The sequence below is a fragment of the Anser brachyrhynchus genome, assembly GCF_964034855.1.
Source record: "Anser brachyrhynchus genome assembly, chromosome: 28".
In the NCBI taxonomy this organism is placed as follows: Eukaryota; Metazoa; Chordata; class Aves; order Anseriformes; family Anatidae; genus Anser; species Anser brachyrhynchus.
The window spans coordinates 1,928,422-2,065,106 of NC_137721.1; the positions used below are offsets into that span (position 1 = coordinate 1,928,422).

At 60.9% G+C, this 136,685-nt stretch overlaps 1 protein-coding gene and 2 long non-coding RNA genes across 17 annotated transcripts; 2 read left to right on the forward strand and 1 right to left on the reverse strand.

Moving 5' to 3' along the window:
• Window positions 1-16,412: 16,412 nt before the first annotated feature.
• On the forward strand, window positions 16,413-75,585 carry MEF2D (myocyte enhancer factor 2D). 15 transcript variants are annotated; one of them, XM_080570141.1, is made up of 13 exons: window positions 16,413-16,547; window positions 20,268-20,367; window positions 38,510-38,579; window positions 51,697-51,985; window positions 55,763-55,966; window positions 60,767-60,904; window positions 64,072-64,282; window positions 66,315-66,371; window positions 69,002-69,198; window positions 69,354-69,374; window positions 71,690-71,819; window positions 74,071-74,308; window positions 75,081-75,585. In XM_080570141.1, the coding sequence occupies exons 4-13, from the start codon at window positions 51,932-51,934 to the stop codon at window positions 75,406-75,408; spliced, it is 1,578 nt and encodes a 525-aa protein (XP_080426267.1). In that variant the 5' UTR covers window positions 16,413-16,547; window positions 20,268-20,367; window positions 38,510-38,579; window positions 51,697-51,931; the 3' UTR covers window positions 75,409-75,585. The 15 variants fall into 15 exon arrangements, with proteins under 15 accessions (XP_080426267.1, XP_080426269.1, XP_080426260.1 ...); XM_080570134.1 differs by lacking the exon at window positions 16,413-16,547 and adding an exon at window positions 17,487-17,578; XM_080570138.1 differs by lacking the exon at window positions 16,413-16,547 and adding an exon at window positions 17,487-17,578 and having other exon boundaries at window positions 71,693-71,819.
• Window positions 75,586-77,964: 2,379 nt separating this feature from the next.
• On the reverse strand, window positions 77,965-86,630 carry LOC308183786. Its single transcript, XR_013942500.1, has 2 exons — window positions 80,286-86,630; window positions 77,965-80,236 (listed from the first exon to the last, which is right to left on the reverse strand). It is a non-coding gene; the product is annotated as an uncharacterized lncRNA (long non-coding RNA).
• A 7,388-nt stretch (window positions 86,631-94,018) lies between these two features.
• On the forward strand, window positions 94,019-114,720 carry LOC308183784. Its single transcript, XR_013942498.1, has 4 exons — window positions 94,019-94,552; window positions 95,682-96,001; window positions 107,692-107,789; window positions 108,161-114,720. It is a non-coding gene; the product is annotated as an uncharacterized lncRNA (long non-coding RNA).
• The last annotated feature ends 21,965 nt before the right edge of the window (window positions 114,721-136,685 follow it).

A 136,685-nucleotide genomic window follows, 5' to 3' on the forward strand; every position in this document is an offset into this window, starting at 1 on the left:
TTGCTCATTTACTTTAAATAAAGATGTATAAGAAAGGAAAAACTGCTCTGGCTCCTTCCCCCTCCTTCCGCCAGCCTCGGTGCTCTCCCCCTGCACCCCAGCCCCAGGGGGTGCTGCCCCCCGGCCCCCCACCCTGCAGCATCCTCCCCGGGGAGCTGGGTCCTGGCTCCCTTGGAGCGGTGCTGAGTCAGCTGCTGAGGCACCGACTCAGCTCTTGCAGGGGGAATTTAGGCCACTTTCAGACGAGCTTAATTCTTAAATAAATACTATGATTACATCTCCTAAAGACTATGATTATATCTCTGAAGGAATGAATTGGGATCAAGCTGCAGCGCTCTTCCCGTTTTAAAATAGGACCGGGCTGCGTTAACCCCTTGGGTGCTGCTCCCCTGCTGGGGAAGGGCTGGGGCCAAGATTTTTGCGTTTTTTTTCCCCCCCTTTTTCCCTTTTTCTTCCTCTGATGGCGGAGCCGATGCCTGCGCGCTTGCCACGGGTGGAGCGGTTTTGGGGACGGAGCGGGGAGCGCGACGCGGAAACCTGCGCCTAAAAATTCCCGCAGCGCCCACCTCGGGACGGGCTGGAGGGGGGGCTTTGCTGGGGCCGGGGGGGGGCCCCGGGGAGGGGGTCTCGCCCGATGTCCCCGTGCTTGAGAGGGTCGCGAAGGGTCCCCTGGCCGCGGCTTCCCACGGTGGCTCCGCCAGGTGGCAGCGCGGCCGCGGGGAAGCGGCTGCAGGCGCTGCGCGGCGCCGAGGGGCTCGGGCACAGCCCGGGCTGGGGGCGCTGGGACCCCCCCCCCGGGTCCCCCCCTCCTGGCTCCGGGTCCCCCCGAGGCTGGGGGAGCGCTCCCGGCTCGGGCTGTGGCCGGAGGGGCTGAGACACGCGTGGGTTTGGAGGCGCGTGGGGCGCGAGCCGGTGGGTGCCGCGCGGCGCCCGCATGCGCTGGGGTGGCAGACGCAGGGGGAAATCGTCCCCTGCACCCCCCCCCCCCCCCCAAATCCCTCCTGGAGGGTGCACGTTTGGGGATGGGGACAGAGGGAAACGCTCGGGCTCTGCAGGGCCCCGTTCCACGCAGCCCCCCTCCGTCCCCTCACCGCCCTCCCAGCCCTCGGGTGCCAGGTTCGTGCTCTTGCGCCTTGCCTCGCTCGTTAATTGCCTCCATAATTGCCTCTCTAAATGACCTGAGAGCTGGGTGGGCTTTAGAAAAAGAGGAGAAAGGGCACGAGAAAGGGCTACCAGGGGTATGCACGTGTCCATACGTTTGTATATGGGCGTCTGAGAGCGAGAACGGGACGTGGGACGTGCGTTCGGCATCTCAGAGCTAACGGCTGCCTCCCTGGGCACCAGGACTCAGCCCTGCAGCCCCTGGCACGCGTTTGCAGGAGCTTGGTGACAGCTGCTGCGCGCAATCAGTGGGCACGGGTGACACCAGCCCCTCCGTGGGGCTGCCAGGGGCAGGGGCTTCCCCAGCTGCGCCTGGATTTGGGGAGGTTAAAAAGCAGGGAGGCACAGGGGCCAGCTTCTTGCTGGGGGCTTACAAGCCGAAAAAGCTGAGTTGTTGTTGAACGAGGCTTGGGAAGGTGCTGCCGAGAGCCCCGACCCCGCCAGAGCAGGGGTTGGGTGTTGGGCAGGTTGGTTTGAGGGCAGCGCTCCCGGAGAGCGTGGGCTCGCACCCGCGTCACGTGCCAGCAGCACTAATCCTGCTCGGAAAGCCCGCGCTGCGCCCTCTAATCCCCCTAACGCGGCTGCGGGGCTCGGGCTGAGGCTCTGCCCTGCAGAGCCCGGGCTCTTTGCGCACCTGGGGCCCCTCCGTGGGTTCGTCCTGCCGTGTCCCCGTCCTTCACCTCCAGCCTCGAGGATGCTCGCACGCTCCCCGCCCTATCCAAAAGGGGGCTGAGTCCTGGGTCCCCAAAACCCCGCTGCTGGCTCGAGGCTGCAGCAGCGCATCCCAGCCCCGAGGTCTGGATGTCCCAGGAGAACGCCGCGACTGCTCCTGAGCTCTGGACGTTCCCCAAAAATTCTGCAGCTGCCCCGGAGGAGGGATTCAGCCCGGCGCAGCCCCGATTGCTCGGCACGCGAGGATCCTGCCCGGGAAGGAGGTGAGCAGCTCCTCGAGCCTGCCCGCGTTGGGCTCGGGGCTTTGCTAGGCTCCTCTCCAGGAGGCGCTGGGGCTTTGCAGCGCGGCTCCCGCTGGGATGGCGCGGGCTTCGTGCGCCGCAGAATCATCTTGTTGTTCCCTTCCGATGGCAGCAGCTTCCTCGTGGGAGAGGGGGAAAAAGCACAAACCGAACTGGGGAGAAAATAAGAGGGGAATGTTTGCCGACTGTCTGCTGCGCGTTGTTGCTGTTTGTTGTGTTTCTGCCGTTGCTTTGGCAACCCCGGGGAGACGTGCCAGGCTGGAGCATCGCGGGTACCAGCGCCCTGCCGCAGGGAGCCGGGCTTTCGTAGGGTGAAGCAGCCCCTGCTGGGGATGGGGGGCTTTGGGATTGTTTTTTTGGGGGCTATCCCACGTGTCCAGCTCAGCTGCTGCCCTCCTGAGACGGGTTCTTGCTCTTGGCCCCGGTTTTCTCCGAGAGGGAGCCAGCTCTGGCACAAACCAGGGGAAAAGCAGCTCCTGGGCCTGCCTGGCTGTCCTCATCCCTGGGGAGAGGATGCTCCCCGGGCTGTATTTGGGCTCGTCCCCCTAAAAAAACAGGGAGCAAAGGCGCTGCATTGCAGGGGTGGATGGGTTGGGGTGCAGCGCTGTGCCCGGCAGGCCGGGGCTTGGGGCAGTGCCACGTGCGGGTGCGCCTGGACCCGCTCAGCTCCTAAACCAGCCCCCTGTGGCCAAACGCAGCCTGGCTGTGCCGTTTCCTTCCTCCGGCACCTTCCTCTCCCTCTGCCTTGCGGGTGAAGGTGGAGGCCACCCCCGGGGGCTGCGGTGACCCAGGAACGGGTGCAGGAGGGTGGCGGCGCTCCCGGCTGCCTCCGGAGCCGTGCCAGCGCTGACATCCGTCAGAGCCTGAGCAGCGGAGCCCTGCGGCATCCCCCGGGCAGAGCAATCAGGGGGTGGGTGAAGGCTTCGCCCCTGGGGGCCAGCAGCAGCTCCTGGAGAGGCTCCAGAGCCTGGAGGTGCGTGGTTGTTAACTCTTCTGGGGATGCGGGCGCAGTCCTCGAGCCGGGCGCTTTGCTGGGTGCTCCTGCAGGCGGTGGGCTGGGGGCAGGTCCGGGGGCTCTGTCGCTTTCGATTCGAGCTTTGCGCGGGAAGTGCGAGCGTGGAAAAGCTGCAGCCTGTCGCCGGCGAGAGGTGCCAATTTAATTATCTGATTTAATTGCCGCCCCGCCAAACGGTGCCGGTCTGAACTGAAAGCAGAGCAGCAGCTCCGGCCCGAGGAGGAATCCTGCCCTGCGCTGGAAGCTGACTCATTCTCCTCCCGGCCCCGGGGTCAGCGCTGGATTGCAAATAAAGGCATGAAATTCCCATTGCTCCGCTCTGGGAACGTGATCCCGGCCCCGCAGAGGGCAGGGACCCAGGACGGGCCGGTACCCCTGTGCTGCACCATAGGGGCAGGGGGCTTCGGTGGTACCTTGGGGGGGATAACACAGCACCGGGATGGAGGGCTTGTGCTCTGCACCCCAAAACCTCCCCGCGTGGGGCTGAGCAGGGGCAGGAGCCACCTCGTGCCCCTGAGCCAGGGCAGCCTTGGGGCCGTCCCCACCAGCTGCGGGCAGGGGAGGCTTTGGGGTGAGGGGGCAAAGGACGAGCCCTGGGGCTGGGAATGCTGCGGGGTGGGGATGGGGAGCGGTGGGCACGAGGCTGGGGGTGCGAGGGGAGGGTTGGTGGGAGTGGGGGCACAATCCGGGCATCTCTCCTGGCTGGCGCACGGGGTGGGCTCGCTCTCCGTTTGTCAGACTCCCAGGGGGGGAATCTCCCCCTGCAGCCCCAGCCCCAAGATCCTTCCAGGCTGATGCTCGTGGATGTTTTTCGGGGATGTCAACTTCTCTGGCCTGAGTCAGCGGACGTGACTCACCGGGAGGGAAGCGAGGGCTGCGGCGAGCTGCGCTCCCTCCACGGGCAGCGCCGGGTCCGAGGGTGGCACCGCCTGGCAGGGGGAGAGCCCAGGGCAAAAATCCACGGGTTTGTGCTCCGATCTGGTGCCCCAAGGCGGGCAGAAAAGCTCGGCGGGGAGGGAGGCTGATCCCCGCCGGCACTGGGTTAGGGGAGCAGCCGAGCACGGGTGCCAAATCTTGGCCGGATTAGTTAAAGAGATCAAGCAGCCCGGGGATTAGGGAGTCAAGAGAGCCAAGCCACCTGCGGGGGTAAAAAAAACCGATCCGAGAGGATATGCTGGAGCTCCGGAGAGGTGTACAAGGCCCGGGCTTTGGAGCGATTAGATAAGTGAATCAGGGCCTCAGAGCGATTAGGGAAAGAAATCAGGTTTTACACCAATTAGGTAAAGTCCCCTGGCGATTAGATACGGTGGTGTCTGCAGAGAAAGGTCTCCGGTGGCTCTTGGGACAGATAGGGCTGAGAATCGATTAAAGGAGCATCCGAGCCTGAGAGCGGTTTGATAAGAAAACAAAACAGTGGATCAATTAACCCGGGGGAGAGGACGAGGCTGGGCGATAGCGGGAGCCGAGCGGAGCTGCTGGGCCTGGCTGAGAGGCAGGGAAGGGGACAAGAGGGGAACGGCCCCGGCTGCGCCCTCAGGGGGCTGCAGGGACGTGGGACACGGGGCATCGGGGGGGCTGCGGCACCTGCTGGCCTCTTCCAGGCTGATGCTGGGGTGGGTACATCGCAGCCTGGCCCCAAAAGGAGCTTGGCGATGGTTGCGTGAGCCCCGTGGATGGCTCAGTGAAACGTCTTGGGGCTGCTGCTCCTCTCGCCGTGTCCTGCAGTCGCCCTTCAGAGGCGTTTTTTCAGCCGGGCTCTGCTCTGGGCTCGCCACACCTGGAGCAGGTTCAGTCTCTGGGAACGGCCCCAAGTCCCGTCCCAGATGCTCTGGGAGCCTTCAGATACGGGCGCCAGAAGAGCAAGCAATTAAATAACTCAGCAGAGCCTTGAAATAATTAGACCAAGGAGCGCAGCTTCGGCAGATGAGTTTAGTGAAGAAATGGGAGTGTTGGAGAGATGGAGATGAGAAGGGTGATCAGGTCTCGGCACAATTATCTAGAGAAAGTCTGCTCCAGACTGATTAGAGGAAGGGAGAAGAGCTTTCCAGGCAATTAGGTGAGGGAAATCAACGCTGGGCAGGAAGAAAATAGATGCTGGAGGAGATTGGGGTTGGGAGAGAGCAAGTTCTCTGCCCTGGCTTTAGAGGAGGGAGCTTGGCGGGGGCTTTTGGACAGGGATGAGCGGGGTCGGGGTGGGCGCAGCCGTGCCTGGGGGGGACCCGAGGAGCTGGGAGGGTGGCTGTCCCTTTGTCCATCCCTTTCCCAGCAGGACCAAGCCGGGCAGTGGGAGGAACAACGTGCTGGAGGAGCTGGGGCACCGGGGGAGAGGTGGCAACGGCTGCCCAAGGCGCCCACGAGCCCAAGGTGGTGCCGCGGGTCAGCGGCAGCAGGTGCTGAATCCTCTGGGAACGGAGGCATTTGCTATTTAATCAGCCTCAACTGCTGCCGGGTGAGGTTTCGCCGTTCTTTTCCTCTCCAAAGCTGGCCTGGGCTTGGGTTTACCGAGGCTGGCTTCCCCCCGAAGCCAGGCTCCTTGCGCTTTTTGTCCTTCCTCGCCTTTTTGTTCCTGCAGGCAAGGAAAGGAAAGCGGGGAAGGGGGCACAGCATCACCCGGGCACACGATGCTGCTGCTGAACGGGAAGCTGCGGCTTGGCTGCCGGGTCAAATTTGTCAAATTTTGGCCCCAGAGCCTGCTGCCTGCATATCCCCACCAGGAGCTGCCCCGTCGTGGTGGGGGGCATGCTGGAAAACACCCCCAGCACCCTTGCAATCCCAAACAGGCTTCTATTTGTGGTGGTTTTCCCCTGATTTGCACTTGTGAGCCTCTGCCCGAGCTCCCAGCGAGTGATGGAGAGCAGAGCAAGGCTGGGGACGTCTGGTGGACACTCGTGTCCCCTCCCCAGGCGCCGCAGCCCCGCTTTTAGCAGCGGGAGGGGAGCTCTGCCGTATCTCCTTCACCCTTTGGCCTCGCTGCCGAGATTGCCGGGGCGAGCCTGCTTTCTGCGGGGTGACAGCGTTATCTGGGACGCGAGCAGAGCCAGGCTCCGCTCCGGCCCCTGGTTCAGCAGCTGGCCCAGCAGGCGGCCGGGCAAATCTCTCCCCTGGGGCCCGACGTGCTTCTCCTCCCATCAGCGGGATGGGAACGGGGCGGCGCAGCGCGCTGCAAGCCGGCAAACCCCGGGGGAAGCGCACGGCTCGGTCCCTTGGGGGTCCCTTGGGGGGTCCTGTCCTCCTCCCCGTTACAAGAGGCTGCTTTTGCCCGAGCCCAAATGCGGATTTCGGTCTTCTCCCCTCCCGGTTCTGATGAAAAATGTATTTGGGGGAAACAGAAGTATTTAGACGCCTCCCTGACAGGCGGTGATGCTGGAAGGGTTCTGAGAGCTCAGCCGCGCTCCGGCACCCGCGCACGTGTGCGCTTACGAAACCTCAGCACAAAGAGTCGGGCTCGGGGACGCGCGTGTCCTCGGCCGCCTCGCTGCGGTGCGGGCAGGGCAGGGGGGGGCCCGTCGGTGCCCCCCGGCGCGAGAGCCCTTCCCGCAGCGCAGGGAGATGACAAAACGGGGTTGAGCTGCTTTTGGAGAAGCTCCTGCAATCTATTTTTTTTGGGGGGGGATATGCTTTGCATTGTGCCTCGTCAGGGCTGGAAAGGGAGTGGGTGTTCACAGCTCATCCCCGCCACCCGTTTTCCCTTCTGCAGGGCTCGCAGCGGTGCCTGGGCACGGACGAGTGGGGCCGGATCCCCCCCCTGAAAGAGTTGGGGGGGGAAAAAACCCATCTGCGGCCCCGCACCGCTGCAGGGAGCTCGGGGACGACGCCGTGCTCCTGCCCGGGGGTTAGCCCACACCCCCCTGCAGGCCGAGGAATCCCCAGCCCCGAAACTCGCCTCCCCACCCCATTTTTCTCCCGCTCACACCCTCGGGTTTTGGTCTCGGGGAGACGTCAGCCCAAGGTTGTCGCCGCACCCTGCACCGGGGAGGGGACGCTGGGGGACGTCCTGGGCCCCAGCAGCTCAGGATTCACCCCGCTGCTCTGCGTGGTTGTGCCGGGGCAGAGCCCCTCTCCGTGCCCGCAGAGATTTGTCCTCCTGCTGCGGGGGGACCCGGACCCACCGCTGTCCCTGGGGGGCTTGGGTGGCGTCTGCACGCCTGGGGCTGCGAGCGGGGGGGCTCAGCGTCCTTTCCCTCTCGGGCTTGGGAAGGGGACCTCGAAGCCCGTTGGCCTCGAGATCGTGCGGAGAGATTTTTCCTGCTCCCGATCGCAGCGATTTTGATCCTCGCGGGTGTTTTTTGCCCCTTCCCAGCGCGGTGCTGGGGGGGGGGGGGGGAAGGTGGCTGCGCACCCAAGGGGCTTCGCGGCCGCCTGGGCGCTGCGGTGTCTCCGCTGCCCCGAATCGCAGGCGGGGTGCAGGGCCACGAGGTGTGCCCCCGCTTGGTGCCAAGAGGCACGTGAGCCCTTGCCAGACCCGCAAACCCCCGGGGGGGCTGGAGCTGCAGCCTGGCAGCAGAGCAGCGTCCGTGCGGCCCCGGCCGCCCTTGGTCCTGCTCGCCCCCGCTCTGCTCCCCAGCTGGTGATGCCTCGGCCCCGCGGGGGGCACAAAAGGGATGAGCTGGGGCAGCAAAATGCCTGGCTCCTTGGCTGACCCTCCCCGTTGGCAGGATCAGGCTCACGGGGAGCGCGCGCATCCTCGGGGCGCGCAGGCAGCGAGGGCACTGGGGCAGTTTTTGCTCCCCGGGGCCGGGGCGAGCGGGGCGATGCTGGGTTTTTCCACCTGTTGGTGCTGGTTTTTGGGGCCGGGGGCTCGCTGCCCCTCGCTGCAACCCCCCCCCCCCCCCCCAGCATCCCGGCTCCCTCGTTAGCCTGACCCCTGATTACACTCGGCAGGCTCTGCATCGCTGCCGTTGCTCCGGCAACGTGTCGTCGCCACGGCAACCGTGACAACCTTATGTTCATTAATTTAAAAAGGTTCACGGTGTAACAAATGAAAGAGTTAGAAGCTTGTCAGGGTGTTAAGGAGCAGGGGCTGACAACTCGCGGTGCCGCCGAGCCCCCCCCCCCCTCCTCCTCCGGCCCCCCAGGGTGCCTGCGGGGTTCGGAGCATCCCGGTGGTGGCACCCGGTGGCCTCGTGCTGAGGTCGGGTTTGGTGCTCGATCGGAGGGCACGGGGCCGGGGTCACCCCAGCGTCCTTCCCCAGGGGGATTGGCAGCATTTCTCATCGCCTGCAGGCATTCGCACGCCACCTGTAGCACCTCGGCGTCCGTGGCGGTGACGCCGCTGTCGTTGCACCCGGCAGGGCTGAGGGCAAGCAGACCGAATGCGGGACGATTTACTGCGATTGATTCCCCCTTTCCTTAGGGAAAAACCACGGGCGGCATCACCGACACCCACCGCGGCGCCCCGTGTCCTCGGCTGGTGGAGTTAACGCCAGCAGCTGGGGTAAATCGGGGCTTTCCTTGAAGCCCCCGCACCGGGTTCCTGGCCGGGTCTGCGGAGGTGCCGCTGAGCCGGGGCTACCAACCCGTGCCGGGGGTTGCCCGGCGCGTGCCTGCCTCTTACTTCATTAAGGGTTATTTTGGCCGAAATCTCCGCAGCCGTCCAGTTGACCACAGCACTTTCATCTCCAAGAAAGGCCGTCCTCTCTTTGGCTTTTTGTAAGCGGAAACATGAAAGGAACCGCTTTAAAAAAAAATAAAATAAAATCTGCCGTTGAGATTGCACGGGGTGAGCTGAGAATAAGGTCACTTTTCAGCAAGGGAAGTGCCGTTTTGGTTAAAAATAAAAAGGGGGAGTTGCAGGGCTGCATCCGTAGCTGGTGGAAGCCAGCAGTGGGGTTGTGCTGCCTTTGGCTGGCTTGGCCCCGGGGCTTCCCAGTGCCGAAACGGGGAGCGAGAGGGTTTGGAGGGTTCGTGTTGTGCCCGGGGAGCCTTGCAAGGCTCCCTGAGCAGGTGGGGACGCTGCGGGACAACGCAGGGGGTGCGTGGCGTGTGTCGGGCTCTGCTCTGAAGGTCGGCACCCCGTGTCCATCATGGGCATCGGGGCTGAGCAAACCGCATGGGCAGCAGTGGGAAGAAGAATTTGGTGAGCACCCGCGGGTGCTCGTCTCATCTTCGAGAGCTCCTTCAAACCCTTTCTCAATAATTAAACAAGCAAAGCCTAAAAATAGTGCTGAGCTCTACTATATGTGGCAGGATAATTTAAGGGGAGAGCAGGGAACAAAATGTCCTCGCTGTCCTAACCTCCCCCTGGCACCGGCCCCTCGTGGTGACTCGATGGGAGCGGGGACCGTGCCGGTGGGGAGCTGGATACCCCGTGGGGCACCGGGGCTTTGGGGAGTTTTCTTCTGCAGAAGAGGCTCCGGCAGCACTTTTTGCGTCATGCTGGGGCTGGGAAGGGCACGGCTGGGGGTCCCACGCTGCCGCGAGGAAGGGGTGCGCGTTTGGGCACCCATCCCAGCTCCAAGGCTTCTCCACCTGGGCACCCACAGGTGGTCCCCAAAAGAGGCTGGTGGCCCGGCCACCCGGCCCACGGTCACGTCTGCCTGGGAGTAGCATCCCCCGGTGTGGCAGCCTGAGCCTTCAATCCCCGCTCTCCCGAGCCCTTGCTTATCTTCAAAGCTCTCCAGCAGGCGAGCAGGTCTGCGGCGGAGCAGATAAGCGCGTGGCTGGGAGGTGATGCTCTGCTCCAGCCTCTGCTCGCGGGGAGAGGGCTGGGGGGAGGCAGGGGGCTGGGGGCTCGGCTCCTTGGGGTGCCGCACTGTCCCTCCAGGGAGGGCTTGCGCTCATCTGTCCCCTTGCAAGGAGCAAACTGGGGCTCGGTTTCAGCCACTGGGTGGCTGAATCGGGGGTCCCTGCGGCCAGGGACGTGGCTGGGTCCCAAAAGACGGGGGCGAAGGACGAGAGGGAGCACCCGAGCAGGGGCAGGGCAGGGCGAGAGATGCAACACGGCCGTTCAGAGAGCAAAATTAATTCCTCGGGCAGAAGGAGCTGGGGGGCAGCGCCGCTGGGCCGGGCGCCCTGCGAGCCCTCGGCAAGCCCTTCGGGAACGGGGCGCTGGGATCCCTGGCGAGAGCAAGCGGGGAAAGGGAGCAGGAAGGGACGCAGCACCAGGGCAGGATGAGGGCTCCTGTGCGGGGTACCCCGGGACCGTGGCCTCGAGGATCTCCCCGGCATCCTGTGGCCGTGAGCGGCTTGGCGCCCCGTTGCATAACTGGGAGAAGCGCCGGGTGGCCGCCGGCCAGCCCTCGGCATTAGCGCGGAGCCCAGGGCACCGGGAGGCGAGCGTGGATTACACGGGGAGGAGGCGATGGGATCAAGTGAGCAGTGGCGAGGGCAGCTGGGCTGGGGGGGCTCGTGCTGATTCTGGCCTCTTGCCCCCCTCGGTTTGTGCGAAATGGGGGCAAAGCGGGGCGGTGCAGGGCCCCCGGGTCCCTCTGTGCCCCCCAGTGCGGCGCAGGAGCGGGGCCGGGAGGCTGCTTCGAGCTGAGGCTGATAAGGACCTCGCCCAGGAGAGCTCGCGCAGGTTGGACTGGCTGGGTGATGGGAAGGAGCCGGGCCCTGTCATTAGGGCCGGGCGTGCAGGCAGGAATTGCAGGCTCCGGGGAGGGTCTGGGTCTCGTTGTAGGGGGTGTGGAGACCGCCGCGTGCGGCGACGGTGTCCTGGGTGCGGAAAGCCAGAGGCCCGACTCTGAGCCCGGCTTTCTGCAGGCTGCAGAGCTGCTCTGCGTCTCCAACTCTGATTCAGCAAGACATTAACGCATGCAACTTTGGGGAGTTCCTTGAAATCGGGCTGCTCCCGATCAGCAGCTACTCCCACACGCCAAGGCTGCGCGCTCGCTCGGGGAGCCTGCTGGGGCCGTACGCTGCCGGCTGCTTCCCTCGCTCCGTGCGCCAGAAAAGGGAGAGCAGAGCTGCGATTTCATGCCTGGGAAGGGAAAGGAGAGATCCAGCTAACGTGAATTTGCAAAGACGCCCCGTGGTTTTGGTTCCGAGATAGCCGTTTTCACAGCCGTGTTCAGCCGATAAGCTGCGTGCTGGGCTTAACCCTCGGGGGTGCTAAAAGAGGCCTCTTGCCAAGAAATCCCGCAGCAGCGGGCGCTGGATCTCGCTGCGCCTGCAGGATCTGCCCCCGGCACCGCTCTCGTCCTGGGTGGAAACCTCTGGAGCAGCCCCGCCGGGGCTGAGCTCGCCCCAGGGGGAGTTTGGTGCCTGCAGCAGCCCTTGGGTGCCACGAACGGGGGGCTGGCGTGGGGAGCACCCCACGTGTGCCCTCTGCGTGCCCTGGAAGGCGGCCTGGGGACGTGGCTGGGGCCAGCCCTGGGACAGGGGTGGCCTCGCTTCTGTCCCCTCTGGAGGTGTCCCCTGGGGGCCACTTGTGGGCAGAGCGCTGGGGGCCCTGACTCAGCTCCTCTGCCGGCCGCAGACGGTCTGCGGGAGCGGGCAGGACGCTGAGGGTGGCTGCCTTCAGCAGCCCGCTGGTTTTGTCGCTTTTTCTCTGCTGGTGGCTCCCGTTTGAGGGCTCGCCGCGGTGGTTCCCGCTCCCCCATCCGTCCGCGCATGAAACCAAAGCACTGGGCAGCTCTGGCTGCAAGCTGGGGCTCGGGTCCTCGGGGGGTGCGATGCATTGGGGGTGAGTTTGTGCCCTGGGAAAGTGCCTGGGGAGGCAAAAGCAGCCGGAGCTGCGGGGAGGGCAGCGCACGGGGGCAGCTTTGCACCAAAAGCTGGGGCTGAGCCAAGGATCTCTGTCCCAACGCCGGTGGCACGCGGCCGCCGTGCCGGGAGAGGGCAGCTGGGCACGCAGCGCCCGCTCCAGCTCCCGTGGGCTGAGGAGCCGGGCGAATCCCGTTTGAAGGCAAAAGGTTACGGCTGGGAAGGAAGCAATCATAAAGCAAACACCGCGGCGTTCTCCAACCGCACGCGGATTTGGTGCAATAAATAGAAGGGAAGAGCCAAAAATAGACGCGGGGTTGTAGGGCTGACACGGAGAGGAAGCGGAGCTGGGACGGGCTGGGGGGCTGCTCTCCCACCCACCCCGAAGCCCTGAGTCACGGGTGAGCCGACGTCCTTCGGCGTAAGACAATATCCCGGGGCAGAAACGGTGAGTGGGCCTCGGGGCGAGCACACGAGACCTCGCAAAGCTTCTTGCAACCCGTGGCCGAGTCCCCGCACGGCACCCCGCGTCCCAGCCCTTGCAAAGCTCCCCGCTCGTGACCCCCCCCCCGCCCCAGTCCCCAGGGGTGCGCAACCCTTGGGACCCAGCCGAGCCGCACCTTGGGTTCAGCACATGCGAAGCGCAGATGTAAAGGCAAAAGGACTGGCCGGGGGCCAAGCGGGGAGGGAAAAAAAAAAAAGAAAAAAATGAAAAGAAAAAAAAACCACCATGAATCTGGCTCTGGGTTTTGGAGCCAGGGCTGCGAGCTTGCACTTCGAGCGCAAACCGGCCTCCTGCGCTCCTGGCCCCCGCTCGGGGCTCGGTTTGGAGAGCGGCGGGGAGGAGAGAGGATGCGGGCGCAGACCTGGAAGCAAAATGTTTACACGCTCCCATGCAAGCCTTGCTACGGGGGGGGAGAGCAGCATCCTCGCGCCCCGTCCCGTGCGCTTTGCCCTGGGGAACCCCCTCCCAGCAGGGCTGCGGGGTACTGGGAGGGGAGGGGGGAGATGTGGGGCGCAGAGGGGTTTTGGGGGGGTGGCCCCCCTGCGGGGCACCCCGCTGCCGGGGCGCGCAGCTGGAGCCGTGGCGTGGCCCTGCCGCTTTAAACCTGCCTCTCCCACGTGCTGTCTGGTTGTGCTGGAGACGGTGACGCAGGCAGGACGTCAATGGAGGCTGTGGGAGAATTTAGCCTGGGAGAGGAAAGGGGGGGGGGCAGGGAGGGAGGGAGCGGGGCGGGCTGGGGGCCTGGGCAGGAGGCCCCCGGCACCAGCCAAGCAGGGCCCCCCAGCTCCCCCGAGCATCCCTTTGTGCGCCGTCCCCCCCTCCCCGGACCCCCCTCTCCGGCAAACGCGGCCACCCTCGGCTGCTGGGGGCAAATAATCCGCTCGGGCGCACCCCTGCTGTGGGGGGGGCCACGTGAAGGTGAAGGTGACGCTTCCTCCCTGCCCGCACGTCCCCGACCTGTTGTCACCGCACGTGTGCCACCCTCACCCTGCCGATCTGCGGGGCAGGCGCTGGCCGGGCACCGGGAGAGAGGGCGCTGCAGGGAGCGGGGCTGGATGTGCCCCCCGGGGATGGCGTTTGTGCCCCCCGGGGATGGCGTTTGTGCCCCCCGGGGATGGCGTTTGTGTCCCCCAGGGATGGCGTTTGTGTCCCCCGGGGATGGCGTTTGTGTCTCCAAAATGGGCTGCGCCACCTGCGCCTCTCTGTCCCGAGCTGTGGGGCTGGTGGGATGCCAGCGTCCCCTTCCCTTCTTTTAGGGTCTGTAGCATCCCGAGGGCTCCGGTGTTAATGGGGTTGAGCTGGCGGTGGCACGTCTGCACAGCTGCAGATTTGGGTTTCCCACCGCGTCCACCCGCTCTTTGTAACCGCCAAAGCAGTGTCCCCAAAACCGGCATGGGAGCTCTGCTCCTGCTTGGTCTAGAGGAGGCTGAAACGGAGGCAAGGAGATATCGAGAGCTGCAGCCAGGGGAGCAGAGATCCCACAGCTCCTCCAAGCACGGGACCGGTGGCGTTGGCCTCTTGGCCCACTGGGTGGGTGCTGGATTTGCCCCGGGCTGGTGCGGTCCTGGTGCAAGTGAACGTCCCCCATGCGCTGTGTCACAGTGCCAGAGGGGTTTTGCCGGCCCCAAAACAGCACCGGTCCCACGGGGGACAAGAAGGAGCCTGGTTTCCTCGTCTCCATCCCAGCAGCAACCCCTGGAGCGAGACCGGGGCGAGCGAGCGGGGTGCTGGGGGCAGGCACACGGGGACGGGTCCCCTGTGCAGCCCTGGCGGAGCCACCCGCGGGTGCCAGCGCTGGGAAGCCGTGTGTCCGCTGCTCCCGCTGGCTTTCCGTGCCACGCAGCCACCAGCAGAAGCTGCGTGCGGTGCGTGAAAGGAGCAAATGTTTTTCACGCTTCAGGATTTTGGGGTGTTTTTTCTTTCTTTTTTTTTTTTTTTAATAGCCTGACTTGCAGAGGGTGTAGGTGGCTGCGTATCTTTGCAGACCCAAGAGTCCTCCTCCCTCCTACCCGCTGGCATAGGGCAAGGGAAAGCAATTTCCACTGTCAAGAGGCTGCGTACCAGCTGTACGAAACGATCAGCCTGGTGTGGGAAGGGAGTTACTCAGCATTCGGTTCCCAAGAGAAAAAAAAACGCAGCCCGAACCGACTTTCCAAAATACTTTGAGGTTCATAGTACTGTTCTCGTCTTCGCCTCATAAATATCCTGGGCTGGATGCTTCCCGCGTTTCCACCAGCATCTCATGGAGTGGCACTGGAGCTCGGCTGGTGCACATTATTATGACTATTTTTATTTTTTATTCCTTTGGATACGCGATCTCAGTTGATTGGAAAACAAACCCCAGAGAATCCTTGAGGAAAGGCTGCAAACAGCTCTTGGTGGGATGACTAATCCCATCTCTATCTAATCCAACAGGGCGCTAAAAATAGCGCTATTTCTAACAATAAATATAATAAAATAACTCACTGACAACAAACAGCCCCAAAAAGCCAAACACAGAGAAAAGTCCACTGGAAATGTGTATGGCGATGTGGGAAGGAGCCAGCAGGGAACTGTGTCACTGAGCCGGATGGGTGGGGACGGCACGGGTGCTCGTACCCGTCACCTTGATGGAGATTTCTGAGTCTTTGATTAGTTTGTCCCAAATTAAGGCAGCGTAAAGCTTCTTGTTGGCCATGGGGATGGCACGGAGCAGGGCCCCGATGTGCTGCTCGGTGCCTGAGCAAAGATTAGAGGTCGGCAGCTTCCTCGGGCTATTAACTCGCTAATTAATGGCTGGGTTTGCCCGGTGTAGGGCCACGCGCTGGCACAGGGGGCACGCACTGGTGCCGGTCCCGTCCCGCTGCAGCCCTGCCACCAGCCTGGTGTGCCCGATATCCCCAAGGGCCCCCCAGCCTGAGCCCCTTTTCCTGGCCGCGTTCACCCCTCGGTTCCTCGTCAGCCTCTCACCCTGCCCGCCAGCCTCCCCGAGCCGCTCTCGCCACGTGCGTTGTATAATTCAACGCCTACTTTCCATGTCACCGGGAGCCTCCTCCCGTGCCCAGCGCGTTGCAAAACGTCCCCGCACCGCACGCTCGTCCCCCTTGTCTGAGTCACCGGGGGCCTTTTCCTGCCTGGAACGGGATGGGGTGCGAGGAAGAGCCGGCTGGCAGGTGCTGGTCAATGGGTACAGGTGGGAGGCCAAGCGCACCCGTTTTTTGTGGTGTTCCAGCTGGGTGCAACCCGATGGGGCTGGGACGTCCCCGTCACTGGTCCCTCGTGCAGGGAGAGCAGCCTCGCAGACCCTTCACGGTGTGGGTGACGGGGACGCAGCCACCACTGCTTCTGCATCCCCGTCCTCGGGGGCTTTGGGCTCCCATGGGACCCATGCCAGCTCCGTGCCTCCCGTTTTTTGCACGATCTCCATTCAAATCCTTCCGCTTCCAACAGGCGTTTCATTTTTGGACCAATTCTGACGACATAACGCTTCAGCAATTTAAAAACGTGTTCAGAAATGTTCCTTGTCCTTTAGGGTAGGGATATTACGATGGGGCTGGGCGCTGAACCGAGGCCTTCTGAGTGCCCACCCCAGCACGCATGGGGCCGTGGGTCGTGCTACGAGGGGTCTGGGCACTGAACCGAGCCCCTCCGAGCGACCACCCCAGTACATACGGGGCTGCGGGTCATGCCTATGAGGGGTCTGGGCACCGAACCGAGCCCAAGTGGCCACCCCAGCCAACACGGGGCTGCGGGTCGTACCTCGGTGGGGCTTAGCACCAAACCTTGCCCCTCCGAGTGCCCACCCCAGCACACACACGGGGCCGTGGGTCATACCCCACGACGGTGCCGGACCCCAAACCGAGCCCCTCCGAGTGCCCGCTCCCCCCCCCCACATCCCCATTTTCGTGCAGCTTTAGCAACCCCCCCCCCCCACAACCCTCCCCCCCCCGGCAGCCACCCCATCCCCACAACCCCAAACACCCCGCTGGAAACCGGGCCGTGGGGCAGCAGAAACCCCCGGGAAGGGCCCAGAACCCCCCCCCCCCCCCCCCCGGGAAGGGGCCGGGGCTGCGGCGGGGAACCCCCCGCGAGGGGAGAAGCGGAGCCGGGCCCAGGCCGGGGCCTGCGGCTCCCTCCCGGCCGCGGCCATTTGCTCCCGCCCCGCCCCGCCGCCGGGGCTGGGCCGGGCCCGGCCATGGTCGCTCCCCGCCGGCAGCGCCGCAGCCCCGGGAGGCGGCTCCGCCAGGCCCCGCTCCGCTCGGCGCTCGAGGTAGGGTCCCCGCCGCCGCTCCGTTTACTTTTCAGACGTGTTTTTTCTTTTTTTTTTTTTAGGCGTTTTGTACGTCTTTTTTTTTTTTTTTTGCAACGGCTCCGCCGGGTTCTGGCGTTACTTCCGAGAAAGGCGGCCCCGTGCCGAGCAGCTGGAGAGTGGGGGGGGAGTTGGCAGCACCCTCCCAGTCCCCCTAAAACCCCCCTATCCCCCTAAACCCCCCCCAATACCCCTAAACTCCCCCCATCCCCCTACCCCCCAGTCCCCCTACCCCCCCAGTCTCCCTAAACCCTCCCTAACCCCCGCCAAATTTCCCTAATCCCCCCATCCCCCTGACACCCCCTCAACCCCCATAAACCCACCCCAACCCCCGTAACCCCCCCAGTCCCCCTAAAACCCCCCAAAGTCCCCTAAACCCCCCCCACCCCGATAAAACCCCTCCAATCCCCTAGACCCCTGCCAATTCCCCCTAACCCCCCAGTCTCCTTAACCCCCCCAGGCCCCCTAACCTCCCCATCCCCCTAAACCCTCCCAATCTCCTTAACCCCCCCCCAATCCCCTAGACCCCCCCAGTCCCCCTAACCCCCCCCAGTCCCCCTAACCCCCCCAGTCCCCCTAACCACCCCCCACCCCCCCGATCTCCCTAACCCCCCCCATCCCCTAACTCCTCCCTCCCCCCCCAACCCCCGTTTCCCCCCCCAACCCCCCTATACCCCCCCAACCCCCCCCAAATCCTCCCCCTTCCCCCCCCCCCCCCCCCCCCCAGCTCCCCCCCCCCAGCCCCTCGGTGCCGCCCCGAGGCGGCGGCGATGGGCGGCGGAGCCGAGCCGAGCCGAGCCGTGCCGGCGGGGGCGGAGAAGCAGCACATCCTTCCCCCCCCCCCCTTCTCTCCCCCCCCCAACACGCCCGCCCCGTTCCCCCCCCCCCCCCCCCCCCCTCCGCCGCTTCAAAACAAACCAAATGGTGCAGAGGTGAAGGAGGGAGCGAGAGGGAGGAAGGGGAAGAGGTGGCGCTGAGCGGCGGGGGGCCAGGTGAGAGGCGCCGGGGGGGGGCTCGCCCCGCTATTTAGGGAGGGGGGGGGGGGGGACTGCATGGCTTGGGGGGGGGGGGGGCGAGCTGGCAGCCCCCCCCAAAACCCTACCGCGACCCTACAGCCGCCCCCCCCCCCCCGGTTCCTTATGCGGGGCCGCAACGTTTGGGGGTGCTTCGGGGTGGGGGGGTGGGGGGGATCGGGGAAAAGGGGGCGATGCTGAGGGTGTTGGGGGGGGGGGGGGGTCCGGGGGGGGGGCCCGCTGCGGGGCTGTGAGTGGCAAGGGCAGCTTTTCGGAGGAGCCGGCGGTAAATGGAGCCGCGGAGCTTCCATTGCCTTGGCCGCTTGCCGGCCCGGAGCTGACAGCTGGGATTGTTTGTTCCTGCGGGGGGCCCGGGGGGGGCTCAGCACCGCCGCCGCTGCCATTTGCGGGGCCGCGGCTGGGGGGGGGGGGCACGAAGACCCCCCCCCCCCCCAACCCTCTCCGCTCGCCTCTGGCCGCTGCCGGCTCCGCGGGTCCGGGGGGGGGCTGGCGATGGAGGACGGGGCCTCCATCGGCCCTTCGGCCTCCCCTCGCCCTCCGCCGGGCTCCTTCCCAGCAGCTTGACCCCCCCCCCAGCTTTGTCGTCGCCTTTTTTTAATTTTCATTTTTATATTTTTTAATATTTATTATTCCTCCCCCCCCCCCCCCCCCCGGCACACACCCGCAGCCTCCTTCCCCGTCCCGGAGCCCCCCGGCCACGAATTGGGGTGTCCCCTCCTGCCCCCCCCCACCATGACACCCCAGCGGCCCCCCAGGCCGGGCTGCCGCAAATCCCCCGGGCGAGCCGCCTGCCCCCTTCTCCCCCCCCGTTTCCCGGGGGGGGGCCTGATCCTGCCCCTCCGAAACCTCTGAGGTTTTAGGGCACCCACGTGGGGTTTTAGGGCCGGCGGTGCTCCGCCGAGCTGGACCCGGGGTCGCCAGCCCCAAACCTCGCTGGGGACGGGGCCGTGCCTGCGGGCTGGGACCCCCGCGTCCCCCCCCCCCCCACCCCCCAGGCGAGGAGCAGCGGTTTTTGGGTGCAGGTAAGGTCGATTCTCGCTATTTTCTTTCCTTCCCCGGGCCGGTTCGGTGCCGGCAGCCTCAGCCCGGGGAGCGCACGAGCTCCGGCGGCCCCGGGGCAGCGCCGGTTGAGGGCGGCGGGCGGTGGGGAGCGCTGCCGGCGGGCTCCTGAAGGTCACGGACCTCTGGAAGGGCCCTCGCGGCTTTTCCTTTTTCCTCCCTCCTCCCCGTGCCCTTCAAATTCTGCAGTTGTCATGGCTTTGCCAGGCTGAGGCATCCGCACTTGTGCCGGGCTGGGAGCAGGTGGTTGGCGGCCCCGCGGGGGCCGCTGCTCGGGGACGGCGCCGCGCTCGGCCCCGCCGGGGCAAAAACGGGCAGGGGGCTGCGGGGTTCGGGTTTTGGTGGCACAGGGCGGGCGGGGGGGGTCCTGCCGGGGAGGGATAAGAAGGGGTTTAACGGGGTCGAGGTGAGAGGCCTGGCCGCGAGAGGCTCGGCACCGCCGGGTGCTGCCTTTCGGCACGAGCCGCCCCGGGGCCACCCGCGCGTCCCCCTCGCTGCCCGCCCGCTCGGTCCGGCCGGGGGGCTTGGGGGGACCTCGGGGGAAGCGCCGGCTTTGTCACGGGGTGACCTTGGGCAAGTCCCTCGGCTTCCCCGCGGGGCCGTGCTGGGCCAGGCCGGGGTGGAGGGGGGGGCCGGTGCCCCCTCCCTGCTCGCACGGCGCTGGCCGCGGCGCTCGGTGGCGGGGTGGGGACGCGGCCGGTGCCGGGGTGGATTTTTTTCCCCCGGCTGCGCCAAGCGAAACGAGTGGGGCCTGATTCTCATTTCCCCCCCGGCCCTTTTAGCGCGACTCCGGCGACGTAAAGGAGCCTAAATATGGTCATAAACCGCATCCACTCCGAGGTCCCTCCGTGCTTCCAGGGCCGTGTAAAAGCGTCTTTGTGCACGGGGGAACAAAGCCCGAAGTGTCGAACGCGCGACCCGGTGGCCCCGGCCGCCCGGGAGGCCAGGTAGAGGCTGCGGCTCCTCGGCACGGCGAGGCCGACGCTCCCGGTCCTCGCTTGGGGCCCACCAGGGTTTTGGCCGAAGGGGACGGCTCGGTGCCGGCTCCGCCGCAGGCATCCCCGCCTGGCCCTTTGCGTTTAGACCCCGAAACGTGTCAGGGGCAGCAATTTTCAAGGTTTTTTTTTTTTTTTTTTCCCCCAAGCAGCCTCCGCCGGGAGCTGTGCGGCCGTGGCCGAGTCGCCGTGGCTGCCCCCTGTTTTGGGAGAGGAGGGATGTGCGTCGCCGGCGTCGCCCCCGTCCCCCAAATCCCCGTCCCCCAAAATCCCACCAGTGCACGTAGGTGCCGCGCGGCGCGGCCGTGGCGCCCGGGGTTTGGGAATGGAGCTGGCAGCGCCCCGTTAAATCCCCGGGGGGAGCCCGGGGGGGTGCGCGCCCAGCTCATCCCAGCAAGGGCAGGGGCGAGCGGCCGCGGGCAGCGGCGTGGGCTGCCGCGTGGATGCTGGCTGAGCCTCGCCGTGCCGGACTTCCCCATCTGCAACCAGAGCTAAAAATATCCCCGTGCCTCGCCCCGTAGCCGTCCCATCTGTTCGGAGGGCGAGCTCCTCGGGCCAGGGACTCTTTCTTATTTTTTTTCTGGCTATTTTAGCGCTTCCTAGAGGCTGAGCTGCCCCGGAGTTCGGAGGTGAGCAGATTGCAGATGACAGTCCTTCCCCCCAGGAAGGCCGCGGCTGTAGCGACGAGCCGGGGTGAGTCGGAGCAGGGGCAGGGAGGAGCGGGGAGGACGAGGCACAGGCACGATCCCGCGCCCTCGGCCGCGAGCCGGGCACCCCGAGCCACTCGTCCCCCCCGCGGCAGCAGGGACGAGGAGCCGGATCGGTCCCTGGCGCCGCCGCTTTTCCATCTGACGCTCCTCTCAAGGGGTTTTATTTATTTATCCCCCCCTTCATCTTTTTTTTTTCTTTCTTTTTTTTTCCTCTAATTAGAGAAGCTTTCAATAAAGAGCCGAAATTTGTTAATCATTTTGTTTGATCAGAGCTTAGGCAGTGCCGGAAGACCTCTAGCTTTTCCCTCTGCCTTGTTTGAGCAGCAGTTTGCTTTTGCTTTCAAGATGGATCTAGCCGTCTGCCTGCCAGCAGCTCTACCTTCGCCGAGCTGTCGCTTTTCATCTCGCACTCCACTTCTGTTTGCTTGCTTTTTTTTCTTTAATTTCTCCTTTCTCCTGCCCTCGCTCCTGGTGTCTCCCTGCTGTAGCTCCCCACCACTTGAGGAAAAAAAAAGGACGAGGGCTTGCATCGCTTAACCAAAAAAAGTGCCTGCGTGGAGCGAGGGCTTGTTAAATGCAGGGGAAATAGGTTCGGAGGGATTTATTCTGGGGGAGGGCCGGAGCTTTGCTTTCTCTTCAAAAAGCGGGGAGTGTCGAGAGAGTTTTCTGGGCAGCCCCGTCCCGTTTTTGCGCCCTTCCCGAGGGGGATGCGTGGCGGGGAGAGGCGCGCGCGGTGCCGGCCGTGGTGCAGAGGCAGCGGCGAGGCTGCTCCTTAACGCAGGAGGCACAGGGTGGCCCCGGAGCAGGTGAGTGCCTGAGCCCTTCGCCACCTGGGATGATTTTTTTGCAAGGGGGGGCTGCGTCCTGGCCCCCGGAGCTTGCAGGGAAACGTGACCCCCCCCTCCAGCAAGGGTGTGTCCCCCGGCGCCTCCAGCTCTGCTCCGACAGAAACGCTGCGGCCGCATCCTGCCCCCACGTGCCCCAGCCTCGTCCCCTGCCTACCAGCGGGGATCCAAGCCCTGCGGCGTGGTCCTGGGGGTGCGAGAGGAGGGGTCCCGTCCCCAAAACGCCCTGCGGCACGAGAGGTGCCTCGGCGCGAGCCGGTCGGGCCGGCCAGTGCTGCGTGGGGATGCGTCAGGCGGCGGCCACCACCCCGCGGGCACCGGGGCGCTGCGCGGTGAACTCGTGGCGGCGTGACGAGGACGAGCAGGGCACGGATCCGTTTGCGCAACGCCCGCTGAAACGCCGCTTCCCCCCCTCCTTTTTCCTCCGGCTCCTCCGTGCCTGCGCTCGGAGCATCGCCGCTCCGCGGGCTCGGCCGGCGCCGTGCGCTGGGCACCTGCCTTCCCAGCCCTCCTCGGTTTAATTAAACGGGGCTAATTGAAAGCCAGAGGTCCTCGCCGGCTGTGCCCCCGTGCCAGGGGGGCCTGTGGGGGGCTCGGGGGGACCCCGACGCCAAGGAAAGCCTGGCAGCGTGCCTCGGGCTGCTCTTGGGCATTGTGTGGCGCGGAATTGCAGCGCTCCCACCTCGCGCCTTGAGTCAGCGTTGTTTTGGGTTTGGGAAGGCGGTAATTAAATGACCTATTTAGGAGCAGAGAGGAAGAGAAGAGTCGGTTCTCTTTGCAGAACTTCAGTCAGCTCGCAGCCGGCGTCCTGGGCAAGGATCCTTTCCAGCAGGAGCAGCTGCCCGGCTGCCCCCTTCCAACGGGGCTGCTCGGGGAGCAGGGCGAGGGACGGCGTCCCACGCGGTGCCGGTGCCACGTCGGCACCTTTTGGAGGCACACGTGGCAAAGCCGCAGCTCCCGAACCTCCCCGCGTGCCAGCAGCAGTTGGTTTTGACACGGGTTTGAACCCGAGGGCAGGGGGCTGCCTCGTTCCCCGCTGGATGTAACGGGGGCAAACGTACGGCAGGAAATAGGGTGAGGGTATAACAAGCTCCCCATCCCCTTGTGGGATTTTTTATTTCCTTTTTTTTTTTTTTAATTTTTTTTTTCCAGCGGTTTTTGCCGTATCGGCTGCCCCTTCCCGAGCGGCACGGGGTCCCATGGCACGGTTTGGCACGGTTTGGCACGGCACGGTGCCGGGGTTGTCGCGGGATCGCGGGGCATTACCTGCCCGGGGCACACGGTACGGCTCAAAAGTGCCGCCGCTGGGGATAAGCAGGGGTTATAAATAGCCCTGGTTGAAACTTTTCATCTTCCTTTTTAAACGCGAGTGCCTTTTGGAACAGCGTGCCTCTTCTCCATCCTTTTGGAAGGTGTCCATTTTTATTTTATTTTTTTATTTTTATTTTTAAGATGAAACGTTTTCGAAAGTGAGTTTTTCCTTTCCAATTATCGGAAGGCTTCAGGGGAAAAATTGCTAGGCGCTGTAGAAACAAATGCCCAGGAACTCGTCCCGTGTCGTGCAGGTGGGGAAAGGGCCGGGGCTTAAATTTGTTTTGATCGGTTTTCCTCCCAGCAGGAATCGATAATGCCGAGTGTTCCCCGGTCACTGAGGGTATCCCACCAAAGCCGTCAAAATCTGGGAGGGTGAAAAAGCAGGGCTTGCCGCAAACCTGCTGCGCTGAACTTGAGAAACGATGAAAAACGGGATGAATGGCTTCTGTTTGGTTAAAAAAAAAAAAGAAACATTTCTGTGTTTCTCTCTGGAATTTTTCAGTTGTAAAACCTGAAATCCTCCCCCACCCTGAGCAGTAACCTTGAGACACGGGGCCGTGGCAGAAGTTTCCACTGACAGGGAGGGGAAAAAAAAAAAAAAAAAAGAAAAAGAAAAATGTGGACGAGTTATTTTGACCAGCTTGACTTTTTCTTTTTACGCTGCAGCCACCGAGAACATCCTGTCCTGTAACGGCGCTGATCCGGTGGTCTGCACCGAGCGCGGCGTCTTGGGACGGGGGACGAAACAAAACCCATTTGGGGCTGGGGCAGGGGGCGAGGGGCTGCGGCGATAAATAACAAGGACCCGAGTCTGGTGTTTGGGGGCCTGGAGCTCAGGACCGAACCCCGGGGCTCAGGACCACTGCTCCTAGCAAGGGTCCCAGCGCAGGGCTCCGATTGCTGAGCCGGGCACGGAGCCGGGCACGGATCCTGCCCCAGGAGCGTTTTGCGGGGCAGAGGAGGAGCGTGTGTCTGCGTAACCCTGGGGGAATCGGTGATGCTGTGCCTGCTGCCGTGCGTTGTGCCCATCCTGCCTGCTGGTGGCTGCGAACTTTTTGACACCCGGGGCACCCTTTGGGTCCGCGTCACCGCGTGAGCCGTGATCCCGGTGCTGGACAGCGGGTTCGAGCGGCTGAAATGGGGCGGGTTGTTAAAAATCCATCACTTGCACCTTCTTCCTTCCCAGGAGCGCGCCGAGGGCTCCCCGGGGAAGGTTCCTGCCCTTGAGAAAAGTCCGTGCTGGAGGCGAGCGTGCGCAGGTAGCGAGGAGACAAAGGCGAGGGGGCAGAGCCCAGGCACCTCGCGCTCCGCTCCGGTGTGCCGGCGAGGGGCACGGCGCCGTGCCGGGCTCCCCTCCGGTCACCTCCAGCTCGCGGGGTGCTCCTCGCTGACCCCAACCTCTGCTTTTGGGCACCACCTCAGCTAGCAGCGAGCTGGAGGAGCCCCAGCTCCTGGGTTCGAGGCACCGATCAATCACGGAGCGGTCCCCAACCTTCCCTGCCTCAGCGCGGCCGCCCTTCCCACGCGCCCGCGACACGCCGCGGGGAAAACTAGCACCTCTCCGCTCGCTCGCTCCAAAATATCCCCGGCCCCGCGCGGAGCCGCTGCCAAGATCGCTCGCGGAGCCGTCGCTGCCTCTTGGCTTCGCAGAAATCCGCCGCCTCCCTCGGCGGTGGGGAGGCTGGGAGACGCGGAGCGCCGAGCCCCTGCGCTTTTTAAAATAGAAGCAGAACAAATGGTTGGAGCAGGATGCCGGTGGCGAAGGCAGCCAAGCCTCTTCCCGCGGCAGCTGGTGGCTGGTATGCTGCTTCTTGCTCCCTTCATCAATCCTCTCGATATAGCTGGCATTTTACTGCAGGGGGGAGAGAGGCATCTGTCTTCTGGGGCGGTGCCGGTGCCTCGGGGGCTTGGCGCGCTCCCCGCACGCTCGCCTTGCGCCCGGGTTTGCGCGGCCGGGTTTTCAGCGGACCGTGGGGACGGCGAGGTCCCCGCGCCGCCAGGGAGAAGGGCGTTGGGAGCAGCACGTGCGGTGCGGGCTCGCCGAGGGACTTGGTCCCGAAACAGCGACGTGCTGGGGCCCGGCCGCCAGCCCGTGTGGCCGTGGGTGAGCGCTGGGACGGGCGGCACCGTCCTCATCCTCCTGCGGGAGCTGCCTTCGCCTCCACCGGCTCGCCCTCGTGCCTCGGAGAGGTGCTCGGGGCGAGCAGCCCCGCGCCGTGCCCTGCGGGGACCGGGTTTGGTGCCTCAAGGACGAGGCTGGCTCCGGGAGCAAGGAGGAGAGGCCGAAGGGGTGAGGAGCGTTGACAGCCCCTCTGGTCCTCGCCGTCCCCGAGGCCAGGAGCGGCCGTGTATTTATCGAGCAGCATTTTGTGCGTCGCTGGGCGGCAAAGAGCTCTGCTCCGGCTGCGCTTGTGACTGGGAAGGTCGGGAGAGGCTCCCCGCGAGGGAGGACGTTCTTGCCTCGTCCTTTCCAGCAGCGAGGAGCAGGCCCGGCGAGCTCGGCATCCGCTCGCGTGACCTTCAGCGCCTTCTGCTTGGCAAGGGAGGAAGGCTGCTTTGCATGCGTTCTCGAGGCGATGCTACACATGTACAGAGCAAACGGGGGTCTTTTTGTGATGCAAATGCAGATTTGTTTTTAGCCTGGCTGAGATGAATACCTCCGGGGCTAAATACGGAGCTCGGGTCACTGCTCAAAGCAACCCCGGTGGCTCAGGGGCTGCCGGGTCAGCCGCGAGGGCTGGCGGCTTTGGGGTTTGGTTCCCGTTTGGGGACTGGAACAAAACGGTTCCTCCCGGAGGCCGTACGCCCCTTTCGGGGGCTCTGCCCCCATCCTGAGGCTGCGCACCAAGAGCAGGGTTTTTGCAGAGCGTCCCGTCACTGCTGCGCGCCATCAGCTGCCCTGCGCCCTGGCCACATTTCGGCCCCAACGCGCCGTGATTTTTAATCCAGGAGTGGTTTTTTATCAACGTGTGGGACCCCCGGGTCTCCGTGCCCAGGACCTCGAGCCCCTCGCTGGGCTGCACCCGGCCACCCCAGCTCTGGCACGGGACCGGGGCCGGCTCCTGGGTGCCAGCATGGTGCCGGGTGCTGCGCACCAGAGCAGGGCGCCTCGTCCTCGCCTCCCCGCGTGGGCGAGCGCGGCGTGGGGCGCGCGGGGCGCGGCGTCCCCGGGGCTTTCGGGCTTCCTCTGGGACCCGCGAGCCCTCGCAGCGCAGGCAGCCCGCGGGTCATGGGCCGTTGGGCGGCGTTCGCGCGGAGCTGTTTGTGTGTCACCGTATTTTTATTTGTGAGCCTTTTCGGAAAGTTTGCATCACCGCCGGTGCCGCTTCAGTGCCCGGCGGTGGGGTTGGAAGGGGCGCGGGAGGGGAGATGGAAACGTGGTTTAAATCGGTTTGATTTTCCCATCCCTGCGTGGCAGCGGGGGCTTCAGGCTCCTGGCGTTTGGGTGCTGAAGCCCCCCTGGCACCGGCTCGGTTCCCGGCTGGTCGCAGGTCACCTCCCACCCTACAGCTCGCCGGCACCTGCCCAAGGGGTTGTTTGGGGCCCAAATCCCCAAGCTTGGAGCCGAGAGCACCCAGAGGTGTCTCCCGACCCCACAGAAGTGGGGAGCAGCTGCTGGGTTTGCCCTTGGGCGAGCTGGCGTCTCGAGTCCTGATGGGGATGGGATGGGATGAGATGGGATAGGATGAGATGGGATGGGATGAGATGGGATGGGATGAGATGGGATGGGATGGGATGGGATGCCACCCGTGACCCTGCTGCAGGGAGGAGAGGCGATGGCAAACGGAACCAGAAAGGCCCGGCCTCTCTTCCTGGCAAAACCCAGCTGCTTTTGGCACCCACTGGGTGCTGCAGCGCTGGACGGAGCTGGGGCTGCCCCAAAACAGGGCGCTGGGGCCTCGGGACCCCGCAGCCTGCCCTGCTCTGGGGAGCCTCCGCCACCCTCCTGAGCCCTACGGGGTCGGCAGCTCCCCCGCTGCTGCCCCAACGGCACCCAAGGGTGGGCACCCTCCCGACCGCGCCTGGACCTCTCCGCCTGCCCCTGCGGCAGGCTGCTTGCTTTTTTCCCCTAAAAGCGTCCCCGGCGCAGCTCGTCCATATTTCAGCCTTCTTCTCCCCGCCGTTCTCGCGCTGAAGTCTATAATGCTGAAATTATAGCATCACCGCCGTTTCCCTGGCAACTCTCAGGGATGTATTTAAAAAAAAAAAAAGGACCAGAAGCCCTCCGAGGATTATGACTTCACCGAGGGATCAGGCTGGAGGGGAATCTGGGTCAGGCTTTTCTGCCAGCCTGTCCCCGGTAATTCCCGCCGCCGCCGCGGGGCAGAGCCGCCCTCGGCACCTTTGGGTGCCCCCGAGCACCGCGGGGTGGCCGTGACCCGGTCGGGGTGCCCTTGGCCGAGCTCCGTGGCCGTGCCGGAGCTGGAAAAAGGGGGACGTGGCGGCGACCCCATAGGGGGGACCCTCACGGAGGGAGCACAAACCTTCCCGTCCCGAAGCGCGCCGCGGCTGCAGGAACGGAGCCGCGCTCCCCGCCTCCCCACGGCTTGCGCATTGCAAGTTTTCTCTCTCATCCCCCAAAATAAACAGGACTTTTTTTTTTTTTTTTCCCCCGTTTTTTTTTTTTTCCTCCCTTTTTCCACACCCCCAGAGCCGCTGTTGCTGGTGGCAGGAAGCCCAGACTCCGTAGGAACTCAGCAATGCTGCAGATCCAAGCCCCGGCTGCCCTCTCGGTTTCGCAATCCTGGGGAAGGGTGGGGGGTGGGGGGGGGAGGAATAAAATGGGAGGGGATTTTATTTTTTTTTTTTCTTTCTTTCTTTCTTTTTTTTTTTCTTTATTAGAGATTTATAGACTTTCCCACCAGTAGGGACAAGCAGCCTGGTGGAGCTGGGCGCCCAATTTCCTCAGTAAGTTTCCAACGCCGGGTTCGGTTCTCCGGCCGCGCGGCGGGCGGCGGCTTTGGGGCATCCTCGGGGGGCCGGGGTGGGGCGGGGGCATCGGGGCAGGGGGCTGCCGGCTTCTCCCCACCCCTTGAACCCCGCCGAGGCCCGGAGGGGATCGGCTCGGGTCAGCCCGAGCTGTCAAAATCGCCAAAATCGGATTGCCGGGCGCCTTCCCGCAGCGCGGGTGCCGTCGCCGCGTGGTGCCGAAGCCGCGGCGGGTGGGTTGCTTTTGGGGAGCGGCAGCGTCCGAGCGCCTCCTCGCCCTCCGTGGTGGCCGGGCGCAGGAGGGGGGTGCTGGCGGGGGTGTTCGGAGCGCTGTCACTGTCCCCGGGCCCCGTTTCGCCCAAGCGGGGCTGGCACGGGCAGGGCGCGAGGGCTGCGGGGCCGGATCCGGCCCGCGGGCAGGGCTCCCGCTGGGGAAAAATCCTCCCTCTTACTCAGAGGGTGGGATTGGAGCCCCGGCCGCTCGGGGCCGAGCGTCCAGCGTGTAATGGGATCGCTGGTTTTAACCGGTGGTCGCCGTGCTGGTTTTTTTTTTTTTTTTTTACTGCGTTTCGCATCTGGTTTTCTCGAACCGTTTCGGGCAGGGAGGGGACGGGGCCGCGTCGCCGCGAGATGCGATTAGATAAGGGCGAGGAGCCTGCGAGCAGAATCCCGGCCGGCTAATTATTTATACCTCCGCCTGCGTCACCAGTAAACAGCTGGAGCCGCTCCAAACATCTTCGTTTGATTTGTTTTGGTAGGCCCCGACGGGGATGTTTGTCCGATCCCCTGCCGGCCCTCCCCAGATCCCTCCTGGGCGCCTCGGTTCGGCGGCTCGCCCGCAATTTCGGGCTGGCTTCGAGAGGTGGCCCCGGCTGCCGGGACGCGGCCCCCTTTTTTTTTTTATTTCCACCCTTTTCCATTTCGGGGCATCGCCGCCGTTCGGGCACGTGCCCCAAAGCCCCGGCTCCTGGCTTCATTGGCGCGCGCGCGCGCACGAGGCCGTCGGGCGGCCGCTTCTTGGGAGCCGAAAGTTTCTGGTGTTTGTGGTCGTAGGAGAAATGCGCCGGGCAAAACAAACAAAGAGCAACCCCCAGCGCGCTGCCGCTTTCTATTTTGGAAGCGCGGTGCCTTGCTTTCGGACGAGGCGGACTCCTGACCTTTGCGAGCGCGCGGTGCTGGCAGTCGCGCCGAGCTCTTTGAGGCGAGGGCTGACTCCTCGCTCCGTTTGCGCAGAGCCAAGAAATTAATATTAATAACTTTCCCTGAATGAGGGCTGAGTACCTGCTTCCCTGGGGCTCCTTGGAAGGCTCGGGGCTCGGGCGGATAACATCAGCAGTCATTACGGCCGGGGCCAGAGCATCGCGGCGTGCAGCTGGGATGCAGATGGAAGGGCTGGGTGTGGGAGGGGAGAGATCAAGGGAGCCACCGGCTCCGTTTTAGGGCGCCTTGGGCAGGGCTTTGCGACGCCACTCGCGATTTCGGTGCGCCGCCGTCCTTCTGCAGCCCCCCGTCCCCCTCTCGCGAGCCTCAGCCCCTAAAAGCCACCCCGAATCCGCAGCCCCTGGTGGAGGCCGCCTTTTGCAGGGGCTGAAATTTGGGGCTCGGAAGAACCCTCACCCATAAAACCCCCCAGCCGTCTCGCTGCTGCGCCCAGCCTTAATCTCTTTAAACTGCCTTTTGCTAATCCTTCATTAGGCTCTCGTGTGGAGCTCGTTATCCAGTTAGGGCTTCGAGCTGCTCGCGGCGTTATTTGGTGGAGCCAGGGCGGCACGGCCGGGGCTGAAAGCGCCCCTCTGGGGTTTGGGGGGGGGCAAGGAGGGATGCGAGCGGCACGGGGGCACCCCCTGTCCCCGTGTTCTCGCTGCGGGGCGTCATCGTGGCCGTCTCAATTCTTTGTCACCCCCTCCGTCGCTCCCCGTGCCGTGATGTGAAACGCGCCTGGAGTTTGGTTTGGTCGAGGCTGGGTGCTCCCGGGGGGGTGTTTTCGGGGGGCTGCAGCGGACCTGGGCTCAAAGGGAGAGGTGTGAGCGAGCTCGCCAGCGGTGCCACGGACGGCTCGCTGCTTCGGATGTGCCCCCAAGCCCTGCCCCTTGCTCCGAGCCTTAAATAGGGCATCGGGCAAGCGTGTGCCACAGGGCGGATTCCTTCCCCGGGGGGAGCAGCCGCCTTCCCGCGGGGAGTCTGGGGCCGGTGCCTGCTGCTCCGTCCCTGCTCCGTCCCTCCTCCCCGTGTCCCGTCCCCGAAATGCTCCGAGCTGGGGTCCGGGAGCTGCGCCGGGAGGGAGAAGAGCAGAGGGAGAAGAGCAGAGGTCCGCAGGCAGAGGGGCGGAAAGCGCGCCCGGGCGGATGATGGAGCGGGGCTGAGGGAGCTGCGATCTGCAAGGCACCGGGAGATGGTCTGCAGAGCGATTGCAGAAAGCAAAACAAAAACCACACACCCACACATTCCCACATGCGCATGCAAACAAGGAAGCGAGCATAAAAGGGATAAGCGAGCAGTCAGAGTTTAGGCTCAGTTTTATCTGGTTGAAAATGAAAAACCATTGCGGCGAGGGAGAGGGCTCCTGGCTTAATTTATTTATTTTTTTATTTCCCCCCCCGCCCCCCCAAAAAAAAACAACAAACATTTGGTGGGATTTCTTTCTCTCCCTGCTTCTCGTTTTGGCCTGGAAGTTGAGGAACGTGGCCCTGGAGAGGAGCTTCGGTGGCTGAAACGTCGCCGCCTCTGCCACTGCCTTCCTGCCCGACCTCTGCTGCTGGTGGATCCCGAGGGCACCGTGTCCGCGCGTCCTCGTCCCCACCAGCCAAGCCGAGGTCCCTTGTCTCACCTCGACGGAAAGCAAAAAGCCCTAAAAATCACGAGAACAAGCCGGTGGTTCGGGCACGACGCCCGCCGTGGCGTTCCTTCGCCCGTTTTGCAGCTCGTGCTTGCGGGGCGCCGCAGGAGCGGCGAGAGGGGTCCGGCACCGCCCGGCTTAACGGGGTCTCCGCGGGGAACCCCAAACGCTGAAATTCCCGGCGTGCGGGTGATGGGATGGGCTTCGTGCGCCCGTGTGGCCGCCCGTGCCGCTGCGGTGCCCCTCGCCAGCCGATTTCCGCGGGGTCCCACGAGCGCCTCGCTCCCCCTTTTCCTGCGCTCTGCGTCGCGCTGGCTCCCTGCCACTGCGTGCTGCACGGTCCTGGAAAGAGGTCGCGGCTTTTCGGCGGTTCTTGGGAACGGAGCTGCCTCTGCAGCTGGGAAAGCAGCGCAGTTTCCAGGCCGATAAAGAAATAGGGCAAATGCAACCCGGCTGGGATTCGCGGGCAGCTTCGCCCCACCGCCGTGCTGGGGGCAGCGGATGGATGCCTCCGGGCGTCCGGGGTGAGATGCTGCCGGGTCCGGGGCTGGAAAAAGAAGGCAAATCCCATTCCTGGGTGTTTCTGATCCTTCGCACTCCTAAAACTTTCCATTTTCGTGCAGTCCCCGGGTGTTTCTGGGCCTTTGCACTCCTAAAACTTTCCATTTTCCTGCAGTTCCTGGGAGCTGCCTTTGCGGCGCGGTTTGCAGCCGGGTTAGGAGCAGGATCGCGTTTTTCTCCCACGAAGGAGGGAGCGGAGAGGGACGGGGGGGTGGGGGGGGGGTTCCTCCTCCCTCTGAGCCTTCCCGTGCCGAGCGGGGAAAACTCAAAGCGAGAAGAGTATTTTTAAAGTACAAAACTCCCTTCTTCATAAAACGGAGAGGCGGCAAGAGAGCAAAATCCCCTGCTGAAAAGTTTCCAGCCGCCCTGGTGTTGTGCCTCTAGCCTCGCACAGTAATTCTGAGAAAAAACTCGGGATAAATGCGAGCAGAGAGGGCCGGAGGGGAAGAGCGAGGGCTCAAGCCACGGGCCTGGCCGGGGCGGCGCGGCGCGTGCTGCAGCAGACGAACCCGCCTGCCCGTTCCAACGGGGAGATTAGCTACAAAAAAAAAAATAAAAAAAAAATCCCGAGATTACAAAGCAAACCGCTTTCCACTTGTTTTAATTGGCTCCTGGGCCGGGGAGCTTTTTCTCTCCCTCCCTTTTAAATCGGAAAGCTGTGATTTTCGCTTTAAATTACAGGACTTCGGAGCTGGGGCTTTAAGGGGGGAGAAAAAGCAGCGAGGGTGCCGTGCTGTGAAGCCGAGCTTTGTGCCAGAGACCGTCCAGCTATGACCAGAGGCCACAGAGTATGATTTTTGGGTGCCCAGTGCTGCCGTGGCCGAGCTCCCGCGGCTCTGGGGGCTGTGTTTGGGTGCCTGGAGGGGCCGAGGGGGGCAGCCGAGCCCCGTTTCCTACGGATCCGTGCTGCTGGGTTGGCTGGTTAACCAAATTACCCAGCGAGATCTTCTCTTTGCTCCGTAGGTGCCCACAAAAATCCCCCTTCTGCTTTCCCCTCGCGGCGGCGCGTGGCGGGGGCGGTGTGGGAGCCGGCGACGACGGCGCCGAGCGCGCCAGCGTTGCGCCGCACCTCGACGGCGAGCGGCGTCGTGATCCTGCCTTCAAAGAGAGGATTTCCAGCCCGGGGAAGAAGCAGGTGGAGGCCGGGAGCTGCCGTTGGGGTGGGCGTGGGATGGAGGTGCTGAAACCCCGGTGGGAATTCGTCCTCACCCCGTAGAGCGGACGCGGAGGCTCGCCGGCCCCGCCGTGCCCTGGGGAACCCGAGAGCCATTTGGGGGTTTGGACCCGCGGCGCAGGTACCCCTGGGGCTGGTTTCCTTCTCCGCGTGGGGGCAGCTGCTTGGCCCCCAGTTTTTCCTGGGGGGTCCTGGCTGGTTTTTGGATGCTCCCGCTATGTTTTGGGGGGACGAACAGGGTCCGGAGCGCGAGCCAGCGTTAGGTGCGCCCCTCCGAGGCATCCCGCGCCCGACCGCAGGCTCAACGAAGAATTTTTCCCTCCCGTGTGCGAGCAGGTTTAAAAACCCCTCTCGTCTCCCAGCGTGGAGCCGAGCTGGGATTTTCCAGCCCAGGGGAGCGTGCGGGGGGTCCCCGCGCACGGCTCGTGCCCACCCTGCCTCCGTCCTCCCCCTGGTTTGCGAGGTGTCGGGGGACCACCGCAGGCGTTGGCCCCCTCCCAGCTCCCCCGCTGCGGCCGGAGGGTGCCGTACGCCCTGCCGTGTTTGTCGGGGCTCGGGCGAGCGTGTTTGTTTGGTTTCCATAGGGAGAGCAGGGCTGAGCCGCCCGGGGAGGCTGCGGCCGTGCAAAACCTCCCGGGGGGGCCGGCGGCTGCTGCTGCTGACTCAGGCGACAGCCGAGTGCGGGCGGCGAGGGGTCCGGGCTCCTAATTATCCTCCTTTTTTCCCCATCCTCCCTCCCGCCGCCGTCTCCGGTACGTGCCGGCACGCCGCCCCGGCCGGCCGCTCGCCCCGCCTCACCCGGTGGCCCTGGAGTTTGGACCCGATGAGCCGGGGCCGTGCCGAGCGGTGCTGGCGGGCGCGGGGTCACCCAGGGCTCGGCCCGTGCGTGGGGAAGGGCTGAGAGCTGGAAGAATCCCGGCCCCAGTAGCCTGTGCCCCGCGGGTGCGTGCCGCGGTGCGGGGACGGTGCCTGGTGCGGGGATCCGTGACCCGGGGGTGCGTGCCGTGGTGCACGGATGGGGCCCGGTGCCTGGATCCGTGCCCCGTGGATGCGTCCCTGGGTGCGTGGATGGTGCCCAGTGCACGGATGGGGCCTGGTGCGTGGATCTGTGCCCTGTGGATGGTGCCCGGTGCGTGGATCCATGCCCTGGTACATGGATCCGTGCCCTGTGGATGGTGCCCGGTGCATGGATGGTGCCCGGTGCGTGAATCCGTGCCCCGTGGATGCGTCCCCTGGTGCGTGGATGCGTTTCCTGGCACCCTGGCTCGCTTGGGGGCATTTTGGACAGGGTCCTTTGCGCTGCCTCCCGCCCGTCCCCGCGGTGCTGGCGCGGGTGCAGGACCACGCGGCACCTCCAGCACCACCGTGGCTCGTGGTGCAGCGAGCTCCTGGCCGGCCGGCGCCGTGCGAGCGGTCCCGGCACCTCTTCCCCCTCCCTCCCTCCCTCTTCCCGCAGAAAAAAAGCTCGGAGGCGATTTTCTCGCGGCCGTACCCGCGGTGGGTTCGCATCCCTGGCATTGGGTGCGGGGTTTTAGGCCGGAGGGGAGCGGTCGCAGAGGGGCTGCGCAGGGGCAGGATGGCCAAGGGTGCCCCCGCTGCTGGGGACGTGCCTCGGAACCGCCCGCGGGAGCTGGAGCTGGAAATGCGGAGGGGGCAGAGCGGTGCCAGGACTTTGCTGAGTCCCGCGGGCTCCTCAGCGAGCCCGGGCTGCCGGTACCTGGGTGAAAAAATCAGTTCAGTTAAAAAAAAAATCAGTAAAAAATCAAAAACTGAAGCAATGGCTGCTGCGATGGGACCTGGGCACCTGGCGCCCTATTGCCTGTGCCGGTGTCTGGTGGAGCAGGTGCTGAGCTGTGGGTTTTTTTTTTTTTTTGGGGGGGGGGCAGCTGCTTTTGGGGGGAGCGGCGTGCTTTCAGCTGCCGAAATCTGGAGGCTCTGATTTGTGGGGAGCCTTTCCGAGGCTTTTCGCCTCGGTCTTGCGGGTTAAACCCTGCAGGTGGAAGCCGCGTTTCCCCACATCCCTCCCTCGGGCAGCCGAGGTCCTGGCGTGGGAGATGGGAAAACCCCAATCCCGACCCCCGAAACCTCTGCGGGGCGGCCTTCCCGGGGAGCTGCTCGGTGCTTTGGGAGCGAAGGGTGCGGGAAGGGGAAGGTGCCGCCCGTGACGGGGTGCGTGGGTGCCCGGGGGCCCCCCCGGGATGGTGCCAGCAGGTGGCATCGTGGCCCGAGGCGGCGCGGGGCGAGGGCAGAGGCTGAGCACGTGGGGTACGGGGCGCCCCCGTTTGGGTTTGTGCGCAGGAGCCCCCTCTCCCCTCCTCACCCTGGATGTCCTGATGTGGTTCGGGGCTGTTTCAGGGGCTGGGGTGGTGCTGTGGGGTGGGACAGAGAGGCTGCAGAGGGGGGGGGGAGGTCGCGTTTCCAGCCCTGCTGTTCGCCTGTGGCCCGCCCCGTGCCTCAGTTTCCCTGCTCTGGGAGGACCGAGGCCCCGGGACCACCCCGTGCGGGTCCCTGCCTGCAGCCTCGGCGGGTGCCCGGGGATGCCCTGGGGCGGTGTCACCACCAGGAGGGCTTTTGGGGAGGGCTGGGCTAACGGGGCCACCCCAGGTGCAGCCCCCCCCCGGGTACCGAGGGGCGTTCCTGCCCCCGCCAGCTGTGCGGGGCGCAGCCCAGCTGTGCCGGGGGGAGCAGGAGCAGGGTGAGCGCAGCGAGCCGCTGGGGAGCCCACCTCTCGTCCCACGTGTGTCGTCCCCCCCCCCACCCCCGGCATCCCCGTCCCGGCCACGGCACCCCGGGGTGCTCCGGGACCCACGCCGCTGCCTCTCGCCCCGCCGCCCCCGCCCGCCCGCGTCCATCCAGCTGCAGGTTTCGCTTCTGCATCTCCGCCGCCCAAGGGGGAACTCAGCTGGCGAGAGCGAAACTCGGCGGCTGCAACGGTCGCACGGGCGCACCGCCCCCCCCCGCCACCACCGCCACCCCCCTTGGGCACCCCCTCCGCGTCCCCCGGCCGTGCCACGCGCTCGGCGACCTCTCCGGGAGCCCGGAGACGGCTCCGGGGTTCGGTGATCGCTCCCCGGAGCTGGAAGCTGCCCTGCTCCGTCCCTGAGCTGGGGGAGCACCGGGGGGGGGGCGCTTTCGGCACCGCGTGGAGGTGTCCTGGGCGCACCTGGGCCGTGGTTTGTCCCCGTGCTGTCCCCGTTCCCGTCCCACCCAGCTGACGTCCTCGTGGCCCCGCAGGCCGTGTCCCTCGCGCCTTCTCCCCGCCGCTCTCCCATCCCCGTTTCCCTGCGGGCTCCTCGGGTTTAATTTCTTTTTTAAATTTTTTTTTTTTTTTAATTTCTTTTCTGCTGCGGGCTGGAGGCAGGGCGACGGCGCCCGAGGGGCTGGAGCAGTTTCGCGGGCCTGGAGAAATGGCAGAAGGTTCGGGGACGGCTCCGCGAGCCCCCGATGTGGGGAGGGGGGGGACGGCGAGCGGGATCGGCCGGCGGCCCAGGGGGAAGTTTGGGTTTGGAGCCCAAATGTTTGCGGCCCCGGCCCGTTGCTAGAGGAAACGTGAAAAAAGGGAAGGAGAGATTGCGGTCGGGCCGCTCTTCCCCTCCGCAATCTGCGCCTCCGTCTTGGCCCCTTGGCATGGAGAAGCCCCAAGGGGGGGGGCAAAAATGCCCCACGCCCCCCCCCCCCCTTCCCACTGCCCCCCTGCCTTTCCCCCCCCCAGTTCTCTGCCATCCCCGCGGTGGCACCGGGTGGCCCCGGGGACGCGGGCGCCCCGCGAGGTGCCGGCCGTGGCGGGGCTTTCCTGCGGCGGCGTGCGGCGGCGGCAGCTTAATTAGCTCGGGATTGATCTAAGGACGGGGCTGGGGCCTCGTTTGTGGGATTTAGCACCTTCCGGCCCCCTCCCTGCGCCGGGCGAGGAAGGTTGTCCCGGCCACCCTCCTCCTGCAGGCCCTCGGGGATAAGAGCTACGGCACGAGGCTGCCGGGGCGGCGAGGCTCGTTTTGCCCCATTTCGCCTCGTTTTGCCCCATTTCGCCTCGTTTCGCCCCATTCCGCCTCGTTTCGCCCCATTCCGCCTCGTTTCGCCTCGGGCTGCCTTCCAGCGGCGGCGCGGGACCGATCCTGCTGGGAGGCCGGGGCGGCAGCGCCGTGCCGCAGCCCCGTGCTCCTGCTGCCCGCGCCACGCGGGGCGAAACCGAAGCTCGGGCTTCCGAACAGGAACGTGGTTTTTTTTTGTTTTGTTTTGTTTTTTGCCCGGTCAGCACTTCTGCGTGGCCGGACCAAAAGATCGCCTTCCCTTTCCCCCTTTTCCTCCCCTCGTTTCACTTCGAAAAGGGAATTCGCTGCCCTGTGCTGCCTCCGTCGCTCCCGTATGTTTGTTTTTGTGTTTTTTTTTTTTTTTCCAGCTTGACACAGAATTTGGAATAACCAATACCTTTTTCCCCCAGGGGGGAAAAAAAACCACCTTTTTGCCACCGTTTGGGGACAGTGGCCGAGCGCCGGTGCTGCCGCCTGTGCTAGTGACACAGGTGCTGGCACACGGGCACGGCTCCAGGCTCCGGTGGGCGCACGCGGGGTCCCCGCGGGGGCTCGATGCGCTCTCCTCCTCGGTTCTTTTTGCAGGCAGGGGCCGGCCGGCAGCCGAAAGCGGCAGCGCAGAGCCCGATCCCCGCGTTCGCACGTCCTCCACCCAGCTCGCCGCCCGGAGCACGGGGCTCTGCAAGGCGGCGGCGCCTCGAGCCTCGCCGGGGGGCCGGGGGAAGGAGAAAACCCCTGGGAAGGGGGGGCTCGGTGCGCACGCCCGGGGCGGGATGGGGACGGGGACGCCTCGCAGCCCGGTGTCGGGGCTTGGGCGCAGCCCCCGGGGCGAGGGTGGTGCCGTGGTCCCGCTGGTGCCCCCCACCCACACCCTCCCGGTCTGTGGGTGACGCCTGGCTCTGCTGCGGTGACACCCGGCCGGGCGGCGAGCTTCGAGGGCGGCAGCGGCCCCGGGGCCCCCCCCGGGGCCGGCAGCTGAAATGAGGCGGAAAGGAGACGCGCGGGTCGAAAGGGCAGGGCGAAGCTCCCGCTGGTCGTCTGTCTGTCCGTCCTGCCGCCCGGCGTGGCAGGACACGGCTCTTTTTGGTAACAGAAAGCGAGGGGTGGCCCCCGGGGGTCGTGCTCGGCCCCCAGGTTGGTCGGGCCGGTAGCTCTTTCGATACAGCAGGTGCAGCAGGGGGAGAGGCTGAACTCGGCACCCCCGTCCCCGGTGCTCTCCCGTTGCAGAGGTGAAGGATCCAGACTCGTCCGTCTGTCCTGCGGCTGGCAATCCTGCGGCCGATCTGTCCGCAGGGCCCCGTCCTGCGTGGTGTGGGGACAAAGACGTGGCCGGGAGCTGCTGCGGGGTCTCCCCAGGACCCCTCCGTCCACATCCTTCCGTCCACAGCTCCCCCTTTATTTCTGGGGGGGGGGGGCCGGGGCGGGCGCAGCCCCGGTGCGAGCCGCGCGCTCCTGGGTCCCTCTTTGTTGGGGCTGAATTTTGTAATGCCAGGAAATGAGCTGGCCGTGGGAGGGGGGAGGCGGCCGGGGAGAGGAAGGCTGGTTTTGTGGTCGAAGCGGAGGACGCGGACGCCGGAAAGCCGAGCACAATTCCTTGCTTGGTTCGCAGGCGCCGGGGGGGAGAGGCTGCAGCTCAGCTCAGGAGTGCAGGCGCGCGCGCTGCGCCACCGCGGCCCCACGCGCGCGCTTCGCCGTGCCTCAGTTTCCCCTTGCGGCGCTACCCCTCGCCCGCCGCGGGCGGAGCTGCCGTCACCTGGAGGACGGCGGCGGCCGCACCGGGAAGCGAGCTGGTAAATGAGTGACCAGCAGTGGGCTGCGAGCCCGTTTCTGCCGCGCGTGGGTCGGCTCCGCGGCCGGCCTCTGAGTCACGAGTGGGATGAGCTTCGCCGCCGCGCTTCCTCCCGGGCCGCTTCGTTCGGTTCCCCGCCGGGGCCGCCTTTGGCCCAGCTCGCGCGCTTGCGTTCCCCGGGTGGGGGGGGAAGCGTCCCGGGGCTGCAGGTCGGTGCCGTTCCTCGGCGGGCGCGCGCGAGGCTTTGCAGGGAAACGGGGAAGTCGGTGCCGGAGCCCCGGCGCCGTGCCGCAGCGCCCTGCTCGCGCGGAGCGGCCGCTTGCCCCTGCCCTGGGTTAATGATCACTTGGATTTTATGGTTGCTTTCATTCCCGGGCTCTTCTCAGTTTCTTTTTTCCCCCCGCTGTCCTTACACTCATCTCTCTCACCTTGCTCATGTCCCCCTTTTCCTTCGCCCGTGCCCCTTCCCACCTCCCGGCACCGACGCCTCCTCGGCTCAGGGCTTTCGGCTGCTTCCCCGGGGCTCCGCGCGGGCTGCCCCCGGTCCGGCTGCGGGGTCACCGCGGGAGGGGACCCCCGTGCCGTGCCGTGCCCTGCTCGCTGCCTCCCTCCCCTCAGCCTCACGGCCGTTCCCTTTTTTCTCTTGCAGCTTGACTGACGAGCGGTGGCCGCAGCTCCTCGGCTGGCAGGAGCCGAAGATGCAGGAGTCCGCGTAGCAGGTACGGGGGAGGGCGAAAAAACCTTTTCCTCCCAGATTTGCTTTCCACGGGACGAGCATCTTCCCCCCCCCCGGCCCCGCGTTCGCCGGGAGCTCACGTCCCAGTTTTTTGCAGCGGGCACCCGAGGGGCTGAGCGCCGCGGCCGCGCTCCTTGGAGCAGCCGCTTGGGCACGCGGCGGCGTGGGTCGGGGCTGGCAGCGCCTCCGGCCCCCGTGGCAGGGAATTTTGTGGGCAAGGCTGTCCCAGGGCAGTCGGCTGGACGAGAGCTGCGGGCAGAAGCCGCTGTTATTTTGTCCCCTCGCCTTCCCCAGAAATAAGGGCGGAGGGAGGGCGTTGCGGTGCGGCTCAGAAAGGGCTCGGTGTCTGCGCGCTCTCCCTTCCTGACCTTCTTTGCCTCTTTATTGCTGTTACGGTAAATGTTTGCATCTCCGCTGGCTGTAACGAGCTTGTGGCAGAGCCGAAGCCGCGTCCCTCGCTTGTGCGGAATCTTTGGTTTCGTGTAATGCATGTTCCCTATCTGCTCTTCCAATCAATAAAAGGAAAGATTTTAAAAATAATCTGAGCCCAGCTCCTGGAAGGAGGGGACTCTCTTCCCTCTGCTTAGCAAGCACTTTTGCTGGCTTGAGATGGCTTTTTAGCGCCGGAGAGGGGGCAGGTGAGCTGTTTGGAGGCTTGGGGCTGGGAGATGGGAAGAGCTTTGGCCATTTCCCTGCAAGGTCGGGGCCAAGGACTTCTCTCCTGCTGCCGTAAATCCGCGGGGTGAAGCGGTGGACGGGCCCCGCCGTATGGGGGCAGGCGAAGCGTCGGGCGATGCCCCCCCCCCGTCCTGCCGCGTGTGACAGCGACGTGGCGAGCCTGGGGGCACGGCGCGGGGCTGGGTGAGGACAGGGCTGGCTCCTGAGCGCCGCGGTCCTGAGGCACCCCCTGCCCCGCTCAGGATGCTGGCGGGCAGCAGCGGGTTCTCCCTCTAAAAGCCTTCATTCGTCCCCAAATGCTGCTGGAGGCAGCGCACGCGGCTGGGCCGGTGTCTCTGCGTATTTTACGCCAGCACAAGCGCTCGGTTTTGGGGCCGGAGGTGCCGCCGGTGGTGCAGGCGCTGAGTTTGGAGCCGGGGAGGAGCAGCTCAGCAATCCCCGCGCCTCCACGGCCGGCAGCACGTCGAGCTCGCCTCTTGGCGAGGTGGCTTCCGAAAACACCTTTCGGGGGGCTGCTTTGAAACTCGTCCCCCCCCCGGCTCGCCGAGCGACAGGAGCGGAGCAATGGCACAGGCGCTATCGACCCAGCCTCGGAAGCGTGCGGCGACCAGCGCCGGGCGATTTTATCCCCTCGAAGCCACGTCCTCGCGTCCCGTGGCGCTCGGTGCCCGCGGTCGATAGGCATTTTGTGTGCCCGGCTCCGGCCCCATTTGCGGTGCACCAGGAAAGCCTCGCTCGGCCTGAGCACGGCTGATGCAGGAGCTCTTCTAGGGACCGTGACCTTAAAGGAATCGACTCCTCCGTGTCCTGAAGACAGTCGTATCGCCGCTCAGGAAATCACGTGCCCGGTACCGCGTGCACGAGCTGCAGGGGCCGTGCCAGCCTGCCTCTCTCTCTCTCGATGGGATTTTGCAGCGAAAGGCTGATTTCCCTCTGACGGGGAAGAGACCTGAGGTTGCCGGGTCCGGCTCGGGCGTCGCGCCGCGTTCTTTTTATGAATTTTGGAGGTTTAGTTTTGCTAGACGCCTGGGCTTGCGTCCGCTGGGATCCCACCGTGCCGTAGCCACGAGCGGCCCCTCGCCCGGCGCGCTTGGCACGGGGCAGGGGGGCGCTGGGAAAGCCGTAGGGTCTCGCCACAATCCCCCCGGGTGCCCTTCTCGTCCCGCAGGAGAGGTGGAATTGGCAGGGCGATGCCTCCAGCCCCGCAGCCTGAGGTCTCCTTTCAGCTCCGGGGGCGCCGAGCGACGCCTCTCCGGGTGCCAGAACCCGCGGGCGTCCTGACGCCGGGGGGAGAAGGGGGGTGAAAAACATTTTTTGGGGGGGAAATCCTCGTCTTTGGGGGCAGAGCCAGCCCTGCCGCACAAAACCACTGCCCTGGCCGCGTGGCTCCGGCCGGGGGCTGCGTCCCCTGCCCCGGCCCCCCCTGCCCCGCGCCCCGGCCCGCGCTTCCTCCCGGCCGCCAGCGCCCCGCGGACGTGGAAGGGCCGCAGCCAGGCTGTCTCCTGTAAGTACCGCTCACTCTTTCCACTGGAGAGTTAAAATTAGCAGCTGCTTTTTTTAAAACAGGCGTCGCTTTAAAAACCCTGCCAGCCCAACTGGGTTTCCTTTTATTGCCCCCCCCACCTCCTCCCCGAGCTCCTTTTTCTCTGGAGTTCTGTTGTTGTTGTCGTGGAGCGTGTGCTGCACTTTCCTCCTTTTTTTTTTTCTTTCCCTCCTTGCTTTTTTATTTTATTTTTTATTTTTTTTTCCCCGTTTTGTCCCTCTCCGTTAAGCGCGGGCGCAGGGTTTGGAGCCAAACAAACAGCTCGGGGCCCCCCCACCCCGATCACCTTACGGGATTTACAGCCCTTATCTCTCGTCAGCCTCCCCGCTGTGCCGGGGCGGGGGGGGGGGGGCTGCTTCCCCTACACCCCCGTTTGCTCTGGCACACAGCTCCAGCGTCCCGTTAGCCCCACGTAGCCACGACTTGGGGTGCATGGGGCTGTGGGGGGGTCCCATGTCGGAGAGATCAGCTGCACGGGGAGGGGGAAACTGAGGCACGGGGGGAGGACGCGGCTCGCTTGTGGGATTGGGATGGGAGAGCCGGGAGTTCCCCAACAACTGTAGGAAAACGCGCTCAGAGCCCGGCTGCTTGGGTAACACGGGTAAAAACCCAGCCTGGGGGGGCCACTTTTGCCCCCCACCCATCGTCACAGCGCCCCGGGGGGCCGCTGAGCGATGGCACAGGACGGATCCGTCCTTGTCCCCTCTCCACGGGGCTCGGGCAGGAGGTGCCGGGGGGGGGGGGGGGGGGGGACCCCACTCACCCCAGGGGCTCGCAGGCGCCGTGGGGACCCCGGGGCCGGTGCTCGGCGGTGGCCGTGGCAGCCCGGATCTGCGAAAGCAAACAGGAAGCCGAGCGGGGAGCAGCCCACCCTATTTACTCGCCCGCGGCGCGCTTGTTTACCGGGGGTTCCCCCTGAGGTCGGTGCTGGGGTTTTTTAACACCTTCCTGCTCGGCGCTGCCCCGGGTCGGGGCCCCCCGGGGCGGGGAGGGGGCCTTTTTTTTGGGGGGGGGGACCCAAAATTTCCTTTCCTTCCAGCGGATGCGGAGGCTCTGGGGGTAGGGGCTTGGCCCTGCGGGATGCAGGGATGCTTGAGGCCGGCCGGCGTGGCTTCTCCAGGGTTGTTTTTTTTGGGGGGGGGGCAGAAGGGAGGTGAATTGGGGTCCAAAAGGGGCCGGTGCTGGCGGTGCTGTGCCCAAATTTCCCCAGCTGCTGGGCGTGCAGGAGGAGTGGGGTGGTTTCGCCAGGGGTTTCGGCTGATGGTGCCGTCCGAGGGGGCTGAGGGTGACCAGCGGAGGTGGAGGGTTCTCAGCTGTGGGCTTGCCCCCCCCCAAAATAAGAAGTCTCGGAGGTGTCCGAGCCTGGGGATTTCCCGTGACCATCTCCTGGTGTGGGGACGCAGGGACCCCAGGGGTTTGGGGACGGACGCCTCTGCCCCTGCCCTTCTTCGGGGTTCCTCACGGCTTTGGGGCCGGGACTGCTCTGATCCTGGGTGGGCCTGGGTTAGAGCGAATCACCCCAGTAATACTTCTGCCAATACCAGTAGGAATTTTAAGATCCATTTCCGTGAAAATTTAGGTGCACAGCCTGTAGGAGGGGGGATTTTTTTAGGACGAGTTTTAGTTGTTTAGTTCTTTGAGTTCTTTAGCGCGCCGCCCTTGGAAGAGGATCTGGGGAAGGACCAAAACCAGCTCAGAGGCTTCTCTGTGGCCACTGAGAGCTTGGTGGCGACAGCCGTGGGGTGGGTGAGAAACGCCACGATTTGGGCTAAAACCCAACATTTAGCCCGTGCTGGGGGGGCTCTGCGGGGTCTTCGCTCTGGGTTTGGCACCGTTCGGGGACGGGGTTTGTGGCCGCGGGTCCCATCCCTGATCTTCTCCTTTGGAAACCAAACCTGGGTCCCGCTACCTGCTCCAGGCCTGCTGGGAGAGTGCTTTCCTCCTCCTGCTCTACCCCTTTTTTTAATTTTTTTTTTTTTATTATTATTTTTAAATCCCCTTTCCTAAGCCAAAATTTTGGCTGAAACGCTTTAACTTCAACCCGCCAACTTGTTCCTCCTGAAAACCACGCGTTTTCTCCCCCCCCCCCCAATTTGGAAGCCTGCAGAGAAAAAAAAAAAACGCCTTGTGGCCGCATTTTCTTTTTTTTTTTTTCCCCTATTTTCCCTTTTCCGAGGACTTTCCCCCACTGGGACTGTCCTTCACCCACAACACTTGTGCAACCCCGAGGGCTCCCGGCTGCCTTCGGGTCCCGCGGGTGCCCCCGCCGGGTGCGGGAGCATCTCCGCGGCTTCCCCGCGTTTGGGGGACTTCGGGGGCGAGCTGGGCACGGGCACGGGGCCGGGCGGTGACTCAGGCTCCTGCTTTCTATTCCTGGCAGGGCCAGGAAACGCGTCGGGAGCGCGGGCGGCGTCGGGCTCACGGGGCCGTGACTGCGGCCCGCGTCCCCAGCGCCGCCGGGCCGGGCATCTCCTCGCGCTCGCCCCCGCGGCTCGCTGGGGTGGCCGAAACTGCAGGCCCCGCGGCGTGCTGAGGCTTTTCGTAGCCCGGCCGCCCATCCCTCACGGAGTTTTGGGGTTATTTGCATTGTTTTGGGGGTTATTTGCATTTCCCGAACGCCCTCGGGGAGAGGCGTGATGTGACGTGGGCGTGCGCGTGAGCAAGTCACGGGGACACCCCAGCGAGGGATGGGGACGGGCGTTTTCGGAGCGCAAGCAGCCATGTAAACGTGCCAAAAACAAACCCAAAAGCTTTTCAAAACCCAAGGATTAGCTCCAGGGCCGTGGGACGCGGATGGGGTTAAAGCAGCTCCACGTTTGCCTTCCCCACTAATAGGAAACACACCGCAGCGGGGCCGGCTGGCGCAGCCGGCGGCGGCCCTCGGCGCGGGGACCCTGCACGGCTCGGTTTGGTTTTGGCTTTCCAGTTTGGCCCGGCTCGGCCCCGGTCACCGCCTGCAGCAGGGCCAGCTGCGTGGGGCGGGGAGGACAGGTTCTGCGTCGGGAACGGGAACAGGAATGGGAATGGGAACGGGGCACTTGAGAGCGAGCGGCAGCAGCTGACGGCCAGCTGTCTCCGCGAGCCGGGGCCGGATCCTCACCCCCAGTGCCGCCGTCTTCGCCCCGAGGGGCGAGGGCTGCGCGTGGACCTTTTTTCCCTTTACTCCCCAGATAGCTCTGTCTGGTGGAAGGCTTCCACCGAGGGGCTGGGGAGCAGAGTTTGGGGCTGGAACCGGTCGGGGAGGCGAGCGGACGTGCCTCGGGCTGACTTGTGCCGTGAGAATGGGGTCTGGTGGCTGGGATGGAGGCGCAAACCCGGCCCTGGATGTTCCCAGTGCTGCTGCCCGATTTCCCCCATCCCTTTTGAGGATGCTCCGGCGCGCTCTGCCCCACGGGCATCCAGCGCGGCAGCAAGCTCTGCGTTCCCATTGCGTTCCTGGATGGCACGGCGCAGCAACAGTAGCCGGGCCTCGTGGAGTTTCCCCTGGGTAAAACCCACCCTGGGGAGAGATTTGTCCTCGCTGCCGCGGGGGGAAAACCCGGCCCCACTCCTGGAGAGCCCCAGACTTTCCTTCTGGGCAGGTTTCGCCCTCCTCCCCCTGCAGAATCGCGGTGCGGAGCCGCGCTCCCGTGTCCTGGTCGAGGCGGGGGTCCGGAGGCAGGGGTGGTGCCCGTCAGGCGTGTTGTATTTTGGGATTTTCGAGCCATCAGCATCCTTCCGACGGCCGTCGGAGCTCGCTGGGCTGCACCCAGGGGTGCACCCTCAGGAGCAGAGGTTTGGGTCCCTGCTGCACCCTTCTCGCGGCGGATGCCCGGCGCTTACCGTAACAGGCGCTGGCGCCGCGCGGCGCCGCTCCGCCTCAGCTCCCCCACCCCTCGTTTGTGCGGCGCTGCACCGTTTCCCATTCGAGAGAGAAAACCTCAAAGCGAAACACCGAAGCGTCGCCACCGCCGGGTGCAGGGCCTGAGCTGCCCTGGGGGGAGCAGGGCTGGGTGACCCCAAAACTGCAGCCGCTTCGTCCCCATCCATCCCCTTTCCTCCCCATCCATTCCTCCCCTTTCCTCCCCATTCCTCCCCTTTCCTCCGCATCCATTCCTTGCCTTTCCTCCCCACCCATCCCCTTTCCTCCCCATTCCTCCCCTTTCCTCCCCACGTCCTCAACCCAAACTCCCCACTCTTGCTCTGCTTTGGGATCCAGCCCTGCTTTTGCTCCCCCCCCCGGCACGGGGACGATTTGACAGCCTCCCGCTTTCCATCCGGGCTCGGAGCGCAGGATCCATCCCCTAACTCAGCTCCCTCTCCTTCTCTGCCTTTTTTTAATGAGTCAACCTCTCATCTGTCATATTAAACCTCCTCATTACCAGGTATCTAAATTTTGCTCTGACAATAGTGACAGGGGAAGCTGCGATATCATTGCCGCGGCGCATGGCTACGGGGAGCTGGCAGGTGGTTATTTCGTGCCCTGCAGGGAGCCGTGGGGGTGGGCGACGGAGCCGGATAATGGGCTCTCGCTTCCCTTCATTTAGAAAACTGTACTTAGTGCCGAGGGAAAATTACCCCGCTCCCCAGCGCCGGAGCTGGTGACGGATGGAGGACAGGAGGGAGGCGAAGCGGCCTCGCGATGGGACTCCGGCATCGCAGGTGACGGCGGGCGCGCGGGGTGGGCGCGGGACCCTCCCCGGCACCATCCGCGGCCCCGACAGCGCCCGGGAGGGCTGGGTGCCACCTCCGGGGGTGCCATCGTGTGGGTGCCACCGCGGGGATGCCACCACCGCAGGGATGCCACCGCCAAGGTCGTGCCGCTCAAGGTGACGGCTGTGGCGGCGGCGAAACCCGTCCCGTGCCCAAGGGCGCTTCGGAGGTCGCTTGGCAAAGCTCTGCCTGGCGCAACGCCTCCGCCCCATGGTCCCCTGCCCTGTCCCCGTGGGGTGGCTCCTCGGGGGGCGTCCCGGTCCCGCGGGTGCTTCCTCCCAGCGGCTGCCTTCTCGCCTTTGCACAGCGCGAGCGTCCCTGGGTGGCTTCTGGCTTTTGGCCAGCGCTGAGCAGGACCGCGGGCGTACCGCTGACCTTGTCCGGGGGGCCCCCTCCCTGCTTCCTTCCCCCGTGTCCTTTCCATTTAAGCGGCGTGGGCAGCCGCGAGCCTCCGTCGGCTCCGGCCGTGCTGGTGGCATGGGGAGGGTGAGAAGGGGACCCCAGGGACGTGGTCGGCCGCGGGCCGTGAGGGCACCCCCAGCTCGCCGCGGCCCCTTCGCCTCGCGCCCGGTGTGACGCTGGCGCAGACGAGCGCAGGAGCTGCAGGGGAAGAGAAAGCGTGCCCCTGGTTAATGCTCTCCCCAAATCCTCTAAAGCCGCTCCCCCCGTGAACGCTGCTTCTCCAGCCTCGTTTAAGGGCTGTGCTTTTTTTTCCCCGGGCTCGGCCGCTGTTGGCACGGCCCGCGGTTTTGTTACAGCTCGGCGGAGCCGGCGGTGCGGTTGGCATCTGCTTTTCTCCAGAGAACGCCTGAATCTGGGTCAGGAATATATGTATCTTTTCAAATTCCTCGGGGGCCTGATTGAATCCAGCCTCGATTCCGCTCTCTGGAGCCTCCCGAGGTCTGTACCTGCAGCTGGTGGGACGGATCCTGCACCGGCAGCGGGGCCGTTTTTTGCCGAGCACCCCCCCCCCGGGAACCCGCCCGAGCTGGGCGCTCGCTGCTCCGGCTGCGCGCACCGGGCGCCGGGTGCGCGGGGGGGACCTGCCCGCCCGCCCGCTGCCAGGCTCCTCGCCGCATCGCGTCGGCTCTGCACCTGCTCCAAGAGCAGGATTCGGCCCCTGGGAGGGCTCGGGCGAGCCTTGCAGCTGTGCTTCCGAGCCAGGTTTGCTCCGGAGCCGCGTTTCGGCCGCCTTCCTCTCCCCTCCCCCTGCCTGCATCTGGAGGCTCGGCACAGGAACCCAGATAGCATCATCCTGAAACCAGAATAGAAGCTTTGGAGGAGACTCGAGCGTGTTTGTGCGGTTTTGATCTCGGTTTGGAGATAAAGAGGTGCTAAACAATGCTGAGCTGGTGAGTTAGCCCTTCGCACGGCGCGCGGCGGGGCCGGGGGCGCGCGGACACGCGGTGCCCGATGGAGCTGTGGCCGTGTCCTGCCCGGTGCCACCGTCCTGGGCGAACCCGCGCGGGGCGATGGCTCGCTGGGGAGGTGATGGCGAGCACGAAGCGGCGACGTTGCAGGAGGAGGAGGAGGAGGAGGAGCGGTGCCAGCTGAGCGCCAGCGCCGTGCGTTAGCGCTGGGGGCTTCTCGTCCCCCCTTCCCCGCGGGAGAAGGAAGCGGGGTCCCGCGGATCCCGAAGCCGGCAAGGAGGAAATGAAAAGTCCTTGGTGTCAGCGTAGAGGATATGTAAAAAACAACAATTAAGGCACAAAAGGCCGGCCCAGCCGTCAGCGAGAAAAGGAAACAGGAAGGCAAGAACTGCAGCTAAACAGTCAGGTTCAAGAGGTGACCCGAGCGCAATCCGTAGCCTTGGGAGGTGGAAGTGCAGCCCCGCGCCGCCGCCGCCGGTTCGTGCCATGGTGAGACCAAGACGTGCGATGCTGGGGGCTTGGACACCTCGGCTGCGCTTTGCTGCTTCATTTGCAGGTGCTTTTAGGGCTCTTTTGCCACGGGAGAGAGCCCGGGGGGGTGCCGCCAGGCTGCTCTCAGGGCACTGCGTCGCGTCTCCCAGACTTTTCCCGGGGGAAGCTGCGGGTTTGGCACCGGGGGGGCCCCGCGCTGGTCCCCGCACAGCGCCGGCGCCTCCCTGCCCTGACCGGGGACGGATGCCCCGGCTCGAAGGATGCCAAGCAGGGACAAGCCCATCTTGGGGATAATTCCCCCAAATCCTCGTTAAAGGGTGGTTTTGTGCTGTGGGAGCGGGTGGTGCTGGGGTGGAAAAGGCGCTGGCTTTTGGCCGTTGTGGTTTTATTTCGGGGCGTGCTTCCCCGTGCCTGGCCCCTGCCACCGGCCACGGCCGCTGGTGCCTCCATGTTGCGGCTTGCAGCGACTCTCCTTTCCTCGTGCCTCGCAGGAGGTGGGAAACAGCCTTTCTCCCTTTAATTTGGGATTCAATTTTGGATTTAATTTGGGGATTTTCTGCACCGCTGGCAGGCGTTCTCCCTCCCGTTCACCTCCTCCACCAGCTGAGCAGCGCAGGGCCCTCCAGCCTCTTCCCAGGGGGGCGCTTTTCTTCTTTTCCTTCCTCTCCAAATTTCCTTCCAGATTTTGCTGTCACTTTTCACCCTGCTTCCACCACGGATTTCTGCCCTGGCGCCCCGGGGAGCGTGGATCCGTGAGCGCGCCGGGAAGGGCAAGGCCACGCAGAAGTACAGAGCGGGCAGCACTTGAAAGGAAAATAAGTTGTTGGTTTTTTTTTTTTTGGAAAGGATACGATTATTTGCCTTTGCCTTCCTATTCCGAGGGCTTTGGGGTTCGCCGTTTTGATCTTGCCTTTACAGCTGCACGGCCGGCGCTTGGTTTATTGGAGCTGACATTGTGCTGAGCTCACAGTGCGGCTGACTTCGGCGAGGAGGCAACGAAAAGGGGATGCGATAAAAGCGCATCAAAAATAGCAAAACGGCCCCAAAAAGTGGGTGTGAGACCCTGAGAGCCCCCGCTCGCTCCTAGGGAAACGCGGGGCTCTTTGGTGGGGATGGAAAGGGGACGGCGCGAAGGACCCCGCTGCTCGTGCAGCGCCAAGGGAAAATCATTTAAAAATCGGTAAAATAGGCTGTAAATATGTATAAAGGGTCAGGACTGCAGGAATAAAGACTCGGGGGAGATGGCAGCTCTCGCGCCTCCCCGGCTCCTGGGCTCAGCACCCCCAAACTCCTTGTTTTGTGCAAACACCTCCCAGCTGGGAGGCTTCTGCTCCTCTCCTTTCTTCCCCCATTTGCAAAATGCTAACTCTGCTCCCTCGCCCGTCTCTCCAATTTGAAGCAATTTGCTTGGAGCCGGGTATGAATTACTCAGCACAGAGTTAACCAGCACCTGCTCGCAGTTAATTGGCATGTGTGTTAATTGCCGTGACAGTCATGCTGGTGCGAGCGCGCGAGGGGGTGCCGGGTGGGAGGGATGCGGCCCCGTCCCAGCGCGGCTCGCGGGGGCAATGCCAAATTTCCCCCCGGGGTTTTGGGTCCCTCTGATCCTCGCAGCAATTCCCGGGTGCCCGTGATTTGCCGGGCTGAATTTTAGGGCTGTGGGGATTCTCCGGTGTCTTTTAAAGGCTGGGCTTTCCGCCCGGAGTGCCGTGGCTTGGGGACGGCGACGTCCCCTGGGCTTGGTGGGCACACGGGGTCGGTGCCTCCTCGTCCCGCGATGGAGCGAGCCTCGTTTCCTTAGAAAACCAGGCTGAGGAGCGAGGAGCTGCTGTCTCAGAAGGCCAAAAAGATGGTTGGGTCATCGGGGATATTACTCGGAATTAAAACGCCCGAGGCCCCGCGCGTTACAAGTTATCGAGGAGTTTGAAGTCTCTTTAAAAGTCCCGAGCCCTGGGTGCTCGGGAACGTGTGTCCCGGTGTTTGAGCCCCCCCTGAGCGTGCCGGAGGGTGGTGGGAGACCCCGGTGCTTTGGGGTGGCCGACTGGGGGCTGAAAGGATTTTCAGGGAAGGAGGGGGACCCGCCGGCGAGGTATGCGGTGGGTGGGACCCGGCGCTCGCTCCGCGTTCCTTGTGCCTGCAGATGCTGCTCAGAAAGCGGAGCCTGTGGTCGGGCTTTCTGAAACAGCCACCTGGCCAGGAAGCTTGAAAGAATACCTGGGTTTAAAAATACCTCGGGGGGAAAAAGAAACCCCGCAACGCCCTAAAACCCCACCAGGAACATGGAGAGAAAAGGGGTGAGTTTAAAAACCTCCCCGTGGGTGAGCTTGGAGAGCAGCAAGCGCCGCTGTGCTGCTCTCAATCCCTTCCCTTTTCCTATCGGAGCCCCGAATTTGGCGTTTTCCTCCTCGGTGCCGGCTCCGGATCCTCTCCCCTGGGGACGAGCAGGAGGAGCAGCGTCCTCGGGGCGGCGTGGGCGAGCACGGGGCCGGGACGCGCCGTCCCCATCCGGCCGGGGCAGGCTCCAAGGAATGCGGTCTGGTGGTTGAGAAAGGTGATTTGCGTCGGGACACCTGGGTTTTATTTGCGGCTCGGGGAGGGGAGCGTGGTTTTGGTGAGAGAAGCACGAGCAAGGCTCGGGGCAGGGCTGGGCTTCGCTCCTCTCGGCCCCGGCTTCGTGAGCGCCGCGGAGCTCTTGGCTGCGACAGCATCCTGTGAAGGAGTCCCGCAGACGAGTAACGTTAAAATATGTTTCCTTTCACTCGCTTTAAATTTACGGCCCGTTGTTCTGCAGTGTTTATTGTTGCTGCTGGAGAGTTCCTCTCTGGTTTGGATAGCAAACCCGCCGTCGTTTTGGAGGGTTTCTCCGTCCAAGCGCTGCGGCAGAAGGAAAGAATTAGCGGCCTGCCCCGGGTCCGGATGCGGAGCTGTTGCTGCTTCGTCCTGCCGCTGGCGGTGCCGAGGCTGGGGAAGGTGCCTGTTCTCGGCCAGCTGAAGGAAACGGCTCCGAAGGGAGAAGCTGCAAAGAAAACTTTGCAGAAAGCTCCTCGTGCTCTTCCCCAGGTCCTCGCGCCGGCCCCTCGCCTCCCCGCGGTGCTGGGTGCGCGGTGCGCAGCCCGGGTACCGCGCGTGCGCTCGGAGAGGCGATGGCACCCCTGGCACCGGGCCTTTCTCAGCCTCTGGCGTCCAGAGAAACTGGTGCCCAAAGTGGGAAAGATTCAAGCAGCAAACGGGCGATCTGTCCTCGTCCCGCTGGGGTTTGGAGGAAAAGGGGCTTTGGTCGTCCTCTGCCTCCCCGAGCAGTCGGGCTCCTGAGCGCTCGCCTGCTCCAGGCAGCGAACGGTGGGGAAAATCTTCTCCCTCCCCTGCCTGGTGCTCAGATCCGTGCCGACACCGCTCAGCGCGAGGCACGATGAATAATTGCACCAAAAAAAAAAAAAAGGCGAGTGACTCACAGGCCTCCACGAACCCCGAAAAACAAGCGCGGGAGCGTCGGGGCTGCTTTGGGGTCGCGGCAGTGCCCGGCGAGGAGGCAAAGGATGGGGCAAAAATCCCCGTGGGGCCCGGGGCGGGGGCCGCGGGGTGGGACGGGGGCAGGGAGGAGGCTTTGGGATCGTGCCTCCCGGAGCCAAACCGAGAGCGTTTGGGACTGCCAAGCGGAGGCAGATACGGGGCTATTTTGGGACTGGCTTTTCCCTCCGTCCGGGCCTTGGCACGGGGCACCGTGGCGTCAAAGCGCGACGTTAGCGCTGCCCCTTGGCTTTGCCAAGTCCACCCGTGCCGCCCCTCCGCGTCCCGGTGTTTCACCAAAGGGGTCGGGCTCGGGGCCGCCTCGGCTCCCCCCCCTCCACCTTCCTTCCCCCCTGCCCCCGGGAAGGAGGTTCCCGTGCCCCGGTTACGCGTTTTTTTTTTCAAAGTAATCGAATAAAAACAGCTGAAAATGCCAAATTGAAGCTTAACGCGGGAATCGGAGCCGCATGGAAATGGCCCGAGCTAATCACCCGCCGCTCCGCCGCTTACGGCTTTATTAAGAGGGAAAAAAAAGATCCCAGAGGATCGCAGAGGGACGGCGCTGTGCCCCCCCGGTACCTCCGTGCCCCCCCCCCGGTTCCCTGCCTTCCCTCGGTGCTCCGGCTCCGTCCCTGGGGGTTTCCAAGACCAGATGGGACAAACGCGACGCCCCCGACCCCGTGCGATGGATCGGAGACCTGCCGAGGTCCCTCGTCCCCAAACTGGGCCCTGGTGCTTGGGGGGGGGGGGTCCTGGGGGGCCACAGCCTGGGCGCGGACGGGTTTGGGTCTCACTCCCTTCTCTCTCCCTCCCCGCAGGTTTCTGACGGCTCAGCCCCGCCGGACCCGGCCGCGCAGGAGGGTGCCATGAACTGAGAGCGCAGCGCCCCGCGGCTCGTCGCTCTTTGATTCGAGTTGATTTCTTTTTTCCCGTCCGTTTTTCATCGCCTCCCCCCCTCCCCAACGCTTTTTCATGAAAGCCTTTTAAAAAGGGGGCTCCTCTTCGCCTCCCCTGAGCCGAGTCGCCCCGCTGCGGTGAGGATTTCCCGAGAAGATGGGGAGAAAAAAGATCCAGATCCAGCGGATCACGGACGAGCGCAACCGGCAGGTGGGTGCCCCCCCTCCCCAAAACCCTTTTTTCACATATTTCCAGGGTCCCATTTCTAGAATCGCCATTTCCACCCCCTTGGGGCCAACCTGTGCTTTTCTCTCCTAACCCATAAGGCAAAGAGACGGGCGGAGCTCGGCACCTGGGGCTGGATTCAGGCCGTTTGCGACAGTTACCCAAAAACGGGGCAAATAACCCCATTTTCTTGGGCCGGCCGCAGCCGCGTCCTGGAGCCGCTCGTGCCATTTCCATCTAAGTGCTTTTCCAGAAAAGCGTCTTCTCCGCTTAGCTGCTGCTTTTCTATTTTTTTTTTCTCCTTGCAGAAAATATATTTCGTTTGACATTTTCCGTGAGGTTTTTCCAACAAAAAACAGCCACAACAAGTCTCCATTTTTCTGAACGCTAACAACCCAAACAATTTTTATTTTTATTTTTTTTTCGCTTGAAAACTTCTAGCTGCCCGGGGATCTTTTTTTTTTTTTTTCTTGTTGTGCCAGACTTGTGCTGGGCTGAAGCCAAGCCGCTGCCACGCGTCCTTGCGTGTGCATGCGTGAAAAACACGGGCGTGTATCTCAGAGTGAAAAAAACCCACAGTTTTTCCCTCGTTTTTTCTCTTTGCTGAGCCTGACGGGTGGAGTGGCAGCGCTTTCCTGGAGCAGCTTTGCCCTGGGATGGATCCATCGGTGTTTTTCCCCGTAGCTGTGAGACTTCCAGCTGCAGGTGCCGCAGCGTGTCCCGCTCCGCTTCTTTCCTGCTGCTTTTTATTTTTTTCCGAAGGAAAACCCCAAAATCGTGGGCCCGGTGTGCGTTCCTAGCGCGTGAAAGGTGGCAAGCGGCAAAATCCGCGGAGCCGTTTTGTTGCTCCGCAGCTAAACGAGAGAAAACCGCGGGGTCGCTTTACGTGGTGGTGCTGGGGGGGCAGGCCGGGGGTGAAATGGTTTCGGTAAGGTCCCAAACGCTCGCGGCGCTGCTCGGTTCCGCACCGCGCAGGGGCGCGAGGGGCTGCTGCAGGGATGCGCCGGCGCTGCCCGGCGTTGGGTGCGCGCAGCCGCTTACCGGCGCCCCGTGGGAGGCCGAAACGAAGGGCGAACGTTTGGTCACCCCGGGGCTTGGTGGCACAGCCCGGCGCTGCTGTAGAAGCCGTCGGGAAGGGGAAGAGGCAGCTCTGTGCCAGCAGCCGAGGCGGTGGCAGGCGTTTGCGGGGCGGCGCGGAGCCTCCGGCGGTGCCGCGGCGTTGGCCCCGCGGGGAAGCGGCTTCGCGGGCTCAGGTCGCCGGGCTCACCAACGCCCCCGTCTCGCCTCATCTCGTTTGTTCCCCTCCTTCTCCTGCTGCTGCAGGTGGGGGATGTCCGTGCCGGCGCTTTGTGCGCGGCTGCTCGGCGAAGCCGGCTTAAAACCAGGGTGAGGGCAGGCACGGGGAAGGGCTCGCTCTCGGTGCTGCGCTCCGGGGTTCGCGGAGCCCGAGGCTGCTGGATTACGCACGGGGTTTCGTGCTGCTGCCCTGCAGCCAGCTCAAATGGAGGCCCTGTGGTCACAGCCTGCATCGCCCGGCCGGATCCTGCAGCCTGGCAAGGAGAGGGCTGCAGAGGGGGAATATTGCGGCGGCACCCACGTCCCCGCCGGGGCTGCTGCTGCCTCGGGTCTATCAGCAGCCATCCACGAGCCCGTGCGGAGGAGACCGGGATTACAGCAGAAGCCAAAGCCCAGGGAGGAAAGCGAGTAAGAGTCACTAATGTCATTAGGGGAATTACTGGAGAGGATTTGCCACGACAGATCAGACCATCAGCCCTTCAGGGCCGGGCTGCTGACTCTGGCAGCGGCCAATATGGTTTGCATCAGGGGAAAGGCAAAAAGCCGCTGGTGGCGCGGGGCTGTGCGGGGCAGTAATTCCTTCCTGACCCCTTCGGTGATCGGCTTACGCCCCGAAGCATGAGATTTGATTACCCTCTTAGCCTTAGAAGGTTAATTCTTGGAGATGAGGCTCGCACCCGTGTGCGCCCCGGCCCCCGGCTCGGCTCGGCTGGGTTTGGGGTTTCTCTCCCCGGTTCCTGGTGGATGTGCGGGGCGGTGGTGCTGGGGACGGTGGCGCGATGGGGCTGGTTAAAGGGCAAATCTGAGCTTTCCTCTGCGGGGCACCGAGACGGGGGGGTGCTCCTGAGCCCTGTCCCCCACCTGTAGGGGAAACATCCCCTCCTCTGCAGAGCCACGGGGGTTTATTCGGTGCTTTGGGTCCTGCTGGTGGCTGCTCATTATGCGGGTTCATTCTGACCCCCAGAGCAGGAGGGGGGTTCCCCACAGGTGTTCGGAGCCCCTTGGCCCTCGAGCGTCTCGCCGCGCGGCGAGGCCGGGCTCGCGCGGACGCCGGCCACGTGAGCGCACGCTCGGAGCCGCTGGAGCACCGGGGCGAGCAGGCGCACGTGGCGGGGAGCAGCGGGTGAGGCGATTAGAGCTGAATCTCGTTAATGCTTAATCATCCCCGGGAGATGGCAGGGGGGTGGTGGGCAGCTCCCCGCGCCGGGGCTCCCCGGGCTGTGCCATCGCCGGCTGGGCGAGACGCGCTCCATCCATCTGCGCCGGGGTGGACGGGGAGGCTCAGGCGGCCTCGGGCTCAGCTCTTTTACTCCCCCAAGCAGAGGCTGGTGGAAGCAAAATCCTCATCCACGCTCGTCCACCCGTGCTTCGAGCTGAAGCTGTTGGGCTCTGAGGCCGTAACGGGGTCGAGCCCTCCCGTGCCCGCGGGCGGCGATCCCTGGCCGTGCCCCGGCTGCTGCCTCACCTGCAAGGGCAGCGCTCGGAGCGGCGCGGGAGCCTCCCTACCTCTTTGTTCCTTTTTGTTCCTGCTTTTTTTCTTCTTGCTCAGGGAGCTTTGGCCAAGCATCGCGCCTTTCTCCAGCAGTTTGTCGCTGGAGGGTTCACAGGGGGGGTGTTCAGCGTTTGCTTGAGGGCACCCGGAGCATCTGCGTGTGAACCAGCCACAACCCGGCCAGCAGGGTCCTGGTGGGGCTGGGTTTGGGCTGTGAATTGCTTGGGTTTGGAGCTTGTGCCCAGCTCCCCGCAGCTGTGGCCGCCTCGTTCCTGGCCCCCCGCCTTCTCCTGCACGAGGTGCAGGGGTTTGGGGGCTGTCGAGGTGTTAGGGGGCACCTCGTTGGAAGCAGGGGCAGGATAGGGCCGCGGCGACCCTGCTGGCCGGGCAGGCGGTGCGGGAGATGCCCCGGCAATGTCACCAGCAGGGCAGGGAGGTGGCAGCAGGAGCCAAGCTGCAGAGTGGGACACGCAGAGGGGCCAACCCCAAGGCCCAAAGCTTTGTTCCCGGCGCTCCTTTTCTGTGCCGGGGGGCGCTTGGCCCAAGCTCCGCTGCTCCCGGGGTCCGGTGCCATCCAAGCGGCCGCGGCGAGCGAGGAAGAGCTCTGTGCTGCATGAACGTTGGGCTGGAAAAAAAAAAAAAAAAAAGAAAAAAACCCAACAACCCTCAGCCCCCGGACAGATGGTAGCTCTGCTGGGGATTTTGCTGAAATTTCTTTTCTCTTGATTTGGCAATATGCGATTTCCAATGCTGATAATCATCTCTGTGCTTGTGAAGTGTCTGCCTCGCGCCGAGCCCAAAATAGGCATCGGCACGAATCCGTTGGGCCGCGTGAGCGTGCGGAAGAGGGAGGTGAGAGGGGAGAGCTTGGGGCTGTGGTCCCCGTGGGGGGCCGAGGACAGGAGGTGTCCCTCTGCCCTTCCCTTTGGTTTCGCCCCCGGTGCTCATCCCGAATCCTCTCCGCTTGCTTCCAGGTGACCTTCACCAAGCGCAAATTCGGCTTGATGAAGAAAGCCTACGAGCTGAGTGTCCTGTGCGACTGCGAGATCGCCTTGATCATCTTCAACCACTCCAACAAGCTGTTCCAGTACGCCAGCACCGACATGGACAAGGTGCTGCTCAAGTACACCGAGTACAACGAGCCCCACGAGAGCCGGACCAACGCGGACATCATCGAGGTGAGGCCGGGGCCGGGGCCGGGAGGAGGCTGGGGCCGGGAGGGGGACGCGCAAACGCCCGGTGCCGGGCTGATTTTGGGCCTTTTTGGTTGAGCGTGCGCAAATCCTCACTTCTGGGTGGCGGAGTTGGAAGCCACCCGGAGCTGGGGGCTGTTTTAGGGCTGCGAAAGCGAGGTGTGCTTTTGGGATTTGCTTTGTGGGATCTGCCCATGGCGCAGGCGAACCCGGCGTGGTTTTGGAGGCACCTCCCGGGGCTGCGGCGCTGGGCGCGTGGCTGCAGCCGGCGCTGTTCCCCCGAAGCTGCTCCAGGTGCTCACGGTGGGGTTGCAGGACACCAGGACCTGCCTCACCGAATGATTCGGGCTGGGAGGGACCTTTGGGTGCCTCTGGTCCCACCCCCGCTCAGGGATGTTCACCGGGCGCCCCACAGAGCGGCGATGGCACGAGGGCGCCGCGTGCTCCTCGCTCCTCATCGGCGAGCCGCGTGTGGGCAGCTCCCGTTTACGCCTGGGCAAATTCAGACAAACGCAAGGGGCCGGCCGGGTAATCATTGACATTACAGGCGGGCAGGCATCAACACCCGCCGAGCCATCAGGCACTCGGGGCGGGCGAGCAGCAGCAGATCAGAGCGGTGCCACGGGGGGCGCGGGCGCTCCCCGGCACGGAGCCGCTCGGACCTCGCGCGGCGAGGCCCCGAAGCGCTGCGGGGATCGTCCTCCCCCGCCGCTCGGACCTGTCACTGCTGCCTTTGAATCTCTCCGGTGCAATTCAGCAGCCTCAGGCTTTGATTTCGTGAAGGGAAAAAAAAAAAAAAAAAAAAGCCCACAGCCTAGCTCACGAATCGGAATTTTTATTATTTTTTTTCTCGCACCTCCCCGAAACGTCTCGTTTCTGAGCCGTCCTCTGCGCCAGCAGCAGCACCTGCCCGCCCCGTGGACCTTTGGAGACCTCCCTGCCCGCGCACGCTTGAGCCTTAAATTGTTCAAAATGCCTTTTCTGGACCCTTTTAAAGGCGCACAGCCCCGTCCCCAGGCAGGGAAGCGCCCCGAGCACCACGCGGTGGTTTTACAGCCGCGGTTCCTCGCCCAGCCTCTCCAGGATGCTCATACTGGAGCTCGCAGCGTCGAACAGATTTGTCTTGGCCTAAAAATACCGTAAACATTTTGGGCAGCATTCTCTGTTCCCTTATGGTCCAAGATGCAAACACTCCCAAGCCGACAAGTTACACGCAGTCCTTGGCACCCAAAGAAATTCTGTGTTTGCACCACATGAAACGATGAATCTGCATCCAGAGCTGGAGAGAGGAGCGTCGGGAGGGGAAGGATCCGGGTGGATGGCGGGGAGGAGAGCCCCAGCTCGGCACGCAGAGCTGCTGTCACCCGCTCCCGAGCGCAGGGAGATCCTGCTCGGGCAGGTTTGAAGCTGCTCGAGCATCCGTCCTCGTCCCTTGGAGCAGGGCTGGGGCCGCTCCAGGGTTTTCCTGCTCCGAAGCTGACTGCGAGGGGCTGAGCAGCAGAGATTCGGCTGGGCGGAGGTGGCCGTGACACCCGTGTCCCGTCCCCCCGGGAGGGCCGCAGCCCCCAGCAGCATCTCGGGTGTTTGGGGGTGGCCGTGGGGCCGTTGGCAGCCCGGGGAGAAGCCCCTCGAGTTGGTTTTCCCGGTGCAAGGGGAGCGAGCGCGGGCTCGTGACGGAGGGGATCTGGGCTTTTCCTTCGCACCAGCGCTTGGAACAAGGCGAGGATTTCACCTTGCTCCCCTTGAAAGAGAAAGAAGGAGAGCGAGCAGCTGAGCACCCTCGGAGCAAAAAGCCTCCGGGTGGGAAGGTCCCGAAATTAAAGAGCTCGGCGAGGGGCGGCGCTCCCTGGGGACGCGTTTACCCCCTGCGTCGGGAGGGCTTTCAGCCCCTCCGCTCTGCGCCCGGCCAAGTCCTGGCTGCGGCAAGCTTTTAAGTCTGAGAAAATCTCCCTGCCTGCATGGGGGGGGGGCTCCTTAATCGGTCGGGGGACAGCTGAGGCCCCCGGGCAGGCACGCTGGGTGCCACGTGCGCGCCCGGCCGGGGATCGCGCCGGCTTTGCTCTCGCTGTCGCTCCTCGTTTCCCGCAGCCCCGCTGACGTGCCAGCTCCCGACGGACGGGGCAGAGCTGCGGGGGGACCGGGGCTCTCCAGCTCTTAAAGTCAGGCTGCAAATCCCCTGCTTTCCCCGAGCGTCCCAGGGGAGCTGCATCTTCCCTAATTCCCCTTCCCAGGGCTGTGCTCGCGTGGGTTCAGAGCCGCGGCCCCGTCCCGGTCCCCCTCCAGCCTTCCCCGAAGCCGGGGACAGTCTGGATCCCGGTCGCCCTCCTTTAGGGGAAGGATCCTGCATCCTGGTCGAGCATCATTTCCTCTCCATGCTCCGGGTTTCCTGCTGCTCTCTCACCCTCCTTAGGTTTAAACCCGCTCCTGGATGAGGCAGGAAACCTAGGAAAGGGCTTTTTTTGGGGGGGGATGTGACCTTCTTGCCCTGGTTTCATGCTTCGAAAAATTCCCGATGCGAAGGTGTTCGTCTTCGATGGGCTTGAAATGAGAAGTGGGCGTTTTCCACTGGATGCGGCCCGGTGAAATAAAGGTTTCCTTTCTCTTCACGCCTTCTGCTTTTCCCCCTAGCAGCGGACCGAACCCGGTGGGGCTCGCAGGTTAATTACAGCAGGACTAATTGCATGAAGTGGCCGGGGAGAGGGAAGGGGCCGTGGCACCGCTCCGGCGAGGCGACAGCAGCCGTAATTCTGCACTTTCTGCTCCGCTTGGGCAATAAATCGTGGGAGTTTGGGGCAGATTCGGTGCAGCTGGGCATCGCCTAAAGCCTCCTGCCCCGCTTCTGGGCTGCGGGGTTTAGAAAGGAGGAGAGGGGGGGGTCCCGCTCGGCTGCGACCTCCTGCAGGGTAGCAGGAGCTGACCCCGATGGGGGCTTCGACCGCGGTTGGAGGGGATCTCCAGGGGGGCGAGGGGGTTTCCTTGCTGTTTTGTGAACAGAGAGGAGAGAGGTGGGAGAGCCGCGAGGGGGGCACAGCCCTTATTAGACACCGGAGAGTCTCCCCAGCACGGCTCCCGCCGCACACATCTGGAGGAAACCCGGCTTCATCGCTTCCACGGCTCACGGAACGGCGTTTTCCACTTTGCCTCTGGAAGAGAGAGACGGAGGAAAAACTCTTTGCAGAGCAAGGAGAGGGGCTCAACTTTCCGTCTCCCAGCCGCAGCAGCGAAACAAAAGGTTTTGGAAAAGAAACGCGTGCAAAAAAAAAAAGCACTTTCCAAAAAAAAAAAAAGGCGAACCCGTCCCTTCCTTGCTGCGGGAGCGCGGGGCTGTTTCTGGCCCGTTCTGAAAACAAACAAGGGCACGCACAAAAATAGCAAAATAACTGGGAAAAATCCTCGGGAACCTACAAGAAAAAAAAAAAAAAAAACCAAAAAAAAGCCTCGGGAACCTCCCCTTCGGTGCAGCCCTCGGGGTCAAGCCCCAGCTCCGTGGGTGACGCCGATGAGATTCGCTCCCAGCCGTGCCAGTAAAGGGCATTTCCACCACGTCTGCCCCTGCCTGCCCTTCCCTGGGGAAAGGGCAACAAATGGCACGATTTTGTAGGATTTCGGGGTACGACAGCGCCGAACGGGGCTTCGGATGCCGCCGCGGCGCTAGGGCGAGGACGCGGCCAAGTCCCGGGTGTGAAAATGCCGGGCACGAGGGAGGCACGAAGAAATGGGGCCGCTTTTTCGAGATATCGTGTCCAAATCCGCTCGTTTTCGTTGCTGTTGGGGCTGAATTCCCCGCGCTGTCGGGCGAGCGGGCCGGTCGGGGAAGTGCCTCGGGTGGGTGATGGAGAAAGCGTCGAGGCACGGCTGCAACGCGGGGGGTTCGGCTGGAGATTCGCAGAGTTTTCAGGGAAAAAAAAGCGACTTTTGGGCAAACCACGCTGCCCCTACGGCCCCCAGGTAGACGGAGAGCCGCTCCAGGATGTTTTGGCCCCGAAACAGAGCTGTTTATTGCTGTTTAGGAAGACAAGAGGAGAATTGTCAAGGCCTTTTTTTTTTTTTTTCTTTTCTTTTTTTTTTTTTCCCCTGCTGGATTTGGCATGAAAAGAGACCAAGACTTCCAGGAAATTCTGTAGCTTTGACTTTCAAAAAAAAAAAAATAATAAAAAAAAAAATTGGCAAGCGGCGGTTCCATAATAACGCCTAATTGCCTTTGGTATTTTGAAAATAAAATGATTAAATGTGCCTGCGTAACGCAATCTGCAGATCGGCTCCTGAGCACGACGGAGGGGTTTTTGGTCCAAAGCCTGCCCGGGGTCTTCGTGCCCACCCCGCGTGAAATGGACGGACCCCGAAGCCGCTGCAACGGTGCTGGGGTGATCGGGGCCTGGGCCTGCTTTTTACCTTTTTTTTTTTTGGTTTTGGTTTTGGTTTCCTACGTGTAATAACGGTTTTTGTGTTTCTAGCAGGAGAGCGCATCCCGTCCTTTAGGGTTTATTTCCCCTCCTTGTCGCTGCGGTGACCCCGGGTGACAAAAACGCATCCGAGCTGGTGCGGGGCCGAACTCAGCACCAGCGCAGTCAGGAAAAATAGGGAAAAAAAAAAAAAAACATGAAATCCGGGAAGTTTCTCTCCATCCATCCACCAAAACCCCCTTAGGACCGACCCGGCGCTGACCCTTTTTAATGCCACCGCGCGCCGGGGGGGCGTTTTGGGGGGGGGACGCCACCCGTCCCCGAGGGCTGCCCGTTGCCCCCAGCAGTCCCGGATCTCAAAGTGTCCCGGTTGTGTTTGCAGACGTTAAGAAAGAAAGGTTTTAACGGCTGTGACAGCCCGGAGCCCGACGGAGATGACTCGATAGACCAGAGCCCCTTGATGGAGGATAAATACCGTAAAGGCAGCGAGGATCTGGATATCCTGTTCAAGCGATACGGTGTAAGTACCTGCCCCGTGGCCGGAAAGCCTTCATTATCTGTTCTTTTTGTTTTGTTTTTCTTCTGTTCGATTCCCCCCCCCGCCCCCCGACCTCGTCCCCGCTCCCTCCCCGACACCCCCGTGTCCCCCCACCCCACCCCGCACGTCACAGGCGCTGAACAAGAAGCACAGGGAGTGCGAGAGCCCGGAAGGGGACGAAGTGTTTGCGTTGACCCCGCAGACGGAGGAGAAATATAAAAAGATTGATGAGGAGTTTGATAAAATGATGCAGAGTTACCGGCTCGCAGTGAGTAGCTGGTGGCCTGCAGCCCCCCCCCCCGACCCCTTCCCCGGCCGCCTCCAGGTGACGGGGGACTTGCATGGCTTTGCTTCGGAGCCGTGCTGTGCCGTGGGAGCCGATGCACCAGGGCCCCGAATGCACCCGAAAGGGCAGGAAATAGGGGAGAAAAAGGGGGAAAGTGGCTCCTAGGGGTGGCGGCACCGGGGACCCTCGGGGTCCCTCCGGTTTCCCAGCTGGAGGAGTGGGAGCAGCCCCTGGGGGCCCTGTCCCAGCCAGCTCCAGCACCCCCAGGGTGACTCAAATACCCCAAATAGCCCCAAATACCAGTCTCCTTTTGGCCCCGAAAAGGGGTTTTCCCTGGCTCCTGCCCCCCGAGATCCCCCCGGGCCGGCAGGGAGCAGACGGGGTCAGCCCGGTTTGGGCGATTCCGCCTTAATTCCCCCCAAATCCATCAAGCCCTCGGGGCAGCTGGCGGCCGTGGCAGGAATCCAGGCAGGTTTTAGCCCCGTGATCCCAGGCCCGTCAGCGGGGTGGCATCGGGACAGCGCTGGAAGGGATTTGTGTCAGGAGGCAGGGGTGGGAGGGGGCGAGCGTGTCAAATTAGTCGTTAGGGCAAGGCAGCGAGGGCTTGGAGCAGGGGGGATTAGCCCCGAGCCGCTGCAGCCGTAATCAGCGCCGCCGAGAGCACGACGGAGGCGAATTTTCAAGGGCTTGGCTGCAGCGTTCGAAAACTTCACGCCCCCTCCCCAGAAAAAAAAAAAGGAAAAAAAAAAAAAAAGAAACACGAGAACCCGATATCTGCCCTTCTGCGCTGCTCGCAAGCCCACGCAAGTGAAAATTCGGGCTTTTCTCGAGATTCGGGGCTTGTGAAATCCACCTCCCTTGCTTTTGCTGACTCAGCTGCCAAAGCGCGAGGCGTTTTCGCCCCGGTGCCGCTCGCCCGGCGGCGACGACGGCGACGAGGTTCCCAGCCCTTGCTGGGGCTTGAGCGGGGTGGGGGCGGCACAGCCCCGGCCCCCCGGCTCCCTGCGGACCCCAGGGGAGCTCCCCGTGCCCGCCGCGGTTCGGCGGGTGGCATTCGGGCGCCGGGGATCGACGGCAGGGCATCGGGCTCCCCGACTAAACCCCCTCGCGCGGCAGGGACGGAGCGGTGCCGGCGGTTGAAGCCGACGCTTCTCCTTTTTAACCGGCTGCGGTGGTTTTGTGCGTGTGCGTGTGTGTGACGAGAACTAACAGGGGGCGCTAACAGCAGCCTTGCTCGCTCAAGAAGCCTCTGCGTTTCCGCAGCGCGTTTGCGAAGGCTTTCGGTGAGAGCAGAACCGGTCGAGGCTTGGCTCACGTGTGCATCTTCTCCCCCAGATTTCGGCCAGAGACGCACGCCGCGCGCCCCCGGGTCCCGGCTGCGCCCCCCGCCCCGGGGTGCTGGCACCTTGGGGACCTGGCACCGGGTGCGGAGGTGCCGGGGGCCGGAGGCGGGTTAAGGCCAGGCGCCGCTCTCCGGCCCCAGCCCTCCCGGCTCTGCCCACGGCGTCGCCGAGGCCGCGCCGCGTTAGCTCGTCCTTCCCCTTCCCGGGGACACGCCGCGCACCCCCGCGCTCGCGGTGATTTCTTACACAACGCCGCCGCTTCAGCGTTCACACGCCCAACAAAACCTGCTTCCCCTGCCTCTCTCCACACCCCCCCTTTTTTTTTTTTTTTTTTTTTCCTTTTTCTCATCTGCGCTGAGCACGGGGAGGGCTCGGCGTCGGGGCTGGGAGGGGATGAGCCCGGTGCCCCGGAGCCTCCCGGAGCCGTGGGGCAGCGCGGGCTGGCAGCAGCTGCAGGATCTGTGAAGGGCAGGATGCCCTTGAGCGGGCGGGAGGGTTTCCAGCAGCCAGCTGGGCGAGCACCTTCCCTTCTCCCCTCCTCTCCTCTCCCCCTAAAGGAATTCACCCGCTCGGGGCACAGCGACGGGGGATGCTCCGCTCCCCCTGCCCTTCCCCGCAGCCGGGGGCCCCGCGGCGATGCCCGGCGGCACCGGGGTGCTGTGCCGCGCCAGCCCCCGGCAAATTGAAGTGGGACTTTAGCAAAGCCTCTGCTAAAGCCTCTAAGCAGGTGCCTGCTCCTGTTAATGAAGAGCAAATCAGTGACATAAGAGAGGCTGATGGGATAAGCACGGCGAGCCTGGCTCCCGCGGGGACGCTGGTAGGTGAAACTGGGCCTCGACCCGCGGCCGAGGATAGGGCTTGAGCCGTGCTCCTGCTGCCCCGGGTCGCCTCCTCCTCCTGCCCTGCAGCTCCTGGTGGTGGCAGGACAGACCCCGGTGTCACCCGGAGGGGACGAGGGGACGCCAGCCTGCACCGGGGGCTCGGCGCCGAGCGGAGCCTGCCCGGGCTGCGGGGTGTCCATGGGGCAGCGGTGCTGGCTTAGGGGGCTCGTCCCAAACCTACGGATGGGGAACGGCCTCGTGAGGTCCCCCCGTCCTCTGCGGTGGGACAAAAGGAGGTGCCGGCGCCCCTCGGGGCACCCCAGGGCGCTGCTCCCCCCTGTGATGCTTTGAGTCACGTCCTGCTGGGGCTGCTCTGGGAACACATGGCCAGGCACCAGGGGTAAATAAATAAATAGACGTGGCCTCAAAGAGAGGCAAAGCGGCTGGTGGCGAAGCTCGGCTGTGTCCGAGCGGACCCCCAGCTGCTTTCCCTGGGGGGTCCAGGCTCCTGTGCTGGGGTTCCCAAGTCGCCGGGATGGACGGCAGCAGCATGCGGCAGCAGCGAGGGGGCTCGGGGTGACCAAAGCGGCCCCCGCTTCAGCCGTAGGACGTCGCCGCCTCTCCCGAGGCAGGATCCGGCCCCTTTCTCGGCCGCCGCCTGCCCGACGGCCCCCCCTTTACCTCCCGCTCTCTCTTCAGTCCGCAGTGCCCGCGCCGAACTTCGCCATGCCGGTGACGGTTCCCGTGACCAACCAGAGCACGCTGCAGTTCAGCAACCCGGGGAGCTCGCTGGTCACCCAGTCCCTCGTCACCTCGTCGCTCACCGACCCCCGGCTCCTCTCGCCGCAGCAGCCGGCGCTGCAGAGGAACACCGTGTCCCCGGGGCTGCCGCAGCGGCCGGCCAGCGCAGGTGAGCGGCACGGCGGGCACCCCGCGATATGGGACACCCTAAAATCCTCCTCCTGGGGGTCCCGGTGACCATCCCCCCCACCTCGCCGGGGTGTGCTTTTCCAGAGCAGGATGTTTCGGAGCCAGGCGGAGCCGAGTCACCCTGTGCCAGTCCCGGCTCAGAGGTGGCAGCCGGCGTCCCCTGTGCCGGCGGTGCTGGGGGACACGGGACTGCTGCGTAAAAAGGGTTTTTCTGGCTGCAGTCGGTCCCTGAGCTGTCACTGACACCGATCTGCCGAGGAGGGCAGGCTGGGGAGAGGCTCGTGTCACCCACGTCCCCTGCAGCTTGGAGGGGGGGGGGACACGGGGCTGGGGACGTGTGACCGCAGCCCGGCTCTCCCGCGGTGTGGTCATAAATAATAATAGCGTGCAGAAAGCCCCCGCCTGCTATTTTGGATGTGGCAGACGGTCCGAGCCGGTCGCACGGGCTGCAAGCGGCAGAGGCGAGGGCGTGGGAAGGGGGCCAGGGGGTGCCCCCAGAAACCTCTGGAGGGGGCGGGGGGTGGGATTTCAGCTGGACACGATAGGAGCCGCGGTTCGGAGGTGGCTCGTTCGCTTTCTGCTCCTTCTGCGCAGTCCCAGGGACGGCTGAAAGCTCTTGGAGCTGAGGAGCAGCCCCCGGATTTGGGGGAAGGCTCTTGGTGCTCCGGGGCTGCTCCCAAAGGGCAGCAGCTCCCCCCAGGACGGGGCAGAGGCTGAGCCCCGTGCCCAGGCCACCTGCAGGCATCGCCCCTGCCCTGCTGCCGGCCTCCGCAGGAAAAAAAGAGGCTTCGTTGCGAGGCAGAGCCCGCTCGACGCTCGCAGTTTCCATCCAGCTCACGAAGCGTTGGTTTCGGGGGGGGATAATTTGGTGGTTGGGAGCGCAGAGGTGTTCCAAGTCCAACCATCTGCGTTTCATTCACTCGCTGCCTGGGACACGGAAGAAATCCTGTTTATAGGAGCCAGGCCTTCGCATGTTAGAAGAGCTATTTCTTTTCTCTCTTTTCTTTTTTTTTTAGCAATGCGCTCGAGAGGGGCGCAGAGCGCCGCGGTATTGTTTCCAAAGCGAAGGCAGCGCTGGCTCCGTGTCCCTGCGCTCACTGCTGCCGCCTGCACGGGGACGTCACGGGCACAGGGCGACGGCCAGGGGAGGTTTTGGGGGCTGAGATGGGGTCAGCATCGCTGGGCCTGCTCTCGACCCCCGGGGCTCCGCTGTGCCGGTGAGGGTCGGGGGCACACGGGGTCCTGCCTCTCCGAGCCGGGCTTCGGAGCTGCCGGGCACGGTTTGCGCCCCCATCCCCTAAGGCAGCGCCGTGCTTGCCGTGCCTCTGGGCTCACCGTGCCCTTCACCACGCTGTAATTTATTTTGGGGACCACCACAGCCCACAGTCCCACTTTCACGCAGAGCGCGAAGGCGCTTCGCGGCACGGCGGCCCCCCCCCAGCACTTCTGCTTTCGGGGGCTCGCTGCAACCCTCAGCCCCTGCTCTGGCAGCAGGTTCCCGGCTCCTCTCTCCCCATGTAGGGGCGAGGAGCGAGGTGGGTCTGGTGTTTTGGGGAAGGAAAAGGGCCCCGGCCTGCTTTTCGCAGTGCTTTCCAAGCGCTCGCCTTCGTGCAGCGGGGCCGCGGGGCCGGTTTCCGTGCGGTGCGAGCGTTACGGGGCAGGTTGTGTTTCACGCCGTGCTGCCGGGGCTCGCTTCCCCGCAGCACGGGCCCCGAGTCCCTCAGGAGGGCTCGGAACAAAATAGCCGCAGTGTTTTCCGAGCCGCGCGCGCTTCGGACCGGGCCCCCCGTGCCGCCTGGCTGCTGCCCAAAGGAAACGGATCTGCCTGGATATTGTTTCCAAACCCGATCACCAGGAATGCTGCTCGCTTTCGCCGGCGACTTTTCTCCCCGGGAATGCGCCGCCGCTGATTTCCATCTGCCTTCCTCCCTCGCGTTCCCCCTCTTCCTCCTCCCTGCTCCCCACGTTCCCGAGCTGCCACTGACCCCCCCCCCTTTCCGATGCCTTTGCAGGGGCGATGCTCGGCGGAGACCTGAACACCACGAACGGAGCCTGCCCGAGCCCCGTGGGTAAGTGCGGGGCAGCGCCCCAGGCTCTGTTTGCGGCCCCGTGCCTCAGTTTCCCCACAAATCCTACAGGGACAAGGGTTTCCCTAGTGCCATTCAGAGCAGCTGGGGGAGGATGGAGAGGCGCCGGGGAGGATTTGGTGGGTCGTGGTCCCACCGGCAGGGGGGTTTTGCCCGCGATGCCCCGAGCCGGCACGTTTCCTGGAGGCGTTTCGGCACGGATCCAGGGGGTTCGGCATGTTCGGGGGCTCCTTGGTTTTGGGATTGCCGCAAAGCACGGGGCTGGCCGTGGGCAGCCACATGGCGGGGATTTGGGCAGCTTGGCATTTAGCTCCCCGAGCCAAAACCCGCTCCTCCCCTGACCCCGGGTGAGTCACTTAACACCTGATTCCTCCTCGCGCCTGGGCCCTGTAAAGGAACTTTACAGCAAGGAAAAAAGCTCATTAAGGCCCCTTTCCACTGCGAGAGCCCCGGCGCTAACGAGGCTCAGACCTTGTGGCTTAGCTCCCCGGCTATAAAATGAGCTAATAATGCCTCCTGCCTCCGCTGGCTGAGCAGCGAGGGCTTCGGGGCCGGCACCGGGACCGGCGCTTGCGTGGGTGCAGCTGGTACCCGGCGATGGCTCCTGCAGCTCCACGGGACGGGTGCTGACCCCCCCGGGGGGAGCAGGGAAGGTGACCCCACACCCAGCACCCCAACCGTCCCGTTTTGCCGTGGCGTTGCCGGCCGCCAGCACGCCGCAGGAGCACGGGGTTCGCCGTTCCCCCGGTTAAAACCCAACTGGGACCTGGATCCCGCTGCTCCGGCGGCACCCCCGGCCCTGCAACCGCCCTGCGCCGGGGATGGCGGGGTGTGGGGGGGGCCTCTGCGGCTCCGTCGCGCCCCCCCGGCCCCCCGAGGCCGCCCGCCGCCCCCACGTCAGCTGTCGCGAGCAGCCGCGGCGGCGCGGAGCTTGGCAGGGCCGGTGAATGTCAGCATTGACGTCAGCGCAGCATTCCCCGCGTGCCGACGGGCGCGAGGAGAGGGCTCGGTGGCCCCGGGGGCTCCCCGAGCCAGCCGACGGAGCCCGGGTGGGTTTTGGGGTACCCGGGGCATCTCCTCCCCCCTTCCTCCTCCTCCTCCTCCTCCTCCTCCTCCTCCTCTTCCTCCTCCTCGGCTCTGCACCACCGTCACCTGCTGCCTCTGAGTCATCGGCCGCCGTGCCTCTGGCCCCGATCCCGCAGCGATGCGGGCGGCATCCCCGGATCCAGCGCCCCCGGTGCCTCGGGGAGGGGGGGGCGAGCACCCTGCCCACCCCCGGCCTCGCCGCAACAGGGACGCGGGGGCAGCAGCAAGGGGCCTCGCCACGATTTTGACTTTTTTTTTTTTCTCTTTTCCATTTTTGCATTTTTGACCTGTTCTTTTCCATTTTTGCATATTTTTTTTTTTACTCCTTTTTCTTTTCCGTTTCTGCGTTTTTGTCTTTTCTTCCTTTTTCCATTTCTGCATTTCCCCCCCCCCCCCACGGCGGTCACGCCGGCGGGGCAGGGGGCTCTCTCCCGGGCAGACTGCCCCGAGCGCTGCACGCAGGGAGGGTTGCAGCGTCCCCCCAAGCTGCAGTCGCCCCGGGAGCCGCGCACGCAGCGGTGGCAGCGCCACCTTAGCAAGGAGAATTTTGCTTTTTAACGCTTCTGGGTTGGAGGGGGGGCTCTGCCTCCACCTCCGGGCTTTGGCACGGCTCCGGGCCGCTGCCACCGGCGGTGAGGATGCGCCACGGGTGGTGAAGGTCACCCGGGAAATGTCACCGGCATCAGAGCCGGGGGCTTTGCACGCTGGTGGTGAGCAGCTCCCGGTGCACCGAGGCGATGCTCGGGACCCCATGTGCTGCTTCGGGGCCGGGGGCCGGTCCCCTCCCTCGGGCAGGGACGGTGCTGCAGGCGTTGCCAGCGTGCCGGGGCAACGCCGCTGCCACCAGGCGCCTGCTGAAACGCAGATGTAGCAGTGCCATGGTGGATGTGATTAATAATGCAATCAGCGACCTATTTTTCCCGGTCTAACGTGCAATGAATATGAGGGCTGAATCCTGGTGATTGCTAAACGCCTTTCTATCTTTGGGGCCTATTCATAAAAAAAAAAAAAAAACCCTCATCAGAACAGTAATCTGATCCAATTTATTCCTTTCCTGATGTTCATCAAATCTTTTCCTTTTTAAATTTTTTTCTTCCTTTCCTTTCTTCTTTTTTTTTTTTTTTTTCCCCTCTCCTCTTTGCACATAAAATCCTTAAGTGGAGCAGCGGGAGGAGGAGGAGGAGGAGGAGGGATGCTCAGATCTTCAAAGGGGCAGCAGGATCAGGGAACCGGCTCCTCTGCTCCGCCACAGCCCCTTTTCGTTGCTCCGGTCCCAAAAAGGGGCCTGAAAAGTGAACGTAAGAGTAATTACGCCCCCCCCGCCAGGGCCCTGGTGCCCTGCTGGAGCAGTGCGAGGAGTCATCGCCCCGAGAGTTACCGCTGGTTATTGTGGCGATGTCCTGCAGGCCAGGAGCTGCCCGGCCACGGGGGGCTCGTGGCCACTTTGCCGTGCGCACACAGGGGGGACCTTGGGGCATCGCCGCGGCCGCGCTCTCACCTCCTTCTCGTGCCCGCTTTCCCCGCAGGCAACGGCTACGTGAGCGCCCGCGCCTCGCCGGGTCTCCTCCCCGTCTCCAACGGCAGCACCTTGGGCAAAATCATCCCGGCCAAGTCCCCGCCGCCGCCGCCGCCCGCGCACGGCGCCCAGCTGGCCGCCAACAGCCGCAAGCCGGACCTGCGCGTGATCACCTCGCAGAGCGGCAAGGGGCTCATGCACCATTTGGTGAGCCTGGGGTGGGGGGGGGGAGCTCCGTGGGGCTGGGGGTCCCGTGCCGGGCACCGGGGGGTTGGGCTTTGCCGCGGGGGGTGCACGGCGGCGGGCACGGGCAGTGGGGTTAACGGTGCCTCTCGGTTTTCTCCCCGTTCCTGCGCGGGCAGACGGAGGACCACTTGGCTCTGGTGAGTTGCCTGCTGAGTGCGCATCGTGGCGGGGCGGGACGTGGGCTGCTCGTCCCCGTTGTCCCCGCATCCTGCCCCGGCTCTCCACTGGGAAAGCCACCGGCATGGGCACCGCTGCCCCCCCCGTCCCGAGAAAAAAGTCCCTTTTTTAGGGAAAGCAGAAGGGAGATCTGAATCACAGGCTAGGACGTGAGCACAAACCCTGCTGGCCTCCCCCAGGGGCTCAGCCAGGTCCCCGTGTGCCACCCCTGACCTTCACCGGGACCACCACAGCTCGTGGCATGGGGAGACCTGGCCCGATGTCCCCCCCAGGAGAGACGGGGGGCATCCTCCCGTGGGGAGGGTGTTATTTAAAGCCCGAGCGAATCCTCCAACCCCCCTTTGTGCGCAGGGGCCGTTCTCCCTGTTATTTTTGTGGCAGTTTTCCCTTTTTTTTTTTTTCCTGCCAGCAAAGTGAACGCCACCTTGCTGGTGGCCGTGATTCACTCGGCTCCGTTGCTATTCCGGTGCAGGGCAGATGGGCGGCAGGGCAGCGCAGCGAGGAGAGCGCGAGAGCCGCAGCGGGACGCAGCTCCCGCGGCCAGGGAAAAGCTCTCCAAAAGCCCGGCAGCGAGCCGGTGCCTCTGCAGCCTGCGAGGAGACGCTCCTGGCCAGGGCGAGGACTGAGCAGGGCTTTGGCGGATGAATTCTGCTGCTCCCCGTGCCCTCCAGACCTCCTGCCTTCCCCTCCCTGGCAGCACCGTGCCTCAGTTTCCCCAGAAAACACGTCCTAAACCTCCTGTCCCTGCACGGGATCTGCCCCGCTGTCCCCACCGGGGTGCTGCGGGTGACCTCTGGCTCCTCGGGAGGCTTTTTGGGGGGGGCTTTGGAGAGGCGCCCCCCGTGCCCCTGCAGGGTCTGCTCCCCACGAGCACGGCGGTCGCACCTCTGGGGCATGCCTGCATGGTTTGGGGGAAGCTTTGGGGGGGCTCGCAGCGCTTTGCAACCTGCCTGGCACCTGGGGTGTGGAGCTTGCACGCCTCGGCACCTCTTCCCTGCATGCGTCGGGATCAAAGGTCGGGGGGGGCACTCCCCACAGCGCAGCCGGGGCTGGCACCCCCGGGTGGAGGGCCTGGGGGCTGGGGGTCACATCCTGCTCGCTCTTGCCATGCACGGGACGGGGCTGAGCCCACCGCCACGGCGTTTCCCTGCAGCATCCCTGCCCCACGGGTCAGCGGGCGCCGGCGGGCGCGCGTGCCAGCGGGATGCACGCCAGGACAAACCTTCCCCCGACGGCCCCGGGGCTTTAGCAATCAGCACCCTGCTAATCGCCTTCCCTGCGTGGCTGCAGCACCCAGCACCCTGCGAGGGCAGCGTTCAGCCCAGGAGGGCCCTGGGAGGCTGCAGACCGGTGCCCGGCCCCGTGCCCAGCCCCAAAACGCCGCGGGAGCCCCGGGGTCCCCGCGCCGGTGCCCGCCGTGCCGCGGGGGACGCGGTGGCCTCGTGCCGGGCGCGGTGGGAGCCGGGCACCGCCCCGGTCTTGCCAGGGTGACGTGCGCCGGGGTGCTGCAGCTTAGAGGCAAGCCTCTTGAGTCCGGTTTAAATCAGATCAAGCAGAGGCAGCGCAGATTATCTGCCTTGTAAACAGGGCTGAATCCGACCCGCCGAGCCGCCCACGTAGCTGCCTCTCGAACCCCGGGGGGAGGCCGGCGCGCGCCCCTCCAAGGGCGGGATTTTTCCGCGGCGGCCCCGCTGACGCCCGAGCCCCCCCAAAGCCCACGAGGGCACCAGCCCCACGATGCCGCCGAGCGCGGGGTTTTTTGGGTGCGAGGAGGCCGGATCGCCTTCCGAACCCGGTGCCGCAGCTCGCGTCGGAGGCCGTGGAGGAGGAGGAGGAGGAGGAGGAGGCGTCAGCCCCGCGCGGCGTCAGCCAGCGTTGATTTTGTTCCGCGCCTTTCTCCCAGCACAGCCATCGCATGCATCCTCTGGAAAATACTGCCTGTTCCTTTTCCTTTTTTTTTTTTTTTATCACATCGGAAGGGAGCTGGGAGGACGGGTGCCTTACGGAGGCCGTTGCGGCGGCGGAGGCTGTGCCCTCCCAGCCCTGAGCAGAGAAATGCCCCGATGCCCACCCAAACACCCCCAAACCTCCCAAGGCTCCTAAAAGTCCCTAACCGGTGGTCTTCGTGCTGCGGGGAGGAACCCCCAGAGCGTTTGCTTAGCCCCGGGACCTGCCTGGGGGGCAGCTTGGGGGGGGGGGGTATGTGGATTTTTTGGGGTGGGACAGCGGGGTGCAGCGCAACGCCTTGTGACAACCTCTCCCTTCGCTTCCCCAGCAGAACACGCAGCGGTTAGGTGTCTCCCAGGCGACCCACTCTTTAACCACGCCGGTGGTTTCGGTGGCCACCCCGAGCCTGCTGACGCAGGGGCTGCCTTTCTCGGCCATGCCCACCGCCTACAACACAGGTAAGGAGGGGGGCGCTCCATGACCGCTCGCCCAGCTCCCTGCTGCCAGGCGTGGTGAGCTCCGGGAGCTTCACGGGATTAAAAGCGAGGGGAAGCTCGTTATATAAATATAGTGGGACCTGGCTGTTATAGCCAGAAGCGCTGTAAGGGCACGCTTCTGGTGCTGCAGCCCATTGCAGGGTGCTGGCAGCGCGCGGAGGTGCTGTTAAGCGGCTGCTAATTGCAGCTACGCCCTGCTCAAGGCGAGCTGGGGGCGATGTTGTAACAGGGGCTTAACGAAAATGAGCGTCGGGGACCCAAAAGTTGGGGAAGAATGCAAACCGTCCTGCTCGCAGGCGGAGATGGGGCTGGTGGGGCACGAGCCCAAGCGGAGGGCTTGTCAAACCTCCTGGAGGCTTCAGGGCTTTCCTGCCCGACTCCTTCTGGCGTTTGCGCCGAGAAAAGTTTGCAAAAAAATGTCGAAAGCTGCTGGGCTGGAAGAACCCGGGCTAGGCGTGCTGGGAACTCCCTGCCGTAATTAGTAGGTGTTGCCCAGGAGATGTTTGTGCGTGGCGGGGAGGCTCCTCTCCTCCCGTGGAAGTCGCCCTCGGCCCCCAGCAAGCCTGCCTATTGCCAAAATCCCCAAAATAGGCTTTAATTGGGCCCCGCGCTGCCGCCAGCCCACGTGGCTTGGGGCCGAAGGTCAGCTCCTGGGATTCCTTTTCCTCCTGAGATGAGCCACGGGTGGAGAAGCGATTCCCACCCGGGCGCCTGGGGTGTCCGTGGCCGGGGTGTTTGGTGGAGGCGCTGCGGGGGCTTGGATCGCCGCGGGGTCCTCGCCAGAGCCCCAACCCCGTGCCCCGGCTGTTGCCCCTCGTTTCTCCCAACCTGCCGACTTGCCGGGAAGTCTCCGTTTGGGGCCGCGGAGATGACCTGGAGCTTCCCGGGGCCCTTCCTGGCACCGGCACCGCAGCCAGCTGGTGCCGAACCCAGTGGCTCGGGGCTGCTGGAGGGACCGGGGGGGTGCCGGGAGCTCCCCGACCTGACGGGCTGGTGCCGGGGTGAGAAAAAACCCCGTGTGGGGCAGGAACGTGGTGCGGGGAGGGTGCGCAGGGCGTGCCGCCCACCAGCCCGCCGGCCCTGGCAGCGGTTCAGCGCCTTCGCAGCCACCTCTCCGTGCGCCGCCGCTGCCGCCGGCGGGTTCGGGCGGGGGCGGCTGAAACCACAGGCACCCGAAATGACAGAGGGGAGAGGGAGGAGCGGGGTCGGGGTCGGGCTCGCTCTGCGGCCGAGCATCTGCGGGTGGCCGTATCAGATGCAGACGTGGCTCCGAGGACGGAGCCGGTCGCGGCTTTGGACGGCTCCTGGATAAGCAGCTCCCTCCTCGGCGCTGCAGCAGCGGGAGAGTTGCCACCACTCCCTGCAGCCCCATTTTCTGCCTTGCAGCCCGGTGGCCTCCCTTCATCCCAATGTCCTCCCTTCATCCCAACGTCCTCCCTGCATCTTAGTGGCCTCCCTTCATCCCAGCATCCTCCCTGCATCCCAGCGGCCTCCCTGCATCCCAATTTTCTCCCCTGAATCCCGGTGGCCTCCCTGCATCCCAGCGTCCTCCCTGCATCCCAGTTTTCTTCCCTGCATCCCCGTGCCCTCCTTACATCCCAGCAGCCTCCCTTCACCCCAGTGTCCTCCCCGCAATCCGGCAGCCTCCCTGCATCCCAGTTTTCTTCCCTGCATCCCAGCAGCCTCCCTGCATCCCCATTTTCTTCCTTGCATCCCGGTGTCCTCCCTGCATCCCAGCAGCCTCCCTTCCATCCCAGCGCCCTCCCTGCACCCCGATTTGCCTCCCCCCACCCCAGCAGCCTCCCCCGGCCTCAGCTCGTGCCTCCCTACCGGCGGCCGGGCAGCGCCATCTGCTGATGCGCAGCGAGGGGCCGGGGGCGCGCAGAGCCGAGGGGTGCCCCCCCCCCACCCCCCACCCCCTCCTTTTGGCTCCTGCTGCCCATGCCCGGTGCTGCCTGGGCCTGGGGGGGGGGCACAGGGGGGTGCCCTCGGGCCCTCCAGCCCCGTGTGCCGGCGAAGCTGCCGATTCCTTGGACCGGCCGCCGCGCTTTCGGGGGGCTGCAGCGGGCGGTGGGGGCTGCATGGGGGGCTCCTGGGGGGGGGGCTCGTGCCTCGGAGCTGGGGGGGAGGTGCCCCGTGGCCAGCGCTGCTGCGAAACTTGGTGACAGCCGTGCTGCTGCTCACGTCGGCGTTGCTGCTCCTTCTCTTGCAGATTATCAGCTGACGAGCGCTGAGTTGTCCTCGCTGCCCGCGTTCAGCTCACCCGGGGGCTTGTCCCTTGGCAACATCTCTGCCTGGCAGCAGCAGCAGCAGCAGCAACAGCAGCAGCAGCAGCAGCAGCAGCAGCAGCAACAACAACAGCAGCAGCAGCAACAGCAGCAGCAGCAGCAGCAGCAGCAGCAGCAGCAGCAGCAGCAGCACCTCGTTCCCGTCTCGCTAGGGAACTTAATGTAAGTGACACGGGTACCGTGGGCGGCTCACTTCGTGCTGCAAAGGGGGAAAAAAAAAACAAAACCACATCCAAAGGGAAATGGGAGCCTGTGGCAGGATGAGGTGACTGCGAAGAGCGGTCCCGCTAGTGCAGGAGGAGTAACTCCTAGTGCTGGCGGTGAGTCGCTCGAATTCCAAAGTCCCGTGCGGTTCCCTCGTGGAGCAGGTGTGCAGAAATGGATCTGCTCACAGCCAGGAGCAAAGCAGCCACCCGCCCGGAGCTTTTTCAGGGTGTTTCAGTCAAAACCAAGGTCTAAGCAGCTCGCCCTCGGTCGCACAAAGGCTGCGAAGCAGGGATTGAAGAGAGAGGGGCTCAGCGGCGGCCCCAAAGCCCGCTCAGGAGGAAGAAGCCGGCACTTGGCTCTCCCCCCGGGGTGCCCGGGTCCCACGCGGGCACGGCAGCACCTCTCTCCTCCGCGTGTCCAGGGTCCGGAGGTGGGATCGGGGCTGGAACGCGGGGTGCTGGTGGTGAAGGGCTTGGGCAGGGTCTAATCCTGGCTCGGCAGCGTCACGGCCCGTTCCTCCGCGATGCGCGGGTTAGGAGCTCAGTGGATTGGAGGGCGAAGTGCCAGCGACGAGATGAATAACGAGAGCCTTCCCGTTATCTCCTCCTCACCTCTTTCTCCACCTCCTCCCTACCTCCTCCTCCTCCTCCTCCTCCTCCTCCTCCTCCTCCTCCTCCTCCTCCTCCTCCTCCTCCTCCTCGCACGCCCCCCGCCCTCGGACGCCCAGACAAGGGAGCCACTTGTCCCACACCACCACTTTGACTGTCAACACCAACCCCAACATCAGCATCAAGTCGGAGCCCGTCTCGCCCAACCGGGAACGAAACACTGCCACCCCGCTCAGCACCTTCCCCCACCAGCCCCGGCACGAGCCCACCGGCCGCTCGCCCGTCGACAGCCTCAGCAGCAACACCAGCTCCTACGAGGGCAGCGAGCGGGATGATCCCGCCCGCGCCGATTTCGGCTCCTCCCTGGGGCTCCTGCGCCCCAGCAGCGAGCCCGAGGGGGAGAGCCCCTCGGTGAAGCGCATGCGGTTGGATACCTGGGTCACATAACGGGGTCCCCGCCGTCCCTCTTTTTTTTGGGGGGGGGGGGGAGAGGGGGGGGAGGCTCCGCTGGCTCGCAGCGGGGAAGGGGAGGGCGTGGGGGGGATTGGGGGGAGGGCTACGGGGTGAAACGGGTTAGGGGTTGGGGTGGGGTTGGGGGGATTATCATAAACTGCCTGAGAAATAGCTTTAGGATTTTGTAGGCATTCATTCTAGCACAGCGGGCGGCGCGCGCGGCGAGGCCGGCTGCGGGCGGCGAGGATGGGGATGGGGATGGGGGGGGGGGGGGCGGCGAAAATCGGATGGCTGCGTCCGTGCCGGAAGGAGAGGTCCCCAGCGGGGCTCATCCCTGCGGGGACAGCGGGGACGAGGGGTCCCGGGGTTGGGACATCCCCGGAGCAGAGCTTTTTCGGGGGGCGAGGGGCGATGGGGCGCGTGCTGGCAGGCGCTGAGCATCCCCGGAACGCCTCGTGCTGCCCTGAGAACCCGGGGCAGGGAGAGGAGGCTCGGCCGTGCGAAATCGGGCTGAAATCCTCCCCAAAAAGAGGCTGCCCGAGGGCCGCATCCTCCGCCGGTCCCCAGGTAGCGGCGGGCAGGAGCGGGGTTCCTGCCGGGATGGAGCGCAGCGCGCGCGTCCTTCGCCACGGGAAGGCGTCGGGGGCACGAGAGGCAGATTTATTTTTTAAGGCTTAATCCTGACTTTTGGGTTGAAACTTAGCGACAGAGAGCATCTTTTCCTGCAGATAAGGGAACTGTGTCCGGCCGCAGTCACGTTAAACCTGCCCTGACCTCTCCTGGCCGCGTCCTGCGGGGTGCAGGCGGAGCCCGGCCGTGGTGGCGCTGGTTTTGAAGAAATTGCGGTTTTTACCAAACAAAAGGCGCAAATGCATTTCAAATGCGTTCCCATCCCACGTGGGTCAAAGCTTTAAATTAGAGGAATAGGAGCAGATAGCGTTTATTTAGGGGATGCAGCTGAAATAACGCCCTTGGGATTTCGCCCGAAGGCCTCGGAAGGCGGGGGTGAGCCACGCGGAAAATCTGCTGCAGCCTCAGCCGCGTGATCCAGGGGCAGGAAAAAGGGCACGAGGGAGAAGGGGGAAGTTGTGGTGCTGCCGGCTGCTCCGGCGGGTCCCCTGGGTGCCGCAGCCTTTTGGGCTTTCCCCTGCAGGCTCTCTGCTCTGGGATGCCGTCCCCGTCCCCGTCCCCGTCCCCGTCCCCGTTCCCGGCGGGGGATGACCTTGGGGACATCCCTCACGCCGGCAGCGCTCCCCCTCCGCTGAAGGTCGCGGTTGCAAAACGGCACAAAACCTGCCCAAACGCCTCCCCGCCAGCCGCAGCTGGTGGCAGAGGCTGCCCTGGGGCCTGCGTTGTGGGGAGAGGAGCGAAAATTCCCGGTGGGATTCACCCCCCACCCACCCCCCCAGCTCTTGCTCCTCCCGGAGACCTCCGCAGAGCGTGGGGTTTCCAGCCCAGCCTGCTGAAACGGGGAGCGTTGCGTGAAAACGTGCTTGGGTGATGTCAAAGGAGAAGCCAATTGGTGTTTTTCTAAAGTTTTTCCACCCCTTTTATTTTATTTATTATTTTTTTTTCCCCCGATGTGATTTCCCCAAAGTGTCTTAATTGGAAAAAGCAACAGGAAGAAAGTAAACGATCGGGATGGAATGAACGTGGGCAACTTAAAGCGAGTAGTTTGAGGCGAGGAGACAGAACGTCCTCCAGAAATCAGGTGGAAAGGAACGGCTAGGAGAAACGATGGCCGGGGGGGGAAGCACGGGGTGCTCCTCCTGTCCCTGCGCGAGCCGCCAGCTGGGAAAAGCAGCACGAAAACTTCCCCAGCCCGGCCCCGCCGCTTCTCACCCCAAAATCCCCGCGCAGGGCAATGCCACACGCCACCGGCTCACCCAGGGACGTGCCGGGCGGAGATTTCCTAACGAAAAGCTTTGAAATATCAAACCGTCTCCACATTATTTTTTTTTTTTTGTTCTTTTTGATGAAAAATTCTCGCTTTCCTCTCCCGATCCAGCACGGCGCTCCCGAGGGACTCGGGCGGGCGATGGGAGCCCCCGCAGGCTCCCGGCAGGTTTTGTGCGGTTCTGCTGCAGCACCTCTCTCCCTGCGCCCCAAGCCTTGCCCAGCGCTTACTGGGGCGTACTGGGAGGCTTCGCGTCGCGAGCAGGGGGGGGGCGGACGTGCCTCTGTCCGTCCGTCTGTCCGGGAGGCAGGAGCCCCCCCCCCCCCGCGCGCTCCCCACCGCTTTCCGTCACCGTCCGGCTCTGCCCCGCGGAGCCGCACCGCAGCTCTTTGCACGGCCTTGCTTTGGAAATTAGGCGGGATTGACGACGACGTCTCATCGGCATCATTTTGTTTTCTTTTCCTTCTTCACCGTCCTGCGAGGAAAACCAAACCACAACCAAACGTTTTCCGCCCCGCCGGGGGGGGGGGGGGGGAGCGGGAGGGCGGCGGTGACGCTCCCCGGGGGATGCGAGGAGCGCCGGGCACCCCGCGGCACCGAGCAGCAGCACGCGGCCGTGCAGGGGGGGGCGATGAAACATTTCTGCTCATGAACTTCACGCCCCGGCTCCCGCGCTCACACCTCTACCTTGAAGCTGAGAGCCTGGAAAAAGAGGAAAAAACAAAAAAAAAACCCACAACAAAACAAAACAAAATACAAAAACCCACAAACGGAACAAAACAAACCCAGAAAAACGCACTTGGACGCGGATCCACCTGGAGGGGCGAGCCGTGCCGTGCCGTGCCGAGCCGTGCCGAGCCGTGCCAAGCCGTGCCGACGTGTGCCGAGCCGTGCCGAGCCGTGCCAAGTGGATCCGCAGCAGCGTGGCCCCGGGACTCGACGACCCCCGGCTCGTGCCACGGGCAAGTACGGCTCGTGGGCGAAATGATTTTGGGGTTGGTTTGTCGGGGGTCTCTCCGTTCCTTTCATCGGGGGCTTGGGGTATTATTTTTTTTTCGTCCGGGCCATCATCCTTCCTTTCCCCACAGACTGTAGAGTCCAGTAAACTCCTCCTAATTTTCAAAAGACACCAAGAAGAACGACAATCTAAGAAACCAACACCCTCCTTTGTGCTTCTATAAATATGTTTCTGATCTTATAATTTTATTTCTCGTGCTCATCTGTACTGTTGACAGTTACAATTGTGTATAATTTTTTTTTTTTTTTAATTTGGAATTTTTGCGTTGTATAGGGTTTAGTTTTAAAATATATATATATATATTTTCCATTTTTTAAAAAGGGGTGTTGCAAAAAAAATTGCACGATTTAAATGACAATAGTTAAAATGCTGCAGTTTTTAGAGATGTGGAAGCAAAATGGAGCTTATTTATTCTCAAAGGCTATAAAGGTGTAAAATGCATGAAGAAAAAAAAAAAAACATTTACAAAAAAAAAAAAGACAAAAAAAGTGTAACCTGAACAAAGTGTAGCGTTAAAAATTTTAAACGACGACAACAATGACAACAACAAAAAAAAAAAAAAAGAGAAAAAACAGCTAATATATTGTGTTTGGGCTAGTTTGCTTTTGTTTTTAATTGTTCCTTTTTTGGAGAATGAAATACAATTGTGTATATTTTCATATAAGAAGTATGCACTGATATGTTTCAAAAATGATATATTACTTTCTAAAAGTGTGGTTACTTACCAAAGCCTGTTTCTGATCTTTACCTTCTCGAACCCTCCGTGGATCCCTCGAGCGCGCACCGCCGGGGGGCTCGACGCCGCGGGCCGGACCCAGAGGTAACCCGGCGCAAGACCCCGGTGCCGGCTTCCTCCTCCTCCTCCTCCTCCTCCTCCTTCTCCTCCTCTTCTTTCTCCTTGGGGGCTCCGTGCAGGTGGGGATGGGCTCGGGACCCCCCCGTGCTGGCTGATTTGGGGGATGCTGGCCTTTCCCCGATCCCACTGGGGCTTTGGGGGGGGTCCCTGGGTGCGCGGTTCCCCTCGGGGTGCCCGGGACGGGGGGGGCAGTGGGTGATGCGACGAGTGGGGTTTGCCCTCGGGTGGGCGTCCTGTGCAGAGAGGGGCTCACGAAAAATAACCCGGGTGTAGGGTATTTAGGGAAAAACCCGGGTGTAGGGTATGGAGGGGCACCCAAAATACGCGGGGGGCTGCTGGGGGCTCGCCCCCGCGGGGGCTGCAGGGTGCTCGGCTGGCGGAGGGACGGGGTGGCCCCTGCTAATGGGGTGCTGGTGCTGGCTGTGGCTGTGCGAGGGGCACCCCAAACCTCCGGGCAGGGGTCTCCGTGTCCCCCCCATCGCCCCCGGTGCTCAGGGCGGGGATTCGAGGTCGCCCCCGGTGGGTGGAAGCGTTGGAAGCAGAGCTGGTCGCAAAAAGGGTGCGCGTGGTCCTCAAAGGGGGGCAAGGAGGAGGGGGATGCTTTCTCCCCTTCCTCACTTTCCGCCCTTCAAATTCTCACCTAACCAGGGAAAACACAGAATTACAACAAAAAAATCCTTAAAAACTCCACCTCCTGCCCTTTTTTTGCACCAGTTTGCCCGGCGGAGCATCGTGCTGCGGTGCCCGCGGCATCGCGGTGGCATGCGCTGCCCCCCCGCCTGTCCCCTCCGGCTGAGGGTGACACTCGGGGTCCTCCGGGGACCTCAAGCACCCAAAGTGACAAAAACCCATCCCCGTCCCCTCTCCCTGCCCACAGCGCCAGTGGGCTTCAGCCAAAGGTTTGCTCGGTTCCCATCTTGGCATCGCTTTTACTCTGTCCTTTCTTCTCCTCCCCTTGCTTCACTTTTTTTTTCCTTTTCACTTTTTTTTTTTTCCTTTTCACTTTTTCTCCTTTTCATTTTTTTCCCTTTCACCTTTTTTTTCCTTTTCACTTTTTTCCCTTTCACCTTTTTTTTCCTTTTCACTTTTTTCCTTTTCACTTTTTTCCTTTTTTTTTTTTTTCCTTTTCACTTTTTTTTTCATTTTTAACCCCCCAAGCCCCTCCGGGCCCCCGAACGAGCATCGTGTGCTCACTACCTCCATCCCCCTTCCCCTGCCCGAAGCCAGAAGCCATGCTCGGGATGCAGGAGGGCCGCTCCTCCCTTCGTGTTCCCCGTCCTTCTCCCCTCCTCTCTCTCTGATCTCTCTCTCGTAGGATTTTACCTGGCTACTGTAACTGTAAATAGCGAGTTTCGATATGTTAGCAATGGTAACAGTACAGAAAACTGGTTTTTGTTGTATTGATATGAAATGAGATTATATTTTTGTCAGAGTATATTGTAATAATACTGACTTTGGACATGGCCGAACTGTACAGCTGTTTCTTGTTTTACCCCTGGCTCTTCCCCGGTCCTGCTTTGCCCAGCCCGGACCCCCCAGGATGTGGCCAAATGGGGCCGATGGGGGTGGGGGGCAAGCCCAGGACCCCCCGATTTGGGTTCTAATGTGGAGAGACCCCGGGCTCGGAGAGGCCGAGGGGACCCCGCCACCGAACCCCAAGGGAATTTTTCAGCCCTGTTTTCTAAGAGCGATGCCTTTTGTAAAACCTCGAGCCAGAAGAGGGTGGCGTGGCGGGGGCAGCCTGGGGGGGCTTTTTTTGGGGGGGAAGGGGTCCTGGGATTGGGGATTCTGCAGTGTCCCCTGCCAAGTGCCCAGGGCGCAAGGACAGCGGCGATGTCCTGCGGCTCTGCCCAAGCAATTTGCAGAAAAATAGGATGCTGAAATCGCAGGGGGCATCGCGGCTGCGCCGTGGCCCCCCCGTGTCCCTCCGGTCACCTGCGGTGGCTTTAGTGGCGGGTCCTGCTTCTTACCCCAACCCCGTCGCCGTCCCCCGTGCCCTGTAGCTCAAGTAGGTGGTAGCATACTCTGGGGTGCCCGCAGCAACCTCTGTAAGATAGACTAGACCCTTTAAATGATGCACTAAGAGAAAAAAAAAATAAAAATCCCCCCCAAAAGTGTAGATATGCAGTGGGCAGTCGGAGCTCCTGCACGGCCCAGCCTGGATGTGCTGTCCCAGGCGGCTCCGCTCCTCGCCCCCCCCCAGGATGCTGCACAGGTAGAAGCGAACCAGGACGTGCACTCCCCCCTCCTCGTAGTTTTATTTATTGTTCCAAGAAGCAATTTAAAAAAGAAAAGAAAAAAAAAAAGATAAACCGTGTATCTATAAATATATATATATATATTTTTAACCTTTTTTTCCCCCCCCTCGATGCTCCTCCAGCTGTGTGTGTGCGTGTGTGTGTGTGCGAGTCGAGGGGTTCTGCGGCAGCCGGGGGGGCAGACGTGCGACGTCGCTTTTGCCCTGGGGAAGGGGCACAGGGTGGGGGGACCGGGGGTCCCGCCACCACGCGCAGGTTTTTTTGGGGGTCAAAGCAGGGAGAGGGAGGGTTTACGCCAAGAACTTGCGAGCGTTGCACTGGGATCTTTGACCAATTCCATCTTCCTTTGAGCGTTTGCACCCTCGGGTCCCGCCTGGCCGAGGGGCTCCCGAGCCCTGGGGGCGCCCCCGTCCCCGTCCCCGTCCGCACCTCTGACAATCAGTGGCTCCTTCCTGGGGACCGCAGCACGTGGCTGAGACGTCCGTTTTGGTTTTTCGATATTCCTTTTTTTTTGTGCTGTATGGTGATGCGTTATTGTATATTCCACAATAAGAAAAGGGAAAAAAAAGAAAAGAAAAAGAAAAAAAAAAAAGGGATAAAAAAATGCTAATAATAATAATTATCATGAGAAATTCTTATGAGTTTTGTTTGGAAACTCTTTCACTATATTTGTTGTAAAGAGGTTTACTATTAAAAAGGAAAAAAAATACACGTTTCTGATAACTTTCTGTGCCTCTGGCTCTTCATTCCCCTCCCTCCTCACCCCCTCGTGCCGTGGGGCGGTTGTTGTCTCACCCAGCCCCGGTGGCCTGAGGCACCCTTGGGTGCGTTGGCACAGGCTGGCCCAGACGCCGTGGCGGGGCAGCGGGACACATTCGGGGACGCCGAGCTGGGGACAGTGCCCCCCGGGACAGCCGCTTCTGGCCCCCCTCGCAGCCCTGTCCCTCCCTGTGGGCTCCGTTCCCCAGCCTCACCATGGCGTGGTGGTGGAGGCAGCGCAGGAGGCCTGCAGGGACAGCGGTCCCCATGGCCACCCACGTTCCGCCACCCTCTGGCACCACATTTCCCACCCAAATCACTTCCCCGATGGCTGATGAGACCCGCTGCAGCGGGTTTATGGGGCACGCTCAACCCACCCCACCTGCAGGAGGTCAGATAAACGGCCTCCCGGCCTCCACCTGGAGGTGGGCTCTGGTGTGGGCATGGGGCTGCGGGTAAGTGGGTGCATTCCTTGGGGCCAAGCTGTGGGGTCCCACAAACACCCGTGGGGCTCGTGGTGTGGGCACTGGGGGCAAGCGGCACCGCACCTGGAGGCTATGGGACGGGAGGAGGCACGGGCCTCCGATGTCCTCCTCGTCCCAAACATGGCTGGAGGGGTCCCTAAGTCACAGGGCCCCCATACCACGGGGGGGTGTGTCCATGTCGTGGGGGTCCTCACGTCGTGGGGGGTCCTCATGTCGTGGGGGTCTTGGGGTCTTCATGTCATGGAGTCCTCACGTCGTGGGGTCTTCACAACGTGGGGGTCTTGTGGTCTTCACATCCTGGGGCCTTCATGCCATGGGGGGTCTTTATGTCGTGGGGGTCCTCACGTCGTGGGGTCCTCATGTCGTGGGGGTCGTGGGGTCCTCACGTCGTGGGGTCTTCACAACGTGGGGGTCTTGTGGTCTTCACATCATGGGGCCTTCATGCCATGGGGGGTCTTTATGTCGTGGGGTCTTCACGTTGTGGGGTTTTCACTTCATGGGAGGGGTCTTCACGTCTTCGGGGCCTTCACATCGTGGGGTCTTCACCCTCTGGGCCCCCCCTGCCCACGAGGCCCGGGTTTTGGGGTCGAGGCCAGGCCGGGCCGCCAGATGGCGGCAGAGCTCCGTCCTCAGCCCGGCCCCGCATGGCCGCGGGATGGCGCCGTGGCCGTGGAGCAGGCCCCGGGAGCCAGGGTGGGCGCTGGGGACGTTTGGGACCCCCCCCCCGAAAAGGAGTTTGGGCCTCCCTGCTGGGGGAGGCCGGCGGGCTCCCGGCGTTGGGCGCGAATTCTGTGAAAATAAATAAAAAGAAAGGCGAACGGCCTGGGCCCTGTGTTGGCCGCCATCACGCGCCGACCCACAGCCGTCCTTCGGCCCAGGCGGCCTCAAAGCGTGGTGGCGGCCTCCTGGAGGCTTCGGGGGGCACGAGGGCTGGTACAAGGCCCTAAAAGACCCCCAAAATTTCCAATACAAATGTTAAGGTTGTGAACCACCACTTCATCAAAATCACTTTCCTACAAGGCCTGACTCCCCGTTGCGGGAGCCTGTCCCCCCTGCAGCAAGCGCACGCTTGGGGTGTAAATAAGGAGGTTTCATCAAAAGAAACTTGCAAAAACGGAGCGATAATCGTGTTTGTATTGCGGCTGTTCGTGCTGGAGGGGCTTCGGCACCGGCAGGTGCTGGGAAGCATCTCTGCCCTCCGGGGACAGCCGCAGGGAGAAGGGAAGAAGAAAGAGAAAACCGTTTGCCCCTCGTCATTCCGCTGGCAGCCTGGGCTTGTCCCCCAATACACTGCTAAGATTTGGCAAGCGAGGAGGCTGGAAAAAAAAACCTTGGTGCCCCCCTGCGTGTGGGGTGACCCCTGGGCAAGGCATCCTCCAGCGATTTCCCCGTGTAAACTGATGGCTCCTTGCAGCCGGAGCCGCTCGGTGCACGGCAGAGCCAGCCGCCGGGCTCAGAGGCTCGGGCTTAGCTCCAGAGAGCCAACGGGGTGAGAAGAAAACCCCAAGGAAAGCTCCCGCGTGCCCTGAGAGCCGTCCGCACACTCCAGGCACTCCCTGCCTGTTTTACAGACCCCCCCATCCTCAAACTTTGAAGTAGATCTTTTAAACAACAGCAACAAGCTCATGTGCCCGGTATAAATCTTTAATCAGAACATGCTTTCCCCTTCGGAGCCCGCACCGCTGTGTACAATCGGAACGCAAATCAAAAGAAAGCGAAGTGAATTATTCATTGGGAATCTTTCCGCGCCCGACACGGCGAGGCTCGGAGGCAGAGGCCGGGGCTGCACTGCGGTCTCGGGGCTCTTCGTCCTCTCCCCCGCACCGGGAGCTGAATCCCCACGAGAAAGGGGACGTGGAAGCGGACCCCCGTGTCCCTCCCCAGCTCCCCCCATAGCCCTCGTGCCCCCCCTGCTCGTTGTGAAACAACGCTTCCAGCGCCGGCGTCGCGTTGCGGGGCTCCTCCTGTGTTTTGCTGCTAACATGACACAGAGGCGTCGAAGGATCTAAACATTTAGGCAGAGTTGCCAAAGCTGCGCGGAGAACGGCACCGAGCGCGCTTCTGGAGGGGGGAGGATTATTATCAGTATTGTCGTCGGCATTATTATTATTATTTGAGGGATGCTCGGGCCTATGTATTGATAAATCTCTGACACGGCGCATTGTTCTCACTCTTCAGTGGAAGGAAAAACCTTTTCTTGTTGGTTTTTTATTTTATTTTTTTTTTTATTTCACAGTCACGCTCCATGGCACAAACTGTAAAAATACATTTTTAAATGGCAAAAACAGACAGGTCGAGACCTTTCTGTTAACAATCCTCCACCCCATCCTTGAAATCTAAAGTAGTGAAGGATTTTGCGGAAAATAATGGATCATTTTCCCATTTACCCATGATTCAAGGATTAATAACTAATCCCATCAAAGGACATCTGCTTAGATTGTTCCTTGTCAGTGAAAGTAAATAGAGCCTTTTAGTCTTTAGACCTAAACTCCTCTGAGGTTATTATGCCGAGGGAACCTCCTACAAGCGGTCGCTTTCTCTTTCGCTCCTGCTGTGCCTAACCCTGGAGGGAGAAAGCAAACTTTGGTAGTCCTGGACATAAAGGTTATGTGCTGGAAGGGGGGAGACCTTTAGGAGAGGCCGGTAAGCCGAGACCCTGCCCTGGCCTCGGCGGGGCGATGGCAGGAGGCTGCAGCCTCCTTGTCCTGCCTCCGTGCACGACTCCCGGGTGCTGCTGCGGTGCCCTGGCTGAAAACATCTCCCTGGTCCAAGCTCCGCTGTTTTGGTGACGCTTGGGATCGGATCTCTTGGGATCAGAGGAAGGGAAAATGGGAAACTGCTTGGGTCTGAGTCCAAAATCCCTTGGGGCAGCAGAAAAAGCACACGGGAGCAGGGCCAAGGCAGAGCCCAGCTCCATCGGCACCCGGGGGCCGCCGACCCCCTGACTGGGCAGCGGTACGGCCCGCCCGTGTCACCGCAGGGAGAAGCAGGGGGACGGTACGAGTCTTTTGCCCCCAAGACCCAGGAAATAATGAACTTCTCGATAAATCACCAGCTGTGGTCGTGTGGTGTGGTCCGGCATCAGGCAGGCTCCGGATGCTTCGTAGAAAGCAGATTTTGGGGGACAATCGGGCAGAGCCTTTCCCCAAAGAGCTCAGGACGAACCCTCCTAAGCAAAAATGTGACTAAATTACCCCAAATAATTGCCCAGGAGCTGCTTTTCACACGGAGGGGGCAGCGGGACCCCTGTGGATGATGCTGAGGGCACCTGGGGCCATGGCCAAACACCGGGCGAGGGATGCGCGCATATCATTTGTTGTAGGCATTTCAGAACATCTAAAATTAGATATTAGGGTTTCTTTTTTTTATTATTTTTGTCCCCTGCCAGAACATGGCTGTGTCTCATCCACAAACACCAGCTGTGGGTTTTGCTCTTGCTTCAGAAAGGCTTCCTCGGAGACGCAGACAAAAAGGAACGCTGCTCCACCCTCTCCCTCGCGCACGAAATCGGGGAGGAATCACAAGATTACAGCCCCAAACCCCGCTCTGGGGGAACTTTTCACAACCCGGGTGGAAAGCAGCCCCGTGGACCCCGCACCCCCGTAATCCAGACCCTGCTCCAAGCCCTGGCTGAGGGAACAATTGCAGGCAAAGCCAGTGGGAGTTCAAAAGGAGCAATACTGAATTAAACGATGGCAATTTCCCTTATTTTCCGCCGCTTAAAGGTGCACGCTGGGAATGTTTAAATATCCTTGTTATCCCCTTCAATACCTAGAGAACATTTTTTTAACGAGCAGGGCTGTAATCAGGCCGCGTTCGTGCCAGGCATCTCTTACTAACAAACGCCATTCTCCAAAAGAGCTGTCCAGAGCCCATCCAGAGCCCTTTGAAGCAGAAGAAAAGGCACCTGCTGGACTGAGCGCTGCGGGCAGCTGTGCGAGCCGGGTAGGTGCCGGGGGACACTTCGCCCAATTTCACCGAGACAAAACAGAGCCCCCCCCTTCAGTGCGGAAAGGGAGATTTTGTTTATTTAACTATATATTTTTGGGGGGGTTACTGCGCATTTGGGGATGAACTGATGAGGACAGCGTCACACCTCGGGTGAGGATTGCCTGGTGTAAATGGATTTGTTTCCAGGCTCCAGCCCCTTTCCCCTGCGGAGCTCCCTGGCAGCGTGGGTGCTTTGGAGGCATCTAGCCGCGGCTTGGCCTTTGGGAGAACAGTTAAAATCTCCGTCTCGGGCAGGAAACCCGTGCTGTGGAGAGGCAGGAAGAAGGCAGGAGGCTTCCCAGCCTGGATCTGGCTGGGGGATGAGGATTTGCCCCGGTACCCGTGGGTGCCTGGGCTACGGTGGAGCCGGGCACGCGGTACCGGAGGCTGCCCGTGCGCAGCGCAGCCCCGCAGGCCTGGGGATGGCTCTGGAGCATCTTTTGTTGCAATTTTCTTTGTCTGGTGCGTGCTGAAACGGGGGCATCGCGTGGCCCAGGCGGAGCAAAAAATGCCCGGTGAATGAAAATGCCAAGTGCAAAACGCTGTGGGGGTGCTTACCAGCGAGACAAAGGCTTTTCCCTGGGCATCGCCCAAAAGAAGTCCCCAAAAATCAGTTTAGCCATTGACCTGCTCACACACCCGCACCCCAATTTTAGATGTGCTTGGGGCCATAAAGAGGATTTCGAACAAAACCTGGGCATGCTAGGCTGGGTGAGAATCCGTGCGCGCTGTCGGAGGAGGCAGCGGTTGTTGCACGGCCATGGTTTATAGGCAATAAGCGCACGCGGCGTGTCTGGAGTCACATGTGTTGGTGCACATCTCGGTGCAAACACTTAAAAAGCCAAAAAAAATCTTCTCTGGACCATCTGTGGCATTTCTTCCAGAGCTCAAACATCTCCCAAATGGAGCCTCTCCGAGCTGGCAGGCGAAAACGAGGGAATTACCCTCAAAAACCCCACCACACGCTTCGCCCGTCTGCGTGCTCCCCGCGTGTGCCCGCGCTCCCCAGCTGGACGTGGCTGCTGGGCGCACGCCTGCAGCTCCGTGCAAACCCCCCCGCGCCTTGCACGCTCGCCGCCTGCGTGTGCTGCGCGCCCGGCGTGCCCAGGGCTTCGCTGCGGGATCGCTGCGGGATTCCCGCACCGGCTCTGGCACCGCACACATCCTGCGTACAGGGCGCGTCCCTATGGGGTGTGAGCGCACCCCAAAGGTTTTGGGGCAGCTCTGGGTGTTGGTGCTGCTGGATTCGCACCCTGCTGGCATCGCAGCCCCCTGCTGAGCGTGGCCTGATGCGGGCTGGGGGGCTCGGACCCCTCGCAAGCCCCCCTGAGCCCCCCCTGGCACAACGCCTGCACCGTGCCACGCACACGAGCCCAGCGCTGGGCGCGTTTTGGGGCAGAATCGAGGCATTGCGTTGCTGTGGTGGTTTGTTATTATTATTATTATTATTATTATTATTATTATTATTATTATTTACATTCCCTAAAAAAGGATTTTTTAAGCCAGGTGCGGGTCAAAGGACCCCGGGGGCTCCCCCGCGGCCCCCGGTGCGCGCAAACACCGTGGGGATGGGGAGGGCGCAGGGGGTCCCCCTGTCCCTCGCCCCCCCGGGACACCAATTGCGCAAAACTGCGGCTTTCGGGGGTGAAACTCGCCTCGAGCACCTGCGATTATTGATCCCCCCTCCTGCACGGCAGCCCGGAGGTTGCCTGGCTTCGAAATTTGCCTGGTTTGGGAATTTTTTCTCCCTTCGAAATTCGCCTTCCTGCGAAATTTGTCTGCCTTCGGGATTTGTCTGCCTTCCTGCGAAATTTGCCTGCCTTCGGGATTTCCCTTCCTCCTGAATTTGCCTCCCTTCACAAGCTCGCTAGAAAAAAAAAATAAAGTTTAAAACGCCCGTTTTCCTTAAATAACGCCCCCCCCACCCATCCCCAAGTGCCCGGACTGAGAACCGCCGACGCCTTAAAAAATAAACGCGAGCCTCGGTGGGCGCAAAACTCCCCGGCTGTGGGCTGCGCTGCTTCCCGAGGTGGTGCCGAGCAGGCTGGGGGGTGCCTTATTTCGGTGCCCCCCCCCGGCCCCTGCTCCTGCAAAGCACCGCGGAGCTTTGCCCCCCCCTCCCCGGAGCTGGGCGCCCGCCGGAGCGCAGCGCCCGCAGCCGAGCCTGGTCCGGAGGCGAAAAGTCGCCGATTTCTGTAATTTCCACTTAAATTTCCACCGGGGGTCGAAAGAGCGATTTTTTTTCGCTCGGGGGGAACCGAGAGGATTTGTGTTTATTTATTTTTTTTTTGGTTTATTTTCTCCTTTTCAGACGGTGTTTGGGAACTCGCCGGCGGTTTGCAGAAACTAGCGGGAATTAACCCCAAACAGAAACGCGAAACAAATCCAAATAGGAGATAAGGCGAAAGGGGGGGAGGAAAGTCCCTCCGCCCGTCGCCTCCCGAGCTGTTTTCCAATTTGGGGCCATTCATGGTAAATACATGAATGGGTAAAAAAAAAAAAAGGAAAAAAAGGGAAAAAAAAATCCTGGTGGCTGAGGAATTAATGAGGGATGGGGCAGAGGAATGCGGAGAGCAGCGACCCGCACGGGGCTGGGAAAAGCGGCTCAGCTGCCGGGCTGCAAATTCAGGAGCTTGAAAGGGCTTTTCCCAATTAAAAAAAAAAAAAAAAAGAAGTGCCCCCCCCCCCCGGGCCCACCCCCAGGACCCCCTGCAATTACCTCGTTCCCCGCGGGGCCGAGCCGGGCTGCGGGGCTGTTGCTCGCCGGAAGAAAATTTTGGGGTTGTTTTAAGGGAAAGCCGTGAAAAATCGCGCCCGGAGGGGGAAGGGATCGGTTGCGAGTTTGGTCGCGTCGTCGGGGTTTTGGGGGTGTTGCAAAAGAAATAAAAAATGCTGCGGGCGAAGCGAAAGGGGAAAAAAAAAAAAATCCCAAATAGGGAGGAAAATTGGAGTCCGGCTTGGAAGGGGGATTTTTTTTCTGCGGAATAAGCCAAGTTTCGGGTTTGTGGAGGGGGGGGGGGGACAGAAGGCGTTTGGGAAAGAGAGGGGGGAGAGCGTGGAGCTGGGGAAACTTGGGGAAATGCCTCGGTGCCGGTGCCCCCTGCCCTGGGTGGGCACCGGGGAGGAAATCCTCCGGCTTTGCTCAGGAAATGCCGGGGGGGATTTTGCTGCTAATCTGTGCTTATCGAGAAAAAAAAAATATATGATAATAATAAAAATAAAGAAATGGGAAACCCAGCCGGCGGTGCTTCTAAAATCGCAGGTAACTCTCTATCGCGATAGGGAACCCGCGGTCGATCGTGTGCGCCGGGAAATCCCAGGTTTGGTTGATTTGCTTTTATTTTTCAGGGAGAAATCCGTATTTTCCGAGGTTGGTCGTGCCCGGGCCGGAGCCGCCCGGGTCCCCCGGCATCCTGGCACCCGGCGTTTCGCTAATTACCAGGCGCTTTCCCCAATTAGCGGCCGTTTTCCCCGGGCTGCCGCCGCCGGGAGCGAGCCGGGGCCGTGCCGCCCGTCCTGCATTTGGCTTTTTGGGGGCCCCAGCGAGCTCTTTGTGCCCTAGAAGCCCCCCCAAAAAGTCCCCTGAGCTCCCCCCGCCCTGTTCGGCCCCGAACCGGGGCGCGTTCGCTCGGAAACGCTCCCCGCATCTCAGCCCCGCCGCTGCGCCTAGGGCTTACCATATTTGCATATATGCTAATGAGCCCCTAATTGCCAGGCTGCGGCGCTTCGCCGATCGATTTCCAGAAATCCAGAGGTGAAGGGAGCTCGGAAATAGCGCAGCTCCCTTCCCCCCTCGCAGCACCCCCCCCCGGCCCCCCGGCCGGAGCCGTCCCCGCGTTTCGCAGCGCAACTTTTGCACCTGGAGCCACGGCTGCGCCGCGGGGAGGCTGCGGGGAAGCTGCGGGGAGGTTGCGGGGAAGGCTGCGGGGAAGGCTCCGCGCCCGCTCCTCCGGATCCCCGCGCCCGGCTCCGGCCCCGCTCCTCCGCCGACGGATCCGGCCCCGGCCCCGGCCCCGGCGCGGGGGCTGCGGAGGTGGGGGGGGGGGGGGGGGGGGGAGCCCGCGGCGGGCAGGGAGGGAGGGCTGTGGGGCAGGGATAGGGGGATGTGGGGCAGGGGGTAGAGGGATTTGGGGCAGGGTTATGGGGCAGGGCTGTGGGGCAGGGGTAGAAGGATGCGCGGCAGAAATGTGGGGCAGGGACGCAGGGATGTGGGGCAGGGACGCAGGGATGTGGGGCAGGCTTGTGGGGCAGGGAGGGTGGGATACAGGGCAGGGGTGCGTGGATATTGGGTAGGGATATAGGGCAGGGATGCGTGCAGGGATGCAGAGTGGGGATACAGGGATAGAGGGCAGGGATATGGGTCAAGGAGGCAGGGAGAGAGGGCAGGGATGCAGGGATATAGGGTAGGGATATAGCGCAAGGACACAGGGATATAGGGTAGGGATATAGGGCAGGGATGGACGCAAGGATACAGGGCAGGGATACAGGGACAGAGAGAAGGGATAGAGGGCAGGGATAGAAGGATATAGGGCAGGGAGGCAGGGCAAGGATGCAAGGTTGTAGGGCACAGATGGATGCAGGGATGCAGTGCAGGGATAGAGGGATATAGGGCAGGAATATGGGGCAGGGATAGAGGGATATGGGGCAGGGACAGAGGGATAGAGGGCAGGGATGGATGCAGAGATACAGGGCAGGGATGCAGGGATATAGGAAAGGGATACAGGGATACAGGGCAGAGATACAGGGATATAGGGCAGGGAGGGATGCAGGGCAGGGATACAGGGATATAGGAAAGGGATACAGGGATACAGGGCAGAGATACAGGGATATAGGGCAGGGAGGGATGCAGGGCAGGGATACAGGGATATAGGACAGGGATGCGGGGATATAGGGCAGGGATATGGGGTTATAGGGCAGGGATATAGGGCAGGGATCCGGGATACCGGGCAGGGAGGGATGCAGGTGAGCAGGGCAGCACAGGCAGCCCCAGCCCCAGCAGCAGCAGCCCTCGGCCCCACGTCCCGCCCCACGCATACCTCCCCGCGGGGACAAACCTCGGGGACAGCCCCGGGGGAAGGGGGCGGCCGAGACCCCCCCCTCCCACCCCCCAACCGTGTGTCCCCCCCCCCCCCCCCCAAGCAGCGCGCCCCCCCCGGGAGCGTGTGCGCGCTGCGCTCGCCCGGCCCGGAGCCGGCCAAACAATGTGAGAGCCTCGGCGGAACAAAAGCCCGGGGGCTTGGGTTGCTGAACACGTCTGAGGCCAGACGAGCCGCTCAATTTATCGGACTCGGTGAGAAAATCATAATAAAAAAAGAGAGAAAGAAAAAAAAAGAAAAAAAAAAGAGAAAAAAAAATCGGGGGGAAGCCGGCGGAGGCGCTGGAGGAATTCGGCTCTCGAAGCGCCTTTATCAGGGGCTGGGGGCGGGGGCCTGGGGGTGTCCTGATAGCGGGGGGGGGGGGGGGTCCGTATCCCAAAATATTCACGGTTGGGGTCACAGGGATGGGCCCCCCCCCCCTCCCCAGGCCGGGCTGACCTCGGCGCTCCCCCCAGCCCTGCTCCGGCGGGGGGCTTGGGGTTTTCTCTCCCCCCCCCCCCCCATAACCCCCCTGATCCCAAGAGCCCGCTGTCGGCACGCCCCGCTCCCCCAAATATTTGGGGCGGGGGGGGCTTGAAGTCGGGCCCAGGATACCCTGGGCGGGGGGGGGGGGGGGGGCACATCTGGCCAGATGTGAGGGCAGCACAGCTGCCCAGATGTGAGCCCTCCCCGGAGCCGGCGGGGCCAGCAGAACCCCCCCGCCCGCCTTCTTCACCCCAGCGCACGGAAGGGCCCTTTAATTTTCATTTTAATTTCATTTTAATTCATTTCTTTTTTTCCTATCCCCCCACCCCCCCAAAGACCCGCGCCCCGCAGCCCGTCCTTAATTCGCCTCCAAGGAAGGAGCCGGGCAAAGAGGGGAAGGTGCGGAGCTCCGCCAGCCCCCAGATTTGGGCTTTTTCTGCGATTTTCTGCAATTCTCGGTGCGATTTTTAAAGCTGGACCCCCCCCCCGCCCCCCCCCCCCCAGCAGCCGCTCATTGTATTTGGGTTTTGTTCTGCCTTCGGGGCGCGGAAAGCGACTTTTTGTAGGGAGGCAGCAAAGCATGGAGCGGGGTTTGCATTTAGCTACGGCAAAACCCAAGCCGGGGGGGCATCCTCTGCAAATCCCGACCCCCCCCCCCCCCGCGAAGGGAGGGATGAGAAAATAATTTAAAATCAAATCCAAATCCAAATCAAATCGCAAGGTCATGGGGAAAACCCTTCCGAGCGGCCAAGTTTGGTCGCGGTGCGGCTCGGGGTAAATAGCAGAAATATCGTTGGTTTTCTTTTTTTTTCTTTTTTTTTTTTTCTCGACGGTTTTTTAAAAAATTCTATAATTCCGGGAGGGTGTTGATTTATCAATTTAGCTCGATTTGCAATGAAAAAATCGAAAGAAAATCGCGGCCGTGTGCGGGAAACCGGGCGGGGATGCGCGGAGCCGCGCGGTGGTTGCGCCCTTTGCTCGGTCCCCGCAGGATCCGGGAAGTGAAAGTAGGGGGGAAAAAAAAGCTGTAAAATGCTCAAATAAAAAGGAAATGCCCCAAATCAAAGGTGTCCTTGGCCCCCAGGGTCATCCCTGGTCCCCGTCGCTGGGGGCCGGCCCAGTGGGCTCCGGGTTTCCCAGTTTGGGGAACTGGGAGAGGGCCCCGGTGGGGAGGATGCGGCCCGGGGAAGGAGGGAAAATTGATGGAAACAGCCCCAAATTCGGCTGCTTTTAGGCTGGGGTAAAAAAAAAAAAAAAAAAAAGATAATAATAATAATAGTAATCCAAGGCCGAGGGGAATTTTAAGGAAAAAAAGGAAAAAAAAATCGCAGCCGCTCCAGTTCTGTTTGAGGGATCCTGGGGTGGTTTTGGTGCTAACGGGGAATAAAAGGGCGGCGGGGAGGGGGAAAAAAGAGGCTGTGGGGTTAAGAGTGGGGAAATAATGCAGGTTTTGGTGCCCCCCCCGGGGAGCTGGGACCCCTGGGGGACGATGGGGGGCTGTTGGGGCTGGGGGGGGGTCAGGCTTGGGGGGTTTGGGCTTGGGGATTTTGGGGTTGGAGGTTTTGGGGTTGGGTTTGGGGGCGCTTGGGGGGGCTTGAGGGGGTTTGGGGTTGGGGATTTTGGGTCTGGGGGGTTGGGGTTGGGGGTTGGGGGGGTCGTGATGGGGGGGGTGGGGGGGCAATGGGGAGTGATGGGGGGGCTATGGGGGAATGGGGAGGGGGTGCCGGGGGTGGGGGCTGCGGTCCCGGCGTGTGCTGAGCGCTCCCGCCCCCCCCCCCCGTCCCGTAGTCCCCCCCCCCGCCCATTGATAGGCGCTGCAGAGGGGTGGGAACCGGGGCCGGTGACGTCAGGCGGGGCCCAGCCAATGGGGGGCGGCGGCGAGGGCCGGGAGTGGGGAAAGCATGAATGAAAAGTGCCGCGCGCCGCTCCCCCCGGCGCACAGCCTGCGGGCGGCCGCCGGAACCGGGCCGAGCCGTGCCAGAGCCGGGCCAAACCGTGCCGAGCCGGGCCGGGCCGGGCCGGGCCAAGCCGTTCTGAGCCGTTACGAGCCGGGCCAAGCTGTGCCAAGCTGTGCCAGAGCCGTTACGAGCCGGGCCAAGCCGTGCCAAGCCGTTCCGAGCCGTGTCGGGTCGGGCCAAGCCATGCCGTGCCGAGCCGAGCTGAGCCGGGTCGAGCCGTGGCCGTGGCCGTGGCCGGAGGATGCTGCCGTGGCCCTGGGATGCGGCCCCGGCCGTGCCGAGCCGTGCCGAGCCCGTAGGACGTGGCCGTGCCGAGCCGTGCGAATTGGCCTCCCGCGGAGCAAGGAGGGCTGCAGGTGAAATAACCGGGGCTGGGCGGGGACGGGGGGGACAAGGATGGAGAGGTGGAGAGGAGGATGGAGAGAGGGATGGAGGGAAGGAGAGATGGAGGGAAGGATGGAGAGAGGGATGGAGGGGAGGATGGAGGGAAGGAGAGAAGGATGGGGGGAGGATGGAAGGAAGGATGGATGCGTTGAGGGATGGAGAGGAGGATGGGAGGATGGAAGGGAGGATGGGGGGATGGACGGATGGATGGATGGGGGGGAGACCCGTCCGCAGGTGGAGGCAGAAGGGAGGACGCCCTCCGGGCTCCCCGAGGAAGGCGGAGGCTGCCGTGCCTCCCCGGAGGACGGAGGCTGCCCGGGGGAGGCAGGGTGGAGGCGCGGAGCTCGGCCGGGAAGGAGCCGCCTGCGGGTGTCCCCCCCCCCCCTTCCCCATAAACCTCCCCCCGGGGGGCAGCAGAGCCCCCGAGGAGGGAGGAGGAAGAGGGATGAAGGCTCGGGGGGCTGCGGGGAGCGGCGCGGAGCCATGCGAGCAGGGCTCGCTGCCTCCCCCCCGTCCTCTCTTCCCAGCCTTCCATCATTTCCTCCGCCTTTTCCGCCCCTCTCCATCCCTCCCGTCCCCCCACACCTTGGCTGAACCCGAGGCATCGCAAGTTATCATTTATTTTTAACCTGCGGGTTATGATTAATTTTTTTTGGCAGTCGTCTTGTTCAGCGAGGGTTCAATGCGTTCCCGGGGGGGGGGAAAGGAAACGTCCTTCTGGTCCCCTATGTGAAGTTGGGGGCACAAATTCTGTTCGCTTTGCTCATTGCTGCGCTGAGCCCTTCAATTCGAGGGGGCTCGGGGTTAGAAAAAAAAAAAAAGCAAACCGTGGGCTCGATTTTCAGCACCTGCAGAGCACCATTTGGCTTGCAAATGGACCAGCTTTAAGCTGGCTGCGGGAAACGGGCAGCTCCTGGGTGCTGATTCCCCAAATTCTGCCCAAAATCACGTTTTCGAGGGCCTGATCCTGCTCGTCCCACTGGTGCTGAGGGGAGCTTGGCACTGGGTCGAGGACCCTGACGTGTCTGTGCTGTTCCGGATCGCACTGCTAATATTTGCCTCTCTTTTTATTCGTTTCCTCCCTCGTTCCTTCCTCCCAAGCCCCTGGAGAAGAGGAGGCTGGCTTTTTTTCCTGCTGATGCTGTAGACTTCAGGGGTTGGTTGTTATCTTTGGTTATCTAGCTGTATGAGTGGTGTCAATTCTTCATAAAGCTAGATAACCGAAAGTAAAAATAACCCCAGTACACGCCTGAGGAGGATGTGGAGAAGAAAGGAAATTCATCAAAAGGAAGAGGAGGAAAAGGAGAGGAAAAAAAAAAAGAAATGGAAAAGAAAGAAGAGAAAGGAAACGAGAGGCGAAAAAAAAAAAGGCATGGGGAAAAAAAAAAGACAACTTTTTGGGACTGGAATTAAAACCCGAGGTAGGATTTTTTTTTTTTTTAATTTTTAAGCACCTAATTTCCTCCTTATGGTTTTAAGGAAGAGTTCAGCGATGCTGTGCATGCGAGGGGGAAAAAAAAAAAAGCCTGCCTTGAGTCAGCCGAGGCTGCGGCCGCTCTCCCCTCGGCCGCTGCCCGTGATTGAATTAACGAAGTAAAACTTCCCCAGGTCAGGAATTGGCGAAGTGCAGGACCCAGGCTGCACACCGAGGATGAACTTTCCTCCCGTAAGCAGCCCCACGGCAGCCCAGAGCCCGTAAATCGATGCAGGTTACTGCCGTGGATTATCTGGGCAATAACGCAGCACCGGAGCACGCTTTATTAATGGTTGTTTTGCAAACACAAACGCTGGATTCATCCCTTTTTTTTTCCTTTCTCTCTGTTAAATGTGTAATTTCATTCCCTGGCAGATACAACTTGGTATCAGGGCTAGAAAGACCGAGGTGGTGATTTGGAAAATGGGATCTTGCAGTTTTCTTTGTTTTTCTTTCCCAGTACCTCTCGATCCAAGCGCTGGCTCTCTCCTTTTAACCCTTTGTCTATGAGCGTTTCCCTGAATGGATTTAAGGTTCCAAGATCAGGGATTTAGAAAATATATATTTAAAACTTGGGTATGAAACCGTATGAGGCTAATCAGGGAACCTGGTTTTATTTAATTTATCCTCTCCGACTGCAAATTCACGCTGGCCATCACCCCCTGCACTGGATTTTCTGCCATCCTTTTCCTTGTGGAATCAGATTTTTTTATTTTATTTTACCTGCTCTCTTTTAGAAGGGAATTTTAGGTCAAAGACGTGGGCCGGGTGCTTCTTGCCTGCTTTTAATGGTCAAGCTGGTTGGCTTAGAGGCTGCCGTGAAATACGGCAGCCTGTTTGGAGAGGTGTCGCGATGGTGCTTGGAACACAAAGGTCTTGTGATGGATTCAGTTATTTGTTAAATATAACCTTGGAATGGTGATTCCAAGGGAAAAAATCGTAATAAAAATCCATATGGGTGGCAGCACCTGAAGTGAGGTGGGGAAGGGGTATTTATGGCATTGCAACCTCACAAAAATTGTGGGAGATGGAGAAAAAGAGCTGGCCTCTGACCCGTGCTGGTCCTGCTCTTGTGCAGGATCTTTTATTTATTTAAAAAAAAAAGGGCAAAAGGAACTGTCCCTGGGGCAGGGAAAGGCTCTAGTTCTGGGTGCAGTGTGAAGGATTTGTCCTGCTCCTGGGGTTACTTTTAAATTAATAAACGAGGTTATTTTCCTTGGCCGTGGAACTCGGAATGGGGGAATTCTCCGGGGGTCTGGCGGGGTCTTGGGCACCACGCATTAGGCTCGAGCATCTTTCGGGGGACAGAGCCCTGGCCCCGGTGGCAGCGGGACGTCACCGTGCCTCGGTCCCTCCTAGTCTTGTGGCCACCGGTGCCACCGTTCCCCGTGACCTCGGATGCCAGCACCGAGCGCGGCCACGTCTCTCACCCCCAAATCCTCGGGCGGCAGCGCCGGGTGGCTCCTGGTGCAGGGACGAGGCGCTTTTATGGCTGGGCGAGCGGCGGCGAGCTGCCACGTGCCACCCACCATTGGCCGGTGCCTTCATCCCGGGGGGGGGACGGCGCTTTTTGGCCAATCCGGGGCTGGAAGCGGTGCCGTGCGCTCGCCTTTCGGGTTTCTGCCGTGGCCAATTGTGCGCGGGGGGCACGCCGGAGGCCGCAGCCTGGCGGTGTCACTTGCTTGGGGATAACAAAAGGCATGGGCAGAAATGGGGGCTCGTGGCCTGGGACGAGGGCAGAGCTGGGTGGGGAATTGGGCACCCCGCAGCCTGGGTGCCGTCCTGGAGCAAGATGGATCTGGGGGCGCACGGGGCAGGAGGTGCTGGTGCTGTTTGGTGGCAGGGGGCACCCAGGGTCCTGCGCCCCTGTTGGAGAGCGCCCAGCAAACGTTCCCATCCCCGTGGGGGTGCGAAGCCCCCAAAAATGGGGTCCTTTTCCCTCCACCCCATCTCTTTAGTGGCCAGAGACCCCAAGAAAGGGGCAGAGACCCCAGCAGAGGGGCAGGAACGTCCCACAGCTCCGTGACCGTGCTGCTCTCCATCTTGGTGATTTTTTTTTTTTTTTACATTTTGGCTGAATCGTGGCAGGTGAGCGCTTCCAGCCCAGGACTGGAAGTCCAGGAGGCCTTCGGGAGCTGGGGCAGGCTGCAAGCAGCTGTTTGGGGCATTTCTTTTTTTTTTTTTTTTTTTTTTTTTTCCCTTTTTCTCCCCAGTTTGCTCCCGGGGCGCAGCAGCTCTAGGAAAGCCCCGCGTGTTGGCGTGACGTTGATCTAAATTGCAGCTTACATGTGGCCGTTTAAGCTTGCTTGGACACTCTGATGTGACTGGTTAACACTCAGCACTGTCTGCTCTCCTCTCCCTCGTGTCTGCGTAACTGCTGGGGACGTTCAGAGGAGACGTTCATGCGGGTTCTGTGCTCCTGTATTGCGAGCTGCGCTCTCCACGTCCTTTTTTCTGCTTGAAGCAGTGTGGTTGGAGCCAAAAAATAAAAAAAAAAAAAAGGCAAATGCCATCCAAACTTTTCAATGGGCGAGTCATTAAGAAGAGCCGAGCTGTACAAATAGAGCTGCTGAAAATTCATCATTCCGCTCGGTGCATCGTTTTCACCTTGAAATAGCCGAGGAGAGCTGCTCCCCTGCCCGCAGCGTGAGGGGTGTGAGGACGTGGGGATAGGGCGATGTCAGGAGGAGGGGGAAGGATGGTTTGGGCCAGGTGTCCCTGTCCTGGCCTTCCTCTGCCGCCTCCTCCTCCTTCTTCCCCAGCCCGTTTGCTGCAGGGACCCCTCTGAACCCTCAGCCCCATCGGTGCCATGGGGGTCACGGCGATCTGCTGGCACCAACCCCTCCTTTGGGAGGGCTAAAACAAATATATGGGATAGGTAACGGCAAATTCTCAGCCCAAAAATGTTAAATCCAAAAAAAAAAGGGGGGGATTTCTGTGTTGGAGGACAGCAGGCGTTCCCTGACTGAAGGAATTTTCTGCTGGCCTCGTTGGCGATGTGAAGGTGGGAACAAAGGGAGGCCCCGGTGGCCGGAGGCTTTCGGGTCTCCGGCCTCTCCCTTGCACTCGTGCTATGGGATGTTGAAAGGGGCAATCACAAAGAAGTTGTGCATGTATAGGTGTAGAAATATAGGTATGAACAGATTTTTTTTTTTTTTTTTCCCCACCCCGAGCAGTCGCAGCCTGGCATTGGATGCAGGATGGGCTTTGGCTTTCAGGTCCCTGCCTCAGCCCATTCCCAGCGCGGTGCCCCCAAAGTGCCGGGGATTTGGGGCATTTTGGGGCCACCTGAGGCTGCACCTCACTGCTCTGGGTCTGTGCTGGGGGCAGGAGCGAGGTTCCCTGCCACCGGTACCCGGGGAGGTCAGGAAGGCTCACTGAAGCTTCCGGACTGAGGCTGGGAGGCGAGGGCACCTTTATGCCACCAGCAGCCACCCCTCTCCAAACAATCTGGGCTTCAAACCCCCCCCCCGCCCCCGAGTGGTTTCAAGGGAGTGATTTTTTTTTTCTTATTTTTTTTTTCTGCCAGGATTATGATAAACCAGGCATGCTAAGCTGCTGAGGGAATCGGATCAGGCCCCGCTTTCATTCTGGGGCTGTGTGGGAACGGCCGGGGCCCTGCCCCGGATTCGCTGTGCCTCGGGGGTCCCCGTCCCATTCCCAGATTTGGGTCTCGCCCCCGATGCCCCCACGACGGGGCTTGCTTTGGGATGCTCGCTGCTGGTTTTTGCACCACGGAGCAAAAAAAATAAAGGGTGAGGGGCTTTCTCTGAGCCCCCCCTTTCAGGGTGCGAACATGGCACAGGGCATCCAACAAATGGGACCGGACGGGTCCCCCGCATCCAGCCCCGGGGGGACAGCTGGTGGCACTTTCCCCCGGGGGCAGTGGGGAGGAAAATGCTGAGCTGGGCGCCTGTGGGGCTGCTGGGCGCAGCCAGGAAGGTGGCTGGGATGCTCTGAGGGTGATCGGATGTGATTGCAGAGCTGCGGTGCTCACAGCCTCACCGCGGGAGGGCTGTGACAGCGCTGCCGCCGACAGCGTGGCCCTAAAAATAGTCCCGGGGCAGCGTTCTGGCTCGTCCTGTAGGGTTTTTAGGGACGGAGATAGGAAAGGACATGTGCGTGCGAGTCCGTGCTCGCTGCCTTCATCCACTGCTGGAAGACGTAAGGGGAGTGGGGACGGCTGGGGGCTTCAGGGCAGGCAGGATCTGGCCATCTGCAGAGCTGTGGTGGCCGTGGTTGGTTTTGCAGGAAAAGCTGGGAAATCCTGGTTCCTGAATTACAGGGCAGGAGGTCTCGGGGCGCTGGATCCGCTCCTGGTCTCGTGCTGGTGTCACTGGGGGATTTCCCCCACTGCAGCCAGGGCCGGGCTCGGAGCTGCAGTCTGAAACCCTACAGCTAAGCCGTGTAATCCCAGCAGCTGCAGGCCTGAGCTCCGGCTAGGTGTAAAAAAAAAAAACATTTTAATTCTGCTTTTAGGGATTCCTGTCCTGCAGGGACAGGGGGGCAGTGGCAGGGCACCGCGGTGCGGAGAGGAGCCGCCGCCTCGGGCGTGTTTTAACCGCTCAGCGTCACGCCATCAGTTCTTGGGGCTGGGGCAGGTGGAGCTGCAAAACGTGGGATTTGGGGGAAAAAATCCTACCCTGGGGATGATGGGGAGGGGGTGGCCTGGGGCTCGTGCAGGGCGCACAGCGCCTTCCCTGGAGGGACGTCACTGGTGTTGGCACAGCCGTGCCAGGCTCGATGTGACCTCCATGGCGGGCGTCTGCTGAGGTGGCCAACCCAGAACACGTCTCTTTTTGGGGAGAAAAATATAATATCTGTCCAAGAAGCCGTTTTTTCCCCTTCTGAAAGGCAGTGTGTGAGCAATGGGGAGGGGGGTGAGGGACCCTGGGTCCGTGTCGCTTGTCGCTGTCTGTCCCCTTGGGGAGGAGGGAGAGCTGTCCTTGAGGTGCTTGTTCCTTCTGGCTGTAAATATCCGATGTTTTGGGCAAGATTGAAGCATTCAGCTTTTGTGGTGTTCTGCAGGAGCGACCCCTTGTAGGGATTCCTGGGCCGAGCAGGGCAGGAGCACACTGGGGCCAAGCTGCCTTCCCCTGGCCCCAGTAGGCGCCAGCTGCTGGGGAGGAAAGTGCTTGAAACCCCACAATTATGGGATAATTAATTCCGAGCGAGCTTCTCGGCTTGCCAGCCCGAGCTGGAGAGTTTGTGTCCCCTCCCCGAGCCTCCCCAAAAAGTGCCTGGGCTGGGTTTGGCTGTCCTCGCACCCCACAGGGCTCGGGGTTGAGCAGGAGGGGTGGAGAGCCCCAAATTTATAATTGCTTTTGGGTTTCCCTCTGTGCCCCTGCTCCCTGGAAAGGGAATCGTGCCTTTGGATGGAGCTGGGTGTGTGGAGTTACTGGGAAAGGTTCAGGGAGCTGTTAAAGGGTTTTGGGCACCTGATTCCTGCAGGACCTGGGCTGGATGCTGCGGGTGGGTGCCGCAGCAGGCGGGTGGCCCCGGGCCACCGATTTTTGTGGACGGAGTCTGTTCTCTGCAGGATTTGCTCCTTTCCTCCTGTTTGCTTTGTTTTGAGCAACAAAAGGCCTTCCAAAAACTTGTTCTACCTTTTTAGGGAAAAAAAAAATTAAGTTATTTTTATCTTGAAACCACCCTTTTCTGGAGCTGCTTTGCGCACGGCCTTGGCTCTCCGCTCCAAAGCCAGCCGCGGTTTCGGGAGGCACCCGGGGCACGAGGTTCTCTGCTGGGGTCGAGGCTCTCCCAGGCTTCTCCCTACCCCGGTGCCGGGCCGGCGGTGAGCGGGTTGCCATGGAAAACCAGGATTATTCCTCCTGTGCCCGTGCAGAAGGGGGCCGGGGCTGTCGTTTTTAGCGTGCGCGGTGCCGTTCTCCCCCGGCGCGGGAGCCGCAGCCTTCGCGGCCTCCTTCCCCTGCAGCCTCCTTCCCCTCCTCCTGCAGCCCCAGCCCCTCGGTCGGGCTCTTATCTCCAATAATCCCCCGGTAAGAGGGCTTTCTGCTTGTTATGACACCCAGTGAAAGCGTGGGAGAAAGATCCTTTCTTCGCCCTTGTCCTCCGCAGCCAGCCTCTAGCCTGAATGGGAGGCTTTTTTGTGCCTCTGTGTGCCTGACTAATTGAGCTGAAGGACTTGCGTCTGGAAGGGCTTGAAAGGGACTTTTGTTGCCGCTGCGGAGTTTGTGGAAGGCGAATGAGCCCTGCTTTCTTAGGGGACGCGGGTCCTGGGCAAATTTGACTCTCGAGTGCTCACGCCTCCGAGGTCTTTGGGAAAAATTAGAAAAAGGGTGGTGGGCCTGCTTTTTTTTTTTTTTTTCTTGACAACTATGCCCCAGCCGCTGAAAAAATGGAGTCTGGCCCCAGAACGCTTCGTGAGCCGGCTTTAAAAAAGGGCCGGGTGAGATGAGAAAATCTGGATTTAAAAAAAACTGCGTTGGCTGCCTCTGCCTCCTGCTTTTTTAAGGCCCAGCGCTCGAAACACAAATCCCCCCGCTCCCCGTGATCCATGGAGAAATTGTGGTGCGGTTGCCTGATGGCACCTCCACCTCCTGTTTTTGCCCCACAAACTGAAAATTCCTCTTTTCTTCTCGCTCTCGATGGGAGCGGTGACAAATTGGGGTTCTCGCTGAAAAGCCTTTATTTAAGGCACGGGGTTGTCCCATGAGCCTGGTCCAAGCGCGGGATGCTCGTGGCTGCTGAGGGCTCAGAGTTCCCACCTCTCTCTCTATCTCCATGTGCGATGCTTTCTGCTCGCCCCTGCTCATTTTTTCAGGGCCATCTTGTCTGGGAGGGGATTTCCAGCAGAAAGTGGTTGGGGGCTGAAGGCTGCAGGGCTGGCTTTATATGGGGCCGGCTCTGTATGGGGCCGTTGGTGGAATCGGGAATGGATGCTCAGCCAGGTGGCCAAGGTGGATTCAGCGCGTGGCCCATCTTGACCCGTGAATATTTCCCTGGACCTTTTTGAGGGCTTGCTGGGAACTACCAGGAATAAATATTCTGACCCCAAACTGGCAGGCAAAGGGCGAGGCCCGGTGCCCTATCCAAAACCACCGCTGCGCCTCGTGCGTGCAGCCTTTCCTCTCCCCCTCCTTGCTAACTTCCGCAAGGAATGATTTCTTTAGACTTCTCAATGTAAAAAATCCCCCCTCCTCTTTTTTTTTTCCCCTTCCCTTTGTCATTTTTCCTTTTTCTTCTCCTCCTCCTTCTTCCCAGCGTGGAGCCTCCGAGTTAGGGATCGCTGTCGGAGCTGCGGGGCTCCGTCCCACCCCCTGCGTGGATAAACGCTCGGTGCCTGAGCTTCCCCAATGGGGTTCAGATGCAGAGTGGCTGAAAACATTTGGGAAGTTGGATTTTGGGCACGGTGGGGCTGTGAGGGCCGTGGGTGTTGGCAGCTCCTCTGTCCTCCGTCCCCAGAATGCTTCCTCGTGGCCTCTGGGCTGCAGAAATGCCGCCTCCTCCCACGGCCAACGATGCTCGAGGTGTGCGCAGGGGTCAGAGCAGGCTCTTAAATAGAGTTGGCAAGGGATGGGAAGGGAAAGAGAGAACCCCCTTTTATTTTTTAACTTAAAAAATAATAATTTTGATGAATTTGGTGCCTAACACTTTTCCACACGGCTCCACGAGGGAGGTTTTCCATGTCAAACCATTTTTGGTTTGAAACCCATGGACTCGCCTTCCTTTCCGGCAGCCACCGCGCGGTCCCGCAGCGGCACCAGGTGACACCAGGTATTTGCCAAGTGACCCCCCCCGTTACCACCCTGCCCAAACGCCAATTTCCGTGCTGTTTGTGTGCTCGTAAGGAAGAATCAGAGAAGTTTGCTTTCTCAGCACAGCAAGATGAGAATCATGCTGCATCTTGGTCATTAGCAATAAGCAGCTGTCGGCACCAGCCTTGCTGGGCATGGGGCGCACGCTGGCGCACCCACCGACCTTCACTTGGTCCTCCCTGCTTTCATCTAATTAAACAAAAAAATTAATCTGATAACTATTGTAAAATCAAAAAAATCCACCAACTTCAGGAATCGGGTGTGCTTGGAAATTTGAGGCTCGGAGTTGAGCAGCTGGAGGGTGCCCTCCTGGCAAGGCTGGTGGGTCTCAAGCCAGGGGACAAATAAAGAAATCCACGCTGCTGATTTATTTGCTTTTATTCCCCTCTCATCTTTTTTTTTTTTTTTTGGTAGGGAGGGGGCTGACTCACTATTATTTATTTTATTTTTTTTAGACACTTGAGGCTGGCAGAAGTGCTGAATATTTTTAGTTTGTGGAGAGGCCTTAGCTGAACAGGTTGAGATCAGGTGGAAAAAATGAAGTGTCTTTTTTTCCCTAACCGGCCAGTAATTTGGGGTATTCTGCATTTTGGAACACACCAGATCGTAAAAAACAACTGATTTATGGCCATATTTTTAGCCATTCCCTAAAATTTTGAGAATTCCTTGCCCTAGTACAGATAATTGCTCCTTCCCACAACAGCTCCTAGCTTAAATAATGAGCCTTCGAGCAGATGGGGAGGAAACAACACAAATTTGGCCATTGGAAGGAGATGTAGAAAATAAACAACAAGGTGGTTTTAGCTCAGGTGAGGCATAACATAATTATTGTTAATCGATAACAGCACAGCCATGGAATATTCAGAATTACGCTGCGCATAAGGCACAGGGCTCGGGTTCTTGTGTTGGAGCATCCTAGGGCAGATCGTGGCCGTGGGTGCCTGGTAGCTCATCTAGCACAGTGGGAAAGGACGTATTTTTTTTTTCCCTTGATGAAAGGAGGGGAAAATAAATAAATAAAAAGGAAAAGGTGGGGTTTTGGTGGTTATTTTCCTGCCAGGAGAGCCTGGGACAGTGGCTCTGCACTGTCCTGGTGCGCAGGTTGCCAAACCTTGGTGGTTGCCATTGCCGATGCATCACTGGGATTTTACATTCGGTCCATAGCGGCCTGTTTTTTCCTCCTTTTTTCTCCTTTTTTTTTTTTTTTTTTTAAATACCTTTTGCACCCCCCCCCTCAAATTCTGCGTTTCAGCCTGCTTTGTCTCATCTCCTGCTGGCGTTGTTTAACGAAGGGGCAGCCGCTCCCACGCCAATGGGGTTGGGGCTGTTGTTGTTGTTTTCCTGGTGCTTTGTTCCCCCCTGGCGCCCTCCCTGTGCCCCTCGTCCCTCGCCCCCATGCTCGGGGGGGACTGGGGGGACCCCAGCGAGGGTGCGGGGCCGGGGTGCCTGGGGAGGGATGGAGCAAACACAAAGCCCAAGCACCACGACACGGGCTCTTGTTGTGGTGGTTGTGTGCGAAAGAGTTAAGCCATTAGAAATTCCGAGCCCTTCTTCCGATAGTTAAACCTGATTTGCATGCATTTGCATAATGAATGTCATTTGCATTCTTGGAGGTTGGCTACTTCTGTGGGAAAAGTCAAAGCGGGATTGCGGGGAGGGCGAAGGGGGGTCGGCGAAGAAAGACGGGAAGATTTCCCCGCGCCCCACGCGCATCCCTGCCCCCTCTGTGTTTTCCCCCATCCTCACCCAAACGCTGTGATTCTTCCCCCCTCCCCCCCCTTTTTTTTTTTTAATTTTCCCCCCATTTTTCCCCCCCTCGATGCCTTCCTGCCTCTCCCTTCGACGCACAAAAGCCAAGGGCGGATGGGCCGTGTCGAGGCGAGCGCATCCTTCCCTCTCCCCCTCCTTTAATTTCCCCCCCTCTAATTCCAGCTTGGCTCCCGTTCCCGGCGCCCTCGCCCGCGCTGGGGGGGCCGCGGCCCCTCTCCCTCCCCTTCCCCGCGGGTGCATGCGTGCTGGAAACGGTAGCAGAAAGGGAAAAAGGTGCGAGCCACCATTTTAGGCAGCCGACACGTAAAATGGCCGATGCTCTCTCCCCGCTCAGCGCCATGCGGCACTGCGGGCACGGGGGGACGCATCCTGCCCTCGGCCCCCTGTGCTCGCCATGGGGGCATGGGGCTCAGCGTGCCTCCGTCCTGGCCTCAGCCACCCAAATTTTTCCTTTTCCCACCGGCGATGGACTCGGCGTTGCAGCCACTGAGTGCCACCGACATCACCCGCGCCCTAAAACACCCCAATTTTATTTCACCCTCGATCCCTGCGGTGGGGATGGTGCTGAAGCAGGTGCCCAGTCCTTTCTACAAGGGATTTTGTAATTATCGTTAAAAAGTGTTCCATGCCACGCAGGGGTATTGGGGGTTTGGTTCATGCACCGAATTTTCTTGTAGTGGCTCCAGCTGACGTTGAATTTTCAACGTGTCACGATAATATTAGGGAAGCAGCTGCTCGATTATTATTTTTATTTTTTTTCCCCCATTTTTTGGATTAGAAAAATCCAACAGACTTAATTATCGCTGAGGACATTTTTTGGCTGTTTAGGGGAGGAAAAAAACCGATGCCAAACACAAGTGGGGTCATCCCTGCCCTTGCCTAGGGCTGGTTCGTGGCACCGAAAGCAGGACAGGAGAGGGGAAAATCACCGGGTCTGGCACAACCCGGCCACGTGTGAACTGATCGGTTTTTACTCTGGCACTTGAGGTATTTTGGGGTGTTTTATCTACAGACCCCACATGAGAGGCTTGTGATTTTTAGGTGATGAAATTTGTGCTCCGTAAGGCTGGGCTTGCTTTTCTTTTTTCGTTTCTCCCCATCCCCCTGTTGCCATGAGAAACTCGAAAGTCTAAATACGCGGAGCGAGCTTAACCCTGGCACGAGGGGAATTTTCACGGCAAACCGAAACAACCAGAAATTTATGGTTTCAAGAAAAATAATTCACTTTTTTTTTTCCCCCTCCCTAGTGGAAAAGGCCACCGATGGCTCGGCGCGCCCGGCCCAGCGTGTGCAGGAATGGGAGCCCCGTCCCTAACGCCCGCAAAAATGCGCTAAGGCTCTTAGCTGCTCAGCTGATTTCCCCCTGCCTTAGTGTATTTGTCCGTGCTGGGGGACGTTTTTTTGTTCCCTTTTCTCATTTTTTCTCATTCCTGGGGCCTGGGCTTGGGTCGGGGCTGAGGCTGGGCATCATCTGTGTCTCGGGGTCGCCTCCGTCCCCGGCCGGTCTCGTCCTTTCCACCGGTTGGCTTCTCCCCGGTTTAACCAGCAGAAAAAGGATCTTTCTTGGCCCCAAATGCCTTTCTCTATTAAATGTGCCCCATAAATTCTGCTCAGGATGTCTAAATCCATGTGTAGCCTGTGAAGAGCCACGGATAAAGCAGAGTTTTCACGAAAATATACAAAACGAGTTAATAAAGCCACAATGAATCCGTAAGGGTGATGTGGGGCAGCACGAGGGCTGTGGCCACCCCGGTTTTGGGGGCATCATGTGGCTGAGCCTCGGAGCTGCCCAGCATTCCCGTGTCTGGATGAACCCCTTGGCTTTGGGTTTTTCAGCATCCCTGGGCACGGAGGGAAGCCTGGGGCTCGCAGCTCCCCAGAAGGCTGATGGAAAAATGTGTTTTGTTTTGTTTTGTTTTGTTTTTTCCACTGGGATTTACAGCCGTGGGTCCAGCCTTGTAATTCCCGTGCCCCTGAGGCTGGCAGGGACAGGGGGTGCTGAATGAGTTCGCACCCAGCTCGGGGCAGAAGCACCGGGGTTGGGGCTGACGTTCATCCCATTCCCTTTTCCCCCCTCTCTCCCTGCCAGGGAGCGGCGTGGCTTCCCCCGGCGCGATGCTCTGCTCGTGTTGTGGCCGGCACATCGTGGCATGTAGCTCCCAGTGAGAGTTCACGGGGAATTTCCTGGTAAGTGAATTTATTTCTCAAGGTTTTCTCCGCACACCGAGGGCTGAGCAGGCTCCGGCACGGGCTGGGCTTCCCCATGGCAGGAGCTCGGGGATGGGTGCAGGCGACGCTGGCTGCGGGGATCAGGGGGGGCAGTGCCTCGCTCGCCATCCAGGATGCCTCCCCGGCTCCTCGCACACCCTTGGGTTTGGCTCCTAAAACCTCTCGAAGCTGTTTCGTTAACTTGCAATCCTCCAAGCCTGCCAGCGGCGTCCTTCCCACCTGTAGGAACAAAGGGCTCCTGCAATGATATTTTCTTTCATTTTTGTGTTTTATATGTGAAATCCGTGGAGGTAATAAAGGTGTTTCCGTTTCTTTTGTTTCTATCCCAGGTCGTCTCGCTACCGCATGAACCCAGGAGTGGGGAAAAACCCACCCTGCAAACCCAGGAGAGCCTGGCCCTGAGAGCCACCAGCCCCGTCTCAGGGGGTCACGGCCACCAGAAGCCCTCGCAGTGGCCGATCCCACGTGAACCTTCCTCCTCCTCCTTCTCCTCCTCCTCCTCCTGCCTGCAGCCGCTGGCTGGAGCAGCGCAGAGCACGCCTGGTGCCAGCACCGCGGCCACGGGGACACCGGGGACTGCCCTGGGGACAGGCAAGGACACCACTGAGCATCCCTGTGCCGGGCAGCACCGAGCCTCGTGGGTGAGCCTGGGGGGGCGCGGGGGGCACCTCGGGGTGCGCAGGTGGAGGTGACGGGCAGGGGACCGGGCTGGGGAGGGGACCGATGGCCAGGGCCAGCGCGGTTGTGACCGAGGCGCAGCTGAAGCGGGTGCTTTGCCCGTGGTCAAGGCTGAATCACAAACTGCGCATTGTTTCCGAGGGGGTTCGGCACATTTCGCCGCCCCCCCCCCCCCCCCCCCCCCCCTTCCCCTTTCCTCTCCTCTCGCCCTCGCACAAAGATGTCATTGTGCCGGGGGCTGGGTGATGGCAGCGTTGTTATTTGGTCCAAAAAAAAAAAAAAGTAAAAAGAAAAGAAAGAAGTGGGGAGGGGGGGACCCAACAAGGTGAAGAGGTTTAAATCAGCTTAGCCCAAATGCCAATTAAAAACCAAAGAGGATTAGGCTTGTGATCAGCAGAATAGACAGTCATTGTGCCCGGGCTAGGGTCCCCCCTCCAGGTCCGGCGGTGGTGGGATGCGGTGGCGCAGGGGCCAGCCCGCAAGCCGCTGGGTTCCTGGGGTGAAGGCCACCTTTTTGCCTTTTTTTTGAACATATTCGAGCACTCTTGGCTTGAGTTTGGCCGAGCAAGGAGAGCTTTTGGTCTCCCTGCCAAGGGAAGGTCTTCCCCAGAATCGGTGCTGGGCTGGCTTGGGCCTCAGCGTGCTCTGCCCTGGCCGTGGGACCACGAGGGCAGCACCCAGACCTCCCGGTGCTGCATTGCCCTCGGTTCTGGGGAGCGGGGTAGGAGACACCAGGAGCATCGTGTGGGCTGTCCTACAGCTCGTGGGCAGCCAAAGAGTCACAGAATCACCGGGGCTGGAAGCGAACTTGAAGATCAGCAAGCACAACCGCCAACCTCCTGCGTCCCAGCGCTGCGCCACGGCCCTTGGCGCCACCAGAAGACCTCGTGCATCTCTGCCTGGAGAAGACGTCTCGGTGCTTTTCACGTGGCTCAGGCCTCCTTTGCTGTCCTCCTTCGCCATCCTCCAGCTCTCTGCAGCGAGGTTTGAGCTCCTGGGAGGTGCCTGTGGGGGAACCACAGCGCTTGTGGCGTCCTGGGCTGGGGCGAGGAGGTTTGGGGTGCTGAGCCCCGCAGCCCTCCCAGCTCCGAGCAGCTCTCCCGTACCACTGGAAGCCCAGGAACTGAAAGTGCTTCGTTCCCAGTCCCACTGACCCCATCCTGTAAGGCAAGCTCGGGCACCCAGGGCAGCCCTAGCGCGGCACCGGGCGCATCGGGGCCGAGGTACCTCCGTGCGGCACAAAGAGGGTCAGGAAGCGCCACCGCGCACAGGCTTTGAGGCTTCTTTGCGCTTTCAGGGAGGAAAGGAGCCAAGCAGGGAGTCCTCTGATGCTGGTGGGTGCAGCCTGAGCCCCTTCTCCTTCGGCCTGATGCTGCTGGCAGCTCGGGGGGCTTGGGGAGCGCCCCGCGTCCCATGGGGAGCTGCGTGCGTCCACCCCCAGCCCTCGCCAGGCAGAAGCTGGTTTGGAGAAGCCGTGCAGAGGCACCGAGCCATCAGCAATAAATGCAAAATGCTCTGGCCCTTGAGCTGCAGAGAGGAAATGGGAGGGGGAAAAAAAGGCCTTTATTTCCGAAGGGAGAGCCTTCTGCAGCAGGAGCTGGTCCCGGTGTCGGGGTCGAGCCTGGGGCCTGGGCAGCGGGCGCTCAGGGAGCGTTTTGGGGCAGGAAGCGGGGCTGCTGCGGGGCGAAGGATCCGTGCTGCAGGTGGGGACAGGGCTGAGGCTTTCTCCCCGAGCACGGCGCCCATGGGTGCCACAGCATCCCTCCTCCACCGCCCTGCCCACGGCGCCCAGCGAGCGCGGGGACTTTGGGAACGGGGAGCGAGGGAGCGTCAGCATCCGTCCCCCTTTTGTCGCCGCCGTGTAATTTATGATATGAGAGGGGGGCCATTGTCTGGACCCATCCTGTATTTTTCCGAGGGCTTTGCCTCTCTTCCCAGCCCCCCGCTGTGCCGCTGCTACTGTACCGTTGCCATGGGACGTGCTCCCCGCGCCGCGGCAATGCGGGGCAGCGCTGGGGAGGGCAGAGCGCCACGGCCGGACCCATCTGGAGCCCCGCAGCCCCGCTGCCGGCAGCACCCGCGGGCGGCCCCGCTGACGTGCCGAGGGCCTGGGAATGGGGCTTTCGGCCCCTCCAAGTTCACGGCCACCGGAGGCATTCAGCTGCCAGGGGGGCAGCGGGATCCGGGGCGTTTGGCTCCATTCTCCCTTCCCCTCCGCCTTTCAGCGGTGGCGGTGTCCTCGGCGCATACAGATCCCCCCGTCCCTTTCTCCTCCTGACAAGTGCGCACATAAATAAATTACCCCCACCGGGCGAGTGTGGAACAATCTGTCCCCTAAATTCTATTCATCGCCAGACAGGACCCATTATTCCCCCGATTAAAGCCGCTGGAGTAGCTTGCAAGGGTTACAGTTACTCTGTCAAACTGTAAATAAGACACTAAAAATAAAGAGCGCTGCTGAGAGAGGGAGAGAGAGGGGGAAAAGGGAAGCCAGACTAATGCCTGCTGCTAGGGAAACCGAATGAATCCCTAATGATGCCTGTGTACAAACTGCAAATAATGAAGGAAAAGTGACAAACGGACCTCGGCCGGGCTGCGGCGAGCCGCCGGCTGCGGGGGGCTCTGCGCCCGCCTCGCCGTCCCCATCGCCCCTAAGGGAGCGAAATGGGAGCAGGACCTTTGGGTGCCCAGCCCTCGCGGGGCGTTAAAGCCTTTACTTCGCTGGCGGCAAGGTTTTCTTGCTGATGAGTTTATTTTCCAGGTGCGTTGAGCGCAGCCGATCCCCTGAACCAAGGGATGGTGACACTGCTTGAGCCCATTTTGGGGTGGTGCAGGGGCACGTCCATCGGCCCTGGCCTTGGGGTGGCACATGGAGAAGCAGCCCTGGGTTTGGGTTTGGGAGCCCTGCATGGGGCTGGCTGTGCTTGTGCCAGCGATGGGTTGTGGTGAAGGAGGCCTCCAGCCCCAGGTGGACAAAACCCAATTCCCCTCCCACTTGCCAGCCACGATGGCGGGGACGTTCCCCTCGCGGCGCATCCTTCCTCGCCTCCTCGCGTACCTTGGAGATGACGAGGGGAGGAAAAACCCACCCGTGGTGCGCTCACCTGGGGGCTTTCTGGGTTCTGCTTGGGCAGGGGGGGTGAGGGTTTAACCTGGGGTCTGTCTCAGCCCATTCCCTTCCCTGCCATGGCTACCTGCCTCGCCGGCCTCCGCTGGCTCACTGGGTGGAGGCCGTGCCTCCAACGGGGAACCTGGAGCACAGAAAGTGCTGGTGGGGACTGGAGGAAATGCCTCTGGGTGGGAAATGCAGCTCTCATCCTCCAGCAAATGCCAGGCTGGGAATCCAGCCTTCTGCACAGCGCTGGGGCAGGGTTTTTCTGCAAAAAGCGCCAGGAACGGGCACGAGGAGCAGCATGAGATGCTGATACTGCGCTCCCACCGGCAGCATGACGGTGAGATGTGTGGTGGTGAGGGCACCCAAGGGTCATGCTGGTGGGTGTCCTGCCCCAGCGTGAGCCCCCACAGCACCCAGAGCCCCCTGCAGCACCCAGAGCCCCCCGGAGTTTGCATCTTGGGGCTCCCAGCCTGGTTTGCACAAAAGCTCAGCCACCTCGGGAGGGATGGCTCTGACCAGCACAGTTTCCCACCTAGGCCAAGCCTGGGCTTAGCAGCTTGCCTCCCTCTCTCTTAGGAAAAATAAACCACCCTTTTCTCCCCCAGTTCCTGGCTGTGAAGCCTCATGACTCCGCAGCAGCATTCCTGGGACATTCCCGAGGCGAGCTGGTATGTGCAGAATTTCAGAGCGTGGCAGTGCCACGTCCCCCAGTGCTCAATAGACACTGGGATGGAGCCACAAAAACCCCAAAATCTTGGCTTTTGTAGCTGCTGCTCCTAACAGAGACCTCGAGCTGGGTGGGTGAGCACTGGTGGGGCTGGAGGAAGAGGTTGCTGCTGCCCATCCCCAAATTTACCGATTTAGTTGGAGAAGGTGGTGAGGAATTTGGAAAGCCAACGCCAACTGGAGCAAAACCAAAGCTGCGTCCTCCAGGCACTGCCACCATGGAAGCTGCCCGAAACCTTTAGGAGGATGAGGGCCAGGCGCCGAGGGACGCAGAGACCCCAGTGTCAGCCTCAGAGTGGGTTTGGCTCTGTGGGGTTTGCTCCCTGGCCAGGGACGGGTTCTCCTGGGGCTTCGGTTGAGGCGCGCTCGGTGTTCGGCTCCCCTTGAGACTGCACCCACAAGGGCAAGACTTAATAAAAATGAACTTATTCGGATTTCCCCGTTTGAATCTCTTGGGTCGCAGTTTTCGAGCTTTTCTCCCAGTCCGTTACAACATGATCGCTGCTATTTTATTTTACATTTTTCCTCCTCCATGTGAGCGACCTGGCAGCTGGAGCTGGAGCTTTCCCGTGGCGGTTTAGGCGAAGCCCATCCCGGCCACGTGCCAAACGCGTTTGCCCTGCACGTGGCACCTCTCCAGGTCCTTTACATTACCTTACCCCGTGCCATTTCCGAGACCCTGTGCCTCCCTGCCGCTCTCTTTCCCCACGTGCTCTCCCCCAGAATATCCGAGGGCGTTATTTTCGGTCCGTGGCCACAATCTCGCCCAGGGAGAGCTGGTGGCGGCCGCACCCTTCCCTGCCCAAGGACTCAGATGCAGTGAACGCCTTCCCTTGGGTTTCTTTCCAAATTCCTGATCCCGCAGGCGTTTGCTAGCACAAAGCCCACACGCCTGCGCTAATACCCAGGTAGCTTGCATGGCGAAAGCACTCTGTTGTGTTGGTTGCCTTTTTTTTTTTTTTTAATGATTATTTTTAATTTTCATTATATTCGCCTTTTAAGGCGCGCGTGTAAATGCTTCCCTGCAGGCTCATGTGAGGGCTGTTAAGGGCTTCGTCTGAATAAATAAGTGCAGGGGGACGGGAGGAACATCTCCACCACCCCCTGCAAGCCCCAGCGATGGCACCAGCGGGCCGGCGAGCGGGCGAAGGGGCTCGCCGCTCCCTAGTCCATAAAGTCGAGTAATTAAGTATTACTAGTTTCTGATGACTTCAAACAGAGTGACTCCAGGAAATAAGCCCCTTCTTTATAATTAGCGGGATTTCCTCTGCATCAAACGGGGAGATTGATTCTTTAATCTGCTCACATGCTTTTGATTTGGTCGTTCAGCCGCTTGTACCAACTGCTTCCACTCCCTGCCTTTGCCGATAAAACCTCGCAAAGGAGATTTCGGGAAGGCATGACCCGAGCTGAGGTCTCGGATTTTCTTTGTGTGGGGCTGTTTTTGGGTATTCTCACGTTTGCCGGTGACGCTGATAAAAACTAGCCGTGGGTTTTCAGCATCCACCCGTGTTTAGGTCAAGGGATGGGTTTGGGTCAAGGTGGTTTTGGTCAAGGGATGCTTGGTGGGTTTGGGGTTTGGTCCCTTGGCTCTGTGGGATGTCCGAGCCCCGTGCACTCGATGGGACGGGGTCTGCGGTGCTCAGCCAGGTGCAGGATCAGGCCCCGGCACCTCCTTGCCCCTCACCAGCTTCCCCTAGTCTGCAGCGGTGCCAAACACAGATCACATAATTAGGGAGCCGGCGAACTGTACAATTATGCAAATAATGCTCGAAATCACCGTTTTCAGCAGAAATGCCTGAAAATCGAGCCAGGAGCTCCGTGATACCTTGGGTGAATCGGGTGCTGCGGGGCCGGTGCCTGGCCCCACGGTGCTCAGCGGGGCTGGGGAGGAAACCGAGCCGGGGGGACTAAAAAAAATGAAAACAGCTTAACCAGCAGCGCCGATGTTTACGGTGGTTTTCTTTTTCTTTTGATTTCAGGTGAAGAACACAAGGCTGGAAGGAAAAAAAAAAAACAAAAAAGAAGAAAAGAAAGGAAAAAAAGTCTCCAAACCCAGGAAATCTGTGTTAATTGCTTATGAATGTCTCTGTCTAAAAAATTACCGAATTGATGTTGTCGTGCTTTTTTTTTGACAGCCTGTCTGTTACATTTTTTTTTAAAATATTCATGCACTGAAATCTAATTACTAGGCAAATTTAATGATAATGAAATGAAGGCACTTTAGCAGAAAGCACAGGGCCTTGTTAATGTTTTCTCAGCCTCTGTCTTTTTCATATTTTTAAAATATTTTTTTTTTACAACTGCCTTTCTTGCATTTAAAAAAAAAAAAAAAAAGATTGCCGAAAATAAAACTTGGATTTCAGCAAATGTTTGTGGTGGCTCTGTTTGTGACGACGGGGAATTTGCGAGGTGATCAAAGGTGTTTTGGAAAAAAAAAAAAAAAGAAAAAAAAAACACAAATGAGCCTAACCTAATCAGATACGGCAGATGAAATATTATTTATTGGGGGGGGGGAGGCAAGATCGTGCCTGGGGGGGCCTTAACGAAGGTGAGGACCTCAACATCCTGCCTCCTCCTGGCCCTCCCTGGGTGTCTCGCACGCGGGGACCCCCCGCACCCCAGGGTGCCCCCAGCTGGGTGATGGGTCTGAGGGGCCCCCACGTGGACCCAGGAGCAGCTGGGGGGCTGCTCTGTGTCAGGCTGGGCTGGGGGGGGCTCTGCTTTCCCCCTGCCTCACCCCGAGCCCTGCAGGATGCGGCCGTGGCTCTCAGGTTGGTCTCTGGGGTGTTTTTTTTTGGGGTGTGCTTTGGAGAAGGGCTGGGTTCTCGTTGGTGGTGGTCTTAAAGGATTTTTCTGGGGCTGTGGGTGAGCCCGGTCACCTCTGTGGGGTCTGCTCCTCTGGAGGACCCTCGGGAATTGGCTTTTTACAGGTTAGAGCCCCCCCGGATTGAAGGTAGGAAGGGGCGCGCAGGGTGGTGGAGGCAAGGGACTGGGGCAAAGCCTCGGGAGCAGCTCCTGGCCCCCCCGTGAATCCCCTCTGTGGCCGTTCCCTGCTGGTGGGGAGCCCCGAGAGCCCTCCTGGCCCCACCTCTGACCTGTTTGGGATGGGATCCGCTTTTTCCTGGAGGTGCCCGATCCTTTTTGGGGCCATGGGTGCTCTGTACGCCCCTGCTCTGCTCGCCTCCCGCAGTAAAGTCTTGCCCAGCTGTAGGGACGAGCAGAAGACCGGGAGAGCCTCCTGCCTGCTCCTAAACCTGCTGCTCACAGCTGGGGGGTCTGGATTTCCAGCCCCGAATGTGGCACGCGCCCTGCTTGCACCTGAGCGCTTTGCGACGCCATCCCCCCGGCGGTGCCCATCCCCAAGGCGCTGCTCCTGCATCCCAGGAGGAACGGTGGCAGGAGGGGTTGTGGGGCTCTGCCCAGGGGTCTCCGCCTCGAGGACCCCACAGGTGCACCCAGCAGAGGCTTTTCCATTCCCTTTCGGTGCTCCTCCACCCGTGCCTCTGGTCTGCTTGGTGCTGCTACGCGGTTGTTCCCTGCCCTTTGGCTCGTCTCTCGCCACCCCAAGCCATTCGATGCTCAGCCCTGTGCCCAGGAGCCCTTTCCGAGAGGTCTCGGGCACGTTTCCCCAGCTCGCACGTTTGCACGCACCCGTGTTTGCTTCCCAGGGCTCTTGGAGCTGCATTTATCCTGCCAAAATGACAGTTTTCTATTAGAGAGCCGCAGCCTGGCATGATGATTATAATTGTCGCTAATTTCTTTCTTTTGCAATCAGGTTTGCACCTTGACACATTGGCATAAAATGAGGCAGGTTCCCCCCACCCCCCCCCGGGGCAGGGCTGGCTCTCCAAGTGCTGGTGGAGCCCAGATTTCCTTGGGGGGAGCCGGGACGATGCCCAATTTGTGCTTGGGGCTTTCCCACTGCAGCAGGAAAAGGGGCAGGAAGGGCAGCGGTGGGAGGGCTGGGAGAGGCAGCGGGGCTCGCCAGGGCTGCTGCGCTGCCGCCGGGGTCATGAGAGGAGAATTTGGCCCTCCTATTTATTTATTTTTTAGCTTAAGCCTCCAAAGAGCGTGCCGCAGAGGTTCCCAGGGGGGTATCGGTTGGCACAAGTCCCGTGATGGCCTCAAAAATATCCCCCCCCCCCTCCCCGAAACAGAAATAACTCGGCAAAACAAAGCGGCGGGTTGTTCAGCCAACTAAAATTACCGGCACGTCAAATAAAATATGTACAGCATTAAAATAAAATTTGCATCGCAATAATGCTTTATTAAGCACATTAGGAGATTAAAAGAATCAACCCATTTGTTCCCATTCACGTTGCGTCGGGATTTGCATTTCTTTTTCCCCCCCTCCCCAACCTCCAGCGAGCCCCTCTCCCCGTGAACGTTTGGCTCCCCGGGTGCGTTTGGCTCCCCGGGTGCATTTGGCGAGGCGTTTTTCTCAAGGGACCTCGCGGAGCCCTCCCCAAAGAAGGGGGCTCTGTGTGTGTGTGCGTGTGCGCGCGCGGGGACGCGGAGGGGTTTTGAAATCAAAGCACTTGACTCGGCCGTGTGTTTGTCTGCATGAGTGTGCGGCAGAGGAGGGGTGGAGCGCAGAAGAAAAGATTTGTCTGCTCCCATTTCAGCTAAAATGGTTAATTAAGACAATAGAGGCTATATAACAATCGGGGCCGGGCGGTGAATGGTTGTCTAGACTCTATAGTTCAGCCGCAACTTCTCCGTCGGAATTTTAACTTGGCCGGGCTCGTTTCCCCTCCCCTCTTTCCCCGCCTCTCAGCTCACGTCCATAAGTTCCCTTTTCTCCTTTGTTTGTTTTTTTTTTTTTTTTTTTTTTTTTTTGTCCTTAAACAATCCGTCTTTTGAGGGATCGGGGGCCGGATTGACAGCTCTGCCTGGCCGAGGTCTTGTGCTCGCCGCGGCGCTGCCTTCCCAGCGCCCAAGCGGGAGCCGCTTTGTTGGCCGCGCCGCGCCGCTCCCCGCCGGGCCTGATCCTGGCGCAGGGCGAGGGGCTGGGACCGGCTCTGGGGGCTCAGGGAGAGGGGCGTAAATGGGAATTTGTTTGGTTTTAGTGCTGGAAGGGGTTTAGGGGGCGACTGATGCTCTGTGTTTTGGGGTCCTGGCGTGGAGAGGCGCACCCGGGGTTACCCAAGGGCTCCTGTGATCTGGGTTGCTCTGAGCCGGGACTGATCCTGCTCTCGGTGCCTCCATGGGTGAGGCTGGGCAGTGCGAAGCCCGGTGCTGCCAGTGCAGCTGCCTCGGTGCTGCAGGGACCTCCTGATCTGCAGGAAGCGGGTTCATGGATGATGCAGAGAGCGGCACTGGCCCCGTACCCGCCGTGTGCCCGCAGGGGTCACAGCTCCTCCCCGGGCTGCTGGAGGCCCAAAACCTCCCAGCTTGGAGCAAAGCAGAGGGAGGTGGTCAGGTGGTGGCGGAGGCATCGAGCAGCACCCAAAATTTACCCTCCCACCACCTTCAGCCTGCCCTTTGGGAACCGCTTTGGCAAAAAACATGAAGCCCCAAAGCAAGGCTGGGGCTCGGTAAATCAACCGAAAATCCAGCCTCCAGAGGAGGCCGGGGGCTGTTGCTGGAGCGATTCCCCCAAAGCCCAGGGCTGTTCCCCATAGCCGGGGGTCCTGCAGCCCCCAGGGATCCCCCAGCTCAGGGTGTCAGACCTCTCCTCCCCTCCGGCAGGGGTCTGGTTGGCTTCGGAGGCCGCCCTGGGCGCGGTAACGGCAGGCACAGCGGGAGGGAACTTCTCGGAGGAGGACGCGGGGATGCAGCCGCACGCTTGAAATATGGGCGAGATTATTCCGAGTGCATACATGCAAATGAGGCCCGTCTGTAGACAGGAGAGACAAAAGGTCATTAGCTTCCCATGTAGAGCCCTTCGTGCGGGGCCTAATTTACTGTCTTCCTCACCCCTTCCTACAGATCTCGCATTTTGAGGCGCGGAACGGGGAGGTTTTGGCAGGTTTGATAGGTGTTGGACAACTTGGGCTTTATTGGATGGTGTGGGATGCGCAGCGAGAGGCAGGGGCGTGTAAGAGCTCGGCTCCTCCGAGGCAGATGGGAACAGGGAACGGACCCCAGCCCGGCTGGGGAACTGGAACACACCGCAGGGCCTCCTGGAATGCAAAATCCCCCAGGATTTTCCCCAAAAGCAGTGCCTAGAAGCAGTCTGCCCACCCCAAAGCTCTTGCAAACTTCCTCCATCCCCCCAATGCCACTGGGTTTTTTAGGTGGAGCAAGGGGCGATGGCAAGTCCCGCGGAGCAGGATGCGGCCGCTGGTCCTGAGGGAGCTGGGGGCACCCCTGGGGCTCGGGGCAGCCCCACCGGCCCCCAGCCCCATCCCTTTGGGCACATCCCTGTTGTCACGGAAACACGGGGCCGAGCCTCATGTGCATCCAGACATGAGGGCAAACTCTAAAACCCCACGTTTTGGGAAGGCTCAGGCGTTTCGGGGTCTCCTGAAGCCCCTTACCGTCAGCGAGAGCCAGATCCGTCCTGCTTTGCAGCCCCCAGCCCGTCTCTCTTTTGGGGCTGCTTCCTGAGGTTTGGGCACCGAAGGAGTGAGAGCAGGTGGCATTTCCCCGCGGGTCCTAATTTTGGCTGCTCTGCTCCCCACCGTGGCGCAGGGATGGGAAGGGAGCGGGGCCACCCCGTGCACCGAGCCGGGTGTCTGGATGGAAAAGGGGCGAGGGTGCCCACGGTGGGGGGGGGTCCCTGTGCGGCGTCCCCTGGGCGTGGGGCCGTGGGTGCTGTCCCCGGCGCGGCTCGTCCAGCCCTGCTGCCTCCCCCAGCCCGGGATTGAGAGTTTATTCACGCACTAATCAAAGTGACATGATGGTCGTGGCAGACTAAAGCCATTCACTCCCCGAGCCGGCGGGGTCGGGAGGTCGCCCAAGTTCGCAAGAATGGGGCTTTTGTCATGCAGATGGGCCCAGAGCGGCCAGATGAGCGTGGCAGGGTCCCCGCCACCGCCGTGGCATCGCGTGGGACCGGTGGGACGGGGGGCACGGGTGGGGGCACCGCCGGCTGCTCGCGGGGCGGCTTTGGAGGCTCCGGGTGCTGGAGGTGCTGCGGTGTGAGGACGTGGTTTGCCCGGGCTGTGGGGTGCAGGGTGCTCGGCTCCGGTGTAGGACTGGCACGCATCCTGCCCCGCGTCCCCCCCCTTCCCATGCACGGGTTGGGAATGGGATGTTTTTGGGTCCCTCTTCCCGGTGCTGTTTCAGCCTGGCCCTGCTGCAGGGCTCAGGGGGGTTGCGTGGGGTTATGTGGATCCCAAATCCCCCCCTGAGACCCCTGGGGTGTCTGTGGGGAACAACCAAGCTGCTGGGAGGTGAGCAAACCCCGGCACCGCGCTCCCTAGAGGATCCTACAGCCCGGGATGTGCTGCACGCAGCAGGGAGAGGGAAAGCAAGGAGGATGGGGTGCGTGGGGTTCGCTCCCGAGCCGAGGGTCGCCCTTTTCCTCGACCCTTTGAGCAAGGACATGTCCCAGCCGCTGTGCTCCTCTGCTCCGGCGAAATTCAACCCAACTCCGCCTCGTGCAAGGTGTGGGGATCGTTCGGTGGCTTTACGGACCTGCTGACCCTCGTGCACCCCTAAAAGCACCTGGCTATTTTTTTATTTTTTTATTTTTTACAGCTGGCTTTTGACCAAAGGGAGAATTTCCGTGAGGGTATTTCCGAGCAAAGTGAGCTGATGGCACACCACAGAAGGGCTTGGCTTTGTTTCTTTTACTGTTGGTACAGGTAAAATAAAAGGTGTAAAAATTATATTGGTAAAAGGGTTCTTAAAACTGAGGAAATACTTTCAGGCAGCTGTGCTCTGTCACCTCTGTGGATGTCAGAGAAGGACAAGTTCAGTTTAGGTTTGAGGACTCTGCTGTGGGGGGGAACTTTATAAAAATAATGGTCAATAATTCTGGGCAAAAGTGATCCCTTTTTGTTTAAATGGGGAGGAAATTTCCAACGAAATGAAATCTTCCAGGGGATTAAAACTTCAGAAAAACATATCACCGACCACGAGCAAATTCTGAAAGAAACAAGGTGAAAACAGAGGTTTAATCCCCAAATCCTGTGTGTGTTTTTTTTTTCGTCAAGCCCAACTGGGCTTTTGACCCGGAGAGGGGTGCGCGTGCCCCGAGCATCGCTCGGCCCTGGGCGCCTGGGATCTGCTCCTGATAGAGACGCAGGGCCGGTGGCAGGGCATGAAATCTGCCTGAAGGCGCCTCCCAGCCCGCGCCTCCCCTGTGCCCCCGACACCGATTTGCCCCCCGGCACCCTCTGGGGCTGCCTGGGGCAGGCGACGCCGTGGGGAGGTTTTGGGGCCGCATCCCTGCTCCGGCTGCCCAGCGGGTTTGGGGTGAAGCGGGTTTGTGCCTCTTCAAACCGTGCCTTGGGGTGTCTCTTATTTGGGTTTGGGTGTATTCTGTGGTATATTTGCTGCTGTAAATTTCTGGGAATTTAAACAGCAAAATATTTCTGTAAAAAGCTGGGAATTTCCCATTCAACCCAGCTCTGTAAGGAAAGGGACATGTGCGACCAGATGTGCCTTTGCCACGGGAAAAGCCCAGCTCGGGGTGCTTGATGTGCTCGGGTTGGAGCTGTTTGCAGCAACAGGCAGGAACAGGGTGGGTGCAGGGAAGGTTTTACCCCCCACTTTTCCCATATCTGCATTTTCGTGCTCTGAGAAACCTTTTCTTTGGTGATTGGGAAGGTGGCGAAGGGCTGGCGGGACGCAGGGGGGTTTCCTTTGGGGCTGCGACCGCGAGTGCAAAATGAGCCCAGCGACCATCTCCCCCGGACAGAGAAAGCAGCGGCAGAAGCACAAAGGGGTGGGCTTTCTCTCTCTCTTTTTTTTTTTTTTCTGGGGGAATACAATGTGATGAATTCAGTACGAGGGCCAGCGCCACCCTTTAATATACTTTCAGCTAAACAGGGGTTTCTATGGCAGCCGGGAGAACCAGGCGAGCCCTGAAAAGATGTTTGTGCAGCGCTTTGCCAATGGCATCCGTGGCGAGGGGCACCGGTGCCAGACGGGCAGCGCTGTGCAGCCGCTCATCAGGCACCGACAGCCTCCCGGTGTCCCCCCCCCGAGCATTTTTTGGGGGTTTAATGCCCTCAGACAAAGGGGGATGCGGCTGGCATCGCCCCCATCCCGATGCCCGCACAATCGCGGTGGATGCGGCTCTGCCGGGGGCAGGTGGATGGAGGAGGAGCAGGGCATGGGGTCCCTCCATCCCTGTCCCGTTTTGTTTCCCACGGTAGGAAGCGTTTGTCCAAAAAAATAGAAAAGATTGGGGATTTTTTTTTCCCTGGTTGTGCTGCTTTGGGTACCGATGGCGTGGGGAGTGGGGTCTCCTCCCTCGTGCCCATCGCTTCCCCAGAGCCTCGCTGCAGGAAGGGGACGGTGGCACCGCGCACGGGGGGACCTTGGTGGCAGGGACGGGCTGCGGGGGTCCCTATTGCCCCTCCTGCAGCATTTCACAGCACCCCCTTCCTCCAGCATCACGGGTCACTGCTCTGCCTCATCCACGAGCTCTTTGCAATGTTTCCCCTTCATTTTTTTTATGGAGGGGCTTCAAATCTGCTTTCCCCCCACCAAAGCCTCCCAATCCCCGGACCACAGGTCTGGGTCTCGTCGTTGTCCCCAGAGACCCCAATGTTGGGGTGCCCCTGGGCGGGGGCTGCAGGGAGGGAAGGGTCAGTGCCCCCTTGGCACCCTCACCCCGTGCTGCCCCCCGGCGCTGGCTGCAACAAGTGGTCTCAGATGGCCCCTTCCCCTCCCCGTGGGACCTTCTCGTGCGTGGCTTCTCCAAAATCTCCCCAAAAATTGTTCTCCAATTCCTTCCCCATGGGTGTTTCCATCCCTCATCTTTTTCCTTGTGGAGAAAGCATTTTGAATGAGGTTTTTCCTGAGCAGGGTTCCTACAGATTTGAGGCTGATCTCATTAAGGCAGCCGGAAGGGGAACTGCATGTTTTAAATTCATGGGCAATACTTGAGGTTTTTCTTTCCTTCTCCTTCCCCCCTTTCTTCCACTTCCAAGAAAGAATAAGAGCAGAAACTTCAATGTTTTTCTCAGAGTGAAATTGCAAAGTAAATTACTTCAGACTCGATAATGTGGAATATTGAAATGAAAAGTGATTTTTTTTTTTAAACAGGCTCAGCGTTCCTCGAAAAGCCCAGAGCGAAATGTGTTGATCTCATTTCAGTGCTTCTCCCCCCCTCCATTTCTCATTCAAAACAAACTCCGGGTAGAAACGGACTGTGCTTCTGCATGGCATCTTTGCTGAATGATGCTTTTGATGAATTGCCGTTTTCCACCAGAAAATCGTCCGGCCAGCTCCACGCACTAAGCCGGGTGTCGGTGATTTCCCTGAATGCCATGATTCGTGCACAAATAGAGACGAGAGCTTTCCTTGCACCCCTCGGCCAGCCCAGGCAAACCCCAGAGACACCAGGAAGCACCAAAACACCACTGGGGCAGCTCTGGTGCTTGGCCAGGTTTGGAATTCCCACCTATTTCCACTCCTGCCCCCCCCCATCTCCTCCCCATCTGCCCAAAGCAGCCGGGGGTGCTCGGCGTGCCCAGGGGTGCAGGGTGGGGGTGTCTTGAAGGGAATGGGACTTGTGCATCTCCCCCCTGCACCCAGAGAGGTTTTGGGAAGGCGAAGCAGCTCCAGGCTCAGGGAAGGCGGTTCCTGGAGGTTTTGCTCCATTCCTGGCGGGTAAATGGGGGCCTTGTGCTGCTTGTGGGGTTGTTGCCAAGCGCTTGGCTCAGCACAGGGAAGGGAAAGGGTTTTTCTTTACAAGCAGAATTATTATTATTATTATTTTTTCCCCCAGAAAAATCAGGTGGGGAGCAGCTCCATCTCCCCCTGCCCTAATATTGGAGCCCTTTGGCTGAGTTTTGCCACCTCAGCGTGGGTTTTATTGGAAAGAAGGGGAGAGAAGAGCAGTGGCGGTGGCTTTGCCCTGCCAAGGCGGAGGGTGGTGGGCGCTCATCCTGCGCTAGACACCAGCGAGTCCCCCGGCCCCATGGGGACCCCAGGAGCTGAAACCACACGGGGAGCTGTGCTGGCAGCTCTGGGTGTGTTTTGGGGACCGGGAGGTGATGGAGCAGCTGGGATCATCGCGGAGGAAAGCAGCGCCAGGAGCCTCCAACGCTGCTGGAACCTCAGAGTGGACCCAGCCCCGTGCTGGGGGGAGCTGCAAAAAGCTGGAAAATGGGTGAAAAGCGAACGCCAGCTCTGCAGGGTGCTGGGGCAGGCTGGCGGGGACAAGCGAGCCCAGCTTGGATGTGGGGCCGTGGGGCAGGGATGCTTGGAGCAGAGTCAGGGGTGTGCAATAGGCAGGGGCAGGATCCTGCCCTTCATTTTGTAATGGAGCGTGGACAGTTCTTAAACTTTCGTCAAATAAAAATCAACAGCTTCTTGTATTTGAACAGAAATAACCCTCTATCAGTAAGCCAGATTTTCTTGTCATGAAATATCCATACAGTCAGTGAGCATTCAACAAAAACACTGAAAAAAAAAAAAAGCATGCAAGAATATGCTAAAAATATTTTGACCACATCTGAATTTAGCCAATTGCTTTGCAGTTCCCCGTGCTCTATAGGTAGGATAATAAAAATGTCATATTTTTAGATAACACGTGAGATGAAACATTAATAAATGAAGTTGAGCATCATGGAGTTCAGCCAGTCTCGAGGCTTAAAATTGTGGCACGGAGCAGCGATGCCTTGTCGTGATAATCCTGACACGCGGATCTGCGGCATGAGCTGCTGCTGTCTGCATGGCTGTAATATCAATCGAGCCCCTCGTAAATACACCACCGCGGTGTAAATGAGGAAAAACATTTATTAGGGCAAAAATGACCCATCTCCCTAAATGAAAACAAATCCCTTCTTGACTGTGCTGGCATTTTTAAAAGGGAATATTTGTCAGAGAGGCTCGACGCTGTATTAATGCAGGGAGCTGGGGGGGGGGATTGTGGCGGTTCAGCTGTGAAGAGACAGTTTATTTTCCATTTATTTTCTGGACGTTAATGGCAATAAAATGCGGGGCACCCCCGCTAATGGGCTGGGAGACAAAGGGCCATTGTGCAGCAGCAGGTACGGCAAGTTGGGGTGGGAAGGGCAGCCGGGGCCGCGCACCTCCGCTGCTCTGGCCGCTGGTTCTTGTGCTCTTCGCTGGGTTTTGGGGGGCATTTTCTGGATGCTGCAATCCCTGGGATTGCTCGCAGTGAGCAGGCAGTGGGAAGAAGCCCCATGACAAATCCCAAAGGGGTTTCTCTATTTTTACTCTTTTTTTGGTGTGTGTATGCGTGTACATGGCTGTGCCACACACCCCGCGCCCGCTCCTTTTCTCTCCCAAACCTGTTCTGGGCGAGCGCTTTGTTAATTGGAACAATCTTATTTAAAGGAAGATGAATTAAAAAAAAAAAAAAATAATCATCATCATCAGCCGCAGCCAGCTGCCCCCACCAGCCCCCCCATAAATGTCATTGCTGGCGCTGCCTGGCAGCTGCTGCCCTCCTTTCCCCGCGGCGCGTGCCAGGGCGGCAGCTTTCTGCTGGCACCGGGAAGCACCCCGGTGGGTTCTAGGGGAAGAAAACAGCTCAGCGGGGGTCCCATGGGGGTGACTGCACCCCTTTTAGGGTTTTCCTGTGGCTTGTAGTAATGGCTGCCCTGCTGCAGGGCTGGGGTGCGGGGAAGGGATGGCAGAGCCAGGCTGGTGGCATCGAGGCAAGGGGGATGCCCTGGGGATCCCGCTGGTCCCCAGTGGTGGCGCCTGGCTCTGAGGTTGGTTTGGGGGCTGGCAGAGCATCCTGGGGGGACACTGGGTCCCCTCTCTCTGGGGGCAACCCCATGCTCCTGCCTGGAGGTGGAGGAGCAGAAGGAGGGTGGATATGGGCTGACCTTGGGTTTTGGGGTCTCCAAAACCCTGCGGAGCGAGCGCAGGGACCTTCGTGCCCATTTCCCCCCGTTCCAGCCCCTGGGCAGGGGGTGCTCGGTAGGTCCCATCCAGGGCAGATCACCAGGAATAGGTGAGGTTCATGCCCGTGCCCACGCACGTTGCCTCTCTCAAGGATTTGGGGTCACTGCCATGGTGCCTGTCCCCCTCTCCTCGGCCCTGGGCAGCCAGCGGCTCCCACCCGGCCTGTTTGCAGAAGTTTAATAGGATTAGCGATCTTAGAAGCCCTTGTGTGCTAAATCCCATAACCACCGCTGGAACCGGAGCGCTAAGGGGGGAAAAGCCCACGCGGAGAAGGCTGAACTGATCCCAATTGCAGCGAAATTTCAGGTTAGGCACCACGCTGCTCAGAGCTGTGTTTGGTGGGAATTGTCTCGGGAAGGCGATGCCTTACATAAAGGTTGAATTAAAGTTATCGGGATCGGGAAGGAACAAAAAGCCCGGAGAATGTTATCAGAAATTGTTTATGTATCATTAAAGGATATGTACGTACGACTTTATCATCTTCCAAACAATAATGTGCTTTATTTTCTTTCTAATGGGGGATTAGGAAGGAATGATGTATGGCATACGTAAAACAAGGGATAGCGGGGAAACAGCCCTGTCTGCTATACAAGGGAACAATAACATGTGGTGGAGGGGGTTCAGAGGTAGGGGATTCTCCTCCTGAAACTCCCTTCGCTAGCCCAGGCATCTCAGCAGGGGCTGCGGAGGGGAACCCTCGTTTGCCACAAGCTCAGAACCGCGCTCGCTGCGCAGGTTTTAAGGGGGGAAAGAAAAAAGGTTCAGACTGAGCCAGGCAGTGTGTGCGCCTGAGTCTGCTTTTGGTGGTGTTTTATTTTACTTTTTTTTTTTTTTTTCTAGGGAAAAATGTGGTTCCTGCACCAAAAGCACATCATTTCCCCCCCACGCACCCCCAGCCTCAGCTCAGAGCAACGTTTGAAAGCCAATTGTGCTTTATTAGATTAAAGTTCCAACCTCTTGGAGAAAATATTAAAAGGCATATTTAAATTGCTAGAAATGTTGAAGATATGTCCTTTCTGGTGCTCCCCAGACCCTCACAGGCTTCTCAGTTCTGGTGCCACCTTATTCTGAGAACATAAATCACTGCACAAAATTTATATGGGATCTAAGAATTTTCCACTGCAAAATTGTCCTGCCACAACCCCCTTCCCGGTGCTGGGAAGTCCCTGGCATTGCAGGCACCTTGAATTTTATTTTATTTTTTCCCCTAAAGCCTGTAGTGGTGATGATAGAAGCCAGTTTAAGACTGGAGCAGGGAAGAATGCCTTTTTGGGTACGGGAGCGTTGTGTTAAACACCACTCTTATATATATTAATGCTCCTTTCTGATGCTGGGGTGGAAGGATGGGATTTGGGGGATGGTTTGGGGGGTTCTGCATCACCACTGGGGTGCAAGGAGGATTTAAGGGGAAAGAACTGGGGATTCTGCGGGCATGCTGGCTCCTTCCCAAGCCTGAGCGGCCAAAAATTGGATGTCGTTGTCCCATGGCCCAGCCCAGCACCTCGTCTCTTTGCCAGGGCCTGATGCTCAGGCTGGGGACGTGGTGCCGGGGTCCGTGCCCCCCCCGGGACCTTCCTCAAGAGGCTGCTCCGTGGGATCAACGTCCACCCAGGCAGTCACCAAGGGGCCTCGTGTGACGCTGATGTCCCTGCCCAAGTAGCCGTGAGCCGGATCGATGGCACAAAGCAACTCAGCCCCGGCGCTTGACGGAGCTTTTTGGGGTGCCGGGACCCAAAAAGAGAGGATCCTGCCCTCCTTTTTGCATGAATTTATGCAAACGGCCCTCTGCCTTCGGAGGATGCACCCGCTGGCAGCATAAGCGAGCCTGCCTGCACGAGGCCACCTCTTCTTGCTTCTCCTGGGGTGAGGTTTCTGGGGAGAAATCACCTCGTTTTGCTATTTGTACCAGAAAAATGCAAAAAGGAGGGTCCTGGCTCCTGCCCGTGGCACCTGGGGAAACAGCAGTAATCATTAACAGCAATTAATATATTTATGAAGATGTTTTCCATACTGGAACACCTTAATTTTTTTGCTTAAACCTGAATTAAAGTATCTGTACGTGACAAAAGGCAGGAGGCTGGGGCAGATACGGAGTGCTAAAGGCTGTCAGGCCACGAGTGAGCTTTTAGGAGCACATCCACGAGGCAAAACAATTGCACTTGCTCCAGCGCTGGATTTCTGCTGTGCGGGAATAACTTCTCATCAAATTCAAAAATATATTTGGGTGACATCAAACGTGTTAATTTGGGGGCTGTTTACGTTAAATGTAATCAAATGGTGACTGAATATGCCAGTGGGGGGGAAAAAGGCAAAATTCAAGTTGAAAAAAAAAATGAAAAATTAACTTGCAGCGCTTTCTGACAGAACTGTGCTGTGAATTAGAAAAGAAAGAAAGAAAAAGGAAAAAAAACCTACAATATTTCATGTGCTATAAATGTAGGGATCGTGTTTAGGCACGAAAATAATACATCCAAAATTAAAACCAGTAATGTTAGCGATAGAGCATCAGGTGGAAAGCTTCAAACTGCCCAACTCCTGCCCTGTGTTCTGGGCTTTGCGGGGTTTCTGTGCCGCTGTTCCTCGGCAGCCCGGCGGTGTGTTCAGAGGTTTTGTGCATTTCTTCGGCTCCGGGTTTTCCTGGGGGCTGCGGGACCCCCGCAGCAGCGCCGTGGGTGCTTTGGGTGCTTTGGGTGCTTCCCGAGCAGCTGATGCTCCTGTGCTGATGTCCCTTGGCCGTGGGGCTGTGGAACCGGCTAAAATCCGTATGTTTGACTTTTTTAAAAATTTAAAAAATAAAAAATGTTCTCGTTTGTCATCCCCCCGGCCATTCAAGCCTTCCTTTTGTTCCGCGGTGTGCTTTTTCTCGCTGTCCCCCTTCCACACGCACACTTTTCTCTGCCCACAAGTGATGGGGAGGATGGAGGGGCTGGGGAGGGGGCTTTGGGGTGAGCCAGCCCTGGCCGGGGGGACCCAGCGGGACCCTCCCCGCTGGGATTTTTGCCTCTCCTCGCCAGGGGCTGCCCCAAACCAGCCCCTTCCCAGGCGCGGCACAATGCAAAGCAAACAAAAACCCCCGCGCTCGCTTTGGCTATTTGCAATTTATTTACGATTAGCCCCAAATTTAACAAAGATGACAGATTTGGGAGGGGGGGGGAAGCAATTCAATTAATTTGTAATCTTACGTTTCATTAGAAAAATGCAAGAATAATGATCGCATCCAGCAGGCAGGGGGGAAAAAAAAATCATAAACGGAGATTTCCCCCTCCCAAATCAGATTATAAAATAAGCTTTTTTTAATTAAATTAGTTGATGCGCAGTTGATCAGAGTAACCCCAGATTACGAGCGAAGTAAACAGAACTAACAACCGACTGGAAATGACAAAGGACACGAAGTTAACTCTTTTCCCCCTTTTTTCGGTGCAGCCTCCGGGTGCCTGTCGGGGGTGGGGGGGTCCCGGCCGGGGGCAGAGCCGGGGGGGGGGGCCGCTGTGGGGTGCGGGGGGGCCCCGGCTGGCACCAGGCGACCCCGGAGCAAAAATTCGTTTGCAAACAGCGCTCTGCCGGCAGCAGAAAGGTCCGCGCTTAACCCGCAGGCACCGAATTGCTTTAACCCGGCTTTAAGCAAAAAAAAAAAAAAAAAAAAAAAAAATGCAGAAAAGGGGCACTTGTGCGTGTGCACGGGGGGAGCCCCGAAATGCCTCCCCCCAGCCCGAGCACCTCGGGTTTAAAAAATAAATAACTAACAAGTCGGAGCCCGGCTCTTCTCGCTCCGTCCCGGCTGGGCTCTGCTGTCCCTTGCTTTTGCAGTTAAAACAATAACGATAATAAAAATAAAAATCGGTTAGATTTCTTCTCTGCCCATTTATTTTTTTTCTAGGAAAAAAGGTCCCCGTTTGATCCCGCGGGGGGTTGCGCCCCCCTCCAGCCGCCCCCGCCGGGCGGGCGAGGGCGTGGGAATGTTCCCCAAATCCCCCGAATTTCCCCCATTCCCTCCCCGCCAAACTTCAGCTTCGTTTTCTGCCGTTTCTCCCCTCATTTCTCCCGCCTAACAAGTCGGCAAAAACTCTTCGCATGAACTCGGTTTATCTTCCTTTCCTCTCAAACTCGTTCAAGTCGATTTATTGTCTCCTTGCAACCCGCCAGGGGAAGTTTGGGGCAATATCGCGCTTTTCTGGGTCTGGTATCGGCTCTGTGAGGGAGAAAGTGTGAAATTTCGCCTGCCGCACGCTCAGACAAAGCCGTCTTGTTCCCCGGGATTTGTCGGGTCAAGCAAGATCCCGTGTAAGCCCGTTCCTAAATGTAATTCTCCCACCTTGTCCCTCAAATTAGCAAACGAAAAAATACTTTTTTTTGCTCAGGGCAGATACCGCAGCGAGCATTTGCCCCCAGAAGTTTGAAAAGGGGATTTTTAGCTACGTTATTATTGCTGCCACGAGAAGAACCGGTTGTTAATTTGTAGAATGAGCAGCATTCAAGAAATGTTTGAGCATGCTAAAATGTCATCATTTTATTATAAATTATTGTGATAAAAGAGTGTATTTTTAATTAGAATTTAAAATGCCCAGATGAAAAAAAAAATCTTAATAAGGCTTTTACAGGGTCCTAAGCTGGTGGGAACCAATTTAGCCCCATTGTGTAGCATCATCCTAGGGTATTTCCTATTATTCTTAGGAATTTGGATAGACTCTTTATTGTGAACTAAATATTTTCCTAGTGTTCTTGTTTTTCTCTTAGAAAAAAAACGTGTCAAAATAAGAGAGTGTTTTCAGACACTTTCAGTGCATAGACAGGAAGATAAAATCCCAGGTGTGCGGCTGATGGAGAGTTTCTAAACTTGGGACAATCACACTCAAAACTAGTTTTGATTGAAAAACAATCCTCGAGCCTGTCAGGTACAAAAGCTTAATCAGTTCCGAAGCTGGTGGAAATTTTCAGGATGCGATTAAAGCGAAAGGATAGCGAGCGCGGTGAGTTTTCACTTTTTAAAGATAAAACAGTTTCTTTTCATCCCCCCCTGCTCGGAGGCATTCAGAGCCCGTGTAGCAAAGCCATTGCTGCTCCAGGAGTTCCCTGGCGCAGCGAAGCCGTTTACATTGCAAACATTTTTGTTTCTCGTTATGGCAAGGAGGAGGAGTGGGGGGGGGAAATAAATGGGTTTTGAGAAAGATCCTTAGAAAAAATGTAAGCTGTTCTTGGGACTCGGCTGGGTCCTTGCCTGCTGTTTCAGGACCCTCCAGGTGGAAACAGCTGCCTACAACAAGAAAAGACATGTTTTAGTGCAGCCCCCCCGATCACCGTGGTTGATTTTGGAAGGGGCAAGCGCCTGCTTTTGTAGGCAGGGCAAGGCGAAGGTCACCTCTGCTGCAGGTGGAGTTCTCTGCCCTCTCCTCTGCAGGCATTTTAGCCAAATTTCAGGCCACGCTGAGGGTCTTTTGCAGAGAGTTGGTTTTCACCATTGCAATGGATATAAAATAAAAGCTCCTGCAGGCTTTGGGCAGGTTTGTGGCTGAAAATGTGTTTTGTGTGGCACAAAGGGACCCCTGTGCCAGCTGCGGCCAGGGGACCACAGCAACCCTGCTATTGCCACTGCTTGCTGAAATCTCCCTGGCTAGGTGCAAGAGCACCCACTTTGCACAAAAGCGAGGCTGAAGGATCGTTTATGTATCATTATAATAACTATTATTTATTATTGTTAAGTCTGGAAGGCAGAGGTGTCCTTAAAAGCCACCCTGCTACCTCAGTCCCCCATCCTTGCGCGTGGTACCAGCGACCAGCATTGTGTACCGCTCTCCAGCTCTGCTCGGCCTTTTGTCAGCCCCCTTTTCTGTGTCAATCAGATGGCTTTTGTCAGGTCCCAGACATGTTGTGTCCACACGCACACAAATATCCCCGCGCAGAGCGTGGGGAGCATGGTGCACATTCAGATCATGCACTGCACCCTCCCGTGCACGAACACACACACACACGGGCGCACACGCATGCTAAAGAGCCGCCAGCATCGCTCCCTCCCTGTTCTTGGGGGGATTTGGGGTTTGGGGACAATGGGAAGCAGTGAGGGTGCTGCTCGAGGCGATGTGGCAGGTGTCCGTGCATCCTCGGGGGCCGTCTGTCCCCCTGGATGGAGCCAGGGGTTGCTGGCACCTCTCTCCCTCACTTGACTTTCCTCCCTCGTTGTTTTTTATGTTGCTTTGAGCTGCTTTTTTTTTTTTTTCAGTTTTTCCCCATGTTTCTTGAGCACGGGGTGATGTTCAATCAAGTCAGGGTGGGTGCGTCGAGGTGTTCCTAGAAAATGTATATTTTACAGTGCTGTTTTTGTCATTTTGTGTGTAATTAGTGATGGCAGCGAGCTCAAAGAAAACAGAATTTGTGTTCAGGGCAACATCCCACATCTCTTCCCACCCAGACCCCCGGGCTCCACTCTCTCAGCTGCCCCAAACCCCCAGTTTCACAGGCACTTTTGGGACCTTAGCTTGATGAAATTCAGGGAAATTTGGGGCTAAATCCTATCGCTTTTGGATGCTCTGTGGTGTGGGGCAAGGCTGCGAACCTTCCTGGAGGTGCCAGCTCCATTCCTCAGCTGCTAAAATGGATCAGTTTTGGAGCTGGCCCCTCATAGCGCGGTCCCAACCGGCTGGAGTTGAGCCTTTTGCCCCAGCCTCCATGGTGCGGCCATAACCCCAGGCCAGCCAAGGCCCGGGGCGGCCATAACAACCACCTAGCAAACACTACATGTCTTGACGGTGCCCGCAGGTCCTGATGGCACCCGCAGGCCCCCGTGGCGTCCGGGACCTGGCAGAGGACACAAGGGACGAGGAGGAGGCAGGAGGACGGCATGACAGCGGGCTCCGAAACCCGCAGCAGCCGCCGCCCTCCCAGGGCATCCACAAAATGGCGGCAGGGGCTCCCAAATGGCGGCGGGGCCCCGGCGGGGAAGATGCCGGCGCTGTGCCAGGGCTGCTCCGGAGGGCACAATGACTGGCACATAACGGCCCCTCGCCGCGGCCGCCCCTCAGCCGCGGCGGTGCCAGCTGTAGCCCCCCTCCCTCCGCCTTGGCACGGGCAGGCGGCCCCGCCATGGCCGCCTCTGAGGAGGATTAAGGCCGCAGTTGTGTCTCCCTCTTTCTTTCCCCCTCAGTGGCTGAGAACAGGAAACGTGAACCTATCTGAGACTAATTGACTTGCAAATTAATCGTTTGTCCCTGTGCCTGATAATTAGTGCTAACGATTTTTACACCCCCCCCCCCCCTTTTTGCCTCTCCTCCTCTTTATTTTAAAGGGGGCCGTTTTCCCTTTCTTCTTCTTCCCCCTCTCCTTTTCCATCCCCCCCCCGCCCTGCTTCTTCCCCAGCTGCCCCCCGCCGTGGGGTGGGGACGGCAGGGGGTTCGGGGGGCGATGGGGCCCGGTGGGGCGGCCGCGCCAGCACCCACAGCTGCTGGTTCACTTCCCACGACTCGGTGCCAGCCCCGCGTCTGCCCGCCAAGGACAATGAGCGGGGGGCCGGAGAGGGGGGCTTGGGGCTTTGGGGGGGCTGCAAACGAGCTGGGAGACGGGCGGTGGGGCTGCCGGGGACGTGGCGCTGCTTTGGATGTGGCTGTAGACCAGCACATGCTTCCCAGCTTCCCAAATAAATGGGGAAGGGGCGTTAGAAAATATAAAGAATTGCATCAGTTCGAGAGGAAGATGCAGGAGGAGGGGGAGTATGTTGTTCCCCAGCCTTCCCTCTTCCCCTGCCTTTATTCAGGGGAGGTGGTACATCTCTTTTTGCACGTTGGGAGGTGTTGATCCTCAAGGAGCGCAGCGATGCTCTGGTTTCATGGAACCACGAGGAGCGGCTGGTGGGGCTTTGTTCAAAAACCTCACCTGGACCAGGAGTGCTGCAGGGCATGGGCGATGCCACTGCTGGAGCCTGCAGTTAGGAGGGGATACAGGAAGAAAAGAGGTTTTTGTGGTCGTTTTCGTGGTCCACAGTGCAATGACTCCTCTTGGCGCTGTCTCATGCCTGAGCCTGGGAGCAGCATCTGCTTAGGGCTGCAGGGAGGGACATGCTCCAGTTCGCTGGTGATATTTCAATGGAAAATGCAGTTTTGCTGGAATCGACACATTTTACAGGACTGCTTTTCTTGTCAGCAACAAAACAACCCTGCTAATATATTGTTCTAATTCTTTTATCGAGGACTGGTAACACGAAATGCCACGAAGTACCTTCATTTTGACTGTTTCATTCTGATAAACTTTTGCTGTGTATTGTACCTCTAGTCAGACTGCACTATCTAAATCACTGGGAATTCTGTACGTTGTCTTCTGATGCAATTCAAACCAAAATGCCCTGCTGCCTCTACACGGGAATTCTTGAGAAATCCCACATGCCAAATTTCATTTTCTTCTCCCTGTCATATGGGAGGAAGAGATATTTTCTGGGAGTGCAGGGGGCTCCCCTTTCCCCGCTGCTGGACAGGGTCTGTGCCCTCCCCGCTGCTGGCTGCAGCTGAGAGCCCCGTGCCCACCTTCCCCCCGCTCTCCTCCAGCCACATATTCCTCTGCTGCCCCACCGTAGATAATTAAAGGGATCCTTTTCCTTGCAGCTTGCCTCCCCAAGTGCTTCTGGTGCCTGACACGATTTGTCAGCTCTACCCCTGCTGTAATCCTATTTTTGCCACCCCCTCCCTGCCCTGCTTTGTGTCCAGGGCTCTCTTCCCCTCTCGTCTTGCAGCTCCTGCTGCTCAGCCGTTCCCTCTCTGGCCAGTCCCTTCCCTGGGAGCTTGCAGTCTATCAACCCCAGCGCAGCTCTTAAACTCGGCACTTATCAACTCGGCGTGTTTGGTTTGACCAGAGTTAATTGCACACAAGCCCCAGCCGTCGGCACACAGGGGCTCTTTGTTCCTGCAAGAATCGCCTGCCCTGCAGGGTCGTGGTGGCCACGACCTGCCATCCCCGAGGGTCACTCCACCAACGTGCACTGTCGATTCAATCGGGCACCGTGGCGGAGGGTGGGATGGTGCAGGTTGCTGCGGTGAGAAAGCCGAATTAGGGAGAGGGACAGCCAGGAGCGGGCATCGGAGCCTTTGGGGTCATGTTCATTGAAGTAATGCAATGATTAGCGACGACCATTGAGCTTTATGGCTGGGGAGAGAGGGTGACAAAGAAGTTCAGGCTGGATTAACCCCCGTCAGACCTGTACAAGAGGTCTCCCAGATTAAGTTGAAGTTCAGTGGTCTGTGAAGGCTCCCCTTTCACCGGGGTGCTTTGCCGGAGCAGCTGTGGGCTTGGGGATTGCTCTGCAGCCCGTGGTTGTGGACCAGGCTGTTGTAGCATCTCAGTTCCCCGCTCCTGCTCACCAGGTTCAATTCCCCTTAACTAACACCTCTGTGTCTTCAGGGACCTGTGTCCCCACATGGCTTTCCTGGGGGGCATTTCAAGCTGCTCGGAAGCATCCAGTGAACTCTTATAGGTCTTGTGTGTTTCCTCCAACAGTCTCCGCGTTGTGTTCTCATCAGTACGGTGCTAACAACACGGGGACCACTGCTGTAAAGCACCTGGCAAGCCATGGCAGCCAGGGCCCAGGGCTCCTGGGTGGTACTTGGCGCTGCTCAGAGCCAACAAAGCTGGTCAAGGATGAGACACTTTGTTCTCCTGCCGTCCCTTGGGGCTGAGGTGCCTGACGGTGGCTGCTGGGAGGTTCCAGTGCAACCAGCACTGATACTGCTGGAGGGCTGGAGGCACCAGCCCTGAGGTCTTGGTGCCCCTGGGCCAGCAGAGCCCTCCATGGGGACCCTTCCTGACCTTCCCCACCCAGCCAGGTCCTCCTCTGCTGCTGCTGGGGAAGGAAACCTCATTAACAGCCGCTGGGCTCCACCTGAGCGAGCTCCAGAGAAGGGTCAGGCTCATTTCGGAGGGCACAGGGGCTGGTGGCTGGCAGCAGCGGTGGGGATGAGGCCCTTGTGAGCATTTCCTCGGCCCTTGTGAGCATTTTCTCGGCCCTTGTGAGCGTTGCCTCGGCCGGAGCCATGGCTCAGGCAGGTGGGAACAGCCCCGGAGCGGCGCGGGCTGGCGAGACGCTGCCTCGAGGCGGTTTCCCAATCCCGCGCACCTGGTACTCCGTCAATGCAGCCACTTGGCTAAATGTGGGTCATTGTAGGAGGGTGCAGCCACTCGAGCAAACAAGCCTCAATTGCCCACTGATTGGGGTGGCTGAGAGCACCATCGCTGAAATTTCTGAGGGGGGAGGCATTAATAATCCCCATTCTGTCTCTGCAGCCCTTGCCCCCTTGTTACTTCCCTCTTTGTGTCTTAATTTGGCCCATTATTATTATTTTATAAAAGGGCCCTTTCTCCACCCCCTCCCTCTTGAAGACACTCCTTAGACCGATGGGAAAATGGCAAGGAATAATTATGAAAAACATCAGTGGAGAGAGGGCCATCTGAGAGGGATTAAAGGATTACAATTAAAACTCATTTTAGGGAGGTGATGTGACATTAGCGTTTTCATTCTTCCCCCCCCCACCCCCCTTCCCCAAACACCCTCTGGGCTATCTGGGTCTAAGTTGATTAAATGACAAACTCCAGCTCAGAGGGAAACAACAACAAATTAAAAAGAGAGTAAAATGAAAAACAACAACCCCAAAAAAATGATTTGCGAAATTGAAGTGAAATTGAGGTCACTGAGAATTACGGAAAGTCCTGGCAGCAGCTGGAAACGGGGTGGACAAAGCACCTGCTGCTAATAGCGGGTTCCTGGTGGTGGGAGCATCTCCCCTCTGCCTGGTCCAGCGGGCAGGGGGAGGTCTGCGAGGGGCTCCCCCAGGAGCTGGGCTGCAGAAACGCCTTGCAGGGTTGCATCGTGTTTGACCACCCTCTGCTCCACGATGTCTCGTCCCCAGGAAGGGGACACGGGGCTTGGCTGTGGGACCCTGCGCTCGTGGTGCTCTTTCTCCATCAGCACAGGGCAGCTGCAGCCTTGCAGCGGGGAGCACGGCCTGGGAGATGCGAGCGTGCAAAATGCTGCCGGGGCCGCGGAGCCCTCGTTTCTGCCTGGGTGCATTCCCTCCTGCCATCGCTGCCTGGCACGTTTTTCTCTGCTCTGGCTGCTCGGACTCGCACTTTGCAGCTCCTACTAGTGGCTGGAGCCAGCCAGACCCTGCCTCCTTGCTCGGGTGGGCTTCGTGCCGGCTGCGGCACGGTTCCGACCCCCGGAAAGAAGCAGAGCGGAGGGCGACGAGACCTTCCCTCTCCTCCTCGCCCATGGGGTTCCTGTCCCTTCCTCCTCCTGACGGTGCTCCTGAGAGCAGGAGCTGTGTGTTGGTTCAGTGCTGTCATAAATCAGGGGTGGT

Excerpts from the sequence above, each read along its gene's own strand:
- MEF2D (XM_080570141.1), top strand. The coding sequence starts at position 51,932 with ATGGGGAGAAAAAAGATCCAGATCCAGCGGATCACGGACGAGCGCAAC. Across the intron at positions 64,283-66,314 it reads GCAGCGGCCGGCCAGCGCAG|GGGCGATGCTCGGCGGAGAC; the intron begins GTGAGCGGCACG and ends ATGCCTTTGCAG. Across the intron at positions 69,375-71,689 it reads CGGAGGACCACTTGGCTCTG|CAGAACACGCAGCGGTTAGG; the intron begins GTGAGTTGCCTG and ends TCGCTTCCCCAG.